At 39.2% G+C, this 144,179-nt stretch overlaps 2 protein-coding genes across 10 annotated transcripts; both read right to left on the bottom strand.

Annotated features, from left to right (window-relative positions):
• Nucleotides 1-32,487: 32,487 nt before the first annotated feature.
• TAF1 (TATA-box binding protein associated factor 1) lies at nt 32,488-115,766 on the bottom strand. Of its 8 annotated transcripts, XR_009692002.1 has the most exons (40): nt 115,521-115,766; nt 114,340-114,454; nt 114,085-114,201; nt 103,971-104,090; nt 102,628-102,869; nt 102,013-102,231; nt 101,393-101,623; nt 100,841-101,048; nt 99,468-99,644; nt 98,981-99,108; nt 98,776-98,883; nt 98,486-98,659; nt 97,576-97,749; nt 97,238-97,342; nt 95,503-95,703; nt 95,192-95,333; nt 94,682-94,812; nt 93,927-94,007; nt 89,773-89,922; nt 89,474-89,593; nt 89,022-89,197; nt 88,088-88,266; nt 86,425-86,638; nt 85,808-85,973; nt 84,281-84,492; nt 80,874-80,982; nt 80,578-80,676; nt 80,109-80,286; nt 76,981-77,048; nt 75,529-75,651; nt 74,667-74,759; nt 74,498-74,582; nt 50,647-50,714; nt 49,989-50,105; nt 46,325-46,450; nt 45,453-45,554; nt 45,036-45,192; nt 44,303-44,480; nt 43,286-43,386; nt 40,952-41,087 (listed from the first exon to the last, which is right to left on the bottom strand). XR_009692002.1 is itself a non-coding variant. In XM_061136996.1 (39 exons), exons 1-39 carry the CDS (start codon nt 115,638-115,640, stop codon nt 35,973-35,975), a joined length of 5,571 nt encoding a protein of 1,856 aa, XP_060992979.1. In that variant the 5' UTR covers nt 115,641-115,766; the 3' UTR covers nt 32,488-35,972. The 8 variants fall into 8 exon arrangements, 7 of the variants coding, with proteins under 7 accessions (XP_060992979.1, XP_060992977.1, XP_060992976.1 ...); XM_061136996.1 differs by lacking the exons at nt 40,952-41,087; nt 43,286-43,386 and adding an exon at nt 32,488-36,030; XM_061136994.1 differs by lacking the exon at nt 43,286-43,386 and having other exon boundaries at nt 39,183-41,087; nt 102,628-102,806.
• Nucleotides 115,767-128,769: 13,003 nt separating this feature from the next.
• Nucleotides 128,770-137,350, bottom strand: LOC133051514 (rho-related GTP-binding protein RhoG-like). Of its 2 annotated transcripts, XM_061135983.1 has the most exons (4): nt 137,194-137,350; nt 136,428-136,523; nt 132,293-132,393; nt 128,770-132,112 (listed from the first exon to the last, which is right to left on the bottom strand). In XM_061135983.1, the coding sequence occupies exons 3-4, from the start codon at nt 132,293-132,295 to the stop codon at nt 131,522-131,524; spliced, it is 594 nt and encodes a 197-aa protein (XP_060991966.1). In that variant the 5' UTR covers nt 132,296-132,393; nt 136,428-136,523; nt 137,194-137,350; the 3' UTR covers nt 128,770-131,521. The 2 variants fall into 2 exon arrangements, with proteins under 2 accessions (XP_060991966.1, XP_060991967.1); XM_061135984.1 differs by lacking the exon at nt 136,428-136,523 and having other exon boundaries at nt 137,194-137,347.
• Between the last annotated feature and the right edge of the window lie 6,829 nt (nt 137,351-144,179).

Genomic DNA, 144,179 nt, shown 5'->3' on the forward strand with positions numbered 1-144,179 from the left:
CTTCACCTGGGGACCTGGTCCAGGCTGTCACTGCTTGGAGCTCTTGCAGAGATAAGAGAAGTTTTATCATCCCTTTGGATCACAGCAGTGAGCTAGACAAATGACTAGAAATATCCTCAAGGTATGTAAAAAGTGAAACGCAGGGGAAGTGAAAGCAAACATTATCCATCTTTACATTGTCTACATTCCTGTGTCATAGGCTTTTTACAGGGGCACTGAGAAATCCTGGGAAGTTTTCTTTCCCACTCTAGGATTCTGTCTTCTGTCTTATCTCACTCTACATGCTCTCCCTGGACCATCCCACCTCCTCTTATTTTAACTGCTACCTCTATGCTGGGACCTTCAAATACCCCAACCATCTTCTAGACATCTATAGCTGAGTGTTCTAACTACACAAGTTTGAGATGGAACTCATTACCCTTGTCCCCCAAAACTCCTTAAAAAAAGTTTTGGCTGCACCCCACAGCATGTGGGACCTTAGTTCCCCAACAGGGACTGAACCCATGCCCCCTGCGTTGGAAGGCAGAGTTTTAACCACTGGACCGTAGGGGAAACCTCAAACTCTTGCATCCTCTACATCAGTGGACAGCAGCACCACGTGTGTTATACTTGTGGCTGTCCTCATTATTGGAACACCTTTTTACATAGAGAAGTATTTCCACGTTATGAGCTCTGCCTCCCTTGTGTAAGAGTCAGGACTACCTGCTGCCCCCCCTCACTTCTCCACTCAGAAACATCTGCATGAGACTGATTCAGAACTGAGCACCATGGGGAAACCAGTTCTACGCAGAGCTTCCAGTTTTGCTATCAGAGAATTCCCAGCATTTTCAAGATTGACTTCTTGCAGCAGCATCAGTAGCAGTTTCCTTTTGGGCTCTACCTGTATCACCTGTATCATCTGACTGCTTCTGCAGTGGTTTGGGGCATTGATCCTGGAAGCTTAGCCTTCAAGCTCTAACCCTCCCAACACTTGTGGGAGCACCTCAATACCCTTTCGTTTAAAAACCGGCTTTTCTCTTTAGTCAACTGGAGTCAGCCTCTATTGCTATCAACTAATACCTCTGACAAATATCATACCATCACACAAAACAGAAGCCTAGAGTTGTTCTTGATTCTCTGTCACCACCAACATCCACTCAATCCTCAAGCCTTGTTCATTTTATCTCCTACGCATTTCTTGGTTCTGATCTTTCCTCTTTATCCCAATTACCACTTCCCTGGTTCAGGCCCAGATAATTTCTCAACCAGACTTATGGCAACAGCCTCCTACTAGCCTCTAGTCTCATGCCCTTCCAATCCCAGTCTCCATCGTTAATAGAGGGATTTATCTAAAATATAAGCCCTATTGTCATCCTCTTGCTTTGAACCTCATTTGCCACTTCCTGTTTTGAAAATTTTTGCTATTACAACATGGAACCACTTGTAATTACTCCCCATACACACACACATGTGCGCGTGCACACACACATACCCTTTCTATCTTGGTTCCATGCCTTTGCTTGTTATGTTCCCTCTACTAAAATTACTTTCCTTCCCCCTCTTCACTCACACTACCTACCTATCCTTTCAAACACTCCAAGGATGTGTTTCAACAATACCTTGTGCACACATCTATCACTGCACTTACTACAAGGCCCTGCAATTGCCTATTTATGTGTCTGTCTCTCCCAACCAGATTATGAGATCCCTGAGGGGGCAAATGAGATCTGAATTCATATTCATTTATATACACACACACACACACATATATTTATTTATTTATTTATATTTATCCTTAACGCCTTAGTGCTTGGCATTTGCATGCACACAGTAAATGCTTGATAGTTGATTCATACATTGATTGACTCAATTCAATTCAAATGATACTTTCTTGAAAACTGCTTTAAACCTTCCCATCTTCCCATCTTCTGACCTCTCCTAAAGCATTTAGTGGTTTCCTCCTCTATGTACTTTGTACATTCCTTGGTTTTTAAATTGAGGTGAAATTCACATAACATTAAATTAACCAGTTTAAAGTGTGCTATTCAGTGGCATACACTACATTCAAAATGTTGTGTAACCATCACTTCTATCTAGTTCCAAAACATTTCCATCATCCCAGTGGGAAACCCCATACCCATTAAGCAGTCACTTCCCATTCCTCCAGTGCCCCCCAGCCTCTGGCAATCACTAATCTTCATTCTGTCTCTATGGATTTATCTATTCTGGATATTTGACAAAAACAGAATCATACAATACATGACCTTTTATGTCTGTTTTTTCTCACATAGCATAATGTTTTTGAGCTTCATCTATCTACCATACGTCAGTAATTCATTCCTTTTTATGATTAAGTAAAATTTAATTATATGGCTATATCACACTTTATTTATTCATTCATCCATTGATGGACAGTTCAGTTGTTTCCACTCTTTGGCTATTGTGAATACTGAGATAGGTACAAGTTTTGTGAATACTGAGATTGTGTACAAGTTTTGGTAAGTTACGGTTTAAATACCTGTTTTCAATTATTTTGAGTATATACCTAGGAGTGGAATTGCTGGATCATACAGTAATTCTATCTTTGAAAAAGATGTTTGTGGAACTGTCAAACTGTTTTCCACAGTGGTTGCACAATTTTACATTCCACCAGCAATGCATGAGGGTTCCAATTTTACCACATTCTTACCAACACTTGTTATTTTACCTTTAAAAAATTATAGCCATCCTAGTGGGTGCAAAGTGGTATCTCACTGTAGGTTTGAGCTGCATTTCCCTAATGACTAGTGATGTTGAACACCTTTTCATGTGTTTGTTGGTCATTTGTATATCTTCTTTGGAGAAATGCGTAGTCAAGTCCTTTCTTCGTTTATTTTAGTAGACAGCGTTTTAGTACAGTTTTAGGTTTACAGAATAATTAGGCAGATATTACATAGAGTTCTGTATACTCACCCCACCCACCTCTCCCTCTCCAACCACTCCAACTCTGGCATGCACAATTTTCCCAATTATGAACATTTTGCAACAGTGTAGTACATTTGTGACAGTTAAGGAACTAATGTTGATACATTGTTATAAAGTCTAATAGTTAATAGTTCACAGTAGGGTTCACTCTTTCCTTGCACATTCTGTGGACATTGACAAATGTGTATGGCACTTATCCACCATTACAGTATCATGCAATTCTGTTTCACTGCCCTACACTCCCTGCACTCTGCCTATTCAACCCTCTCTTCCTTCTTTCCCAGAACCTCTGGCAGTCACTATTTTTATTGTCTCTAGAGATAAATTTTATTTTTTAGAGCAGTTTTAAATTTGTAGCAAAACTGAGAAGATAATACAGAGACCTCTCATATGCCCAACATCCATCCATCCCTATTATTAACATCCTACATTAGTATGACACATATTACAATTAATGGATCAATATTGACACATTATCATTAATAAAAGTCCACACTTTGTTCAGTCTTACTTAGTTTTAACCTAATGTCCTCCTTCTATTCCAAAATCCCATCCGTGACCCCATATCACATTTAGTCATCATGTCTTACCTTAGGCTCTTCCTTGGTCATGACAGTTTCTCAGACTTCTCTTGTTTTTGACGACCTTGACAGTTCTGAGAAGTGCTGGTCAACTACTTTGCAAAATGCCTCTCAATTTGGATTTTTCTGACATTCTTCTCATGAGTAGACTAGGATTATGGGTTTGAGGTAGAAGACCACAGAGGTAAAGTGCCTTTTCATTGCATCATAGCAGTGATACGTAGTATCAACATGACTTTGCACGACTGATGTTGAACTTGATAGCCTGACTGAGGTAGCATTTGTCAGATTTCTACACTATACAGTTAGTCCTCCCTCCCTCTTTCTACAGTGTACTTTTTGAAAGAAAGTCACTATGCCCACCCAATCTTAGGAAATAGAGAGTAATGATCCACCTCCTTGAGGGCAGAGTACCTATGTAAATTATTTGAAATTCTTCTGCCTGGGAGATTTGCCTCTTCTCTTCCATTTATTTATCTGTTTATTCAGTCAATTACTTATTTATATCAGTATGGACACAGAGATATTTATTTCATACTTTGCCCATTCTCACTTTTTTGTTCAATAATTTTTACTTTCTTCTTAATGCAATTAACAGTGATCTGACATCAACCAATCAACCAATAAGACAACCCAAGCACATTGTTCCTGATGCTGAGGAATCTTTCCTGGGACCTGAAGAATGGTTTCCTTCGAATCAGAGGCAATGATGGCCCTTGGTAAGTACTTACTGAAGTTCATCTTCCACCTTAAGGAACAGATAAAAGAGTTTGGGGAGTACCTTCTTACCTTGTCAATGAAATGAGGACTTCCCAGACTGGATGGAGAAAATACTTTGAAGGATGTATCAGTCAGAGTTCAACCAGAGAAACTGAACCAGTAGAAGATATATATTAAGAGATTTGTTGCAAGAAACAAGCTTACATAGTTATAGGGGCTGGTTAGGCAAGTCCAAAACCTATAGGGCAGTCGGTCAAGAAAGGCAGGCTGGAACTGCTGTTCACAGGAAGAATTTCTTCATCAGGGAAGCCTCAGCTTAAGGCCTTTGAACTGATTAAATCAGGCCCACCCAGATTATCTAGGATAATCTCCTTTACTTAAAGCCAACTACTTATGGACTTCACATCTGCAAACAGCAAGATTATTTTGATTCAATAACTGGGGACTGTAGCCTAGCAACTTGACCCATCAAAAACCATTACAAAGGAGAAGGAGGAAGAGGGGAGAAGTGGAAGAGAAAAAGAAGAAGGAAAAGGAGAACAAAGAGGAGAGAGAGAAAGGGGGAGGGGAGAAAGAGGTGTAGGAAAAAGAGGAAACGGAGAAGGAAGACACCAGGAGGTCAGCAGAGGGTTTCATAACCAAGGTTATGATGATAAGTAGAAAAATGTGAAAAGAAAAACAAGTTGAACCAGCCACATTACAGCACAGAAACAGAGCATTCTCTGTGAAGGCTTTGCACAGACTCACTAGACAAGATGTTTTATCAGGTTCTCCACAGAAGAGGGAGGATTCTGTAAGTGGAAACAAAAAGAAGTGGAAACAGTTGCCCTTGGCAGCAGTAAGGGAGACTGTGGAAGTGGATGGCTTGCTGCCATCATGTTCAAGAGATCACTGGATAAAGCTTCCTCAGGGGCCAATCAAAAGCAATAGTGCCATAGTCTGATCTAGAAATTCCACTTCAAGGGATGTATTCTATATATAACCTTATAATCTGTATATACTCTATAAATGTATGTTTGAAATGACACATGTACAAAAATATTCACTGAAACACTGTTTGCAAGAGCAAAAAACTGGAAGTAGCCTAAAAGACTGCCAGTGGGAAATTGGTTAAATGAACTATGGTATAACTAGCAGTGTAATACTACACAGTCACACAACGAGCAGCTCTATAGGGACTGACCTAGAAAGATCTTCAGGATATAGTTTTAAGTGAAAAAAAGCAAAACTGTGGGTATATGATGCTAGAATTTGTGGCTTTTAAAGAGAAAATAAGTTGATAAATGTATAGAATATTTCTGGAAGCATATTCAAGAAACTGATAACTGTAGTTATCTCCAGGGAGGGGATGTGAAATTGGGGATCCAGAAAGAAGTCAAACTTACTCTTTACCAAATACATTTTTGGAGATTTTAATTTTTGTACTATCATTAGGTATACAAAAACTAAATATTGTATGTCAAGTAATGTTGAAAGCAGTGCCATCTTCCCACTATGAATATGGAGTATGTCATAGCATCCACCTAACTTTCTGACTTCTATCTGTTCCTGACCTCCAACAGGGCTGAAAGGCACATCTACAAATAACCTGCAAAGCAGTTCTGTGGAAGGATGCTTGGGCAAAAGCTGAAGATCTTGGGAGTGAAAGGGGGCACTGCCATTTCTTTATCCACTAAAAGAAGGGCTCTGGGAAGAGCGGGGAGGATATCAAATTCTCAGGGTCAGAGAAAGCAATTTGGCCTTTTGAACCAAGACTTAAGATATTAGAATGACAAGGTTTTTGCTACAGAGAGAGCACATTTCATGAGGGCTAGAGAAAGTATTTCCTTGGAAATATGCCAATCTGATCATATGAATTTTAAACAGAAAGCAAAGTAAGAGTTAGAAATATGTTCAAGTGAAACTAAAATCAGTTATAATGGAGCACATTAAGAAGGACATTAAAAACGAATGACAGTAGAGGAGGTGTTGCCACCTTTGCAAGATTGGAAAAGAGGAGAAGACTGATATTAGAGCCCCAGATGCTCTGTTTCCTCCACATATACCCACAACCTGTTTTTGCCACTATTTGATTTCTGAGAGCCCTTTCCACTGTGCCCTCTGGAGCTCCTATTCCACTAGAAACTAACTGCCCTACACATTGGCTTTCTCTGCTGAGCTTTTCCTTCCAGTCCTTGTCTTAACTGATCTGGGGTTGTCTCCTGAGGCTCCTGCTTTCCTGCTCCTCTCCAGAAGGAGGCTGCTGCTTCTCTCACACTCTGATTACCACAAAGGTGAGGAGTAAGGCGAATGAGGGAAGCTTTCTCCTTGCTCTCTGTTGTCAAGTCCACCACTCATGGGTGAACCATTTCTGTTCCTTTGAGGCTGTATCTGGATTTATAACTGTCTGTGTGCATACATGCTAAGTCGCTTCAGTCGTGCCTGACTCTGTGCAACTCTATGGACTGTAGCCCACCAGGCTCCTCTGTCCATGGGATTTTGAATGCAAGAATTCTGGAGTGGGTTGCCATGCCCTCCTCTAGGGGATCTTCCTGACTCAGGGATCAAGCCTGCGCCTCCTCCAACTCCTGCATTGCATGTGGATTCTTTACCACTGAGCCACGGTGGAAGCCTATGATCCCACCCTCGTTTATTCAATAACAATGTTTGAATCCAGCTTTCAGTTTTCCTCTCTACCCCATGTCCTGTCACCAGCTAGACGACTCCAGAATTAATCTGGATGATCATCTGACTCCCTGGCTTCCCAATTTCCTGACTTTCTCAATTGTCTTAAAAAAATATCCAAATTCCTTAGTATAATAGACAGCATCCTTCAAATATAGTCACCAGTCTACTTTATTTCCTGGCATGGCTTCTTGGGTACTTTATATTCTAGCTATAAGAAATATTTTACAGTTCTCTGAAGCTACTGCTAATTTATTCCTCCAGGCCCTTTGCCATCTTCCTCCTTCTGTCTATAATGCCAGTCCCACCCCCACTTAGTTTGCCAGTTGAGCATCCATATGAATGACTCATTTAACAATCCAACCTTCCAGTTCCTATTCTGCCTTTACTCCAGGAACTTTGATCTCCATCCCCTTTCAGCCTCCACTCTCAGAGCCAAATCCTGAGCTTCTTCTTGCTCAGAAAAATAAGACTTCTGAAATCTCATGCCACAGTCTCACAGAAAGCCAGAAGGGATTTTGACTTGTGGCCAAGATAGAATAATTTACCCTCTTGCTGCAAAGACCAATGAACAGACTATTAAACAAGTTTTCGGGTATCGGACCTCAGGCAGCACATGATAATGATCACAGAAAGAGGAGAAACAAACAAGCTGAGTCTTATGACTATTCTAGCATACTTGTTGGGAGAGAGTTTCTAGGCTACTGTGCAGGGAGGTGGAATCTAAGCAGAGAGCCTAGCAGCTTCTGTGAGCTGAGAAGAGAGAGCTGGGAGTCCAGGGAGGACAAGACAGCTAAAATTCACAGGACAAAGTACTAGAGAGAAGAGGGCTACATATAGAGAAAGCTCTGGAGATCTGCAGAGGATCCTCCTTGAGTCTTCCAGCTGAGGACTGGTTAGTGAATACATGTAAAGAAACTACCTAAAGCTGGAGAAAGAACCACCTGAAAGGATTAGAGGGGAAAATAATCAAAGCTCACAAAAGGACCAGATCGTTTGTATTCTCACATCCTGAAGTGGGAAAACTTCACAAGACACAGGATAAAAATATTGATGAGGGTTTCACCTCAGGAGTAGAGCAAAATTAGCCAAAGACTAGAAGGCTGCTTTGATTCTGGATTTAGGCGGGGGGGGGGGGGGGGGGGGGGGGGGGGGGGGGGGGGGGGGGACGGACACGACTGAAAAACAAGTCTCAAAAAGATCAAATTGTTGCCAAGTAACTTAACTTCCCAGAACAAGGCTTTAAGCACATCTATAGTAACACAATAATATCCAGCACCCAACAAGGTAAATTTCACAACATCTGGCATCCAGCTTGTTTAGGACAACAACTTTAATCTCTATCAAAATGCCAGTGGAAGTACTTTCCTGGTGGTCCAGTGGCTGAGACTCCCAGTTTCCACTACAGGGGGTGTGGGTTTGATCCCTGATCAGGGAACTAAGATCTTACATGCCACACATTCAAAAAACAAACAAACAACAAAAGAAAATACCAGTGGAGATTTTGCAGAAATAGAAAAACTCACCCTGAAATTCATACTGAAGAGAATAGAAAAAGTCACCCTGAAATTCATATTGAATCTCAGTAGAGTTCAGTCACTTAGTCATTTCTGACTCTTTGTAAACCCATGGACTGTAGCACACCAGGCTTCCCTGTCCATCACCAACTCCCAGAGCTTACTCAAACTCATCCTATTGTGTCAGTGATGCCATCCAACCATCTCATCCTCTGTCGTCCCCTTCTCCTCTACCTTCAATCTTTCCCAGCAACAGGGTCTTTTCCAATGAGTCAGTTCTTCACATCAGATGGTTAAAGTATTGGAGCTTCAGCTTCAGCATCAGTCCTTCCAATGAATATTCAGGACTGATTTCCTTTAGGATTGACTAGTTTGATCTCCTTGCAGTCCAAGGGACTCTCAAGAGTCTTCTCCAACACCATAGTTCAAAAGCATCAATTCTTTAGTGCTCAGCTTTCTTAATAATCCAACTCTCACATCAATAAATGACTACTGGAAAAACCATAGCTTTGACTAGACAGACCTTTGTTGGCAAAGTAATGTCTCTGCTTTTTAATATGCTGTCTAGGTTGGTCATAGTTTTTCTTCCAAGGAGCAAGCGTCTTTTAATTTCATGGCTGCAGTTATCATCTGCAGTGATTTTGGAGCCCCCAAAAATAAAGTCTCTCATTGAATCTCAAGGAACTCCCAAAGAGTGAAAATAATCTTGAAAAATAACAAACCTGCCCAGGCTGGATGCATGAGACAAGTGCTCGGGCCTGGTGCACTAGGAAGACCCAGAGGAATCGGGTGGAGAGGGAGGTGGGAGAGGGGATCGGGATGGGGAATACATGTAAATCCATGGATGATTCATGTCAATGTATGACAAAAACCACTACAATACTGTAAAGTAATTAGCCTCCAACTAATAAAAATAAATGGAAAAAAAGAAATAAAAATGTAATCAGCTTTAAAAAAAAGAAAAGAAAAATAACAAACCTGGAGGTCTCACACTTCCTGGTTTCAAAATTCACTACAAAGCTATACAGCAATCAAAACATTGTGGCACTGTGTAAGGATAGACATAGACCAATGGAACAGAGTAGAGAGCCCCCCCCCAAAACCCCTCAAATATATGATCAGTGTATTTTTGACAAGGATGCCAAGACCATTTATTGGGAAAGGCAGTCTCATTAAGAAATAGTGTTGGTTTTCTCCCAGAGCTGATTCTTCGCTGGAAAGATGACTTCAGGGGTGGCCACTCCCCTCTTCCCCATCCTCAGATGAAGTTTGATGGAACTGGTTATTCACATACAAAAGAATGACGTTAGACCCTTACCTTACACCATATACAAAAAGTAACTCAAAATGGATCAAATACCTAAACTATAAAACCCTTAGAAGCCAATGACAACAACAGCAAATTCAAAAATTGGTAAAGGCTCAAACAGGCATTTCTCTAAAGAAGATATATAAATGGCCAAAAAGCACATGAGATTTTGCTCAACAGCACTACCCACGAGAGAAACGAAAATCCAAATAACAATGAGATACTACTTCACATCCATTAGGAAGGCTATATATAAATTTATATATATATATATATATGAAACTAACAAGCATGGTTGAAAATGCAGAGAAATTAGAACCCTCATGCATTGCTGGTGGGAATGCAAAATTGTGCAGCTGCTATGGAAAACAGTTTGGCAGTTCCTCGAAAAGTTAAACATAGAATTACCATATGATCCAGAAATTCTATACCTAGGTATACACTCAAATGAATTGGAAACAGGGACTCGAATAGATACTTGTACACAAGATTATTCATAGCATTATTCACAATAGCCAAAAGGTAGAAACAAACCAAGTGTCCATCAATAGAAGAATGGTTAGCAAGTAATATGTGATATATACATACAATGGAATATTTTTCAACCACAAAAAAAGAATGAAGTTCTGATACATGCTACAACATGGATGATTCTTGAGGACATTATGCCAAGTGAGAGAAGCCAGTCAAAACCGGAAAAATACTGTATGATTCCATTCACATGAAACACTTAGAGTAGTTAAATTCATAGAGACAAAAAGTAGAATAGAGTTAACTAGGGGCTAGGGGCAAGAGGGAACAGGGCGTTATTGCTGAATGGGTACAAAGTTTCTTTTTGGGTGATAAAGGGTATCAGAAATAGTAGTGATGGAAGCACTACATTGTGAATGTAGTTAATGCCAGTCAACTACACACTTAAAATGGTTAAAACAGCAAATTTTATGTATATTTACCACGATTTAAAACACATACACACACACACACCACAGCACATCATAATCACATTGTTTACAACTTGTGATAAAGAAAAAATCTTAAAAGCAGCCAGAGAAAAAAGATATGTACAGATAAATAAAGATAAAAATGACAACAGTGTGAAGTAATTAGCCTCCAACTAATTTTAAAAAAAAATGACAACAGGTTTCTCGTGAGAAATATAAACTAGATGTAAACCAGAATTCAGTGGAGCAACATCTTTAAAGTACTGAAAGAAAAAAAACATGTTGCTAACTTAAAATTCTATGCTCAGGGGCTATAAAGGGGTAGCATGAAGGCTTCCCTGGTGGCTCAGTGGTAAAGAATCTGCCTGCCAATGCAGGAGACACGGGTTTAATCCCTGATCTAGGAAGATTCCCACATGCAGCGGAGCAACTTAAGTCTGAGTGCCACAACCACTAAGCCTGTGCTCTAGAGCCCGGGAGCGGCAACCACTGAAGTCCAAGCACCCTAGAGTTCTTGCTCTGCAACAAGAGAAGCCACAGCAATGAGAAGCCAACTCACTACAACAGAGTAGCCCCTGATTACCACAACTAAAGAAAAGCCCGCGGAGCAATGAAGACCCAGCACAGCCAAAAAAAAAAAAAAAAAAAAGAGGGGGAGGGTAGCATGAGCCGTCCTGAGCTGGAACTGCTCTATATTTTGACAGTGGTAGTAGTGGCACAAAACTACATGCGTGAGTGGGGAAAGGAGAGGGTGGGACGAACTGAGAACAGCACTGACATATACACGACCACGTGTAAAACAGCCAGTGGGAAATTGCTGTATAACACAGGGATCTCAGCCCCGTGCTCTGCAAGGACATCGAGGGGTTGGATGGGGGAGTGGGGAGGAAGGCTCAGAAGGGAGGGGATATATGTATACTTATGGGGGATTCACACTGTTGTACAGCAGAAACTAACACAACACTGTTAAGCAATTATACTCCAATTCAAAGAGAAATTTAAAAAAAGAAAGCATTGGTTTGCATTTGCTAATCCCCAACTAGCAGAGGCAAACTAGTTTATACAGGATGGATAAACAGCAAGTTCTACTGTATTGCACAGGGAACTATATTCAGTACCCTGCAATAAACCATAATGGAAAAGAATACAAAAAAGAACACATATGTGTATATCTGAATCACTTTGCTGTATAGCAGACGTGAACACAACATTGTAAATCAAGTATACTTCAATACAATAAAAACAGTATTGGCAACTGTAAAACACGTGTGATAAAACTGCATAGAACTAAACATACATACAAACACACGCCCAGATGAGCATACAGAAAGCTGGTGCACTATGATAAGGTTTATGGATCTATGTCAGTTTCCTGGTTGTGCAGTACACCATAGTTATGCAAGATGTTACCACTGGGAGAAATTGCGTGAAGGGTGTTGGGATCTCTGTATTACTTTTTTTTTTTTTTTAACAACTGTCTGTGAATCTATACTTACCTCAAATTAAGAAGTTAAAACAACACCATATATTTATTTGAAAACAAAGAAGGAAAAAAATTAAGTTAAAAAAAAAAGAAAACATCCCTAAACCGTACATTTATCCTCTCACCGTCTCTTATGGGTCAGGAAACTGGGCACAGCTTACCTAAGTTCTACAGCTCAGGGTCTCTCACAAGGCTTTGATCAAAGTGTCAGCCAAGACTGTCTTCATCTCAAGATCTACTTTCACATTCACTCTGTGGTTGTTAGCAGGATTCAGTTCCTTGTGGGCTGTTGGACTGAGGGTCTCAGTTACTTGCCATCTTGGTCTCTCTGTGGGGAAGCTCACAACATGGCAGCTGGTTTCCTCAAAGCAAGCAAGCAAGACAGTGCCGGCAAGATGCAAGTCATGCCTTCTGTGTTTTAGTCCTGGAAGCAACATCCCATCACCTTTGCTGTGTTCTGTTTGTTAAGTCACAAGGTCCAGGCCACACTCAAGAGGAGGGGATTATACAAAGGCGTGACTACCAGGAGGAGAGAGTCACTGGAAGCCATCAATGCTCCACAGTAGCCAAAGAAAATAATTTGAAGGATGAATAACAAGGTCATTTGACCCCCCCAGATATAATTAAGTGCACAGTAATTAAAAGCTTTATGGTGGTCTAGAAATAAACAAAAAGATTAAACAGAATGGAATAGAGTCCAGGAGACTCAAGCAAAAAATTGGGAAGTTAAATGTCTATCAATAGGTTGTTAAAAACTAATGAGGAAAACTGGAGAAATCTGAAAAAGATTAGTGGGTTGTATTACTGTTAATATACTGGTTGTGATATCATACTATAGTTTGGCAAAGTGTACAAGAGATCACTGTTATTTTTTACATTTACCTCAATGAAAATTTCAATTAAAAAAGAATGGCTGTGTGGCACAGCCAAAAAAAAAAAAAAAAGAATGAGGTGTGTGTATGTGTGTGGAGAGAGAGAGAGAGAGTGAGATACATTCACACTATATTAAGTGTAAATAGAAAGTATACCTCTCAGACTTGCCAGTGGCTAGGAATCCACCCGCCACTGCAGGGGACATAGGTTTGATCCCTGGTCTGGGAAGATCCACATGCCAGGGGGCAACTAAGCCTGGGCACCACAACTACTGAAACACGGGCTCTAGCCACAAGAGAAGTCAACGCAATGAGAAGCCTGCACACCACAACTAGAGAGTAGCCCCTGCTTGCCGCCCATGAATAGCAACAAAGACTCAGAGAAGCCAAAAATAAATGTATTTTTTAAAAAGTATACCTCTCATCTAACACACACACACACATGCACACACACAAGAATTCTAGATCCTCACATTCCCCTTGAGATACTATCTCCTTTCTCTGCTCCCCTTAATAGCAAAACTCAAGTATCTATTACTCACTGTTGCCACTTCTCACCATCCATTCTCTCCTAAGCCAACTTTAACTAGGCTTTTGCTACCACCGCTGCACAGAAACGGTTCTTGTCAATAATAGAGTTACCTTCATTTATTCAGATCCATTTTGCCTCAGTTCTCAGACACCATCTTACTGGACCTCTGAGCAGCATTCTATATAGTTGATCATGACTTTTTTTCTAACTGAAGTATAGTTGACTTACAGTGTTGTGTTAGTTTCTACTATACAGCAACATGTATATATACATATATATATATATATATATATACATATATATATACACATACTCTTTTTCTTATTCTTTCCCATTATGGCTTATGATAAGATACTGACTATAGTTTACTGTGCTATACAGTAGGTCTTTGTTGTTTATCTATTTTATATATTATAGTCTGTATCTGCTAATCTCAAACTTCTAATTTATCCCTCCCCCTCTTTCCCTTTTGGTAACTATAAATCTGCTTTCTCTGTCTGTGAGTCTATTTCTGTTTTGTGAGTAAGTTTGCTTGCATCATTTTTTTTAGATTCCACATGTAAGTGATATCATATGATATTCATTTTTCTCTGTCTGACCTGCATTATGTATTATGATAATCTCTAGATGACTTCCTTTTTAAAATTCTTTTCACTTGGCTTCTAGAAATTGTACTCCCACCTCCTAGTTTTCTTTTTACTTCACAGTCTGTTCCTTCTTGACTTCCTTTAATGAGTCCTCTGCATCTTCCTGGACTCTCTATTGTCAGAGGACCTCAAGATTCAGTCCTTTAACCACATCTCTTCTTTGCATTCAATTCTCAGGCATCATTCTCTCCTAACCCTACGGCTTTAAATACCATCTACATAGTGATGATTCTCAAATGCATATCTCTAGCCCCAACCACTCCCCTCAACCCCAGACTCATAGAGCCAATTTCTTATTCATCATCTCCACTTGGGTGTCTAAATGGCATCTCACTGGGGAGGGAGGCTCAAGAGGGGTGGGATTATATATATATATATGTGTGTGTGTGTGTATAATTATGACTAAAGCGCATTGCTGTATGGTGGAAAGCAACACAACACTGTAAAGCAATTATCCCCTAATGAAAAAAGAAATAAACACAGAAGTTAGATTAAACAATTAATGGCATCTCAACCTAATATGTCAAAGTTGTGTCTGACTCTTTGTGACTCCATGGATTGGGGCCCGCCAGGCTCCTCCGTCCGTGGGATTTTCCAGGCAAGAATACTGGAATGGGTAGCCATTCCCTTCTCCAGGGGATCTTCCCGACCCAGGGATCAAACCCAGGTCTCCCTCATTGCAGGCAGACTCTTTACCATCTGAGCCACTAGAGAAGACTAATATGTCAAAAACGGAACTCTATTTTCCCTTCCAAACCTTCTTTTACCTCAGTGTTCTCCGTTTCACTAAACAGGATCTCCAGCCTTCCAGTCTCTTAGGCCTGGGAGTCACTCCTGACTTCTTTCTTTCATACCTCACATCCAATCCATCAGCAAATCCTGTTGGTTCTACCTTCAGAACACATCCCCACTCTTTCTCACCATCTCCATTACTACCAACCTCATCCAAGCTACCATCATCTCTTGCCTGGATTACTACAACTGCCTACTAACTAGTCTCCCTGCTTCTGCCATTGTCCCCTAATATTTACCACAAAGCTTAAAGTGAAAGTGAAAGTCGCTCAGTCGGGTTTGACTCTTTGTGACCCCATGGACTTCTCTAGGCCAGAATACTGAGTGGGTAGCCTTTCCATTCTCCAGGAATCCAGGATTCCTTCCCAATCCAGGAATTGAACTGGGGTCTCCTGCATTGCAGGCAGATTCACCAACTGAGCTATCAGGGAAGCCCAAAGCCTGAGAGATCCCTTAAAAAAAAATCATGTCACTCCATGCCTAAAACCTTCTAACAGCTTCCCATGACACATGAACTTACATAATCTGGCACCTGGAAACCTCTCTGACTTCATCCCCTTCCTCTCTCTCCCCATGTTTACACTATAGCAGACATGATGGCCTCCTTGCTGTTCCTTTAACACGCCAAGCACCTCAACTATCTCAGTGTCCTTGTACTTGCTGTTCTCTCTGCCTGGGATGATCTTCCCCCAGATATCCACATGATTTATCTTTTCAGTTCATTAAGTTCTCTGCTCAAATATCACCCTCTCAGAAAGGCCTTCCCTGAACACTCTGTCTAAAATAGCAACTCACTCCCCTCCACACACCCTCTCTCTCTATACCCTTACCTAACTTCAGTTTTTTCATAGTACTTATCACCACTCTCCATATACAGTTATCCCTTGGTATCCTGGGGGAGGGGATTGATTCCAGGATACCCTCCCCAACACCAAAATCCCCGGATGCTCGAGTCCTTTAATTGCATATAACCTATGCACATCCCTCCATATATATTTTTTTCCATTTATTTTTATTTGTTGGAGGCTAATTACTTTATAATATTGTAGTGGGTTTTGCTATACATTGACATGAATCAGCCATGGATTTACATGTATTCCCCATCCCGATCCCCCCTCCCACCTCCCTCCCCACCCCATTCCTCTGGGTCTTCCCAGTGCACCAGCCCCAAGCACTTGTCTCATGCATACAACCTGGGCTGGTGATCTGTTTCACCCTTGATAATATACATGTTTCGATGCTGTTCTCTCGAAACATCCCACCCTCGCCTTCTCCCACAGAGTCCAAAAGTCTGTTCTGTACATCTGTGTCTCTTTTTCTGTTTTGCATATAGGGTTATCGTTACCATCTTTTAAAATTCCATATATATGTGTTAGTATACTGCATTGGTCTTTATCTTTCTGGCTTACTTCACTCTGTATAATGGGCTCCAGTTTCATCCATCTCATTAGAACTGATTCAAATGAATTCTTTTTAATGGCTGAGTAATATTTCATAGTGTATATGTACCACAGCTTCCTTATCCATTTGTCTACTGATGGGCATCTAGGTTGCTTCCATGTCCTGGCTATTATAAACAGTGCTGCGATGAACATTGGGGTACACGTGTCTCTTTCAGATCTGGTTTCCTTGGTGTGTATGCCCAGGAGTGGGATTGCTGGGTCATATGGCAGTTCTATTTCCAGTTTTTTAAGGAATCTCCACTGTTCTCCATAGTGGCTGTACTAGTTTGCATTCCCACCAACAGTATAAGAGGGTTCCCTTTTCTCCCATCCCTCCATACATTTTAAGTCATCTCTAGATGATTTGTAATACCGTGTGTGTGCTCAGTCACTTTGGTCATGTTCAACTCTTTGCAACCCTTATGGACTGTAGCCTGCCAAGTTCCTCCATCCATGGGATTCTCCAGGCAAGAATACTGGAGTGGGTTGCCATTTCCTCCTCTAGGGGATCTTCCCAACCCAGGAATCAAGCCCGCCTCTCCTTTGGCTCCTGCATTGCAGGCAGATTCTTTACTTGCTGAGCCACCTGGGAAGCCCATTTGTAATACCTGGTACAATGTAATGCTATGTAAATAGTTGCCAGCATGTACCAAGTTCAAGAATTGCTTTTGGAAACTCTAAAAATTTCCCCTCAAATATTTTCAAGCCATGGTTTGTTAAATCCGTGGATTTAACATCTGCAGATGTGGAGGGCCAACAGTATTTTTTATTTATTGTCTCTCTCCCCTCAGGAAAAAAGGGATTTTATTTTGTTCCATGCTATATTCCCAGCACTGAGATCACAGTCTGGTACAGAGTATTCATTCAACAAATATTTGTTGAATGAATAAGTGAATTAATGATTTCTAGCTCTTAGAATAGGAAGTAACTACATAATTGAATAAATGTATCTCTATAACACAGGGCCCAGCCTAGTACCCTATACCTAGATGGTATCAACAAACTTTTGTTGAATAAATGAAAAAAGCCTATAAACATGCTATCTTACAAGTATTTTAAAAAATCTGATGATGATCTCATTTCTCCCTCTAGTTATTACTATTATTCTCCTTCCCTTCACAGCCTTCCAATTATCATTTCCTGCCTAAAACTTTTTAAAAATAGGTATTTTTATATATTTGGCTGTGCCAGATTTCAGTTGCAGCACATGAGATCTTCAATCTTTATTTCAGCATGTGGGATCTTTTTTTTCTTTTTTTTTAGTAGCAGCATGTGGGATCTAGTTCCCTGATCAGGGATGGAAACCCAGCCTCCTACATTGGGAGTACAGACTCTTAGCCACTGGACTACCAGGGAAGTCCCAGCTTAAAATTTTTTTGAAACATATCATAAATACAAAACAATATATATTCATATGATTTAATTATTTAAATCATATATATGAATAATAAAATCATATATGTATGTGATTTAAAGAATAATAAAATGAATACCCATGTAACCCACCAATCAGCATGAGAAACAGAACATTGCCAGAGATTTTGAAACCCTCTGTATGCCCTTCTGCATTGCATTCTTCTCCTTCCCCACAAGACAGAACTGCCCTGCAGGAATTTTGTTTTCCTTGATTGCTTTCTCACTTGTGGCTTTGAGTTTTACATACATGGAATCATTCTGTATGAATATTTTTGAACCTGACTTTTCTGCAGGCTGTGTTTGTGGGATTTATCCATGTTGATATTGTAGCTGTAGTAGGTATTCATTTTCACCAATGTGTAGTTTTCCATTTTATGATTATACTGCAATTTATGAAGCCAAATGTCCTGCTGAGGGACATTTGAACTGTTTCCAGCTTTTTGCTATTAAGATCACTGCTACCATGAACACTCTTGAACTCTTGTACATGCTTTCTGGAACTTTGATGTAAGAATTTTTCTAGTGCTCATAGCTAGGAGTAGAATTGCTGAGTCAGAGAGCATGATCATTTTCAGATTTACTAAATGTCAAAATATATCCAAAGTGATTGTACTAATTTACCCTTCTGCTAGCAGGATTTCCGTTGCACAACCTCTTTGACTATGGTGATATTATCAGACTTTTTTAATATTTGTCAGTCTGATGGGTATAAAATGAATCTCTTTGTGGTTAAATTTTGCATTTCCCTGATTACTGATGAAGTAGTTCATCTTTTCATTGTTTCTCATTCCTTATTTTTCTGTGAAATGCTTTTTCATGTCTTTTGGTCAGTTTTCTATTGTGTGGCTTGTGTTTTTCTTATTGATATATGGTAATTAAATACACATTTCATACATCCTATATATATATATACATTTTACATATTATATATATATATATATATATATATATATATATTCAGGATAGTTATCCTTGAAGTTATCAATGAAGTTTGAACACTCTGTCACACCATACACAAAAATAAACTCAAAATGGCTTAGAAATTTAAATATAAGACATGACACAGACTTCCCTGGTGGTCTAGTGGTTAAGACTCTCCCTTCCAAAGCAGGGGGCATGAGTTTGATCCCTGGTTGAGGAACTAAGATCCCACATGCTGTGGGGTACAGCCAAAAAAAAATACATGACACCATAAAACTCCTAGAAGAGACCATAGACAAAATATTCTCTGACATAAATCATACCAATGTTTTCTTAGATCAGTCTCCCAAGACAATAGAAATAAAAGCTAAAATACACAAATGGGACCTAATCAAACTTAAAAGCTTTTGCAGAGCAAAGGAAACCGTCTACATAAAAAGATAATCCATGGAATGGGAGAAAATATTCTGCAAATGATGCAACCAACAAGGGCTTAATTTTCAAAATATACAAACAGCTCATATAACTCAATAACAACAACAAAATTCAATCCAAAAATGGGCAGAAGACCTAAACTGACATTTCTTAAAAGATGACATTTCTCCAACAGGCACGTGAAAAGATGTTCAACATCACTAGTTATTAAGAAGTGCAAATCAAAACTACCTTGAGGTATCACCTCACTCCTGTCAGAGTGGCCATCATCAAAAAGTCTACAAATAAAATTCTGGAGAGGGTGTGGAAAAAAGGAACCCTCTTACAATGTTGATGGGAATCTAAATTGGTGCAGTCACTATGGAAAACAATATGGAGGTTCCTTAAAAAACGAAAAATAGAGTTACCATATGATCCAGTAATCATACTCATGGGCAAATATCTGGAGAAAACTCTAATTTGGAAAGACACCTGCATCCCAATGTTCAGAGCAGCAGTATTTACAATAGCCAAGACATGGAAGCAATCTAGATTTCCATCAACAGATAAATGAATAAAGATGCAGCATATATATATATGTGTGTGTGTGTATACACATATACACACCCAATGGAATATTACTCAGTGATTAAAAAAGAATGAAATGAAAAAAAAAAGAATGAAATGAAATAATGCCATTCACAGCAATGTGGATGGGCCTAGAGATTATTATACTTTATGTACTAAGTCAGACAAATATCATATGATATCACATATATGTGGAATTGAAAAAAAAATGTTTCAAATGAACTTATTTACAAACCAGAAACAGATTCACAGACATATGGTTACCAAAGGGGAAAAGGGGGAGGGATAAGTTAAGAGTTTGGGATTAACAGATACAAACTACTATATATAAAATAGATAAACAACAAGGTCCTACTGTATAGCACAGAGAACTGTAATAAAGTATAATGGAAAAGAATCTTTAAAAGTACATATATATTAATTTATACATATATATTGTTTATATATATATATATCCAGTTATATACATATTCAGTTATATAGACATATTCAGTTATATATAACTGAATCACTTTGCGGTACACCAGAAACTAAAACAACAATGTAAACCAACTATACTTCGATTTTTTAAAAAATTATGTCTTTTAATGAACAGAAGTTTGTCTTTTAACAATGTTAAATATATCAAACTTTTCTTTCATGGTTTGTGCTTCCTATGTTTTGTCTAAGAAATACTTCCTCATACCAAGGTTACAGAAATATTCTCTTATATTTTCTTGTAAAAAGTTGCAAAATTTCACCTTGTACATCTAAGTCCTTAATCCATCCAGAATTGTTTTTTGCTTGAAGTACGAGGTAGTGATCTCATTTCATTTTCTTCTTCCTATATAGATAAGCAACTGTTCCAAAGCTGTTCATTGAACAGTCCATCCTTTCCCTGCTGATCTGCAATGCTACTTCTATCTTCTAGGCTCTCTTTTCTGTTCTGTTGTCACATTTGCTGATTCCTGTGTCAATTTCAAAATCTCTTAATTATTGCTTTATAATGCATTTTGATATATGAAAGTTCAGATTCCCTCATCTTCTTTGTCATTTTGGCTATTTTCAGTCTATTCTTCTTCCATACAAAGTTTAGAATTATTTTGTCAAGTTATATGAAAAACCCTTATAGAATTTTGACGGAAATTGGAATCCATTAATCAATTTAGGACATCTTTACACATTTACAACATTGGATCTTCCTCTTCATGAATCTGGTGTCTCTCTATTTATTTAAGTCTTTAACATCTTCTAGTAAAATTTCATTATTTTCTTCATAAACGTCTTAGAAACCTTCTATTTAAAATTATTCCTGGGCATCTTATTCTTTTTGTTATTTTAAGTGGTATATATGTATTTTTTAAAATTATATTTCTGTCCAATAATTCTTTGAGTCAGTGAAAATCTAGTACTTCCTACTCCTACCACTCCAAATTGGCACTCTAATTGCCAAATTCAATGGGTGCTTTTTAGTTCTTACTTGACTTCTTTTACACATTTGCTCACTGTTCTTTTGCAGTCATCTTGCTGACTCCCCTACCTTTGCTCACGCATTAAATATTGGATCTTTTCCCCAGAGTTTTGCCTTTGGCCCTGATTTCATTTCCATCATTTCATCTGCCATTCGTAGGCTAATGGAATGTGAGGGAATTGAAACTCTCCCTTTCCTATATCAAGATGCATTATAAAGCAATTATTAAGCGATTTTGAAATTGACACAGGAATAGGCAAATGTGACAAAAGAACAGAAAAGACAGCTACAATTCTGGATGCATTAAGGACTTAGATGTGCAAGGCAAAATTTTTCAACTTTTTACAAGAAAATATAAGAGACCATTTCTATAATCTTAGTATGGGGAAGGAGTTCTTAGACAAAACATAGGGAGCACAAACCATAGAAGAAAAGTTTGATATATTTAATGTTGTTAAAAGTCAAACTTCTAAAAAAGTCAAACTTCTGTTCGTCAAAAGACATCATTTTTTAAAAATTGAAGTATAGTTGGTTTACAATGTTGTTTCAGTTTCTGGTGTACAGCAAAGTGATTCAGTTGTACATATAACTGAATATATATAAAAAACAATGTGTGTATATATATATATATATATATATATATAACTGAATACATATGCATAACTGAATATATATATATATACTTACTCAGATTCTTTTACATTATACTTTATTACAAGATTTTTTAAAATTAAAGTATATAGTTGTATTTCTTTTCATAGTCTTTCTATACTTATTTTTTAACAAAAAAATGTGGTCATACTTAATTTTATACACTGCTTGTTTCACTTGACATTGTATCACATTTTCCTACTTCCCCTGTCCATCTTGTGGCTGTATCTTAATTTAATTTCTTATTGTTGAATACTCACGGTTTCCTTTTTTTTTTCCCACCATGCTGTGCAGCTTGTGAAATCTCAGTTCATCTCAGTTTCCCGACCAGGGATTGAACCCAGGCCACAGCAGTAAAAACCCAGAATCTTAACCACTAGGCCACCAGTTTTTAATATTAAGAATAGAATGCTTCGATGAGCATTTTTTACATAAATCTCCGTGTTCATCTCTGATTATTTCCCTTAAGACAATGTTTTTAAACTGGAGTTACTCGGTGCAAAGGGATGAAAATTCTTAAGGCTCATGGTGCAGTGTCAAATAGCTTTCAGCCAAATTGTACTAAGTTATACTCCCACACACAGTGTGTCAGGGCCTGCTTTATCATATCTTCATTATAATATTTTCTTTAAAGCAATATTGTGTTCAAAACCATGGGTTTCAGAAACAGATAGCCCTGTATCCAAATCCTGGCTCTACCATTTATAAATATGTGACTTCAGAAAGTCACCTAATTATTCTGATCTTCAGTTTTCTCATCTGTAAAAATGGGTTTACTATCACCAACCCTGAGGGTTATTGTGAGGATTAAAGAAGATAATGTATTAGGTTGAAACATATTAAATCACCAACATTCAATCCTTTTGACCTACAAAAATGTTTTTCATATAGTTCAGCCTAATACATAAAATATACTATCTGGCATATTATGTGATCAATAAATGATAGTTATTGAAATTATTATTATGGAAATAGGATAACAAAAATGAATGGCATCCTTTCTGAGCGCTGCCCACCCCCCTACCTCCCCACCCTCCCAACCCCCACACCCTGGCCTTAGAAAAAATAAGCAGAGATAAACTCCTAAAGAAAAACTTCTGGCCTTTTTGCAAAAACAATAGAGGCTCCAAGAACAAAAGGGAAAACGGGGAAAAAGAGACTAAAAGTAGGGGGAAAGAGTGGGGAGACCACCTACCCTTTCCCAATTGGAAATATTTCTCATCATTTACATTCAAATGTCCTTACTTTGTGAAAGATGGGAAAATACAAATTTCCTAAATTTGAAAAAGGGAAATGAGGAAACAAACTATATAAACAAGGAAGCTATAAACATAAAGAATAATACATTTTGAGTCGATGTTTAGCTATTGCAAAGCAGGGAGAAGGGAGAAATGCTGTTAAGTCAATGTTTCTCAAACTTGGCCTAATAATAAGAATCACGTGGGACGCTTTAAAGCTTGTTTCCAAGCCCACATCCTAGTCAAACTGAACCATACTGTGGAGGAGGGGCTGGGAAACTTGTTAAACAAGTACCCTAGGGCATTATGATAATCAGACAAGTCTAGGAAACTGCTGTACAAATACCTGCAGCTTTCAAGAAGGCAATAACAAATTCATAATTAACTCCTGGGTGAAGAATAAGGAAGTGGTTGGTGGACAGTGTAGGTAATAGGTAATACTTGTAGTAATAATAAAATTAAGAGGAGTTGAAATGTAAGGAGTCTGGCAGAATTGCCTGTAGTTCTTCTATAGCAGTTACCTCAAACTGCAATTCTCTGCTATTCCTGAATGAATCCATTTTTCTGGTAAAATAACTGGCTGTTAAAAAAAATAATAACTGGCTGTTTTATTTTTAAGGTCAACACCTTCAGTGGACTTTCATACAAAGCAGCCTTTCCCAACTTCCCTTTTTTTTGAGAAGTAATATTCCTCTCCTTGGTCTCTGGTTTGCTATAGTTTGCATGTCCTTACTATTTTTATTTTATTACTTACTATTTTATTTTATTACTATTATTATTTTATTACTTATTATTACTATTCCTCTGCCACTCCTAAATAAACTCATATTGCTGGTAAAAAAGAAAAAAGTAAGAAATCTATCACAGGTTCACAACTTCCTTGTTATTTCTCTTCCTAGGAGGTGGAACTTAATTTCCCCTTACCTTGAGTGTAAAGTAGACTTAGTAACTTGCTTCTAAGGAGCAGTATGTGGGAAAGAACTAGTAATTTTATAGTGGAGAAACCTGGCAGACAGTTCTTTAACCAAGTGATTGAGCTTTACATCACCAGTGATAAGTTATCTTGATACTCTGTGCACCACCTGGTATGATGTGATGAGAAATGTATGTCACTGCTGTGGCTTTCTTCCTCCACATGCATAACACCAGGATAATGAGAAAAATATCAGACTAACCCAAATTGAAGGTCATTTTACAAAATACTGGACCAGTACTCTTCCAAAGCATCAAGATCATAAAAGACAAGAAAAGACCAAGAAAGTTTTACAGACTGAAGGAAACTAAAGAGACATAATGATTAACTGCAATGTGGTATCCTGGATTGGATCCTAGGAAAGAAAAAGGGCGTAAGTAAAAAAGCTAGTAAAATTTGAGTGGAGTCACTAGTTTGGTTAATAGAATTGTACCTATGCTAATTTCTTAGTTTTAATAAATGTACCAGGGTAAGATGTTAACATTAGAGGAAATCAGGTAAAGATATGGGGGTAACTCTCTGTACTATATTTGAAACTCTACTGTTAATCCAAAGTTATTTCAATTTAAAACTGCTGAAGAAAAAATATAATTTCTTATGTGGTACATGCTCAGTCGCTCAGTCATGTCCAACTCTTTGTGACCCCATGGACTGTAGCCCTCCAGGCTCCTCTATCCATGGAATTTTCCAGGCAAAAATACTGGAGTGGGTTGCTATTTCCTTCTCTACGGGATTATCCCCACCCAGGGATCGAACTCATGTCTCCTGCGTTGCAGGCAGATTCTTTACCGCTGAGTCACCAGGGAAGCCCTTCTTATGTGGCTGGTACACATTTAATAGTTTTACTATTCTTTATATCTAATATATCCATTATATTCTTTTTTTAAGTACAGTTGATTTACAATGTTGTGTTAATTTCTGCTTTACAGCGAAGTTATTCAGCTATAGAGACATATACATTCTTTTTAATAGTCTTTTCCATTATGGTTTATCACAGGATACTGAATATAGTTCCCTGTGCTATAAGTAGGACCTTTTTCATCCATTCTCTATATAATAGTTTGCATCTGCTAATCCCAAACTCCCAATCCATCTCTCCCCCACTCTCCATTATATTTTTATACACATGAACTATTGCATAATTTAAAAACCAATAAAGGAAAAATGTAAGGGGTCTAAAATAAGCCATCTGTGGGAGGGATATATGAAAAAAATTTTTAATAATTTTATTTGGCTGTGCTGGGTCTTCTGGATCTTTGTTGCTGTGCAGGCTTTTCTGTAGTTGCAGTGTGGGGGGCGGGGGGCGGGGCGGAGGGGTGCGGGCTACTCTAACTGCAGCATGCATGCTTCTCACTGCAGTGGCTTCTCTTGTTGCAGAGCACAGGCTTCAGCAGTTGCCTCACTGCTCAGTACCTGCGGCTCCCAGGCTCCAGAGCAACGGGATCAGTATTTGTGGTGCACAGGCTCAGTTGTTCCACAGCATGTGGGATCTTCCCACATCAGGGATTGAACCTGTGTCTCCCGCATCGGAAGGTGGATTTTTTTTTTTTTTTTTTTTTTACTGCCGAGCCACCAGGGAAGTCCAGCATATACAAAATTTTTAATACTCCAGATTCAATAAAGTTGATTTGGGATAAGCACAGGATGGACTGTTTCTGTAGGTAAGAACCTTTTATTTTAGCAAATATACTGAGCTCCAGCTGATGAAATGAGATACTAACAGAATAAGGATAGTCTGCAAATCATCAGATAAGACAGTCCAAGGTAGAGGCCAAAGTCATCAATACTCTCCAGCACTGTGTAGGGGGATGTTCTGGTATCAAATCCATTCCTATACACAAGATGCATACATGAGGTTATCCCAGCTTGATCCCAGTCACTCAGATCGGCCCATGTAACAACCAGATATTATGTGCTTCCTGATGTGATGCAATAGGAAGCACACACCATCACTTATGAAACATCTTGTTCCTCCCTCTCCCTCAAAAATAAAAATATTTTGAACTTGGCTAATTAAACCTCCTCGTCTAACTGCCCAGGATATATTTACAGGATATACAGGGAATAGGAGATTATTTGGGGGTGCAATCAGCCACACTGGAAGAAAGTGAAAGTGACTGGTTTTCTAAACAAACAAATGCCTTAAAAAAAAAAAAAAAAGAGGTGGAACTGTTAAAGCTTAGAAACAACCTAAAAAAAAAAAGAAAAGAAACAACCTAAAAGCCACGTGAGGGTTTTCCTGGTGGCTTGGTGGTAAAGAATTCGCCTGCCAATCCAGGAGACAAAGGTTCAATGCCTCATCTAGGAAGATTCCACATAACATGGAACAACTAAGCTTGTGCCCAGGGACGGCAACTACTGAAGCCCACGTGCCCCAGAGCCCAGGCTTCACAGTAAGAGAAGCCATTGCAATGAGAAGCCCGAGCACTGCAACAAAGAGTAGCCCCAACTCACGGCAACTAGACAAAAGCCCATGCAGCACAGAAGACCCACAAATAAATAAATTTATATATAAAAAAAGGCATGTGAGCCAAATAATACTGATTTCAACAAGCCAAATGTATACCTTTTTTTTTTGCGACAAATGGGGACATTTGAACACAGGTGGGGTATCAGATAGTTTGGGGGGATTATTGTTATTTTTGATATATGATAAACGTAGGGGAGTTCTTAAAGTTTTTATCCATAAGAGATGCATATTGGAGAATTTTGTGGCAAAATACAATGTCTGGGATATGTTTTAAATACTGCAGCACCTCTCCAGGGCTCCCTTGGTGGCTCAGACAGGAAGAATCTGCCTGCAGTATAGGAGACCTGGGTTCGATCCCTTGGTTGGGAGGATCCCCTGGAGAAGGAAATGGCAACACACTCCAGTATTCTTGCCTGGAAAATCCCATGGACAAAGGAGACTGGTGGGCTACAGTCCATGGGGTCGCAAAGAGTTGGACACGACTGAACAACTAACACAAACACACACTAAGCACCTCTCCAAGAAAAGGAAGACTGGCAAAATGTTGATAATTGTTAAAGATAGAGGAAGGGTTCATGAGGGTTCATTATATTCCTCTTTCGACTTCTAGGTATGTTAGAAAATTTCCATAGTAAAAATTTAAAGGTAAAATCCAACTTACTGCCCTGGTTCTGATTGTCTCCTCACCGAGCAATATTCTTTTCTTTTTGCTTTCTGAAAGATCTTTAATAAGGTACCTTGGGAACTCAATTCATTAAGAAAAAAAACCAGGTTGGTTTAACTATAACAGATGTTTCAGTGCAGCTCCAAAAGTCTTTATAAATATAGTCATTTGGAGAGGTGGTCCTGGTCCTGGATCAGATTATTCCTTGTGCTTCTGAGAACAGTAAGAAGGGGGAGAATTGTGACACTGGGAATATGCTGCTGCTGCTAAGTCACTTAAGTCGTGTCCGACTCTGTGTGATCCCGTAGATGGCAGCCTACCAGGTTCCTCCATTCATGGGATTTTCCAGGCAAGAGTACTGGAGTGGGTTGCCACTGCCTTCTCCACTGAGCAATATTCTTAATACTTAATTCTTATTCTTCTGATGTAGACTCGTCAACTAGCAGAGACTGTAGCCCACCAGGCTTCTCCATACATGGGGTTTTCCAGGCAAGAATACTGCAGTGGGTTGCCATTTCCTTCTCCAGGGGATCTTCCCCACCCAGAGATCGAACCCAGGTATCCTGCATTGAAGGCAGACACTTTACCCTCTGAGCCACCAGGGAAGTCCCAGTAGAGAATGTACTAATTAGCAAATATGCTGGTTGATAAATTAATAAATGTTTACATATTAGTTGGATTTAAGGTTTAGACACAGCTTCTGATTGGTGAGGCAGAGACCATGGGCTGGAATGAATGCTACCAGTGGTCAGCTCATTGGGTAGCCAATTGGTCTTCCTTGAGTGGACATATTACCTCCCAATAGTTCTGCATTTACTGTTTTACCAACATGTCTTGCTTTCCTACTTGAACTGCAACACTGGTAGATGGTGATTTAGGAACTGATGAACTGTAGAATTAGAACAAAGGAAGGTCCACCTCTCTTCTCCTACTCATCATTATTATTTGTAATAATAAGAGTTAACATATACTGAGTGTTTACTATGTGCCAGACATTATTCAAAGCACTTCACAACATATTTTTCATTTAATCTTTAGGATTATCCTTCTATTCTGCATTTACAGATGAGGAAACTAAGGCCCAGGCCCATTGCGTACAGGAGTTTGATTTAAAAGCACTAGGACACATTATCTTCATCTGAAAACAATGCTGAAGTCATCTGCTTTGCTTTGTAAATCACATCCAGGAATGTCTCTCTATTATCTCGAGGCTCTGAAGCAGCATATCACAGAGACTCAGCAAGTAAATATCTCCCTGGCAAAATGCACAAGGGTAGTATATGTTGGAGAACAGAAGAGTGAAAGGAAATTCAGTTATTATTTTGTAATGAGTACTGACTGAGGGAAGGGGACAGGGCAGTATAGCCTCAATCTATCTGTATACTGACAGACTGTCTTCTGAGTCTTGGGCACTATCTGTGGTAGGACATGACACCTAGGGAAAGTGCCAGGCTGTCCTCTTTACACAGCTTCCACTGAATCAAAAGCAGTTTAATTGCTTGAAATTTGAATAAATTAGAGGTTTGCATGGAAAAGCTTAGAATCTGTATGTTATAAAATGAAGAGCCCACCCCCCCCAAAAAAAATGAAGAGCCCTTGAAACTAGAAATTAATTGACTAAACTGGTATGTAAAATGTGTATAAACTGAGTGGATGTATTACTGTGTAACTTACTTTGAAATAATAATTTTAAAAAATAGGGACTTCCCTGGTGGTCCAGTGGCTGAGACTCCGAGCTCCCAATGCAGGGGGCCCGGGTTCAATCCCCGATCAGGGAGCTGGATCCCATATGCCGAAACTAAGACTCAGTACAGCCAAATAAATAATTTAAAAAAATCATCATGCTAGGATGAAATTAAAGGGAACAACTTCTGATTTAGTTGCAAGAAATTTCTCATCTCACCTTTTTTTTATTGTTTGCCTTTTTTATTTATTTATTTTTGCACTTTATTGTTCAGTTATACATTTTAACGTGAAGGCAGTTGGTTTTTAGTTTGGGTAAGTTGATCTGGTAGAGTAACCCTCACCTTTTTTAACAATTTATATTTTCTGGCAAATTCTGCCCAGTCTGATATTTACTGCTCGTAGTTAGGAGAAGCCATACTTGCTTGCTGACCTGAGTTAAATATGATAACTTATAGTTTGATTCTAAAGTAAAAAAAAAAAATGAAATCATAAGAAGAGAAAATGAAATGAGAAGCAAAAATTTTAAAACTCTAAGTTTTGGGAATTCCCTGGTGGTTCAGTGGTTAGGATTCAGTGTTTTCACTGCTGCTGCCCAAGTTCAATCCCTGGTGGGGGAATTAAGATTCTGCAAGCCTCATAGCCAAAAAAAAGAAAAGAAAAACAACTGTAAATTTTTATTCTAAACTTGAATCTCAGAAACACATCCAGAAACTCGGAAGAAAAGCTAAAATAATATTTAAATTACAAAAGATAGTGGTGAATAAATTCTTATGCTTTTGTCATATTTGCAATACTTTGGCCTTATTATAGTACTTGGAGCTGTCTACAGCAGGGGTCCCCAACCCTGGACCAGTGGTGGTCTGTGACCTGTTAGGAATTGGGCTGCACAGGAGATGAATGGCAGACAAGCAAGAAGAGCTTCGTCTGTATTTACAGCTGCTCCCTATCACCGACATCACTGCCTGAGCTCCTCCTCCTGTCAGATCAATGACATTAGATTCTCAAAGAAGTGTGAACCCTACTGTGAACTGTGCATGTGAGGGATCTAGGTTGCATACTCCTTATAAGAATCATCCTGAAAACATCCCCCCACCCTGCCCTATTCCATGGAAAATTTTTCTTCCATGAAACTGGTCCCTAGTGCCAAAAAGGTTGGGGATCCCTAGTCTAGAGCCATCAGGTATTTGTTTTACTTTAAATATATTTATTTATTTATTTAGCTGTGCTGGGTCTTAGTTACACATGTGGAATCTCAGTTCTCTGACCAGGGGTTGAATCCATGCCCCCTGCATTGGGAGCATGGAGTCTTAGCCACTGAACCACCAGGGAAGTCCCTTGTGTTTTACTTTTACTTTTATTTGACTGTGTCATTAAGAGTTATTTGAAATAAAGGAGAGTCAAGTAAATTGAAATGTTGTTTTCTGACCCTGCCAGAAGGGGAGATGAAGTCAATACATGGTTCTGAAGCTTTCCCCTCTGTTGGTGTACATTCTCATCTGTCTAACAGTGACTCACCAAGGCACTGATTTTCAGCCAAGGGGATAATACAACTGTAGGTGTGAGTGAAAGCAACTCTCCATGTGGGGGGAGAAGACTAACAGGGAATGGGAGTTTGAAAATGCCTCAAGTAATTCTAACAAACCCTCCTCTCCAGAGTATTTCTACTTAGTCTGGAATATGACTAACAGGTATTTGCAATTTCACATTAAGATCAAGATTTCACTTTAAGTAGCTAGAATAACTTAAATTGGTCTAAATGTGTGAACTACTGTCTATTCAGAAGAGATGATAACCACAGCTAACACTTACTGGGTGTGAACCATGTGCCAGGCACTGTGCTGAGCACTTCATAAGCACTCTCATTTAACTCTCACCACAACCTTAGGAAATTGAATGTTACTTAATTGCTAGTAAGCTGTGGAAGCCACAAATATAATATATAAGATTGTATTTTAAACCACCACACCACACTATTTCTAAGATACTTGGATCTGAAATGTGGGATTTTGTTGACATTTTCTTTTCCCTTGTAGTCCACAAAGAAATTCTACTGGAATCTGGAGTTTCAGCTGGCAATTAGAAAGTTGCAGGAAGTGAAATGACATGTAAATTTCCCTTAAGAGAATGAAAATGCATTGCCCCAACTTTTCTATTGTAAATTGACTATCCAGCCTATAACTAGCTTATGATTTGCAACTTAGACACTTTTGGAGAGTAAATTACATGAAATCACAGACTATACCTCTTTTTAGTTTCTTAACCAGGAGTCTTAAGAAGCACCTGATATTATATACATAACTTATGCACACACTGATATATTTAAAATAACTGACAAGAACCTATTGTACAGCATAGTGAACTCTGCTCAATACTCTGTAATAACCTAAATGGGAAAAGAATTTGAAAAAGGATACATATATATGTATAACTGGATCGCTAAGTTGCACACCTGAAACTAACACAACACTGTTAACATATTCCAATATAAAACTTAAAAAATTCTTTAAATAAAAAAAACTTTACATGTATTTATATTTTTTTGTGGAGGGAAAATTCAGTTTTTACCCTATTTTCAAAATTGTCCATACTCCCCAAACTGAGTAAGATCCATTATTTTAACCATTGTTTGATAAGAGAACAATGATAAAAGGCTGAAAATTCCTTACTGATAAGAAATCAATTAGTTTTAAGTTTACATATTGAGGCCTAGGAATTTTTTTTTTTGGCCTAGGAATTTTTGTAATGTATCAGTAATACTGGAAAAGTTTTATCAAATTGTCTAAATCAGGGATTAGACAAGGATGGGGCCTGGGTGGGGGGGTGGGAACAAGTCTCCCTATCACTTGTCTTTTTGATTAAGTCCTGTCTGACTCTTTGTGATCCCATGGACTGTAGCCTGCCAGGCTCCTCTGTCCAAGGGATTTTCCAGGCAAGAATACTGGAGTGGGTTGCCATTTCCTTCTCCAGGAGATATTCCTGACCCAGGATCAAATTGGCAGGCAGATTCTTTACCACGGAGCCACCAGGGAAGCCCACCTGGGAGGCTTTAAAAAAAATCTCCTTCTAGACTGGTGAGCTTCACCACTACATACCTAGGAGTTACCTCACACACCCCTCCCAGAATCTAGAACCTTTGTTTACTAATAAAAGCCTATCCTAACTCCCACTGTATTTGAGGAAGAAACAAAGAAACAAAAAGACTGGTTTAAACTCTTGCCTTCAGGGTTATAGGTGCCTAGCACTTAACTGATGTTATTTTCAAAGATAGGCAGACTGTCATAATTTAGCATAAAGAAATTTAAGAAGTGAGTTGTCTAAAATAAAGTTTCTATTTTCTCCTGGTACAGTTGTCAAAACTGAAGCAAAATGTATCTGGCACCCAACCAACCTTCACTTCTCATTGACAAATTCTTTTTCCTTTCTAAGTATTTAACTATTTCTCCAGTTTTGAGCATTTATTTGCTCCCAGCTTTCCCACATAACCATTTTCTCCCTTTAAAGTATTCATGTTTTCGAAAGACAGAAACACGCAAAAAGTGAATAGTTTTGCGATCATTAATACGACATACCCTCTGCCTACTAAAATGTGATTTAATTCTGCTTATTCTGTTATTTGACCACTTTTAAAGATAATTGAGTCAAAATTTTGGTTAATACAAGGTCTTATTTGTACTATATAAGTGACAGAGTTACAAGGACAGGATATAATCACACATTTCTTTTCTGTAAATCAGGATGAATGGCTATTTAAAAGCTATAATATAGAGTTGACTGAAAAATACAGCACTTCGAGATCCTCAAATGTGGAAAATCCAAACCTATACAGGCAAAATGTTAAAGAAATGATTTTGAAAGTCTCACATCTATTTAAAACAACTTTCAGAATTTATAATTTATATGTAATATAAACTGTCACTTTATGCATAACATTTAAAATGATAGATTGAATGCATACCATTAAGGGTAATTTATTATTTTTTAAAACCTTGAATATTAAGTTATTATGAACCAAAAAGCAAATTTGTAATACTATGTACCTGATAATTCAGTTCAGTTCAGTTCAGTTCAGTCGTTCAGTTGGTCCAACTCTTTGCGACCCCATGGACTGCAGCACACCAGGCCTCCTTGTCCATCACCAACTCTCGGAGCCTACTCAAACTCATGTCCATCACGTCGGTGATGCCATCCAACCATCTCATCCTCTGTCGTCCCCTTCTCCTCCTGCCTTCAATCTTTCCCAGCATCAGGGTCTTTTTAGTCAGCTCTTCGCATCAGGTGGCCAAAGTACTGGAGTTTCACTTCAACATCAGTCTTTCCAATGAATATTCAGGACTGATTTCCTTTAGGATGGACTGGTTGGATCTCTTCGCAGTCCAAGGGACTCTCCAGAGTCTTCTCCAACACCACAGTTCAAAAGCATCAATTCTTCGGCGCCCAGCTTTCTTTATAGTCCAACTCTCGCATCCATACATGACTACTGGAAAAGCCATAGCCTTGACTGGACGGACCTTTGTTGGCAAAGTAATGTCTCTGCTTTTTAAAATGCTGTCTAGGTTGGTTGTAATTTTTCATCCAGGGAGCAAGTGTCTTTTAATTTCATGGCTGCAGTTACCATCTGCAGTGATTTTGAAGCCCCCTCAAATTAAGTCTGTAACTGTTTCCCTTGTTTCCCCATCTATTTGCCATGAAGTGATCGGACTGGATGCCATGATCTTAGTTTTCTGAATGTTGAGTTTTAAGCCAACTTTTTCACTCTCCTCTTTCACTTTCGTCAAGAGGCTCTTTAGTTCTTCTTCACTTTCTGCAATAAGGGTGGTGTCACCCGCATATCTGAGGTTATTGATATTTCTCCTGGCAATCATGATTCCAGCTTGTACTTCATCCAGCCCAGCATTTCTCATGATGTATTCTGCATATAAGTTAAATACGCAGAGTGTAACGTACCGCTTCTCCTATTTGCAACCAGTCTGTTGTTCCATATCCAGTTCTAACTGTTGCTTCCTGACCTGCATACAGATTTCTCAAGAGGCAGGTCAGGTGGTCTGGTATTCCCGTCTCTTTCAGAATTTTCCAGTTTATTGTGATCCACACAGCCAAAGGCTTTGGCATAGTCAATAAAGCAGAAATAGATGTTTTTCTGGAACTCTCATGCTTTTTCTATGATCCAGTGGATGTTGGAAATTTGATCTCTGGTTCTTCTGCCTTTTCTAAATCCAGCTTGAACATCAGGAAGTTCATGGTTCATGTACTATTGAAGCCTGGCTTGGAGAATTTTGAGCATTACTTTACTGGTGTGTGAGATGAGTGCAATTGTGCAGGAATTTGAGCATTCTTTGGCATTGCCCTTCTTTGGGATTGGAATGAAAACTGACCTTTTCCAGTCCTGTGGCCACTGCTGAGTTTTCCAAATTTGCTGGCATATTGAGTGCAGCACTTTCACAGCATCATCTTTTAAGATTTGAAATAGCTCAACTGGAATTCCATCACTTCCACTAGCTTTGTTCATAGACATGCTTCCTAAGGCCCACTTGACTTCACATTCAGGATGTTTGGCTCTAGGTGAGTGATCACACCATCGTGATTATCTGGGTTGTGAAGATCTCTTTTGTACAGTTCTTCTGTGTATTCTTGCTACCTCTTCTTATTATCTTCTGCTTCTGTTAGGTCCATACTATTTCTTTGTGCCCTTTATTGTGCCCATCTTTGCATGAAATGTTCCCTTGGTATCTCCAATTTTCTTGAAGAGATCTCTAGTCTTTCCCATTCTATTGTCTTCCTCTATTTCTTTGCATTGATCACTGAGGAAGGCTTTCTTATCTCTCCAAGAGTTCTCCTTGGAACGCTGAATTCAAATGGGTATATCTTTCCTTTTTTCCTTTGCTTTTCACTTCGCTTCTTTTCACAGATATTTGTAAGGCCTCCTCAGACAACCATTTTGCTTTTTTGCATTTTTTTTCTTGGGGATGGTCTTGATCCCTGTCTCCTCTACAATGTCACGAACCTCCATCCATATTTCATCAGGCACTCTGTCTATCACATATAGTCCCTTAAATCTATTTATCACTTCCACTGTATAATTGTAAGGGATTTGATTTAGGTCATACCTGAATGGTCTAGTGGTATTCCCTACTTTCTTCAATTTAAGTCTGAATTTGGAAATAAGGAGTTCATGATCTGAGCCATAGTCAGCTCCCAGTCTTGTTTTTGCTGACTGGATAGAGCTTCTTCACCTTTGGTTGCAAAGAATATAATCAGTCTGATTTTGGTGTTGACCGTCCGGTGATGTCCATGTGTAGAGTCTTCTCTTGTGTTGCTGGAAGACAGTGTTTGCTATGACCAGTGTGTTCTCTTGGCAAAATTCTATTACCCTTTGCCCTGCTTCATTCCATACTCCAAGGCCAAATTTGCCTGTAACTCCAGGTGTTTCTTGACTTCCTACTTTTGCATTCCAGTCCCCTATAATGTAAAGGACATCTGTTTTGGGTATTAATTCTAAAAGGTCTTGTAGGTCTTCATAGAACCATTCAACTTCAGCTTTTTCAGCAGTCCTGGTCAGGGCATAGACTTGGATTACCATGATATTGAATGGTTTGCCTTGGAAACAAAGAGATCATTCTGTTGTTTTTGAGACTGCATCCAAGTACTGCATTTGACTCTTTTGTTGACCATGATGGCTACTCCATTTCTTCTAAGGGATTCCTGCCCACAGTAGTAGATATAATGGTCACCTGGTTTAAATTCACCCATTCCAGTCCATTTTAGTTTGCTGATTCCTAAAATGTTGACATTTACTCTTGCCATCTCCTGTTCGACCACTTCCAATTTGCCTTGATTCATGGACCTAACATTCCAGGTTCCTATGCAATATTGCTCTTTACAGCATCAGACCTTGCTTCCATCACCAGTCACATCCATAGCTGGGTGTTGTTTTTGCTTTGGCTCCATCCCTTCCTTCTTTCTGGCGTTATTTCTCCACTGATCTCCAGGAGCATATCGGGCACCTACCGACCTTGGGAGTTCATCTCTCAGTGTCCTATCTATTTGCCTTTTCATACTGTTCATAGGATTCTCAAGGCAAGAATACTGAAGTGGTTTGCCATTCCCTTGTCCAATGACCTGTAATTAAAAAATTGCAATTCTATATTTTTTCTAAAACACTTATGTTTACCAAAGGATCATTATGAATACTGTTACAAGGACTATGTGCATCAGAATTATAGGTATGCATATTAAAAATGAACATTTCAAGCCCAGGAATTTAAATTTACAATAAGCAAACCCTATTTCCATATTGATGTAACACTTGTTTTAAAAACAGCTGATACAAAGGATAGCATTAATTTGGGAATGTTGCTACTTATTTAACTCATATGCAGAGTACATCATGTGAAATGCTGGGCTGGATGAATCACTAGCTGGAATGAAGACTGCCGGGAGAAATATCAACAACTTCAGATATGCAGAAGACATCACTCTAATGGCAAAAAGTGAAGAAGAACTAAAGAGCCTCTTGATGAAGGTAAAAGAGGAAAGTGAAAAAGCTGGCTTAAAACTCAACATTCAAAAAACTAAGATCATGGCATCAGATCCCATCAGTTCATGGCAAATAGATGGGGATAAAGTGGAAACAGTGGCAAATTTTATTTTTTTGGGATCCAAAATCCCTGTGGATGGTGACTGGAGCCATAAAATTGAAAGACAGTTGCTCCTTGGAAGAAAAGCTATGACAAACCTAGCAACATATTAAAAAGCAGAGACTTCACTTTGCTGACAAAGGTCCATCTAGTCAAAGGTATGGTTTTTCCAGCTGTCATGTATGGATGGGAGAGTTGGACCATAAAGAAAGTTGAGCACTGAAGAATTGATGCTTTTAAACTGTGGTGCTGGAGAAGACTCTTGAGAATTTGTCCCTTGGATTGCAAAGAGATCAAATCAGTCAGTCCTAAAGGAAATCAGTCCTGAATATTCATTGGAAGGATTGATGCTGAAGCTGAAGCTCCAATACTTTGGCCACCTGATGCAAAGACCTGACTTATGGAAAAGATCCTGATACTGGGAAAGATTGAGGGGAGGAGAAGGGGGCGACAGAGGGTATGCGATGGTTGGATGGCATCTCCAACTCAAGGGACATGAGTCTGAGCAAACTCGGGGAGATAGTGAAGGACAGGGAGCCCTGGCATGCTGCAGTCCATGGGGTCACAAAAAGTCATACATGACTTAGGGACTCAATGACAGGGAACTAAGATCTCTCAAGCCATGTGGTGTGGGGGGAAAAATCACTTGGAAAGAAAACAATCACATGGGGTATCTGTAAAATATACAGACCACCAATCTTCCCTAGGCATTGTGACTCAAGAAGGTTGAACTGGGGCCTAGGAATCAGTACTCCTTAAGCACACCAGTGATTTATCTTCAAAGTCAGGGGGGAATATTAGATTATTATATTCAGCAAATATTTGCAACATAATTCCTAAGACCCTGGAATTGCCAAAGAAGCTTAACTAAACAACCAATAGGAAAAGACTGGCTATTTTTACACTGATATGGAACTCATGTTTTGGAAACACAATCTTGAGGTCACCTTTTCAAGCTCAATTCTACTCCCACTGAAAAATTTCCCACTACTTTCAAGATATAGACAAAACTTCTTACCAGGGTCTACAAATGCCCAGAGGTATGGTTTCCTTCTTACTGCTTCTCTATCCAATACTCATCTTTCTGGTCTTAAAGGTGACCCTTCTCCAGTCCAGTTTCCCCATTAGTAAAACAGGAATAGTAACACCAATCTCAGATGGTTCAGGATCAAATGAGATCAGATAAGAGCTCTCTGTACAAGAAGCTGGCAAAGTGAATGGCAGCTATTATTTAATCAAATCAAGCTCTGTTTCTACTGCGTCACATTCAGCTCTTCAACCCACCTGCCATCTGGTTTTTGCACCCACCACTCCAAGGAAACTATTTTCACAAGGCTCACCAACTGCCAAGTCCAAATGACAAATTTCAGTCTTTATCTGATTGACCTTTCTGCAAATAAGGGGGGAGACAGAGGATGAGATGGTTGGATGACATTACTGACTCAATGGACATGAGTTTGAGCAAACTCTGGGAGATAGCGAAGGACAGGGAAGCCTGCAATCCACTAGGTCACAAAGAGTTGGGCCCACCTTAGCAACTGAACAACAATAACAAAAGTGTATCCTGATTTCCTTATACTTCTGGCCGGTCTTTCAAAGTAACTTTCTTGGTTCTTTCATTGCTTTTTCAGACTTTTAAAAAATGTTTTATGACAGCAACACATGCTTATTTATACATCGATGACAGCTACTCAGCAAGGTCTTCCTTGACCATTAAATTAGAACCTTCACCCCAAACCCTCTCATATCACTTTGTCTTCAGAGTACTTCTCTCACTCTCATTCACTTGTCTATCTTCCTCTTCTACTAGATCCAGAACTCTATGAGAGAAGGAGGTATGTTTTATTCACTGCTATATTCAGAGCACCAAGAATAATGCCTGGTGCTCACTAGGCTCAATCAATGTTTCTTCACTAATTAACTGAAATATCCCTCACATTTAATCACTTACTTGTAGATTCTACCTCCCCTCAATTCTCTCAAATCTTTGCCTGTTCTTGCATAAGAACTGACTCATACTTTGCTTAAATGACTCACAACCATATCCAGTCCTATTCTATAGTCCATAGCCCAAACTGCTGCTAAAATTATCCAAATCCTTCAATAGATTCCTACTGTCTTTAGGATTAAGTCCAGATTCTTTTGCATATAGAACTCTCTGGGACCTTTGTCTGTGCTCAGTGGCTCAGTCATGCCAGATTCTTTGCAACCCCATAGACTGTATCCTGCCAGGCTCCTCTGTCCATGGGATTCTCCAGGCAAGAATACCGGAGTTGATTGCCATGTCCTCCTCCTGGGGATCTTACTGACTCAGGGCTCAAACCCGTGGGTTTCTTATGTCTCCTGCATTGACAGGCAGGTTCTTTATCACTAGCGCCACCTGGGAAGCCTAGTGGTTCAATAAATGCTGAATGCTGAATGAATGTACCCATCCAATCTCCTAAACCAAAATTCTGGAAGTCACCTTCCATTTTTCCTTCTCCACTCCCCCAAATGCCAACTGGTCATCAAGTCCTGTTGATCTGTCCCCTAAATATCTCTCAAATTCACACCCTCCCTCCCTATCCTAATGCCACAGTCCTAGTTCAACTACATTTGCCATCCTCCAAACCATTCTCCACACTACCACTGAAATTATTTTTAAAAAATTTTTATTACAAAAATAATACGTTCTTATAAAAATTCAAATACAGAAATAAAAGCACAGTGCCCCACCCAGTATACAAATAAGCATATAGCACCTTCCCCTCCAATCTCATTGCCCAGAGGTTATCACTGTGAACCATTTTGTGTAAATCCTTTCCGACTTTTTCCTTTGCATATACAAGTATATATAAACACATATAAATACATACATGTGGTTTTATCATTTACAAAAATGGGATCACACTTGTTACACATGATTCTTCAATTTATTTCTTCATTCAATATACTGAGAATTTCTAAAACACATATCATATCTTATCACTCCACTAGAACATTTCATTTCTCATTAATATAAAATTCACATTCATTAGCATCAAATTCAAAGCTCTTGATGATATGCTTCCTGTCCATCTTTCAGTCTCACCTAGAGCCATTCCAGCATGGAGGGACTGGAACATAAACCACTTTAAATCCTTTCTGGAACAAGGCAGGTACAAACAAACAAACAAACAAACAAACAAGGAACACACTCTGCTATTTGCCATGGAGTTTGGCCTTTTCACTTCATGTGACACTCTGGCTGGACTTTTCCATCTGGCAAGCTCCTACTAATTCTTCAAGAGTCAGCTTAAAAATTATCTCTAAGAAGACTTCCCTGACTTTTTCAGACATGACTGCTCCTCTATTTTCTCCTATGTTTTATATCTAGCTTAATTGCACTTATCTTACAGTACTGTAATGATTTATTAACATGTTTTGAATTTCACTCCCCTTCCCCCAACTTAATGGTGAGATCCTTCAATAAAAGGAATGTGTCTTATTTAATTTTTCATCCCAAGGAGCTGATAGAATGCTTATCATGGAGCAGATGCTTAATAAAAAATCTGTTGAGGATTTTATGATTCTAGGAACATTTACTGAGTACCTACTCTGCACAGAACCATATCCTAAGCATAAAAAGAAACAGAAGACATAGTCTTTGCCCTAAAGAACTTACCATTTCCCTACCATTTCCCCTGGGGGGAGGAGGGACAGAACACATTTACATGGCGACATATCATTTCTGACATATATGCTGTTTCAAAGATTTATAATTTATTTGCCTCCAATCCACTTAGGAACAAGGCATTTCATAACCAAATAAATAATAAATAATGGGCAGTTCAGTTTTTCCAATAGGTTTATGGTTTTAGTGTGGCACAGAGTCCACCAGAACACAATTCTCTGTCCCAATAGGGGCCTGTCAATGGTTACAGCCTGCAAATTAGAAAACTGAGATGATATCATGCTTGGAAATTTTCTAATACATCAAGAGGACATAAAGTTATTAGCTATTTCATAATATCTCTTCCTTCCCCAGGAACAAAATGATACCAAGAACAATTAATAGAGTTAAAGGAGAGCACTGCAGAAGGAGGAGAGTGCTCTCTTTTTGTTAGTGGTAGGGGAAGGGGGTCGCCTGGTTTTAAATCAAAGGGTGGCACTGCCCTAGGAAGATCATAAGAGTTAATTTATTATCATATACTTATTATTTTTTAAAAAGCTACAGTATTAATTAATTTGGTAGTTTCAGGATCAGACACTGTAACAAATAAATATAAACAAATGGGGGAAAGGTGAGTCACCTAGGCTGGAGAACAGGGAAGGCGGACCAAGGAGGCCCAAAGGAAGCCTCATTCATCAGAGTCCAAGTCACTGTCCCCAGCAATGGAGTGGAAATCCTCACTGTCCTCCTCGTCCTCTGACAGCTGGACCTGGCTTAGTACGCTCGGCCCAGAGCGTTGCTCTTCCTCCTCATCTTCTTCCTCCTCTGATACCTCATACCCACCGATGCTGCTGAAGCTTGTGTCTTGGGTGTTCGACTTGGGATCAGGCTCCTCATAGCTCCCATAACTGAGAAAAGAAACATGTCATCTCTCAAGCTCGGACACCATCCTCTAGCTGACCAGTCCCGTTCTCAGTGCCACCAAGGGATCAGCCCATCTCACCTCCCCTGGCCACTAAAATGATGGCTCTGGACTGTTCTACGGGTACCTGAGAGAAAAATGATCCTATTCTAAAACATCAACTTGCCAACTTCATATACACAAGAATCTGAATGAAACTCCCCTACACTTGAACAACACACTGTCAGCTTACATGGCCATAAATGCTCTGATAAGCCTTGTAGGTTTGTTGACTACTTATAGCCTCACTCATCTACATATCCAATTAGTCAACAGTCCTAAAGATTCTACCTCTTCAATACATCTCACCTTTATCCCCATCTTTCCAGCCCTATTCTGCCTGCTTTGGCTTCGTTCTTTGAGATCTCTGGCCTGCACCACTGCAATCAGTCTTCTTCCAGTCTTGCTCTCCCCAATTAATTTCTTCACATTTCTGCCAGAGTGCTCTTTATTTTTGTTTGTTTGTTTATTCTTAATTTTACTTAAAAAAATCACACAAGTAATGCACGTTTACTGGTTTAAAAAAAAGGTAGAATATACACCAGAAAAAAAAGAAAAAAATCACCAGTAACTCTACTACCCAGAGATAATCTTTTGGTATATGACCTTCCAAATTTTTTTCTATGTAGTTTACTTCGATGCTTAAACATTTTTTTTTAATTTACAAAATTGGAATGCTCTATATACTCTTCAGGAATCTGCTTTTTCACTAACGTTTATAATGAACATCTTTCCAAGTCAATAAACATACATCGATAGCATCATTTTAACAGCTGTGTGGTATTCCACTATGTGGCTGTAACATGATTTATTTCACAGTTTCTCACTAGAACATTTAACCTGTCTTCAATTATTCCACTATTAGAAACAATGCTGTGATAAACATCCTTGTACAAACATCTCGATGAAGGTTATTTTATTATTCCCATGGAATAACTCCCTAGATATGGAATTGGCCTCATGGAATTGGGAGGCCAAAGAGGATGTACATTTTTTAAGTTTCTGATTTGTAAGATAAATTGCTATACCTCTCTCACCTACCCCATTTTTTTGATTAATATTACCAACCAGTGGTTTCTGAATATCCTTTTACTCACGTCTTTTCCAACACTGGACATTATTATTCATTTTAATCTTTGCCCATCTGATAGGTAAAAAATTACACTTGGTTGTTTTATTGCATTTCTTTGATTCTTAGGGAAGCTAAGTTTTCATAATTTATTGGCCATTTGCATTTCTTCTGTGAATTAATTCATGGCTTCTGTCCATCTTTCTTCTGGGGTAGAGAGCAATCTTTTTAAAATACAGATCTGATCATACTACTCTCATTCAATGTCTGCCCAAAATTCTCAGGCCCTTCATGATTTGGCCCTTACCTACCTCTTTAAACTGTCTCTATTACACGGATCATGATGAAAAGCACCAACCACACTGAGCTACTTGTATTCTTGAGAAGTGTTTCATGTCTCTGTGTGTTCATACATGCTCTTCTTGGTCTCTGGAATGCCCTTCCCTTTCTTCTTCATTTAGCTAATTCCTACTCTGATTCAGCTCAGTTTCTCTAACCAGCTCCCCTACTCCACTCCTACCCAAGCCCCAGAAAAATCCTGTGGTTTCCTATCACAGCACTTTTCATGTTACACTGTGATCATCATCTGTTTGCCTGTTTTAGATTTCCCACTAAACCGAACTCCTTGAAGGAAGGGATAACATCCTAGTTGCTTTTATACTTGTAACAAATATTTGCTCGATAAATTAAGACTCTAAACTGTTTGACGGATGTGTGCTTAATTGCTCAGTCATGTCCGACTCTTTGTGATTCTACGAACTGTAGCCCGCCAGGCTCCTCTGTCCATGGGGATTCTCCAGGCAAGAATACTGGAGTGCGTTGCCATGCCCTCCTCCACGGGCTCTTCCCAACCCAGGGATTGAACCCTGGGTCTCCTTCATTGCAGGTGGATTCTTCCCTGGTCTGAGCCACCAGGGAAGCTTGCTAGATACCTTTGGCTTAGATGTATCATATGCATCTTAACGTATCCAAAGACAAATTCATTTTTTGCCTCCTTTCCCACTCCATCTAATACCTGTTTTCCCTCTTTCTTATGTCAGTGACATTCCCATTCATTATGTATCTAATCTCCTTACCTCTTAAATCCAAATGATCTGTCCTCTAAACAGCTCTTAAATATGTCCCTTCCCTTTCTTCCACTCCTAAAAGATCCTAGTTGAATTTCTTTATCATTGCCCTGAAAGTGAAAGTGAAGGCTGCTCAGTCATGTCTGACTCTTTGTGACCCCATGGAGTCCATGGCACTCTCTAGGCCAGAATACTGGAGTGGTTACCCTTTCCCTTCTCCAGGGGATCGTTCCAACCCAGGGATCGAACCCAGGTCTCCCACATTGCAGGAGGATTCTTTACCAACTAAGCCACAAGGGAAGCCCAAGAATACTGGAATGGGTAGCCTATCCCTTCTCTAGAGGATCTTCCCAACCCAGGAATCGAACCAGGGTCTCCTGCATTGCAGGTCAATTCTTTACCAACTGAGCTATCAGGGAAGCCCAATCATTGGCCTAGAGTTATTTAACACATAAACTTGATGTTACTTTCTTTTCCTTAAAGTGATGATTCTCATTAACCACAATCCACATGTCTTAGCACACCAGTTAAGGTCCTCTAACAACATAATCCCTTGCTGCTTCTAGAGTCACAACTCTCAACAACTTCCCTTTGGTCTGGAATTTCTTTGCTATATTTCTGTGCCTTTGAACATACTGTTCCACCTCTAAGGATCTCCTCACCTGCTACCACTTATATACTTAGCAGACTTCTATTCATTTGTGACACTCCCTGATTACTCCAAGCAGAGTGAGACACTTCCTTCTCCTCAGTGTGACTTGGCACTTTGTACTAAACTTACGCTATATAGCTCTTCTCACACTGTATTGCAATGATTTTGTATCAGTCTCTTCCACTAGACTGTGAGCTCCTCAAGGGCAGGATATGTCTTGCTCCTTTGTGTATCCCCAAGGGCCTAGCATAGTGCCTGGACCGAGTAGGTGCTCAAGCAATGTTTGATGGATGAAAGTAATATGATGCTGGGCCCTCTGACATCATAGCTGAGCACTGATGCCACAGCTCCCATAGCATGTTGCTATCGATTACCTGATATTGCTATCCTCCAAACCATGAGAAGCCTCCCCACCGTCTCCCTCATAGGACATCATGCTTTCTTCATTTTCCATGCCCATTCTTGTGTTTTCTTGAAGCATGCGGGGCTGTTTGGGTCTTATCCCACCAGATCCTACATCCGAGTCACTTCCACTTTCACTCAGCTGGATAGCTATGAAAAGAGAGAAATCCTGAGATAAGCTTGACAGAATTAACATCTTTGGCTTAGTCTTCCAGAACTAGTTAATCCCATGCATCTACACAGGTATCTTGCCTGGACTCTTCACCTCAGAGGACTGCCTAGGGTCAACATTGATAAGATTTATAGTTTGGAAAATAAATCAAAAAACCATTTCAGTGCAATCTGGTTTTTTCCCCTATCATCTCCTTCTATATTCTCCCCCTACCACTGCAATTAATTCACAAAACATCTCTTTTTTCTTAATTTTCTTTCCCTAATGCCACATATAGCACATCTTTCTCATTTTTATCAAGTATTCAAATCAAACTTGCTGCTTTTGCATTGCTTTTCTGACTGTCATCTTTTTCTACCTATGCTGTATTTTTTCACCTCTTCTAAGACCAATGAATTTAATCATCCTATGAGTGAATGCTTAGCACCCTGAGGTCTATTAATGGGACTTCAATAAAAGAACAGCTTTTGGTAACAGCGTATGTGGCCCAGAGCTTCCTCTGAGCTCTGAGTGTGCTATGGTGAGCTATGTACCAGAGAAAGGATTATCTCCTTCTTCATCACTCCCAGCATCTTCCTCATCATCTTCTCCTTCAGACATAAGCAAATCCTCATACAGGACACTGGCTTGAGGCTGTTGCACAGTTCCTTCCTCTTCGTCTGCAAGATCACCATCTGCATCTTCACATTCCTAAATGAGACCAGTTGAGACCATTAACTGATCAACTAAGAGACCAGAAGCCACCACCAGCCGCCCCCTTGCTGCCTTGCAAGATGTTAAATAAATTTGGTCGATAGATTTGGTCAGCTGGTTCCACGGATTAAAGTCATACCGGGCCTCACTATAGAGACTCTGTGGTATCGCCTGGGGACTTGGCCTGTCCTGTACTTCTGGGGCACCTACCATATAAAGGTATAATGTAACCATAAGCTTTCTGTAAGCATACTCACTGGGGCTGGTGTCTTAGGTTTCCCATCCTCCTCCTCATCATCATACCCTTCAATATCTACATCAGAGTCTTCCTCGCCCAGCCTACCTCGGCCCTGGCGCATCTGAGTAAGGAACACAAATAGCACATCATTGAGGGACATGCCGGTAGGAGGAGTTAACCAGGGGCTCTCACCCAGGACAGATGCTCCTCCCTGATATCCCGGCCAACCCCACAGCTAGTAGGGGCTGTTACACAGCTCAAAGCATGTGCATTTTCCCCCATTCATGCTTTGGAAATCACAGGTAGGGTAAAAATTAAACCCAAAGAATAGGAAGGTCCTTGGTCTGTTATTAGTATAGCATCACAAGGAGACTTCCTTTCTAAACAAGCTTTGCTTAGCTTGTGTTGGACTCTTTGGGACAGAAAAACCCTCCTGGATTTTGCACTCGCCAGTGGAACCTTGACCGAGATCAGCTGATAAGATTTCTGGCTTCAGATCAGGAGTATCTGCTGATACCTCTAGAAAAGGCCAATTTAAAAAACTTAATTTTAAAAACAACTTTGATAACACATGTACAGTAAAGTAGCAGGGCAATTATTTTGAACTATGTCTGAATGCAGCTGGTCTTTCCAGTCAGGCTACTCTGATGCCTCACACACTTTTCACACTTGTGTCTTAAGTTCTGCTGTGCCTGACTCTGCCCGTGATGACAGAAGACAAGCCAGTCATGTGACCTGCCACCATCCCACCTTGAAATCACATTTCCAGGTTTTCACTCCCAGGGCCAAGGGGTCTGATCATCATCCTTGACGCACGTCATATATCACCACCATCACTCACCCATCCCCAAGCATACTACCAATCTCACTAAGAGAAAAAGACTATCCTACCTGTGTCACCTGCTTTTCTGGAGTGGCAGTGGGAATATCCAGGACAGACATATTGCTCTCATCTTGAAATACAGAGGCATCTCGAGACATACTGAGGGATGTGGTGGTATCATACAAATCAGGAGGCTGTGGCACAAACCATACAACTTAGCTTCTATTTAGTAAAGGGAGTAAAAAATTCAGAGAACTCCCCTTTAGAGCGTTCACTGTAGAAAAAGGTCATGCAGAACAATCCATTTAAGGGAAAAAAAAACAGTTTTGACACAGCTTTATGGGCAACTTTTGGGGGATCTCACAAATATTGCTCATTCTAGCAAAGAGGCATCTGATGTATATGATCAGAAGCCTGAAGCAGAAAAGCATCCAAGCTATGGGACAATTCTGTGTCCTAATAGCCTCTCTGGTCAATAACCTTAATTTCTTCTAAGCGTGGTCTTACTGTTTTTAGGCCCAGGGCTCCACACCACTGCTATTCTGACTGTTTTGGTGTAGAGACATCTAAAATGGGATAAAGAAATGTCAATTCCAACCACAACATGGAAAGGGGTAATAGCTTATGAGCTCACCAGAGGATAATATGAGGCAAAATAGCATGGTGAAAAACCACAGGCTTTGGAGTAAACTGCCCTAGGTTTGAGTCCTGGCTCCACCATTTGCTAGCTGAGTAACTTAAACAAATAACTTAATGTCTCTAAGTCTTAGTTTCCTCAACTTTAAAACATGGATGGTAATGTGCACCTCACAAGGTTGTTGGGAAAATTAAGAGATGTGTATATATGCTCCTTACCCCATGCATGGCAGTCAAAAAATTATAGCTCCCGTCCCTCTTCCCTCTCCTAAAGTGAAGAAGGATTTAGCAAATGGACTATTCAGTGAAAGGAGGGCGTGCAAAGTAGCTTTAGTCGTGTCTGACTCTTTGAGATCCTACTCTGTCCATGGGGATTCTCCAGGCAAGAATACGGGAGTGGGTTGCCCTCCTCCAGGGGATCTTCCTGATCCAGGGATTGAACCCGAGTCTCTTATGTCTCCTACTTTGACAGGTGGGTTCTTTACCACTAACACCACCTGGAAAAGGAGGGCAGGAGGGACTAAAACTTAACAGGCTAGCAAAGCCTGCTCATTTAGGAAAGGGCTCTTTAAAAATTGGCTGAGGGTAGAAATATCATGCAGTTATTAAAAATGTCTTCAAAGACCATTTAATGAAATAAAATGCTCATAATATAATGTGAAGCGAAAACAAGACACAAAATAATGATGACCAATTTCACATTATAAATGCACACACATACACATTACAGATTTGAAGAAACACACCAAAATGTTCACGGTGGTTTGGTTCTTTCTCAGTGGTGGACTTGATTTTTAAGTAATTTATTTATTCTGTATGTTTTCCAATTTGTCACAATGAACATGTTACTTTTATCAACAAAGAACCCACATATGTTACTTTGCTGTTGGTTTTGTTTTTAAAGCAAACAAACAAGGCTGAATGGGAACAGGGTTCTGGAGAAAGGAAAAACTGAATTCAAAAGGATTACAAGTGCAGATAAAGTAGTTGTGGAACAAAAGAAGAGAAAATTAGGGAATGAAACACTACGTGGGAAAATATAAAGCAAGCAATTTTAGATAACATGTCAAGCTGAATGTATAGTGCAATATAAGCTGGGTAGAAATAGTTGAGTGAAAATACATTTATTACCACCCATTTAGAGGTGGAAGTAAAGTATGATTACTGTCATATTTCTACACAACAAAATTGTATTATGACAGGTTAAACTTACACACATTTTAATATTTAATAGAATTTGGGCTTGAGAGTAATATTAAGTAAGAACAATCACTCACATGCATCTTCCTCATGTTCAGAGGTATGAACTGGGCTTACTAAATGTGTATATATGAGTGAAGGCAATGATAAGAGAGTGAACTGAAATAATGAAGAGGCAATACCTACATCCTACTCTTACCAGGAGATCCTCTCACTGCACCAAACAGCTACTGCTCAGGAGGGAGCACAGTTGCCAGGTTTTCCTCAGCCATTTTTGAGACAGTATGGAAGGGGAAGGACTCACCACAGGGCTAGACTGATGCTGTCACAGACCAGAGCAAACCATGTGTCGCTCAGTGGTTAGACTCTCCTGAAGAATGATGTTGCTAAAACCCAGGCTTTAACTTACCAGAAAGGGTCTTGTGGAAGCTGTTGGGCCTATTAGCAAATAGGACCTTCCTGGGGAACATCACTCACCCAAGCCCCCTTGACCCAATCTGCCCACATACTCCTAGAGCTTTTCCTTGTTCTGGGCCTGGAGGAAGTATCTTAGGGCTCTTTGTATTTGGCCCCTCAGTGACCTAGGTTTTAGAGTGAAAGAGAGAGTAAAAGATAGATAGGGAGACTGTATGAATGAGATATAGACAGCAATTATCCAACAGAGATCACACAGGCTGCATTTATTAGTTCAGAGTGAAACCTGAACAGAATGAAAAAGTTTTCCAGTGGGAATTGGGAGAAACTTGCATTAGAATATCTGGTTAAATTTGAAAGAACCTCTGAGAACCCTGTAGATGACTTTCATACAGATAAGGAAATAAACATTTACTGAATGTCTACTGTGTGCTAGGCAAATGGCCTCATTTAATGTTTACAAAAATCTTGAAAAGTACATTATAGAGAAATGGAAACTGGATTAGAGGGTTCAACTTCCCAAGTTCACAAAGCTAGATAGCAGCAGAGCTAAGACTCAAACTCAGGACTGTTTTATACCAAACTTCATGTATTTTCCACTTTACCATAGTGCCTCCAACACAGTTATAGTCCGGTTAAGTCCGAGTCTTCAAATATGCTGGCCCTCTAAGAGTACAGTATAGATGAAATACTCTTAGTATATTCAAGGGTCAGATCAGAAAGACTAAAAATTTCTTATTAATCTTGCTCTCTAGTCTTTGACATGGAAATTTAAGAACATTATAAACATTACCTTCTTCATTTACACGGAGAGGAAGTCAATCCAGGAAAATGGGTGACGTCTGAGCTATACTAAGATATTTCAGAGGGGATAATGTGGCCCATGTCTATACTCTTGGGATGTCATAGAACACCAATGGGGCTTCCTAGGTGGTGCTAGTGGTAAAGAACCCGCCTGCCAACGCAGGAGATATAGAGATGCGGGTTTGATACCTGGGTCAGGAAGATCCCCTGAAGGAGGGAATGGCCACGCATTCCAGTAATCCTGCCTGGAGAATCCCACAGATAGAAGAGACTGGTGGGTTACAGTTCAAAGGGTCACAAAGAGTTGAACACGACTAAAGTGACTTAGCACAGCATACACAGAACCCCAATGCTGGGGGCAAAGGAACTCCAGGGATTCAAGAGGATGCCTTTGGCCATGGTAGTCAGGAGTCTGGTATTCCTAAATACTGCCTAAACAACTAAGACCCCACCCCATTCATACATCCCACACCTGTCTCTTTTGGATTCAACAAGGCTACCAAGACCCATGGCCCTCACTCACCTTAGCCTTTGAGAAGACAAGAAAGCACACGAAAGGCATATGAAGAGGAAGGACAGAGAAGAAGGGTATCTCAGTAAATACATCTGTTAACATGCTCCCAATTTCCAAAATCAATAAGAAAACTGTAAGAGGAAGTTTCTAGTCCTCAGACTTACCTGAGGTGTGTAAGGCCCTGGGGTCATTGGGTCCAAGCTTTCTAATTCTGCTTCCTCCAAAGCTGCTTCTTTAGCTGTACAAATATCCTTCTCAAGTTGAGTCAAATGCTCATCATACTGAGAAAGAAAAGTAGTGAATTCATTCAATATGTGTTTTAGACATTGAGCAGCAAACAAAAATCCCTGTCTTCGTGGGAGGGAGGTTTAAGAGGGAGGGGACCATGTACATCTTTGGCGAATTCATGTTGATGTATGGCAGAAATCAAACCAATATTGTAAAGTAATCATCAGTCAATTAAAGATAAATATAATTTAAAAAGTTAAAAGATGAGTACAGAAAAATATGTTTATAAAAACCACTTTCTGATGAACTTACTAAAGTGATGCCAGCCTGTGAAAAAAATCCCTGTCTTCATGAAGCTTCTATTCTAGTGGCAGGATACATATGTTAATAAAGTAAATAATTATACAGCTTATTAAAAACATTTAGTGCTGGGTAAGAAAATAAAGCAGGGAAGGAATACAGACTGTGGGTTGAGGGTTGGGGTGGAATATTACATTTTAAAAAAGGACAGGCAGAGAAGGCCTCCCTCAGCCCTAGGGAACAAAAGGATTCCAAAAAGTTAGATCCTACAGGGACCTCCTCTTTTTCACTTACCTCAGTCAGTGTCTGGTAACAGACGTTCACAATCTCCTGAGCAGTCTTAGTATATTGACTTTCAGGCCCTATAAATGAAAAAAGAGAATGTCATTACTTCAGCTCCAGAAATGCACTTCCTGTCACCAGCAGTGGTGTCCCCTTGCCCTAGGTCCAAAAAATCATGCTTCAGCTTTAACTTGGACTCTTGCTCTAATTTTGGAGGCGGAAAATTTCAAACACATACAAAACCAGAGACACTAACATAATGAACTGCCATGTACCTCTTACCCATCTTCAACGATTATCAATAGATGGTCAATCCTGTTTCATTTACACACCAACTTTCACAGTCTTCCCAAATTATTCTGAAGCAAATTCTAGCATTTCATCCATAAATAACATGTTCAATATGTGTCTTAAAGGACTTTTTAAAAGAAATGATCATGGACGATTCTATAATGGTAGATACATATCATTATACATCTGTCAAACCCATAAAAGGTACAATACCCAGCGTGAACTCTAATGCAAACTATGGACTTTGGGTGCTAATGATGTAGATTCATCAATGTAGATTCATCAGTTGTAACAAATGTATCACTCTAGTGGGGGATGTGGATAACAGGGGAGGCTGTGCACCCTGTAGGGGCACAGGGTACATGGGAACACTCTGTACCTTCTGTTCAATTTTGCTCTAACTGCTCTAAAAAATAAAACACAGTAAGAACTATTAAAAAAACATCTACTGGGGATTTCCCTGGTGGTCCAGTGGCTAAGACTCCACACTCCCAAAGCATGGGGCCTGGGTTTGATCTCTGGTCAGGGAACTAGACCTCATGTGCTGCAACGAAGAGCCTGCATGCCACAACTAAGACCCAGTGCAGCCAAATAAATAAATGAATGTTTTTTTTTTAAATTAAAAAAAAAAACACAAAAACTATATTACACCTAAGGTAGCTAACAATAATTTTTTAATATCATTAAATGGCCAGTCAACATTCACATTTCCCCAATTGTTTTATAAATGCTCTTTTTTTGGAATTATAATCCAAATAAGGTCCACACACTGCATTTGACAGATGTGTCTCTTTAAGATAGTTAACCAACTGGGTGATTCTTAAGCAAACTCCACAGTTCCCCATATAGATTTTGTTATAAGTTGTAAATTGGTGGCTTGTAGGTCAATCCAGTTTTTATTTCACTCACAAAAAATCAGTTCAGGTGGTGATGTGAAGAAATATCAAATTATTGCATTATATACCTGGAACTAATATATTGTAGGTCAATTATACTTCAATTTAAAAATCACTTCAGTCTGTGAAAATGGACTGAGCTGTGTACTCATACACTTTTCTGTACGTAAATTATATCTCAATTAAAAGCTTAAAAAGAGCTTAGTTAGTGGCAACATTTAACAATCAAAAGATTTCATATAAAAACCCAAATGTCTGGCTTCTCTCAAAAAATTAAAAGGTGGCAACACACAGTCAGCATTCTCACGAAGCACCAATGGGCTGGATCTGAGTAGCAGCTGCCCCTTTTAGATAAGGCAAGTGTTTCACACAGTCCCTACCAGGTCTGCTTTGTTTGTTTATGCCTGGAGCCTGAAGGCATCTGAGTTGTTATTCCCTGTCTTAAGTGCTCTATAATATTCTTTAATATATTATTTGTTTACCTCCTCATTTGTAAAACATTTTTGAGCACCTCTAGGTGCCAGGCATAATACACAGACATGAGTAAGATACAGACTATATCCTCAAGAAGTTTATGGTCTAGCACAGTGTGTATATTAGTCACTCAGTCGTGTCCAACTCTTTGCAACCCCATGGACTGTCACCCTGCCAGGCTCCTCTATCCATGGAATTCTCCAGATCTTCCCAAGTCAGGGATCAAACCTGGGTCTCCTGAAATGAAGACAGATTCTTTACCGTTTGAGCTACCAGGGTGAGACAGACTATAAACAAATGAGGTGATACAACGCAGTGAAAAAATACCTAAGAGGGTTTAGTAGAGGTATAGAGGAGGAAGTGACCAATGCTGGGATGGAAGAGCGAAAGAAGAATTAGGAAAGGCTTCATAGAGGAGGTAATCCTTGAATTAAACCTACTATTTATCAGGATGTATAGTATAAAACATAGACCCCATGTGACATTTTCGTGCCATAACTACATAACTACTCTGAGTATTGTTATGAAGCTATTCTTCCCTGGTGGCTCAGCTGGTAAAGAATCTGCCTGCAATGAGGAAGACCCAGGTTCAATCCCTGGACTGGGAAGATCCCCTGGAGAATGAAATGGCAACCCACTCCAGTATTCTTGCCTGGAGAATCCCATGGACAGAAGTGCCTGGTGGGCTACAGTCCACGGAGTTGCAAAGAGCTGGACATGACTGAGCAACTAACTATAAAGTGTTAGTTTATATAGTTACTTTTTATAGAAACAAATAAGTTCACTTCAGATTAAATTTCTCACAGCGTAGGTCCATCTATTCTTCATAAAAGATGTAAAATAAAGTTGTGTCCTCACACAAGTTGCCTGTGCCAAACCAGAAGGAAAACTTAAGTCAACTAAAAGATATTCAGGACATAAAGACAGCCAGAGCTGGCTCACAGTCAGGAATAGTTTTGAGAGATAGGAGTCCACAGCTGAAGTTTCTGAGTTCTAATCTCCTAAAGCCACCAGTAGGTTGGTCCTCAAAGTACTGATGGAGACAGACTGCAAAAGTTATCATACAAGCTTTCATGCTGATTAGAAATGCATGATGCTAGAGAAAACAGGCTGCATACAAGTCACAGGCTTCCTTTACTGAGCAAGTACATCAGCAGCTTATGGCAGTATCCTGGCTCATACACCTACAAGAACCTGACTCATCGCTAAAATTCCAGCCTACAGATTAAGAATTCAGCTCTTCAGTTTTGAAACTGAACCATAAACCAACCCTTTCAATATCTCAATGTTCTCATTTATAATGCAGGGAAAAATTAATTTTATACATTTGCAAAGTTTTCTCCCTTAAACCACTTTAAAGATGTGACTTCTTCATTCCCCATTTTCTTTGCAACACATAACTCTAAAGAAATATCCACTAATAATACTCCAGAATATAAAAAATATACTTATTTATATAGCTAACACACTTCTCTATGTGTTTTGATTACTAGCTGTGTCTGTTCTCAGTTTTTTGACAGTCCATGCTCTCAGGAGTTACAAATATTTCAGCTACTGAACTCTACATATATGAAAAGTAACAATGAAGTATTTTTTAATGTTTTTTTTAAAATCTTTTATTTTGTATTGGGGTATAGCCAATTAGCAATATTGTGATAGTTTCAGGTGAACACTGAAGGAACTCAGTCATACATATACATGTATCCATTCTCTCCCAAACTTCCCTCCCATCCAGGCTGCCACATAACATTGAGCAGAGCTCCACAGCACTGAAGTATTTTTGATGAAAGATGGTGGCGGAGTTGGCAAACCACTGCTAACACCACCAAAAAAGGATAAAAATACCCAGATATCTATACCTATACCAGAAATTCTTGAATGGGGAGGAAATGAGAGATCCATGAACCCCCTGAAACTGCAAACAGAATTTTGTATGTAATATGTATTTTTTTGAGTAGAAGATCCACGCTTTTCCATCAGATTCTCAAAGGGGTCCATAACCACCTCCATAAAGCTAAAAATTGTGCTCTATAGTCTGCAGTAATCAAGTGCTTACTAAAAGTAGGATGATCAGCTTTAGGTTTCACAGCTTAGGAAGAAAAGAGTCATCCAATGAAAAGACATACACAGACAACAGGGCCTCTGCAGGAGTAATAAAGATGCTGGGGCTGTTGTGGGGGAGAAGAGAGTAAATAGAAACTGAGTTTCAATTTCCCAGTCCCTAAAGAATTACTATACAGAAAATCAGAATTTAGCAAGAATAATTCCCAGAATGGCATGAAAATGAATAAGAAATATAAGGCTGTCTATGAATTACCACTGTGCCTTACAAGAGAACAAGTGACCCATTTGCAAAAAAGAAACGTTACTTTTGTTTGCAAAAAAGAAAAGTTTTGTTTTTCTTCTCTCTCCTTATTTAGTAATCATGGCAAAGCAGCTGCAAATGTAAACAAATATATTTATATTTATACTTTGCCTCATTCATAAGGACTGGCAGTGGCCTACAGAATTGTCGGGAGCCGTTATGGGAGGTCCCGCCCGTGACAAGGTCATGAAGAAAATACCGGGCAGGCAAGGCCGTCTAGGATAAGGGACCCTTCAGGTTGGCCTCGGCCTCTACCCTACCCTATATCCTCCCCCCTTTTCTGCTGTTGTTTTTGTTTGCCCTGCTGCGGATTCTTGTGTTGCCTGCCGAGAGCTCTCCTGCTCCTCTTTCACTGAATGAGAACCAACTTAAAACCCTAATTAATAAATCTCCTGGACGCTGGTACCCTATGAAGGGGCCAGGGATGAAGGAAATGCTTCAGTTCAAACCCTTTAGCTGGCATTCTGGCTTGTTTGATAAATGTGTGCTCTCATTGCACAAAGTGCTCATGATTGTTCTAAACATCCTAAGCACAGTATGCTAACAAAAGAAACTATTAAGCATAGGCCCCTTCGCGGGGTGAAAAAAGCTCCACAAATATTATAGCCACAAATGTGCCTAATAGAAAATAGTTCAGATAGAGATTAGCTGGCGACTTCTTGCAGGTAATTAACTTTTAGACTAAGAGCCTGTTTTGTGCCATATCTGCTGTTTTTGAAATCCTTTGCATTTCTGTTCTGTAAAAAATGGAGTCCTATCTAGTTCCCTTGGAGATGACACCTAATAGAAAGAAAATAGATTAACCACAAAAAAGACAGGGTCAGCTACTGAAGTTGCTTAAAGTTGCACCAGGTGCAAACCATAAATTGTCAACAGGCCTGAAAGCCAAAAGATATTATACATAGAGATTAACCATTAAAAAGGCCCTAATAGGCACAGAGCCCTTTGGGGGGTGAGGAAGCCCTATTAGAAAATACAAAAAATATTGTTTTAAAAGTGGTTATTAGATCAACGTTTGATTGATGTTAATGTGCTGAGGTTATGCAGTGGACACTATTGTTAATATGGTTAAAGATATAGTAAAATAAGAGTTTAGCCCTAGTGTAAAAACAATAAGATAATTATTAATTTTAACCAAGAGCGCTAAACAGGGGCTGCCTCACCAGAGCCACAGAGTCTTTGTGTGTTAAACTTTTTAGATAAATTTAGCTGAGAATTTCTGCAAAAAGACTGACTTTTATGTTAACAAGATTGTATGTTTATTATGTTACAACTTGCTGTACCATGAGACTGCCACTTTTCTGTTTTCTGCTAACCTCAAGGCCAGAAGATAATGTACAAAAAATCTATGGGAAAAGACTCTCATAAACAAAAAATATACAGAGCACACCTGGTTTCGTGAAGGACAAGCTGATGTAATGTTAACCTAAGTCTGTATGCTTATCTGCCCCTTAGAAATGTACCAACTTAGGGTATAAAGGCTACGGTGAAAAATAAAGCAACTGCCAGACTCTGCTGCATATTCCTGGTCTGGTCTCTTTCTTTTTCTCTCTCTCTCTCCCTCTAGCAGACTTGGCCCTATCAAGGCCGGTCCTACGTGTCTCTCTCTCCCCGACGCGACGCGGTTCATCCTGAGGATTCCCCTGGATCCTGCTGGGGCTGGACACCGGCACAGAATCATATGTAATTCAAATTCAAATGTCCCTAAATAGTGATAATTCCAGTGACAGCTTTGGAAAGTTGATACTTTACTAAAATCAAAGAAAATTCCTTTTGTCATTTCTAAGTTAATTTTACTCTTCAGTAATGTCAGGAGAAGAAAGGAAAGCTATAAGCTTTGTAGTTCTAGCAGTGAGACAGCAAACAAGTATTACTGCTATCTAAAAGGTTTCAGAGGAAAAATACCAGTTGAGTTAGCAGTCCTGCACAACCAAGAGAAGGGGGTTTGTAATCACTCTCAAGCTCACATTTCCTTTGAGAACATTTCCACAAATACTAAAAATAACTTTCCTCCTAAAAGGATGAGCACTGTGTCAAAACAAGCATAACAGTGTAGGGGACATGCATGTGTTGCAATGTGAATCATTAAAATTAAAAAATAAAATCTCAGTAGCAGTAGAAAGCTTTAAAAAATCAGTGCCAGATTTAAAAAGAAAAAAATCTGCACAGCTAATTCCTGAAGAAACTAGAATTACTAAATTCAATTATGCACAGTCAACAGATCCCTAAAAGATAGGCTTGGGCTCTCTCAATTCTGAGATAGATATTTATCTCAAATTAGGTCCAGAAAAAGGCTTTCCTGGTGGCTCAGACAGTAAAGAGTTTGTCAATGCAGGAGACCTGGGTTTGATCCCTGGGTTGGGAAGATCCCCTGGAGAAGGGAATGGCAACTTACTCCAGCATTCTTGCCTGGAGAATTCCATGGACAGAAAAGCCTGGCAAACTACAGTCCATGGGGTTGCAAAGAGTCGGACACAACTGAGCTATAAACACACACCCAGGTCCAGAAAAGGTAAAAAGAGAAGTGAATTTAATCTTGCAGACTGTAGTTAGGCTCTTTACATTAAGATCAAATGCAGATTAAGATGTTTAGTTTCCAAGATAAGATGTTTGAGCTCTCAAACCAGAGTAACAAAACTCAGAATCTGGACTAGAAACTCAAGAAGCTAGAAACTATCCAGAGGGGAAATGGGATAATAAATCTCACTGGACATGGGAAGGATTTACATTCAGGACCTACTTGATAAAAAGACCCAAAGAATGTTAAAATACTTCCCCTCCAAATGAACCATTCCGTTTAGCAACTTAAAAAATATACACATAACCTTGGCTAAACCCGTTCATCTCATATTTCTACAATCAGAAAAAGAACAATACAGACAATTCAAAACACCTTTTCCTGTAGCGTAAAATTTATAATATCTTAACACTTCATTTTTAAGTACTTGCTATCAGCCAGGTACAGTGCCAGCTTCTGATGATACAAAGATTAAGAAAAAAAAATAAAAAAGACAAAAGCCAAGACATAAGTCCTTGTCCTTGATGTCCTTTCATGGCTTCACAGAATATAACATATACACAAACTGCTAACTGCCAAATTCACTGAATATTTTTCAGACTAAATCCAAGCAGTACCATGTTACATTTGCAATTGACATTCACTTCTTCCTTGAAACTCTCTAAACTTGTGCTTCTACAGCACCACTCTCCAATTTTTCTTAGTATTGCACCTCTTTCTCTGGCCATTAGTTCATTCAATAGATAGTTATGGAGTCTTTACTATGTGCGAAGCATTATCCTACACACTGTGGATATAAAACAGACATGGTTTCTGCTTCCATGGAGCTTACAGCAATCACTTATTAGATTTAGGCCATTAAGTCTTTCTATGCCCATTTTTCTTCTATATTCTTCACCTAACTCTGTGTGTGTGTGTGTATTGTGTCCGACTCTTTGCGAGCTCGTGGACTGTAGCCCGCCAGGCTCGTCTGTCCCTGGAATTTCCCATGCAAGAATACTGGAGTGGTTTGCTATGCTCTCCTCCAGGGGATCGTCCTGACCCAAGGATTGAACTCACATCTCATTATGTCTCCTACATAAGCAGGTGGGTTCTTTACCACTAGCACCACCTGGGAAGCCCTCACCTAATTCTACATGATACCAACTATAACAGCTTATATAGAATAAATGAGGGAAGTTAACATTGATTTATAACCCTCATGGTAACAAGGTCTTGTTTTGTTTCTCCTAGCACCACAGAAAACACATTGCCTTGAAAATATATTATAAAAACTCCCAGGCTAAAAAGAAAGCCTGTTTTTCCATGTCTCCTTTTTCTTTTAACAAGTGATCATCTTTATTTTCCCAAACAATGTTTTTGAAAATGTGGGCTTTGTTGAAGCCTTAACATTTTCTGGTGCATATCTGTTTACCAGCATATTATAATATCTCACTTACCATAAGCATAGGACTTTCAGTGAGATGTTGCCTTGTAACAGACTGCTATATCACTATTTACTAGCTCAATACAGTACATCAGAAAAGAGGACTAGTAAGTTATGGACATCATATGTCTACTCCTTGTCAAATTTAAGCAGAACCTGAATTCTTGAACAACAAATAAATATTCTCACAGAAATGTCAAATGACAATTACCACTGGGCATTCTTCCTTTACTTCAGCCACAGTTTTTTGTTTAATATGAAACCGTTCAGTCGTGTCCGATTCTTTGCGACCCCATGGACTGTAGCCTACCAGGTTCCTCCGTCCATGGGATTTTCCAGGCAAGAATACTGGAGTGGGTTGCCATTTCCTTCTCCATAATATATATGTAGACACCCACATATTTTTTATTGAGGCATAGTTGATTTATATTAAAGTGTACAACATAGTAATTCAAAATTTTTATACATTATATTCCCTTTAGTTATAAAATACTGGCTGATGTTCCCTGTGCTATACAATATATCCTTGTACCTTTTTTATACATAGTAGAAGCCACAGCATATTTTTAATTGAAGTATAATTGATTTACAACATTGTGATAGTTTTAGGTATACAGCAAAGTGATTCATTTATTTATATACATTCTTTTTCATTATAGGTTTTTATAAGATATTGAATATATTAATAGTTCCCTGTACTATATACTAGATCCTTGATATTTAGCTATTTTACATATAGCAATGTGTATCTATTAATTTCAAACACCTAATTTATCCGTTCTTCCACCTTTCCCCTTTGGTAATTGTAAGTTTGTTTTCTTTTTTTAATGTTTTATTTATTGATTGATTGTGCTGAGTCTTTGCTGCTGCAAGAGGCTTTCTCTTTTCATGGTGCATGGGCTTCTCATTGTGGTGGGTTCTCTTATTGCAGAGCACAGGGTCCAGAGCATGCAGCCTCAGTAGTTGTGGTGCACAGGCTTAGGTGCCCCATGGTATGTAGGATCTTCCTGGACCAGGGATTGAACCCGTGTCCCCTGCACTGGCAGGCTGATTCTTAATCACTGGGCCACCAGGGAAGCCCTGTAAGTTTGTTTTCTATGTCTGTGAGTCTATTTCTATTTTGTAAATAAGTTCTTTTGTATCACTTTAGATTTTACATATAAGTAGTATCATATGATCCTTTTTTATGGTTGAGTGATACTCCATTGTGTGTGTGTGTAAATTCTTTTCTTATTCATTCATCTGTTGATGGACATTTAGGTTGCTTCCATGTCTTGGCTGTTGTAAACAGTGCTACCATAAACACTGGGGGTGCATATATCTTTTTGAATTAGAGTTTTCATCTTTTCCAGGCAAATGCCTAGGAGTACAACTGCTAGATCATATGGTAACTCTATTTTTATTTTTTTTCTTTTTTATTTTTCCTTTTAAGAAAAATTTTATTGGAATATAGCTGCTTTACAATGTTGTGTTAGTTTCTACTGTACAACAAAATGAATCAGCTATATGTATATATATATGCCCTCTTTTTTTTGATCTCCTTCCCACTTAAGGTCACCACTGAACGTTGAGCAGAATTCCCTGTGCTATACAGGTTCTCATTAGTTATTTTATACATAGTATCAATACTGTATATATGTCAATCCCAATCTCCCAATTCATCCCACCCCGCCCTTCCCCCCATCCCCCTCTGGTATCCATATGTTTGTTCTCTAAGTCTGTGTTTCTATTTCTGCTTTGCAAACAGGTTTATTTTTAGTTTTTAAGGAATCTCCATACTGTTATCCATAATCAGCAGCCACAGCAGTTTTAAAAGCAAAGTAGAAATTCAATTTTTTTCTGAAGCATTCATAATGCTACATAGTTCATTCTTTGCCTTTTTGAGTCATATAGAAACAGAATTTACTTAATCAATATCACATACTTAGATGAAAGAAAAATGGTCCATACAATGTCAAGTAAAAATTGTACAACCAAATATATGCTTTCATTTGTAAAAAAGAAAAAAATATATGGTATGTACAAAAAAGGCCCAGATGCTTCACACCAAACCCAATGGTACTCTGGAGAACGGGATGGGAAAAGGAGAAGGACAGGGAGATTTTTCCCTTTCACTTTATACAATTTTATATGGTTTGATTTTTTTTAATGCGCATGTAACTTTTTATGATGGAAAATTCCAGTGTAAGTTATATACTTGAATTTTACAGACATAATTTGGCAAAGATTTTAAAACACTGATAATTCCCAGAGCTGGAAAGGTTGTAGGGAAACAGACATTCTCCTTCACTGTCATTTTTATTATAAACAGGTGCAACCCTTTTAGAACACAATTTTAGAACATCTATCAAAATTTCCTACAAATGTACAAGGATATCAATTATGATACAAATATATGTATATATATTATCAATATATATTGTATCATATATATATTTGTATCATACATATACATATGGAATACATTAAAAAGAATGATAGAGATCTCTATGTACCAATAATAAGACAGGATCAGTAAAGATGTTAATTCTCTCTAGATTGATCTATAAGTTTAACTCAATTCCTATTAAAATTCCAGCAAGACTTTTTTTTTGTAGATATAGACAAAATTCTTCTAAAATTTATGTGGAAAGGCAAAAGAATAAGAACACAATTTATAAAAAGAATAAAGTGAGAGGAATCACTCTACCTGATGATAACACTTACAGTAGCTTAGCTACAGTAATCACGGCAGTGTGCAGAGGGATAGGTCAATAGAACAAAATAAACCCAGAAGACCCATGTACTTAGCTGATTTTTCACAAAGGTGCTCAGAGCAATTTACTGATGTAACAATAGTCTTCTCAACAAACAATAATGGAACAGTAGAACATCCATAGGCAAAAAGAAAAAGAACCTCAGTCTAAATCTCATATTGTATATAAATTCAAAATGGATCATGGATTTAAATGTACAACACTAAAACTATAAACTTTTAGAAAAGAAAAAATAAGAGGGCTTCCTTGGTGGCTCAGAGGTAAAGAATCCACCTGCCAATGCAGGAGACACAGGTTCGATCCCCGATCTGGGAAGATCCCACATGCTGCAGAGCAGCTAAGCCCATGTACCGCACTACTGAGCCTGTGCTCTAGAGTCTGGGAACCCCAACTACTGAGCCCATGTGCTGCAACTACTGAAGCCCAAGAACCCCAGAGCCTTTGCTCTGCAACAAGAGAAGCCACCGCAATGAGAAGCCTGCACACTGCAACTAGAAAGTTGCCCCCACTAGCCACAACTAGAAAAAAGCCTGCACAGCAACGAAGACCTAGCAGAGCCAAAAATAAATAATAAATTTTTTTTAAAAAAGAAAATATAAGAGAAAACCTTTGTGATCCTGAGTAAAGCAACAACTCCTTAGAGACGTACCAAGAGCACAATCCAAAAAGAAAGAACTGATAAATTGGATTTCATCAAAATGAAGCATTTCTGTTCTTCCAGAAATACTGTCCAAGGACTGAAAAGATACAGACTAGAAAAATTCTTTGTAAATCATATATCTAATAAAGGAAGTGTACCTAGAATACATAAAGAACCCTTAAAACTCATTAATCTTAATAATGCAATTAAAACTGGGGCAGGACTTCTCTCATGGCTCAGTGGTAAAGAATCCGCCTGCCAATGCAGGAGACATGTGTTTGATCCCAAGTCCCAGAAGATCCCATGTGCAGTGGGGCAACTAAGCCAATACACCATAACTACTGAGCCCAAGTGCTGAAACTGCAGAAGTCCACACACTCCAGAGCCTGTGCTCCACAAGAGAAGCCACCACAATGAGAAGCTGGCATATCACAACCAGACAGTGGCCCCCACTCGCCATAACTGGAGAAAAGCCCGAGCAGCAACAAAGACCCAGTACAGTCAAAACAAAACCTGTGGCAAAGAAATAGACACTTCACCAAAGAAAATACATGGGTGGTGAATATGTGCATGAAAAGATATTTAATATCAATAGCCATTAGGGGAATGCAAAGTAAAAACACAATGAGAAAGATGAACAGATACAATTTATTTAAATAGTGGTAATACCAAATACTGGAGAGAAACTATGATTGGTTCATTGCTGGAGGAAATGCAAAATGGTACAGGCATTCTGGAAAAGAGTAGAGCAGTTTCTCAGAAAACTACACATATATCTACCATCTCATTCTTGGGCATTTATCTCAGAGAAAGGAAATTTTGCATTCATACAAAATCGTGTGCATGAATGTTCATACCAGCTTTATTCATAATGGCAAAATACTGGAGAACTGAATATCTTTCAATGACTGAATAGCTGAACAAACTTCTGGTATGATGAACACTACTCAACAACTTAAAACATGAACTACTGACACATACAATAATTTGAATTATGCCTAGTGAAAAAAAAGGCAATCTCAAAAATATTGTACTACTCTTTATATAAGATGCTCAAGTATCAAAAGTATAGAGATGGAGAACAGCTAGGTGGTTGCCAAGGAACCAGGAGAAAGGTGTGTGCACGTGGAGGGACAGGAATACAAAGAGGTATCATCAGGGAGTTCTTTTGTGATGACAGACCAGTTCTAAACCTTGATTGTGGTGGTTAGGTGATGGCATAAAACTGCATAAAAAATATACATGGACAGATGAATATAGATTTTTTTCAAAGTGCAAACTGAATAAAGTCTGTAATTTTGTTAATGATAATGCATCAATTTCCTGATTTTGATACTGAACCACAGCTATCTAAGATGTTGCCATTGGAGGAAGGTACATAAAGGGTATACAAGTCTCTATAGACTATTTTTGTAATTTCCTGAGTCTAAATTATTTCAAAATAGAAGCTTAAAAAAAGAGGATCAGGATATATTCATGAACAAAGAGAGCAAATTAAAGAGTAAGTATCTATAAAAATGTCCATTTTTGCCAAAAAAAACAAAAAAAGACAGTTAAAAACTAATGCATAATTATTTACCATGTTTTGAGTAAGTACAGAAAAAAAGATTAAAGGATATACACCAAACTGTTACCTCTAGGGAATAAAACCATGGAAATAGGAGTGTGCGGGTAGGAAGAAGCTTTTCTCTTCTTTTGCAGAAGGAAAGATTTATTACTTGCAGCAAGTAAGAACACTGGGGATCTTTCCCAAAGCAGTGTCTCCGGAAGTTTTAATATTTAATTCTATCTATTTCTGTATCATCTGACCTTTTTTTATAAGAAGTATGAATTACTAAGGAGGTCTGTTGTTTAGTCGCTCAGTCATTCTGGCTCTTCATGACCCCATGGACCATCCACCGGGCTCCTCTGTCCATGGGATTTTCCAGGCAAGAATACTGGAGTGGGTTGCCATTTCCCTCTCCAATTAGAGGTTTATCTGACAAAAATGCAAATGACAGGTTAGAAAGAGGTAAGTCTAGAAGTCTAGAGGCTGGGATACTGGCCAGGTGACTATTTATTGTAATAATTTAGGCAAAATATAATGAGGGTTTTAGTGATATGCTGGAAGTCAGGGATCTATTCAACAGGAAGAATCAAAAATACCTGTGAGGTTTCCAGCTGCTACTCAGTGATGCTAGTAACCCATTAAATCCAGACTGGAAACAGTAAAGGAGTGAGTCAAGTAAAGGACATAGGGAGAAAGTTGGAATGGAGAAGGACAGTAGAATATTCAGTTTGAAGCATGTTTCAAGTTCCACTGGGACATCCAAGAGGAAATGTTCAGCAGGTGGTTGGGATATATATAGATCTTTGCCCAGAATAGAGTTAAGAGTCATCAGAAAGAGGTGGTGGTTAAACTTATAGTAACAAGCAGAATAACATTCAGTAAAGGAGACTGAAAAGTAATGGTAATTCGTGTCAATGTATGGCAAAAACCACTACAATATTGTAAAGTAATTAGCCTCCAACTAATAAAAATAAATGGAAAAAAAAAGTAATGGTCTAAGAGGTAGAAGGAAAGTAAGAGCTGAAAGTTGTCATGAAGCCAATCATTCTATAATTCCAAGGAAGAAATGCTCAATGATGTCAAAGAGTGGGGTGAGGTAAAGATAAGGACTGAAAAGTGCCCACTATACATGGCAATTATGTGATCCTGTTCACTTGGTATGCTTGGCAGAGTAGAAACTAGATTAAAGCTGAGTGAGACACGGATGGCAGGTAAAGAATAGAGAGACACATTACATGTTCATTAAAAAAGAAAGAAAAAAAAAAGAAATTCTGATCCATGCTACAACATGGATAGTTGAACCTTGGAAGCATTATGCAAAGTGAAATAAAAGCCAGATACAAAAGGACAAATATTTTATTTATTGTATGATTCTACTCATATGAGGTTCCTGGGAGAGGCAAATTCACTGAAAGAAAGTAGAGTAGAGTTTACCAAGAACTGGGGGTGGGAGAATGGGGATGCTGAGCTTCTGTTTGGGAGAAAGAAATGGTTCTGGAAACCGATAGTGGTGATGCTTGCACAACATTATGAATGTACTTAATGCCAGCGAATTGTAAATTTAAAAATGGGTGAAAAGGTAAATTTTTATGTCATGTATATTTTACCACAATAAAAACAAACAAAAAGTCAGCTATGAAAAGAATGGATGGCATCAAGGGCCTGAAGCGGTATCAAAAGAGATTTTATTTTCTTTAATGATGTGAGACTTAACCTCCATGTAGGAATACTTATACCTTGGCCCCAATCTAAGGAAAGTTATTGACAGAAAAAAAGAACCTTAATATTTATTAATGGCCAAACTTACAGATAGACTTAGAAACTAGTATACAAAAATACTTTAAGCATTATATTAACCTGTTAACAATACTATTCTTCAAACTGATTGAAACCTTTAGATTTAATAACCACTTTGCAGGAGGGGAGCACATGTACAATAGTAGCAAAACTCTTAAATTAGCCAGGAATAAACTCAACAACAAAAACAGTAGATGCTCAGTAACAATAAAAACTATAAAACATAAAGAAATAAACAAAAGATGCCTAGAAATTATACAACATAACCTAAAAGTCTTTATTGACAAAGGTAAAAGAACAAGTGAATAAATGAAGAAACATGAGCTTCTAGATGGAGAAACATATTACAAAGATATACATTCTCTTCAAATTAATCCATAAATTAAAATAAGATTTCAAAATTATCTGTCACCGACAAGTTAGAATTTAACAAAAATGATCCTAGAGTTTACTTAGGCTAATTGGGGAAAGATAGTCACATCAGAGGAATTTAAAATTATAATGTCTGAATGATAATCAGAGACACTATCTGGTGATAATAGTGCAGATTAGATAAACAAATAAATAAAACAGAAAGCTCCAAAATAGGTTAAAGAATATATAAGAATCTACTACATGATACAGGTAGCATTTTGTACTAATGTACAAAAGGACAGACCATTCCATAAGTACAACTTGGACACTATGGCCAATTCTTTGGAAGAGAAAGTAAGTTAGACATTTACCTTATATCTTAGATTCTATTTTTAAAAATCAGTAAATGTTTAAATATTATACATATTAGAAGAAAATATAGTTGGCTATCTCAGAGTAGGGAAGGTCTTTTAAACAATTATACAGAAATCTAAACAGCAAAGACTGATAAATATAACTACATAAAAATGAAATTTCTATCTCAGAAAATACAATAAACCTAAAGACCTTCTTGGGCACAATAGAGTAATTGCTACTGAATTAGTCTTCCCACTGTAACCAGAAAACTGCAAAAAAAATAAATGAAACAACTGTTTCTGACCAAGAAGTATAGGACTGTCATTCTTGAGAGAAAGGAAATAAAGGAAGTGAGCCCTACAATTGTCCTTGGCTTTCTGCTGAATCCAAGAAAAGCACAGCAGTCTGACTAAGCCATAGAAACAGATACTGGAGTCTGAGGAGGCTAGAACAGTTGGAAATTGCAGGACAGAACTGGAGAGGAGGGAACTCCAGACAATCTAAGATCTGCAGAAAAGCTCTCTTAAATCTTCAGCTGAATGCTAAGCTGCACGTGTGTATACGATGAGCTCCACAAAAGAGTCCTATACACAGAACTATTAGAGATCACACAGGGTTGGGAGTTACTCAAACAAAAGTGTAGAAAAAAACTTCTCTGGAGATATTTTGGGTAAATTTATTGTTTTATCTAATCTAGATTGTAGGGTCCTGCTGATCATTCTAAAACTTCAGGCACTCAGATTTTATGATATGTGATCTATTTATCATAGATAAGATGGCTTCTTATTAATTTTTGGTTTGAAGAACACTGGAGGAGGAACTTGCTAGGAAATTCTTTGGGAAAAGGGGTTTCATCACGAATAGTTTGGCATCATCTATTGGTACAGACTATGCGGGTGTGTGTGCATGCTCAGTCGTGTCCAACTCTCTGCAACCCCATTGACTGTAGTCCGCCAGGCTCCTCTGTCCATGGGATTCTCCAGGCAAGGATACTGGAGTGGGTTGTCATGCCCTCCTCCAGGGGATCTTTCCGACTCAAGGATCAAACTTGTGTCTCCTGTCTCCTGCATTGGCAGGTGGATTCTATACCACCGAGCCACCTGGGAAGCCCACAGACTTTGCAGTTTATCTTAAATTTAATCAAACATTAAGTATTAAGGCCTCTGCCAACTACTTTACAGTTTTGCTAAGACTGGTATAAAGTTTGGGTTGTGTTTTTCAGACAGGATTTCTTTATCTGTATCATTCTCACCAACATGGAATGTTATATGACTTTTATTGCAAATAGTTCTGATCCCAAGTTTTGGGTTTCTCTGATTATTAATGTTCCTTCAAACGTAATCTGAACATGAACAGAGGCTCTGTGATTGATTCAGCACCTATGTGGTAGCTGAACAGACCTAAAGGCTTGAACTCTAATACTAGTGTGCAGTCTATCACCACCACCTCTAGTACAAGACCTGAGTCCTCCAACATATACTGCATACTTCTAGGTGAAGTATTACTTATCTTTCACTTGTTGCTCGATGATCCTGACCTTAGTGCTAAGCATTCTAGCTATGTACAACTTAGCTCATATGTTATACACATGATAATGAAAGTATGTAAAATGCTATAGAAATATGCCATTATGCAGTGTGATATGTGTGAAGAATTTGAATGGAAAGGGTCAAAATAATGTTAACCAGAGATACCATTCTAACTTTGCTAGTAAAATTTTTTGAAATAAAAATGTTAAAGCAGGGAATAGATTCCACATGGACTTTATTACTATTAATTAGAAATAGAGGCAGGTTCATATCTGGCCAACCAACACAGTTTTAAATAAAAGTATTATTTTGTATATAGTACCTGATGGTAGGAAACATCTCACATGTGCCTTCAACTCCATAATGGATATCCTTTTAGCACAAAAAAAGGTCACATTTCTTATCACATGACACCACTAAGCCTTTCTGCCCTATTCAGAGGTTTCTTATACTCTCATCCACTGGTTAAGGATGAGGGGAAGACAGCCTTCTAGGCTGTCTACTGCTGCTACCAAATTATTACTTACTTCCCCTTGGGGGAAAAAAAATTCCTCCTACTTTGAGGCTTGTCCTCTACCATGCCAGAGGTTGAAAACGAGCTGCCTTGGAGCTAGATTTGGCCGGCAGATAGATGTTTTTATTTGGCTTTCAGAGTTAAAATTTTTTTCTAAATAATTTGCAAATATGTAAAAATGGGAAATGTCACGCATACACAAAATCCAGATTTTCAGCTTCTCCTGAAAAATTAAGATACCAAGAAGTGACATGGATACTCATCTCCTTAGGAAACAATCAGATGCAGTGAAGTACAAGCCTCTTTAGATGGAGTATACATACTCTTCCAGTTTACCACAATCCACACTTGGCCCACCTCAACTCATTTACATTACTTGCCTGGCCCCTATAGGCCACTTGAGTTTGAGATCTCTGCTCTTCACCTTTACTCACCATCATTAACCAACTCACATTCACCAAGGACTTACACACCTGGCACAATCTTCTTGGCTCCAAATCCCTCTCCACTATGATGGGTTACTCTAATGTTCATATGTACCACCTATCCAAAATCCTTGCAAATCTTCATGCCAATGGTTTGCACCTCCATTCCAGCCAAACATATACGAAAGCTGTGGTACATATACACAATGGAATATTACTCAGCCATTAAAAAGAATACATTTGAATCAGTTCTAATGAGATAGATGAAACTGGAGCCCATTATACAGAGTGAAGTAAGCCAGAAATATAAACACCAATACAGTATACTAACGCATATATACGGAATTTAGAAAGATGGTAACAATAACCCTATATGCAAGACAGAAAAAGAGACACAGATGTACAGAACAGACTTTTGGACTCTATGGGAGAAGGCGAGGGTGGGATGATCTGAGAGAATAGCATTGAAACATGTATATTATCAAGTGTGAAACAGATCGCCAGTCCAAGTTGGATGCATGAGACAAGTGCTCAGGGCTGGTGCACTGGGATGACCCAGAGGGATAGGATGGGGAGGCAAGTGGGAGGGGGGTCCAGGATGGGGAACACATGTAAAACCATGGCTGATTCATTCTCTTCAAATTCTCTCTCCCACCACCTTACTCATTCTTAGCAAAAGACCATGTTTGCTATTTTGCAGAGAAAATGAGAGGCTACTGGGCAGAGAAATTCTCAATGTTTATATCCCCATTCTCACAGGAATCTTATCTCATATTCTTTATTTTCTTCTCTTTCATCTATACAAAGGTCCCCTCTGTCCAACTGACTCATCCCTTCTAACACACTGATTACAGTCTTCCTTCTTCCCTTCATAGGCAAATTTCAGCCTCCACTTTTTAAATTCTCATTCATTCATATCCTCTGTAGTCTGGCTTTTGATGCTACCACTGTACTGAACTAGGTCTTCTAATGACTGTTCTCTTTGGTCTTCTCTGTAGCACTTATCTGCTGGCCATTTTCCTATTCTCTAGGTTTCTAGGGCATTACTCTCTTCTGGTTTTCCTTCTTTCACCTTGGTCACTCCCCAGTATTCTCCACCCTATCCCTTAAATGCTGCTTTGGTATCTGTCAAATATATTCCCATCCTACATTCTCTCTTAACAGTGGTTCTTAACTTTTTTGGGACACATATAACTTTGATAATCTGATAAAGCTGTGGTCTTTCTACCCAGAAAAACATACAATTGTATTTCACCTACAGCATCAGGGGGTTCAAGGAATGTACCTGACTCCATATTTGAACTCATCTACTTATATTTGTATATGCTGATGATTTGAAAAAATATCCATATATACAAACAGTACAGACTATTCTTCTAAGCTCTGGACCTCTATTATCTACTCAAAGTCTTTACTTGGATGTCCTACCTCAATACAACACAGCCCAAATTGAACTCTACCACTTTTCCTCCAAAACTACTCCTCCTTTATTTCCTATTATAGTCAGCCCTCTGTATCCATGGGTTCCACAATGATGGAATCATTGGGCAAAAACATTTGTGAAAGAAATTTCAGAAAGTTCCAAATTGCAAAAATTGATTTTTCTGCACACTGGAAACTATTTACAATGTATTTATAACTGTTTACATAGCATTTACATTGTATAACTATTGTAAGTAATCTAGAGATGATTTAAAGTATATGGGAGAATGTGTGACAATTAGATGCAGATACTACGCCATTTTACAAGTGACTTGAGCATCTACAGATTTTGGTATCCCTGGGAGTCGTGGATATCGAGGGATGACTATATTAGTCAATGATTCCACCAGTTTGCCCAAGTCAGAATTCTGAATGTCATCTGACTTATCCACCCTTCCAAAAACCAGATTTTTAAAATTAACAAAAGCACTTCATGCTCAATTTTAAAAATTCAAACACCTAAGTACAAAAAAGTATAAAGTGAAGATTATACTCCACCTCTCCCTTTAGTAATTCTACCTTATGACAACAATTGAACTAAATAGTGACTGAGCCCTTTAGATGGGCTCTTCAGTTCATCATTACTACTGAGCCCATTTCACTCATTTATGTTACCTGTCTGGCCTCCATAGGATCTAAATTTACAAATCCTTCTGTATATACTGTTGAGTGATCTAGTTTTCATCAATATATATCTTGGATATATTTGGGTATCAGCGTATACAAGATACAGCTTTATTTGTTAGCTAATCTACCATTCTGATGACTAAACAGTATTCCATCATATAGATGTACCATAGTTTAACTACTAATAATTTCTTATTGTTGAATATTTTAGAATGCTGTTTGCTTAATTACAAAGTTGCAATTACAAACACATGTACATTTGCACATATGCCTTTGCAAACTTGTACGGAATATTCCTGAGATGAACTTGCTTAGTCAAAGGGAATACACATTTATAGTCCTCTAAAAAGTTTGTACCAATTTATGTTTTCACCAAGAGAATAGGAGTACTTGGCATCATTTTTAATTCTCCCTGTCCTTTACTTATACCCTGAATTTCCAACCCTTTATGAAGGTTATCAAGCCTAGTTCCTCAATATCTCTACCTTCTGTCCCCATCTTTCCATTTTTATTGCTTTGTAACTTAGTTCAAGCTCTCAGTACTTTAACTTGGACTGTTGTCAATAGTTTCTTTATTGGTGATCTGTCTTTTTAAAGGCTTAGTGAGACATACTAGGTGCCTTTCATGATTTGGCCCCACCTAACTTTAAGAACTCCTTTATTCACACCCAAACTAGCTCCCACTCTGCACCATAGCCAAACTCAACTGTTTGCACTTCCCTATCCAAGGTGCTCTCATCTTTCTAGTATTTGCACTCTCAATCCGAAACTTCTTCCCTACCTTTCTCCACTTGACTATCTGCTCAGCACAGCAGGTGCTCAATAAGGAATTAGCTGCAATAATCATCATCCTTTAAATTTTAGCTCAAAACCCACCTCCTCTTGAAAGAGTTTCCTGCTTTCCATACCAGTAGAAAACTTGGAAAACTACAAAAGATGAACATGAAGATAATCCTAACCTTACATGTCAGAAATAACTGCTATTATCATCACTTTTTAATGTATCTTTTCATAAAAAGCATAACTGAGATGAAATTAAAGTTAGGTGTTTTACTTTTCTCACTTATCATTCTAAGCACTTTTGTCATTAGTTTTTTAGAATAAGCTTTCCATCTTTACACAATAATCTATCATGCAGGTGGTACACTAACTAGTCATTCCCTTTACATTAACCATTCAAGTTATTTCTCATTAATATAAATGACATTATTGTGAATAGCTTTGTCTGTATCTCTGATTAGGACAGATTATATCTTATTACATGCTAAGCACTTACATTCATTATTTCATGTAATCCTCACAACAGCCCTCTGAGGAGGGTATTATCATTTCCTCTGTTTTACAGATGAGAAAGCAGAGTCTAAGTTGCTTGTCCAAAGTCATACTGCTATGAAGGGGTGGGGCCAATATTCAAATTCAAGTCTACCTGACTATAAGGTCTGTTCACTTAACTATTTTAAGTCTCAGTGCTGTCAAAGAGCTTTCTAGAAATGTCTCATAATTTTATACTGCATATGTAAGAGTACCTACCTCACTAGCATTTTGAATACTTCCATTAAAAAAGAAACCAAACTCATCTAATAAGCAAAAAACAGATGGTTTATCTGCTTCAATTTTCATTTCTTTGATTACCAGATAATACTGAATATTTATTTATTTTCATTTGGCATTTAATTTTTGTCTTGTGATTTGTCTACTGCCTTCTGCTCATTCCAGTTAGCATCTTCTGGGTTTTTTTTCTTATTGCCTTATCTAAGCTCCTCATAAACCTGCCCTCTATCTTAAGGCAGCTATCCCCAGGCCAAGCATTGTCTCTGTATCATTCCTGCTTGCTTATTACTTGTTATATTCATTTTAAGACATCTGTGAGGCTGCTAACTTCTATTACTAGAATTTGGGCTGATTAGTTTTAGGTATTTTCAGGAGACAATAATGGAAAGATAAATGACCTGCATTTCCACTTTACAATCAGCAATAAGAAGGGTACAAGGGACAAAGTAGATTCTTTTAACCCAACCTAGATGGACTAAACTAGAAGGCTCATCTCCTACCACTTCTCTTGATGAAATATATAGGTTCTAGCCAGTACAGTTCCTGGACTTGCCCTGTTCTTTCATTCCTCCATGATATTCTATGCTCTATACCTAGAATACCCATTTTCTCATCTGTCTTTCCAGGTGTCCCCTCTTTCACCTCCTCCTTCTAATTCTCTGTCCCTTCTGATGAACTTAACAGCCACACTACTTGGGCTGCTGAATACTGTAGGAGAAAAGTCATATAGACTGTGGATTTTCAGTTGAGACCTCAGTATGCTAGGCAATGTTCTTAAATTCCCTTAGCGCCCTCTTCTTTTTTGCTTCATGAGTTACATGGGACTGTCATTTTGCTGCTTAATTCTTTCAGTATTCTTCCATTTAGGATAAAGTAAAGGAAATCAGTCCTAAATATTCATTGGAAGGACTGATGCTGAAGCTGAAGCTCCAATACTTTAGCCATCTGATGCCAAGAAGCTGACTCATTGGAAAAGACCCTGATGCTGGGCAAGGCTAAAGGCAGGAGGAGAAGGGGACAACAGATGGTGAGATGGTTGGATGGCATCACTGACTCGATGAACATGAGTTTGAGCAAGCTCTGGGAGTTGGTGAAGGACAGGGAAGCCTGGTGTGCTACAGTCTATGGGGTCGCAAACAGTCGGACATTGACTGAGCGACTGAACTGAAAAACTTTTAAGTATGGCATATGGCATACACTAGGTCCTCTTATGATCTGACATCTACTTCTCTACATATAACCAGTCATTCACTAAATTTAACTCTACACTTAACTGCAACCCCAATAACTCGTTTCTTAAACCCAAGATGTAATTTCAGGCTTTTGTGCCTTCACATATTGCTATTCTCTCTGCCGAGAATGCTGTCTCCTCCACATCCTTTGCTTCGTAAACTCCACTGATCCTTTAGAACTCAGCTTAAGACAATTCTATTATAGGAAGCTTCCTCTCATCCCACTCTGATTAAGATATTCTGTTTCTGTTTTACTTTGGCACTCTGTGCATGCATCTAGCATTACATCTAAGTTCTGTGATTTTTCTTTTGTTTTCCCAACTAAACTATAACCAATTTGGGGGCAGAGAACATATCTAATTTTATTTTATATTTGTAATATCTATCAGTGCCAGCACATACTAGGTGCTCAATAGATGTTTATTTAACAAGTGAGCTGTTCAAAACTGAACTTTATTAACTTGTTTACAAAGCCTTCCTAACCCTTAGGTGAAGGTGCTCCTTCCTCTCCTCTAGGGCACTTCGTACATCCTTCTAATATAGCCCCTGATAAGCTGCATTTTAACTGTTTCTCTTCACCGACTAGACTGAATTACATGAGGACAGTGATGTCTTTCCCATCAGTAGATTGAGTAGCTAGCATAGAACCTGACACATATCATTCAATCAGTTCATATACTGAGCAGGAATTCCATGCTCTGAGGAAGCACACCATGGTCTATTTTAACACATTTCCCTAAGTTCCATCAAAGGGCCTGGGGAATAGGTAAGCTTTCACAACTCATGGAAAGTAGTGATGGCCCAAAGTGACATCTATATGATTTTTATTCTCATCTCATTTTTCTGTGCTTTTGAAGTTTAGAAAATAAATGTACATTGCTTTGTCATCATTAAACATGATTAGCAAATTTTATAGAACACACTAAAAGATGTCTTTTTTTTAAATGCAGGGTTAAGTCACTTGATTGACTCTGCTGACTATCACAGCTCAAGCCTGCTTTATGCACTTAACTTTTAATAATGCTAACTAATGTTGGGTGGATATACTGATGGAAAGAGAAAAAAAGGAGAAATACTCACCATTGTATTTAACACTGTTGGCCAGAATAAGGTTGACATCGTCTAGAAAGCTCTCCCGACTCTGATACTTGTGCTTGGAGATATTCTGTGATTAAAAGAGATCAAGGGACTGAGATACACATATAAAGTTACTTGCTTCCAAAAAGACATTTTAAACCAAATCACTCACTTTACGTATGGTCTCTAAATCCATTGGACTGACAATTACTTTGTAATAATCTGGAACAAACTTCTTATTAACTGGGTGATGAAACGGCCAAGACTAGTAAAAAGAAAGCATGAGAAATTAAATAGAAACCATTCTTTATATCAGAGCTTCTCAACCTTCACTGGATCATAATGTTAAGACCCTGACAAAAGCTATGGACCCCTTCCCCAGAAAGACACATAATCACACAAAACTTTGCATGTGTTCATGGATTCTTTTAAGGGTTCATGTGCCCTGACAGGGTAAGGACCCCTGCTCTATATTCACAATTAAAATCTCTCATCCCCTAGTCCCATGTAGAGGGTTCACAGCATTATTGCATACACAACATATGCCTAAAACACAAAAGGAAACTCAGTTCAGAATTCCTAGGGAAGATCATTATAACAAAATGATATAGAGACCCAACATGGTAGCCCTGTCATAAAGTTGCAAAAGGGAAAAACTGAAACAAAAGACGACAAATGCTGGGTAATTATCAAACTCTCGTTTGTCAAGAAGCACCTCTAAATCCAAAGCCTCCCATATTACCTGGCATCCTAATTTCTCTCTCGAGCTACCTGAATGTCAACAGGAATAAAGAACCTCTCTATATCACAGATTCCTGGCCTCTTTGATTTCAATGATAATGCACTCATACAGCAAAAAGGTTTCTTTTTAAAATTATATACCAGTTTGAAAAAAAGAAAAGAATTACATACCAGTTTGAATTGACAAACACCACACTCCAGACTCCCCAGTCATACACACACATGCAAACACTCTTTTGTCCTTTCCTTTCCTTTGTACTATCTTCACAATATTCAACATACAGACCACTTACATCTGGAACTGCCATCATTTTCTGGGTGACAATGTTGTCCAGAATAAAAGAAAATGCCACTTGGTCATCATCATCCAGCAAGGGGTTGATAGCTTTCTCTAAACGAGCCAATTTATCTTCTTTCTGACATGAAACAAAGCAAAGGAAACATAAAGGTTTCCCTGAGGTATAATCATCATAGAGTATTAAGGACAATTAATATTTCTCTTGTCCCAAAAAGTCTAACTTTGAATTGTAAACTCATCTGTTCTAGACAAAAATTCAGATAAGAAATAATACTCCAGTAAAAGGATCAAAAGAGATGTGTCAACCACTCTTATAGGTATTCTATCTTTTATTCTTGTAGATGATCAAAAATATACAACCTTGGGCAACAACAGCTTAGCTCCCACAACAAAAACATCTTCACCAAATTAAGTTTTAATATCACACTGTTTTTGCTGTAAAACTATCACTGAAAACACTGGACACATTATTGTTGATTAGTAACTTTTGTACAAGGGAATCTAACCCAATAAATTCATTTTAGACTATACTATGAAAAAGTCTGTGTATCAATTGCTTCATGTCCTAACCCACTAAAACTCAATCTTCTTAAAAATTATTTTTGGCTGCACTGGGTCTCTGTTGTTGTGCGAGGGCTTTCTCTAGTTGCAGTGCATGGGCTTCTCATTGCAATGGCTTCTGTTGTGGAGCACGGGCTCTAGAGCTTGGGCTCAGCAGCGGTGGTGTGTGGGCTTAGTCGCCCTGTGGCATGTGGAATATTTCCCCACTAGGGATCGAACCCGTGTCCCCTGCATTGGCAGTTGGATTCTTAACCACTGGACCACCAGGGAAGACCATGTCTTTTAAGTTTTTTTTTTTTTAATTTTAGCCTTTCTAAGTGGGTATGAAGTATTAACTGGCTTAACTGGTTTAAATTTTTATTTCCACAATGATAACCAAACTTATAATCTTTTCATGTTTATTGGCCATTTGGCAATCTTTTATGAAATTTCTACTTCAATATTAACATCATCACATTTATATTTTTTAGGCCTGTACAGCTGCCATATTTTGTTGTTGTTAAGAAGATAAAATAGAGATTATCTTTTAAAAATTAAAATTTCTCCCTGACAAAACAGTCTCTTAGCTTCAGCTGGCTTTCCAGGAAGTCAATTTCCTTAGCCCTTTCGAAAGTGTTATGTGGATTTTAGATTTTAATCCTAGTTCTACTATTTAACAGCCATGATGCCCAAGACAAGTTAGTTTCTCCTATGGACCTCAGTTTTTCCATCAACAAAAGGGAGGGAATTAGACTATATGATTTCTAAGGTCCCCTCCAGACTCTAATGTACGAAAGACCTGCTTCTCTCTCATTTCTCTAATCTTCTGTTACATTCCCTACTTCCTCAATTCTGGTACCTGCCAGCTTCAAATTCTACCGCCTTTCTCTCATTTTAAATGTCTTACCTCTTTAAGTTTTTCATCACAGAGATCTAGCATTGATTGAGAGATCTGGGTCAGTGAATGCTTTGGCCCTAGATTACAGAGAAACAAACAGGAAGAGATGAGACCACGGACATGGGAGGCAAGAGTACCAACACCTCTCCAGACTTGCACCAACCTAGCTGCTGAGTCAGACAGATACATCAGTCTTACCTCCATTTTTCAGTGTCTAACACATAGCAGATACATAATATGGATGAATAAACTAATTTTAATTCTCTCCCTTATTTGTGTATATCCACACACAGCAGTACTACCTTTGATACACAGCATACTACCTTCAATACTGCTGCCTTTAATACCTTGAAAATAATACCATTGATAGGAAAATGACAATTTATTTAAAGATGACTAAGGAGATCATCTTTCCATATTTAGCATTCAAAATTTGTGACGGCAATTTTTGTTTGCAGAACTCGTGGTTTGTGATGTCCATCCAACATATGGCTAATCCAAAGCCTTTGTCAGAAAACAATCTCCATCCTAGCTCAGACTACTACTTTAGTTTCCCTGAAGTCCCTAACAAGAGTTTCACAAAATCCTCCAACTATCACCTACATTCCCTGCTTATGGCTACCCTAATTTAAGCTCATCATAGGGAAAGTCAAAACATTTTCTTCTCAACAGTAATTCTGTTTCCTTGCAGTATCCTTTGTTTATCTTCCTGTCAATTCTTTCAAAGTAAGTGCTCCCCAGAGCCTAAACCTCAGCTCTATCCTCAACTACTTATTAATTAATTAGCAGGCATTTATTTATTCATTCAGCAATTGTTTAATGACTGTGACATGTTCAATGATGAGATTAAAGGGAAAATATGACACAAGTCCTACCTTAGAGAGTTCTTGGTTTAGTCAAAGAAAATGACATGAAAATAAATTGCTATATGACAAGGTATAAGTGCTTGAAGTATCTATGGGTGAAATGATATGATATCTGGAAATATAAATAATGAACAAGACTGGTCATATGTTGGTAAGTGCTGAACTGCGTGAATAGGTGCAGTGAAGTTTATTTACTTTCTCTCTACTTCTGTATATGCCTAACAATTTCCATAATAAAAGTTTTTAAAAAGTGAGTGTAAGTGCAAATAGAGGAATATACTATGAACTGTGGAGGGTTTGTAACAGTTTCAAAACAATTAAATCTGAGTACCAGGAAGGAACAGGAAAGGCTTTTTGTGACTGACACTTGAGCAGTATCATTAATGAAGAGAAGTCCACCAGGTAGATAGTATTGTAGAAAAACATTCCAGAGGGAGGAAGAAGTGTGCAAAAACATTTAAGTAAGCAAATTCATGGAAACATGAAGCAACACATTTCACAACAGAAATTACAAGTAGTTTTGTACAACTGGAATACAGGTATGTGTGTGGAAGAGAAACCAGAAATGGAACTTGGAAAGGCTGAATGGGACATATTACAATGGTCTCATAGGAGATACAAAGGCACTGAAGATTTTAAGCTAGAGAGTAATTTTTCAAACTTGTATATCAGAAAAAAAAATACCCTGTCAACAGTGTGAAAAATTAAGGCAGGCAGCAGAGAAAGTCTGGAAGCAACTGCAAGAGGTCAAAGAAGAGATGACAAGGGCTTCAACTAAGACAGTAGCAATGGAGACCAAAAGGAAGGGAATTTTTTCCAGCAAAATTTAGAATGTACAATTTATGGAACTTAGTGATCTACGAGTGCAGGAGAGGCAGAGTGAATCAATGATGACCAATATTTCTAGGTTGTATAACTAGAAGGATAGTAATACCACTGATGGTGGTACTATTATCATCATCATTTGGGTATAAGGAAGAAAGAAGATTGAGACAGAGGGGGATGGAAGGAGAAAATCATTTCCAAATTTTTACTAACATTGCCTCTAAATGACCCACAGGTACTTCAAGCTCTGCATTTTCAATGTCAGCTCTTACCTCCCATTCCCCTTCCAAGCAGATTTTTTTTATGCATTTATGCTTGCCAACTTGAATGATAGTTGGGCCTAACAAATTTATTCTTTCTTTCTATGTGTCTGGTACTCTGCTAGGCCCTTGGAATAGAAAGATGAATAGTCTCTCTAGGAGGTCACAGAGTGGTAGGAAAATCAAATATATAATCAATTATATGTAACACAATAAGAGCTATAAAAGTTGATTTAATTGTGCTAAGGAGGCACAGATGATTGAAAAATGGGTACCGTGGGCAATATGAATACATCTTCATGAAGCGATGATATGAGCTGGTCTGGAAATATGAATGGAAAGAGAATAAAGGGCATTCCTTACAAAGGGCAAAGACTGTGCAAAGGAATGAAGACATGGGATAGGATATTTAGTGAAATACAATGCTGAGTGTGGCAGGAATCTATATCTATAGTAGGTATAGGAGCCAGTCACTGGAGATGAGACTAGATAAATGGGTCAGGCCTGCTTGTGAAAGGTATTAAAATCTAGGTACACTATTGTCCCATGTGTACAGGTGAGAAAATGGAAAAGGTTATAAGATGTTAAATAAGACATCTAAGGTAATTCAATTATTAAGTGCCATAGTTCATCTGTACCCTTAATCTCTACACTTATAGACGAATCTGTGCTCAAGGATACAACTGGAAATCAGAAAATTTTATCCTTTACATGCAGAAGCTGTATGTACTATATCTTGAACTCTTTAAAACTCAGAAAATAGATTTCTTCCTCCTTGTCTTTTCAGTTTTTGAGCAAAGTGGACATATAACAGCCCCTATAACATATTTGTAGATCAAATCAAAGACAAATAGAGTCACAAGCACATACTCTATGGGGGTTCCATCCACACTGAATGCCTCTTCTATTTACCTAGGCTCCCCTCTTCCTCCCATACTCCCCATGCAATTGTTTCAACAGATAAGACTCCAAATTCTCCAGAGGATACATTAAGTGGGAATAAAAAGCAGCAATATCTGTTAAATGATTAAAAACATACGTTATCTGATTTTCATAACCCTCAAATTCACTAGTACATTGTAGGTCCTTTCCATCAGTCCAACATCTAGTCTGAATCTAGGACTAGTAAGGAATTAAAAAAGGATCTGAAAGGTGACCTTTGCAGTCAAAGACAGGTGATTCTTACCATTGTAGGTTGCACTATTTTTCACAATTAGCTCCAAATGTTCCCTGAACTCTTCCCGAGATGGGTAGAGGCGTTTACGCACATTTTCACGGAGTGTCTGTAAGTCCATCGGCCGGGTGATGATCTTGTAGTAGTCCTTTACGACCTTTGCATTGACTGGAGTGTGGAAAGGGTATGTCTGTGCAAACAAGAGCCAGCACCATCCATGAGCAAAGAACATTTGCCATAACCAGTTCCTCAAGACTCTCTCACATCTCACCTGTCTCTACCTGGCCATCAACTCTCAAAGGAATCTCTCTAGATGGAGCAAGTCTGACTGTTTCCTCTACTAACTATTAAAAAATAAACAAACTATATCCCAAAGAATAAGGAGTTTGAGGTTCTTAGGACTATACTGCCCTCTATCTGAAATCAGACAGAACAAAGGGCCTTGCCATCCATACTGTAGACCTGAATGCAGTGAACTCACATTCGGAAGATCTCTCATGTCATTGATGATAGACTCCAAAATGGATGACAATGTCACCATGGGGTCTGTGCGGCGCCGGTGAATGGACTTATGAGGTCTCTAAGGAGAAACAAAATATCAGAATGCTTCTTTAAATTAAAAAAAATACATTTTGGAAACCTTGTAATGAGCAGTACATGTAATTCTCAGGGCAATACCACAGGGAGAAGCTAAGGCTGTTATCAGGGCCACGGCTTAGGACTGGGGGAATTAATGAGAATCCCATCTGGTCAGAAAGCAGCAATGCAGATACTCACATTCAAATAGTCACAATGAACAGTAGTTCCAACTCGCCGTTTCTTCTTGGGAGGAAGTTGCTGCTTAGGGAACTTGAGAACCAGAGATTTTCTGCGAACCTCATCTGCACTGTAATAATCATAACACTTTCATAGCATGCAGTCCCTATTTCTAGTCCCCAGAAAAAAAGCAACCACAAAGAAAAAGCCCAAAGTACCTGAGCATGAGCCTGGGGAGTAAAAAGCCAAACTAAAGGCCAGACATCCACATCCTAAGGCTCAGATCGGGCAAGACCTCATAGTATCTCCAAATTAATAAAGAACTAAGCAAGCCACAAGTTCACCTCAGTTTCCTACTTGGAAGATAAAGGAACTAGGCTAAAGGAATTTCCAGAATCTTTCCACCTCGAATATTCTATCTCAGGATAAAAGGGCTAGGAAATTTAACTTATTCAGAATAGAAACAAGGAAGAAATTAAAGCTTGTTTGAAAAGAAAAACTAGGGACTTCCTTAATGGTCCAGTGGTTAGGACTCCATGCTCTCACTGCAGGAGGCATGGGTTCAGTCCTTGGTTGGGGAACTAGGATCCCAGATGCCACACGGAGTGGCCGAAAAGAAGAGAAAAAACTAGTTTGAGTTCCCTCAATCATTAAAAGCCCAACTACCTACTTCCCTTTAATCATATGAGATCAAGATACCATATTTCCTTTTTCTAATGTGCTTTAAAACATGACTACTATAGATGTTGATAAATTAACAAGGATAGGAAAAAAACTCTCAAATCTAAACAGAATAAATGAATATAACCACATATTAAATTAAAAATTACATACTCAAAAAATAAATATATTTTGAATATAATACCCTGTCAAAAAAAAAAAATACCCTGACTGTCAAGTCCTGTGGCATATAATCCAAGGACAACAAATTACAGAAAATATCTTGAATCTACTTTACATGTTTGTTGTTGGTAGTAGTATGTGTGCTCAGTTGCTCAGTTGTGTCTGACTCTTTGCGACCCCATGAACTGTAGCCCGTCAGGCTCCTCTGTGCATAGGATTTTCCAAGCAAGAATACTGGAGTAGGTTGCCATTTCCTTCTCCAAATTCTCAAACTATCTTGCACATATCACAGGATGGGCAAATGTATAAATACACTGATACTGGGAACCAAGAGGATATAAATATAAAACAGAAAAAGAATAAAACTAAATGATGTACAAATAGAGGTGATACAATGTTTTCACTGATTTTAATTAAATCAAGAACCTAAAAAGTGTGAGCTAAAAATAAAATGCAAACTATAGCTAAAAAACAGAAAAAGATGAAGAATCTATCGATATAATTTGTTTTAGAAGTATTGATATGAGGTTGTGACTTACAATATTTGTATATTTCCTAGTTCTATCTACTAAGAACCTAGAAGCAGTGACATCTCAGTGGCAATGAGGATACTTAACACCTAGATATTGGTTCCAAAATACTATTCCCCAATAAAAGGAACCAGGACTCCTTGAGAAAGGGCTGATTCTGGGTCTGGGACAGAGAAATTTCAAGGAAAGCCTGACATCTAGTGCCAGAAAGCAAAGAAGTTTGCAAAATTTATAGGTTCATTTCAAAAGGACACAGGTTCTGGCTTGAAGGGATCAAATCTGGGACAATCTGAGCAACCAAATTAATAATGATGTTAACAGATTTTAATATATTATAGTTTACAAAAGGAAGAATTTCAGAATCCATAGTAATATTCAAAAAAAGAGGGAGAAGCCCTGCTTTACAGAATGCCACTTAGTGTAAAGAATGATAGAATTAGAAAAACAATGAAGCAACCCCCTATGTAATAAATGAGTTAGGTAATGATCATCAATGGATGTTAAAACTATTGAGAGAAATATTGTAAGAGAACAGGATATTCACCCACAAATTAATTACAATGGGAAAAAAAGTATCTTTATTATAGAGGAATCTGAGTATTACCACTTTAATAAGATGATCAAAATACTGAGGAGCATATACTGACATTATATGCTTTCTCATGTGGTGCGGTAAATGCATAATATTACTTCTGCTGCAATCTTGCCAAAGATAAATATACATCAACACAAAAACAGACACATCTAAAATGTGGAATATTTTATGAGACCTGGACTCTTCAAAAAAATTCAATGTCATGAAAAACAAGGTGGGGAAGACAGTTCTACATTAAGAGAGATTCAAAATACTTGATGTTTGAACTGGAATTGATCCTGAATGGAAGTAGGGTGTAGGCAATAAAGAATATTGAGACAACTGGGGAAATCTGAATAAGGACTGAATATTAGATACTACTGAACTAATGTTAAATTTCTTAGGTGTAGTAATAGTATCATGTTTGTGCATGCTAGGTCACTTCAGTCATGTCCAACTCTTCGCGACCCCATGGACTACACAGCCTGCCGGGCTCTACTATCTATGGGATTTTCCAGGCAAGAATATTGGAATGGGTTGTCATTTCCTTCTCCAAGTATCATGTTTGTTATGTCCTTATTCTTTGGAGATGTGTGCTAAAGAATTTGAGAGAAATGTCATGATGCCTACAACTTCCAAATGTTTCAGCAAAAAAGAAAATGTTTTAGATACATAAAGATGAAACAAATGTGACAAATGTTAACAGTTGGTGAATTTAGAGAAAAAAACATACTATATTATTCCTTCAGCTCTTCTGTAGGTTTGCAATTTTCAAACTAAAAAGTTGGGGGGATTCTTTTTTTAATTTAAAAACTTTTCTCATTGTACAGCAGAAACCAATACAACATTGTAAAAAAATGAATTAAAAAAAATAAAAACTTTTCTATTCTTTTTTTTTCATTTATTTATATTAGTTGGAGGCTAATTACTTTACAATATCGTAGTGGTTTTTGCCTGATTTGTTTGAACCCGAAGGCAATAAATATTCAGTTAGAAAAAAACTTTTCTACTTGATTATCAAATTCTCTGAGGACAAGGGCTAGGTAAGTGTAAGCATAGTCTGTCTCCTCAATCTTTTTGGCTGGTCCATTATCAGAACATCTGAGATCAGGGACCTTACAAATATTACAAGTGCCTGGAATCAGAATAGGAAGAGCATTTAGTACATACCAGGTACTGTACTACTTGCTTAATATAGTTTCCTTCATTTTATCTTCATAGCTACCCTTGAAAGGATGATTTTATTTTGCAAATAAGGAAACTAAGACTCAGAAAAGTTGAGTAGCGTGCCCAAGGGCAAGTGGGTGGTGTAGCCTAATGAGTGCTTTACAAGACTATAATTTCCATTACTGGCAACAATTACTGAGGGAAGTCCATTAAAGTTCCTATGTCCTCAGTTCCACTTCAGAGAACACATCACATCCACCCCTGCCCCCCACCAATATCGCCAACCTCCAACAGATCTCTCCCACTGCTCTTACCTCTCAATTAGCTGTTTCCCTAGGACAATCTTGGTCCCTTCAACCTTGATAAGTTCCTCATTATCATTATGAATGACTGTCTTTTCCAACTCCTCCTCCTGCTCCTCTGTCATGGCAACAGGGTTGGAAGGGGGTGCATTTGTTTGATAATAAAGAGGGCAGAATTTGTTTGTTCTCATGTGCCCAATGGCACCACAAGCCCCACATTTCAGCTGTAAAAGGGAAAGTATCAACATGTCAGAGGTAAGCAGGCTTCTTCATGTTAGCTTTAAGAAATACACAGAAGGCAGAAGAGAAACAAAGGCAGGCCCAGAACTTTTATTCTCACAGACTAGGTACACACCTTTCAACCAGAAGCCACCGAACAAAAGTACATGTATGGAAATAACATATTAAAAACAAAATGAAATCCAGAGACTGAACGTTACTTTAAAAATCAAATGAGGAAGAAAAGGCAGAGGATTTTTAACACAACTTAAGTTGTAAACTATGCAAACATTAAAAATGCAGAAGAAAGGCTATTGGAAGCCCAAGGTTGCATTCAGAAGCACAGGCAGCCAGAATGAGTATATTCCCAGTCTCAAGGAAAAGGCTTAATAATACTAAGTCTCTTGAAATTCCCTGGCAGTCAGTGGTTAGGACTCTGTTCTCACTGCAGAGGACCTGGGTTCAATCCCTGGTTAGGGAACTAAGATCCTACAGGCAATGCAGTGCAGCCAATAAAAAAAAAAAAAAGAAAAAAAACACACACAACACTCCACACACAGAAAAAGCCGAAACAACAACAACAAAACAAGTCTCCATCTTAGTTGTGCAACTGCCCTCACTGTCATCTGTAAAATGGGATCAATACTGTATCACATAATATCACATACAAGAAACATTAGAATACTTAATGAGCTCAGTACATGTTAACAGCAGTTCACATTTGTTGAGAATTTTACCAGGTATAAAATGCTTCCCATGTATTACATTCCTTAATACAATACCATTGTGAGATAGGTATCATTTTAAAGAAGAAAAAATAGGTTGGAGAGGTTATGGTCACAGAGTTACTAAATGGCAGAACAAGACCCTGAACCCAGATCTTGTGTTTCCAAGTCCACGGCTCTTTCCACTGTACCATAGTTGCCTCATTTTGTGATGCACTGCACAGTGATACCTAAACTATGCAAAGCAACCTGTATTGTATGTTTTCTCAGTCACTGCTTTTAATACATGCAATTTAAAAACAAGATGTGTCTACATATGTACATAAATATACATGTCAAAAAAACCCACCACACCTGTCTCAACTCGTAGAAAATATTTTCAATGGATGAAGCATAAAATGACACCCAGTGACACCAGATTAAATCTGGTATTATCAGTTCCAGTCATAATTATAACACCCAAGTGGCCACATCAGTTCAAACTAGCTTTCCATAATACTGCCTTCACTCGCAGTAAGGTAGGATGCCAAAAGCTAAGGGAAAAGGTATGCTTTCTTTCTCTGCTTTGTTAGTTATGATATTACACTATACTTACTTTTAGGTCAGGACGCTCCTTCATTTTTTTGGGCTTCTTCTCAGGAGGACCCTTAAGCTTCTCCTTTTCCTGGTTTCGCTTAAGTCGCCTCAGTTGCTCTTGAATCCTCCGCCGTTCTTTTCGCATCTCTTCTCGATGTTGTTCATCAAAAAGGGCAAATTTTCGACTATATAAAGGGGAAAAAAATTCACAGATCCATAAGCAAACTTAAAACCAAGAAAACTGTCCTGATAGCAAGCATCTCAGAACTAAAATAATACTGAAACAAAAGGGGCTACATGGCATTTCCACTTAACCTGCTTATCAGTCTTCCATGTGCAGAGGTACCTCTCTCAGAATGAGGACCCCCTAAGATTTTTGCCAATCAACCAACAAAAACACAAAGGACCCAGAGAGAACTTAAAACATGCCTTTATTTTACAGCAAACTGGGGATTCTCCCTGTGGTCTGGCTCTGTTCAAACCCAAAGTTCTAAAGGCAAGATGGTTCTCAATTAACACAGATTTCCAGGGACAACTGTGCAGAATCTTGTCACTAAAATCAAGTATCCATCCTCACCCCCTTCCCCATCATTATCATTCTCCTTATCACACTGGCAAGTGGGAAGTCAAACTCACATGAATTCCTCGTCTTTTGTGGTCCGTATGCGCACATAGGCATCAATGACAGCTGGCTTTCGGACCGTCTCACAGCGAACATATTCTTTCCCCTCCTCATCGCGAAACGTGCGATAAATCTTGAGACAACGGCCAGTGGCAGAAGAATTAAGGCTTGTCACAGAAGCAGTGTCATCATCTCTGTGATTGTTTCCTGATGCTGCTGAGCCTGCTGCTGCAAGGAGAAAAAGATTTCTACACAGTCCCCCTACCACCTAAATGGCTAGTTTCTTGGGGTTGAGTGGAGACCCCCAAACTCAACATGCCACACAACTATTGTTCTGTAGAAAGCATCAAAGTCACCACCAGCCCCAAGGATACACTAGTTGTCCTTTCCTGACTTCATTTTCATTTTATCACTGTCAATGTTCCCATTTTTATAAGTACAGAAAGTTCTGAGAGGATCTCAAAGATACACGTTTGTCATATGGAGGACAGCAGAGCAGTAGCTGTATTTTGATTTCTTTGAACAAATGCACCAAAGGAAAATCCAAGCAGGAAGTAGTTGATGATCATATTATAGAAAAGCACCCAAGCACTGGGGATGGTGGGGGTGGGGGCTAGGGCGCGGCAGGCAGAAATGACACCACAGAAAAACTCCAGAGTCTTAAGGCCTAGAGTATGCTTCTCAAACTTTAATATGAATGAACAGGAATCATCTGAGGATCGTGTTAAAATACAGATTCTAATTCAGCAGGTTTGGAGTGAAACCTGAGACTGCATTTCTAACAAGCTTCCACATGATGTAGACATTGCTGGTCCAAGACCACATTCGAGGAAAGGCTTTATCACATCTTTACAAAGTAGTCAGAACAACTGAATCACACAAAGCTTTTACAAAGGGAAAACAAAGGAAAGACTACTGTAAGTGTAGTCATTTAAAACGTTCAATCTTCAGCCTTTATCCTCTCTCAGTATCTACATCCAAGTTCTCAATTGCCTCTTTGACATCTATACTGGGGAGTGTCATAAGGACCTCAAAATCCACATATTATACCTTTCCTTCTTAAACCTGCTTCTTTTTCTGAAATGTACTACCCTAATTAATGGTACCACCATCTTTACAGCAAGCCAGAGTGAAACCTTAGCATGACTTTGATCTCTCTCCTTTTTTCATTCCTAATGACCACATCTCAAACCAGTTCAGGCCTTCATCATCCCCACCCTCAATTTACGCAATTTAGGGTTGGTGAGTTTAAACTCTTTTTAGAATCTAAGACTCTGAGAATCTTCTGAAAGCCATGGATCTTCTCCTCAGAAAAAGTACACCTGTACTGATTTCTACATGTGATTTCAGAGGGTTCAACCCCCAAATCTATTAAAAACTCTTACCCTCTAGGATGAATGCCCAGAAAGCTCAAGTGATATACAGCCATGATCGTCTTGGTTTGGCCAGGCCTGATACAAAGGCAGTAGCAGACTGGCAGCATCTCTTCAATTTGTGCCCCACAGACATATCTAGAGTCCAGTTTGCAGAATCTCTCTACTTCATCTATGGGCTTTCCTATACTCATCTCCTACTTTTCCTGCCTCCATCTTTACCTTAGTTATTAGTGGGCAGTTATTTACAATTTTTCAATCTTTCTTTTTTTTGTCTGTCTATCTGTAAAGTCACTACCCTCACCCAATAGCATCCTCTGTAGTTCCTTCCGTTCCTGCTCCTCCCGTTCACGTGACAGCTGAGAGCTGGTTTTCTTATTCTGCAACATGTTCTCTATGTTTTTTCCCATTTCCTCAAAGTCACTGTCTTCAGCTGAGCTGCTGTCTGTGTCAGTTGATAAGATTTCGGTTGATGATAAAACCCTAAAAAGACAAAATAATATTAAATTTAAAAGGAGGGGAAACATAAGTTTTTAAAAAGCTGAAGAAACAATTTTAGTTTAGGCAAGAGTAGGAAATAGAGAAATCAACCTTAAAAGAGAAATATTCAAAATCCACTAAGACATGGGACCCTGAACAGAAAAGCTCTACAAGTTTTCCTAGAAATTTAGTCAATGAGGCAAGTTCAAAATATGAAATAGTATAGCAACTCTTTCAGAATTCTTGGAAAAAGCCTGAGAAACAACAAATCAGCATAGTGGTTATTTTTAATAGGGCATTATCATCCTCTAAACACTAAGCCTCCAAAAAAACCCCCACAATCCCCTGTAATGGCTGCCAGGCTCAAGTAGGCCACAAGATTTGCCATGGAACCTAGCACTTCTTGCCACTGAAAACCTCTGCCAGGCCTGAATGGGAGTGGAGATTGGGGAAGAATGGATACATGTATATGGATGACTAAGTCCTTTCACTGTTCACCTGAAACTATCACAACATTGTTAATTAGCTATATCCCAATACAAAATTTAAAAAAGCAAAACAAACAAAAAACAAAAACTTTGCCTATTGTTTTGAAGAGAGTAGGTACCACAGCACTATCATGAATAGATATCACCCTGAAATCTCAGATACCTGACCACCTAGTCACATTTTAGGTGACCTTCTCTCCCCTATAAAATAATGTCTGAGACCCCCTCCCCTTTCCAGCTTAGATCTCCTGAAGTACTAAAACAACACACTTGTTCTGCAGGTCAAAGATGCGCTGACATTCCTCTTTGTAACGCTCTTGATGCTCAGCCACAGAAAACCTTGATCCACGGGCAAATTTACTCATGGGCCCCTCTCCAGAGCGGGCTTGTTCTGTTGACATTGTGCGTACTACATCGATCACTTCCCAGCGGGACAACTTCTTAATCTACAAGAGAGAGACACACACACAAATCATTCAGAGATTTCAAAGGAAAAAACCAGGGCACATGGTTAGAAAGCTAGATAAAAAAAAAAAAAATCACCCAAAGCAGGTTAGACAGAAAGCTTTGAGAAAGCTAACTCCCGAAGAAGTCTCTAAGATTCAGTCTACCACAACCTAAACTACAAAATTCTCCAGATAGTTCCTAATATCTGCCTCCAAGCTTTCCCCTCTCTATAAAGAGCCCCAGGGAGCCTCTAAGTTTTCCTCTTCCATGCCCACCTCTTCCTCAGGCACACCAAATTTACGTAGAAGTTGCTTGGCATTTTTCAGTGAAAGGCGACGGAGGTCTGCATCTGTTCCTGTCACTGTCTTCTTCACTGGCTGAGGCTCCTTATCATCCTACCTCAGAAACAAAACAAGAAAGAATCCTAGTAAGCTGAACTCTTTATAATAGGCATCTAAGATATACTGTTAACATTTCCATGGCTTCCCAGATCACCATCCATTCATCTCCATCCCTTAACCTCTATTTCTTCCTTCCCTGATTTTTCACCTTACAGAAATTCAGACAGTCTCACCTTCTGCTGTGTTGGTTTGTTTGGAATCTTCACATAGGAGAATCCTTCACCACATCCTGTGGGATCTGCCACCCCAGTCACCTCCAGGAGACACTTGCCCTTCATGGCAGCAATGAAAGCCCGTGTGGTGTTCCAAGGAGCAGTGCGAACCTGAGGTATGAAAAAAGATTCAAGGGGTGGTGAAAAACATTTGCTATATATCTAGCCACACTTAGAAGGTGGGGATAATAACAATAATGTACAATCTGATGCTTTCTTAAACTGTTCACAGAGATCAATAGCTACATAAAGCTGCCTAGGACACAGCCTGTTCTTTTCTATGGTACTTAAATCATGATAATAAGTAAGAGGTCAAAATCTCAGTCAGTTTAAGTAGGAATATATGGAAAAGCAGTACCCTCCTCTTCAGCTCCATATCCCTTGGGTTTGACTGAGAGTTCTCAAAGACAGTGTTGTCCCCACCCTCATGATTTTCAAAGAGTTAAGTTAGACTGATGACCACATTTGATTGTTTAATTGCTCAAATACCTTCTTTAGAATGACCCATATACATACTCTCCCAATTAGATGATAAACAAGCTCTACAAAGTACTGGCCCCAATCTCAGTAGCAATAAACCAAAGTGCATTCCACCTCTGCCACAGGTTTGGTCAAAAAGACCTGTCCTCTCCTAGAACCATAAATGGTGTTTACTGACACATAAAATAAGCAGGCAATTAAGACAAGGGGAATGTGCTTGTCCAAACAGACCAGAGAAGGTTTATATAACTAGCTTAGCTATAAAGTGGCCAATTCTCTATTCAAGATTCAATCTTGAAGGCCGTTCAAAAGAATCTTTCATTTCGGAGATTCTGACATCCACTCATTGTTCACTCCAACCTCAAAAGTACAGTACATACAACAATGCTTCTTTACTCACTCTGCCTGACCTCACTGACAAGCATTCACTCATTTAACAAATATTTATTGAATATCTACATGTCAAGCACTACTTTCTCAGGGGCCTAATGTCAGTGAGGGAGAGACAAATAAACCAACCGGATTCAATACTGCATGATCAGTGCCATGACAGGAAAACAAAAAGTGCTGCTGCTGCTGCTAAGTCACTTCAGTCATGTCCGACTCTGTGCTATCCCATAGACGGCAGCTCACCAGGCTCCCCCGTCCCTGGGATATGTGTACAAAGAAGGAAAGGATGGTGATCCAATCTGAATGAAGGGTGGGAGTGAGGGCAAGAGTCAGGGAAAACTTCCAAAAGAATATAATTTCCAGATGAAGGTCAGATGATAGAGGAGTGGAAAGGAAATATTCTAGGCAGAGGGAATAACAGTTGCAAAATACTAGAAAGCAGCAGAAATAAATTTAGGGAACTGAATGAACTTTAGTATGTTTGGAGCTTAAGAGTATAAGATGGTCAGTGACAGATGAGAGGAGATGAGAGCTATATTACAAGACCAAAATCACATAGAGTCTTGTGAATAATGTTACGGATTACTTCCTAAAACAAATGAGGACCCAAAGGAAGTCCTTGAGCAAGAGTGATATGATCAAACTTTTGTTTTAAAAGATCAATTAATTTTTTGACAAACGGTACTAGAATAACTGGACATTCATATGCAAAAAGATGAACCTTAATCTAAACACTTTGAACTCTAAACAAAAATTAACTCAAAATGAATCTAAACCTAAGATCTAAAACAATAAAACCTTTAGAAGAAAATAAATCTTTGCGACTTTCGATTAGATAAAATTTTTGACCTGACACAAAATCCATACGCATCAAAGGAGAAGATTTACAAGTTAGACTTCTGCTCTTCATAAGACACTGCTAAGATAATTAAAAGACAAGCCTTAGATTGGGAGAAAATCTTTGTAAATCATATATCTGATAAAGGACTGGGACCCAGAATACATAAAGAACTCTCAAAATTCGAGAAGAAAACAAGTAACTAATTAAAAATAAGAATGGGCAAGAGATAAATAGATCCTCAACCAAAGAAGATTACTGGATGATAAGCACATAGAAAGATGCTCAACATCTTTAGCTATCTGGGAAATGCAAATTAAAACTGCAATGACACACCCACTATAGGTGGGCAATAATAATAATAAATGGAAAATAACAAGTGTCGACAAGGATGTGGAAAAACTGGAATGCTCATACACTGCTAGTAGGAATGTAAATGGTGTAGCCACTGTGGAAAAGTCTGGCAGTTCCTCCAAAGGTAAAACAGAGCTACCATACAATCCAGCAATTCCACTTCTAAATATTTACCCAAGGGAAAAAAAAGAAACATATGTCTATATAAAGATTTATACACAGATATTCATAGCAGTTTTATTCATAATAGCCAAAAACTGGGAACAACCAAAATGTCCTTTGACAGGTAATTAAACAAACTGTGGTACATCCATACTATTGAATATTATACAGCAATAAGAGTAACAAACTATTAATACACACAACCACCTGGATGAATCTCAGCATAATTAGAGTGAAGAACACAGACAAGAAAGAATGTATACTTTTAACAAATGGTACTGGGAAAACAGAATACTCACATACAAAATAATAAAGATGGACCTTTACTTTACACCATATACAAAAATTAATTCAAAATGAGAAAGACTGAAATGTAAGAACTAAAAATGTAAAACTCTTAGAAGAAAAAAAACAGAGAAAAAGCTTCCTCACGCTGGATTTGGCATTGATTTCTTGGATGTGGAACCAAGAGCACAGGGACAAAAGTAAAATTAGGTAAACTGTACTAGCCTACATCAAAATGTAAAATTTCTCTGCATCAAAGGACACAACAAAGTGAAAGGCAACCTACAGAATGAGAGTAAGTATTTGCATAACAAACACCTGAAAAGATGTTAATACCTAGAATATGTAACTCCTACAACTAACTCAATCACAAAAACAAACAACCCAATTCAAAAATGGGCAAAGGACTTGAATACACGTTTCTCAAAATAAGACATACAAACAGCCAACAAGCACATGAAAAGATTCTAACTATCAGGGAAATGCAAATTGAAACACCACCAAGATATCACCTCACACCCACTGAGATGACTACTTTTAAAAAAACAATAAATAACAAATGCTGGTTAAAGTGTGAGGAAACTGGAACCCTTATACATCATTGATAAGATGTAAAACAGTGCAGATGCTTTGGAAAACATTATGGGGGCTCCTCAAAACACTGAAAATAGAACCACCATGTGATCCAGTAATTCCATTTCTGGGTAGATATGCAAAAGAATTGAAAGCAGGGTTTTGAAGAGATATTTGCATGCCCCTGTTCACAGCGGCACTATTCACAACAGCCAAGACATGGAAATTAAAAAAAAAAAGACATGGAAATAATACAAATGTCCATCAATGGACAAATGGATAACCAAAACAATATTCCATGGTTTGTGTGTGTGTACATATATACCCGAGAATATTACTCAGCGTAAAAGAGGAAAGAAATTCTGACATATGCTACAATATGAATGAGTATTAAGAATATTATGCCAAATGAAATAAATCAGTGACATAAAAACAAATATTGTATGATTCCACTTAGGCGAACTACCTAGAGTAGTAAAATTCATAGGGACAGAAAGTAGAAGGGTGGTTGCCGGGGACTGGGGGAGGGAAAAAAGGGGAATTACTACTTAATGAGTAATCAAGTTTCAGTTTTGCAAGATGAAAAGAGTTCTGGAGATTGGCTGAACAGTGTGAATGTACTTTAACACTATTGACTACACACATAAAGGTTTAAGGTGATAAATTTTATGTTACATGTATTTTACCACAATTTAAAAAAAGAGTACATATAACTGTATGATTTCACTTATCTAAAACTCTAAAAAATACAAACTGATCTGTGACAGAAAGCAGATCAGTGGGTGTCAGGGGACAGGGAGGGTTAGAGAGAAAGGAGGAGAGGGGAGAAAGGGATTTTAAAGAGGCACAAACTTGTGGAGGTGACAGATACACTCATTATCTTGTCATGACAATTTCACAGGTATAAACATGCATCAAAACGTACCAAATAGTACATTTTAAACATGTGCCATTTACTGTATGTCAATCATCTCAATAAGCCTGTTTTTTTTTAAGGATAAATGGGATATACTAATAAAGATTAAAATCTCACCTCATCATCAATCTTCATCTGGAAATCTTCCTCATTTTCCTCTTCTGGAGCAAAAAAGGACTTCTCACCATAGCCAGCATCCTGGAAGAGGACAAATCCGTGTGTAAGTCAATCGATAAATTGGAAAATGCAAAGCACAAGTTTCACCAAATACCAAGTACAGAACACCAACGCACAGTTTTGCATAGAGAATGGAATCTGTAAAGTCTTAGGTATACCTATCACCACTCTACATCCTTAAGCTAACATATGTGGATAGTTAAGGCCCATGAGGAAGCTGAATAGAGATGCTCATTAACTCAGTGGGAGACAACTGTGCTGTCCCACCCCAGCTAGATCTTTCCTATTTTGGCCTAATAAGGACATTATGCTTCTCCAAACCACACGTCCAGCACAATCAGCATCTCTGCCCACCTGGAAGGCTGTGGAAAACAACTAAGAAGTGCTTTCCTTGCTTATACACCTGTCTTACAAAGAATAGAGATTAAAGCCATCACCCAAATGAATGAGCAACCATTTTCAAAAGCAAAACAATATTCCCTAAGTCCCTCACTAAGCCTTTCCACTGGTATTTATCTACAATGTAGTTTACCCCAGAATGGGTATACACGGAGTACCTTACACAGTTTGACTTTTGAAATAATTAGTAATAATCTAGTATGCATCATTCCTAAGCTAGTGAGAAAAGTTCTTCACCCTCATCTCTCTGAAAAACACCCACAGGCATAGGTGGTGCCTAAAAGGAAAGTGTTCACCTTCAGTCGCTGCTCTGCAGCTATCATGCTGTAATAAGCACAGCACTGCTCTGGAGACACCATAGCCCTGATCTCCTCTTCAGTTGGTAAACGAAAATCAGACTTCAGCACCCACCAGTTTGAATCCATGCCTAGAAAAGATAAGAGAAAATGAGACCATTCGGAATTCGAAAGGCCCTTTCACTGCCATTAACAGGGACAGCAAACCAAGACTGAACCAGGCAATGTCCCAGAAAGTATCAGGCTTAGCCAGTCTGAATGTCTGGCCAAGAAAAATCCTGCTGCTAGGTTTCCTATGTCTAAGACATCAACAATCACACAGAATTTCCTGACAGGCAAAATTAAATTAGCAATCAGAGCCTCCATAATTAGAAGATTTGCTACCTCCTTTTGATGACTTCAATTTTTTTTTTTCTATTTTATTAGTTGTATGCTTATCCTTTAACTGGAAGCCTTAATCCTTTCTTGGAAAGAGGCAGAGAGAACATATAATCAGTCACAACTGATGACCTGTGCGTTTGAAGTCAGCGCAGAGCTTTAGCCTCTTCCGGATGCTGCTTTCTGAATGAGAAGGAAAGGCTTTTTTTATATCTTCCATTCGGATCCGCCGTGGGCGATCTTTACTCTTCCAGAACAGGCGATAAATAAAAACCTGCTCAACATACCAAATTTTTTTTATTTGGCAAAATAAGGATAAAATTCCTCACCAGGGCCCCTTCCCCTGCTAAGCCCATGATATGCTTTATCTTCCCTGATATGGCCCCAAATCCAAATATCTTTTTATGTACATCCAGACCCCCTCCCTATCCTCCCGTTCTTACCTGGAGAAAGTCTCGAATATGAGTATTGGCCCTTTTGGAGTTGGGCCCAGGAACTTCAAACAAAGGGCACTGCTGGCCAACCACAAAAATATCCACTAATTCCCGAATATAGTAACCTTGTCTTGTGCGAATGATAAGGAAGTCAGTTTCTGGCATCTTATGAAGATAAATTGGAGCACGAAAAAGGTTGTTCTCAAATGCCTAACAAAAATAAAAACACAAAAGTAATATAAAGAGAAGCCCTGGAAATTAAGTAAACTCATGAGAACAGAAAATCAAGCTTGTTGGCTCTCCATCCCCATTATACCATCTAAGGTCTATCAATTAACATAAAATATGGAATATCAAATGGGATTAGACAGATAATTTTTTACCCATTGGTCACCTTTAAGAGTCAGTAGTGGGGAAATTATAGGATTTGACACTATAGATGACACTGGCTGTGCTAGCTCACTGTATGATGTCAGATAAGTCACTCAGTATCTATGAGCTCAATTTTCCTCATCTACAAAATGGAGATACTTAAAACTCCTATACTCACAGGATTACCATGAAGATTACATCTGAAAATCACTTTATAATCTAAAAAGTACCATACTGCTTATCCTGGACCCCAGCAGAGCCCCTGACATAATATGTGAAATCAAAACATTTGTTAAGTAAATTAATTAAAAAACAACTAATCAATTAGAAACTATGCTTAAAAAAGACAAACTAAAGATGCAGGACGGAAACATTTGAGCTTGTTTAAGTGGCAGCCAGATGAGGATCAAACTGTCATTAAGAACCTGTCATTAAGATTTTAAGGAAAGACTTCTCAAAAAAATCAGAGAAGTAGACAGAAAGAGGGAGGATCTTCAATACATAGGTGTGGAAAGAACATTATAATGTGGAAAGAGTCACAGGGGAAGATGAAAAAGGATATCTGAGAGACTACAAAAGTAGCCACAAAAGGGTAGGAACTGGTAGAAAACTTCAACAGAAAGTTATAGGGACAGGAACTCTAGGAACAGTATGAAGGTGATAACTCAAAATCTGGTGGAAATGGATTACAGATGCAAAGGATTAAAAAAAATGTGCTTTGTAGATGCTTTAAGAGAATAAGCAATAGAAACAATGGGATAAACTAGGTACAAGAACAGTTAAATTGGTTAAGATTGCCAAGGGAAATAAACTGGGGAGGGGTTGAGGGAGGAAACAAGGTAGTAGAGTGCTAAAGATTTCCTCACATCATTTGTGGACCTCTATACCTTCCCTTAACAAAGTATGTAAAAGCCAGGTTACCAGAAGGTATTTCCATACCCATCAGAACAGAGAGGGGAAAAACCATTTCACTATAGCTGGGGTGTGGTTCAATACTCAAAATGACCATAACTAATATAATCGAAACACACCAATCTTACACATACAAATGAAACATTCATAAATTAACTATAGTAAATTATTAATTCAGTTGACTTCCCTATGCCACCCAGATGTTTCTGGACTTCTTACCACTATGTATTTCCAAAAGACTATTTAAAATTTAACTTATAGAATAACATAATTAGGAGCCAGTTTTAATAAAAAGATGCAAAAACAAATTTTTGGATTATAACGATTTTTAACTTATATTGTTCTTTCCCATACTTTAGTTAAACAGTATCTTAATCAAATAGAATTGGTTCTTTCTGGGCTGACTAGCTCATCTGTCAATTTCCTTAGGAAAAAGATATAGCAGGAAATAATTCCTCACCTGCAGCAACTGTCCAGGATGGAGTGAGCCTAGAAAAGGAGATGTATGGCAGTAAACAGTTTCTCCATATTTACAATCTGGGGCTCCAGGATCTTTTCCGGGTTTCTATAAGGAATGCAACAGACCAAGTTACTATCCCAGAATATAATCAATAAGCCTAAATAAAACATTCCATGAGCATAGCATTCTACTAATATTACTAACTGCAAAACAGATACCATTCCTTTCTCCCAGTAAATTTCTAATATTAAAATATATATATATATGTTCACTTATGGTCACTGGATATTTAACTACAATTATTTATTAACAACAAAGATTTTTCTGAGAAGACTCACCCGCTTATAGTAGTTTTTTATCTTGGTTGCCATGCCAACTTGCATCATTAACGGTCCATTTTCCTCACTATATTCTGCAAGAATAAGATCTCCATCTTTGCCTGTGAGGTCTTGAGGTGTGCGCATGAAAAACATCTCTCCACCACCTGAAGCTTGCCTCTCTTGTTCTCTCATCTGCCAAGAACAAGGAGAATACAGTACAGCTACTGACAGGACAATAATTACACACAGTGATATTGTTCATTGAGACATCAAAAACTTTTACTTGCTTTTTTTTCTATTTTATTGCAAAAATGTTTATGCATAAAGTCAAAACTATGAACACTTATTATCCCACCACTTATATATTACTTTATATTTTAGCATATTTGTTTTAGCTATATCAATAGATTTTGCTGAAACCTTTCTCCTTTTTTTTATTTTTGGCTGAGCTGGGTCTTGGTTGCTGTGCACAGCCTTTCTCTAGCTACAGTGAGTGGGGACTACTCCTTCACTGTGGTGTGTGGGCTTCTCATTGTGGGTGACTTTTCCTGTTGCAGAACACTGGCCCTAGAACACGCAGGCTTCAGTAGTTGTGCACAGGCTTAGCAGCTCTGTGGGATATGGGATCTTTCCAGACCAGGGATTGAACCCACGTCCCCTGCATTGGCAGGTGGATTCTTAACTACTGGACCACCAGGGTAGTCCATGAACCATTTTTTAAAGTTGCAGTTATCATGACACATTTTACTGTATTTTCACATGCATCTCCCAAGAATAAGGATGTTCGCCTAAATAACCACAATAATATTTTATCACTTCTAAGAAAATGGACAATTTCCTTAAAGTATCTAATATCCAGTCCATCTCACCCATTGGTATTCCAATGCCTTTTATAGCTTTTTTTTTCCTAACCAAGATTCAATCATACCTTTGCCTTCTTTTTGATGTGCTTTAGCAAGGGCTGGACTGAGTGCGGACCTGGCTGAGATAGTGCCCCAAAAGAGTACTTCTTCAGAGGTGGGCGATGGAACTGCCGGAGTTTGATGGGCCCCATGTGTGTAGGAAAGAAGGGCTGCCGTAATTCCACAGCAGGAATTGAATGCTAAGATAGAAATATAAGGGTTCAAATTGAACTCCAGTCAAAGCAAGATTTACTCATGTCTACACCAAAACAAAGCAGTGGTTCCTATTCACCACAGAAAAAAATGCTAATTTTACCTGAATAATATTTCCTCCAAAGGTGCCTCGAAGACCTTGTTGCTTAGGGTAGTAATATTCATCGTTGGAGAGATTCCATGGATCTTTCACTTCTGGTTGAGACATGTTCTAATGACAAGTTATCAAATAAACCTTAGTCAGACTACCCTTCTTCATTACCTTTCTTTGTTCTTCTAAACACCAAATCCCTTTTCCCTTCACAGACCTGCTGTGGTTCCTCCTTGATGACTCCTGTTTTCCCTAACAGAATTCGACTCTTTTTCAGAGATGATTCCTTCTTACTCTCCTTGGAGGGAGAGTTCGAAGTAGCCTCTTCCTTCTCATCCGGAATTTCTAAGAAGGAAACAAGTTACCCTGGAGTTGTTATCCCTGAAGATTCACCTTTCCTACTGACACCTTTGCAATTCCTAACCAGATTTTCATCTCCCCCAAGACCACTTCTAACCCAACCAATCAAACTACACTCCTGACATCTCCAAGGCACTACTTTCCAACATTTCTACGTTATGAGTTTTCCCTAAAACAATACACAATATTAGAAACTGACAGCCACAACTTTGCTGTCTCAAACTGCTATCTAGAAGCTTCCAGTCTTGACCTTCCCAACCCTTCTGATTTCCTCCTGCCCGCTGACATTAGGACAGCAAGCTATCAGTTATGGAGAAGGAACACTGACCCAGCCAGTACCATACCCAAAATGAGGTTCTCATCATTGGGATCAAGTGTCAAAATAGGAGGCTCCAAGAACCGGGGCATGGCCTGAGCATCCCAAATGATATTGTCCTCCCAACGTCCGTATACCAGCTCCTCATTGTCAATGGGAAAAATGGAGTACCAAGGCTTGTCATCATCCAGCGTTGCTGCAAAACCTAGTCAAAACACGAGGAAAGAATAAACAAAACATTTCATGCTCCCTTCAATTCTAGCAAAGGGAAAAGGAGTAAATGCTAGTAGTTACTCATGTAGCTACTGAAAAGGAACCTACTGCAACAGTGTATTTCTCACTTTTAAAAAATGTTGCAGACAAAAATGTTCACTGCAGTATTTTTTATAATAGTCAAAATTTAAACAACCAAATATTTAACATCAGACTGATTAAATGAACTATGGTAATAAATAATACGGTAAGATATGCTAACAACAAATGTAACAAAGTATATTTAAAATACAACAACTAAAAATTATGAAGATATCCATATATGACTACTATGTAACCAATAAATTATCTTATATTTAAAAAATAAGACATTTTTGGTTTTCCAGTGAATTACAAAAGAAATCCAGATTAACACAAGAAAATTTAGAAAAGACAGAAAAGATATAAAGAATATTGCACAGCTATCTGTGATCTTACAAACTAGAAAGAACCACTGTGAATCCCATGGTATTTTCCCTTTCAGTAAATTTTCTGTTTATATAGTGTGCTTTTTTTCACTTATGCAAACAGGATATTAAATATGCCACTTCATATCTGGGCTTTTTTTTCCATTTAAAATGAGTTTCCCATGTCATTAAACATTTTTATGAAGAATTTTAAATGACATAAAATAATGTTAAGTAAAAAGCACAACACGTAAAACTGTACCTCTAGGAATAAGCTCAGCTACATACACATACAAGATAGAACACTGAAAGCATAATACACCAAAAAGGTACAGCTGACTGTCTCTAGAATTACCAGTTATTTTTGACACTGCACTATATTTTCAAAGTTTTCTACATTAAGCATAGCATACCTTTTTGTGTGTGTGCATGTGTAGTTAAGGAGGGAAAAAGCAAATTCTAGAATGATAAAGGGGTCTTTGGAAACAAAAGTAGACTATAAAGATAAAACCATTATTATATCTCAGAAATATTTTTAACTTCAAAGTACTTTTCACATTTTTCTAATGAGAAATCAGAGTCCATCCTAGCTCATTAATAGTGTTAAAAAATCACAGAATAGAATCAAGGCTCAGATCCAAAACATTTCACTGTCCCTCAGCAGCAAAGATCACAGCTAAGCTTACTTAGGATGACTGAGGTGAAGGACAGTGTGCTGGACACAGTGGGCACAGATGCAAACCTTGTTGAACATTGTAAGCCATGGCATTCCTAGTCATGCTGGAAGGAAGCCAGCCTGCCAGGCTAGCACGCTGTGGTTTTGTCCCTTTGTGTTTGACATCCTCCCCATCCCATATGATATCATCCTCCCAATGCAGTTGTGTCACCATCAGGAAGTTTTCATCGGCCAGAAGATCAGTGCCACTGCTTTCCTCAGGTATCCCGTATTCCTACAGAAGTAGGGGAAGAACAACAAATCCCTGAATGGTCACTGGTCAGAGTTCCCACTCCAAATCCCACAACAGATACATCAGATACATCAAATGTGGTCCTGACTTGAGAGACACACCTGATAATGAAGGAGTATCTGCCTCCTCCCACTCCTAGTCTGGCACAACACTCACTTCACAAACAAGAATCCTTGCAATAGGGCCAAGTTGCCAGGGTGATATACCACACCAAACAAAAGGTTTAGACACCTCAGTCTCCCACCAAAGAAATCCTACTCAGTGTCTCCCAAATTGTAAAGTAATACTGATAGGGCTCTGGGCACAGTGATTCCTTTCTTACATACCGTGTTGCTTACGTCCATCATTCTACATTTCATCACAGGTTCCTGTTCCATCTTTCTTAGTTTGAAGCCATAGTCAAACCCACTGCCATCTTCAGGGACACCCAGCATATCATACCACAGTCGAGCAGGCCCATAACGCCACTCAGCCACTCTTGGTTTGGTGTCTGTCACTTTATCTGTATCTCCAGTTGACTGGGAAAACTTGGATTCCACAGGTGCCATCATTGTGATCTGTAACAGAACAAAGTAGAAGGGGAGGTAGACATCCTGATTCCAGATGCCCTGAGGCTATAGGGAGTCAACAGGCAGGAGGGGGAACTTAGAGGAGCCATAAGGATGATTCTTGAACAGGACTGGGGTTAAAATGCAAACAATGGAGGTATATCATGGCACACTCTGCCTATCATTCAACTTTCCTATTCACCAGTATATCACCATCTGCCTGCCCACAATACTTCTCTAATACAACAGGGAAGGGACAGCTACTGGGGCTGAAATCATGATTACTTAATGATAATCGGCACGGGACACTAAGGTGTTACTTTCAATTTAGACATAAGCTAGGAAGAACTCATTTGTTGCCCTCCTGGGTCTTAATTCCAGATCTCTATTTTGCCTACTTCATCATCAGAGAGACACTGCTCTGGAGGTGGTGGTGGGGCATAGTCATAGTTCCACAAAGATTTCTGGTTGACTTCTGATTCTACTGAGCACTCCGTCTCCTGGATCTGCTCTTCCTGTATCAGTTCACGGTGTTTCTTCTTCCTCTTTCTCCGAGCACTGCGCCAAACAGATGGGACATTCTTTCCTGGTCCAAAAAGACGTAGGAAGCGCAACACCTAAAACACAAAACATGTTTCTGTGTAAGAGACCCAATGTCAGATAGGAAGACAGTAGCTCTGAGCTAGAACTCCTTTGAGAAGTCTACTCAACTGTGAGGGAGGGATCAAGAAATGCCAAACTCAGATTTACAATACCAACCAAGAAAGTAAAGTATTCCTTAATAATTTGGACTAGTTCCTTTAAGATGGAAAGGACAATTCCTAATGAGAACTATATAAATCACATGTATTAATATGATCAAGGCATAAACCTTTAAAAAAGACCCAATACAATATCACTGAATAAGGAAACCTTTACTTTCTGCTTATCCTATATTCAATATCTCAACAACACAACTCAGTATTTACAAGAGGGCAGTGGTTTGGAATGTGGGCATTCCCCACCAAAAGTACCTTCCCAGGACGAAATTCTGGGAAAAGTTCTGTGACACTCGGCAACAGCTTGGTGGCATCGTGCTGCATAATCCCAGCCAATGGTAGGGTCAGCTTTCCATCCTCAGATTCTGTCTGTGTTGCTTCCTGAGGTCCCATCTCAGATTCTGAGTCAGAGGAACTACTGAAGTCCACTTTCTCTGAGGCCAAAGAGGAAGGGGCAATGATGGAGGGCAAGATGATGCCTTCTCCATCTTCAGACACTGCAACAAGGAAGAGAAACCCTTTTGGCATGTAACCGTGAGCATATTTCCTCAAATTCAGCCAACACCCACTCTAGGCTTAAGCATGGCTCAATGGCAGGGGATACAGTTCTAAGCACCCAGATTACAAGGTATGCAACCCGGAAAACTCATTCCAACTCATTATCTCCCACCATCCACAACTCACCTTGTACCTGGTACCCTGGGGTTGTGATAAGAGAAAACAAACACTATTACTACATTTACTACTTTCTATATTAGGTTAAAGAAATGTGACCAATAGAAAAATTACATAACACTTTTATACCAATCAGGCCTTATCATGTCTGATTCAGGGACTCATAAACTGGAAACATTTAAGCCCACGGGGTAATGATGAAATTACTTAGAGTAAAACAAGATCTAAGACACAAAGTTACCAAATGCTACTTAGCCTGCACACTAAAAAGGAAAGGGCTTAAAACTCTACTAGGAGACATTTAGGTTGACATAAGCCTCAAAACACTAGAGATCAAAGATACTGCTCTTCCCCAACCTTCCAGCCTAGAACAGGATTACTTACCACAGTTGCAGACATAGGAATAGGTGAGAAAAGTCCCTGCCTTTGAAATCTCTGAATCTGACAGCTGACTGTAAATGATTTATACCCATTCTAGGTGCCTTCTCATTTAATCATTTTTTAAAGAGAATCATCTAGACAAGTAGTTTCCAAATACCAGTACAGATCAGTTGCATCAGAAATTACTTGAGGAAATTCTGTGAAATCCCTGGGCTCTACCCCAGATCTTCTGGATCAGATTCTCCAGGGGTGAGAGCCAGAAACCTGCAATTTTTTGAAGACTTGAGGTGACTATGATGGGCAGTCAGATTTGAGAACCACATCAACCTAAACTACTTTTTCTTGAGCCCATGTTAAAATACTGTTGTCAAATGTTTTAAAGTTTCCCTTTAACACTGAAATTTGAAAATTGTATGAATCTCTTATAGAAGTTGTATCATTTCCTAGCCGCTTAATCTGAATAGACCCCTATGAGCATGCCAAAAATCTAGACCAGAAATAGAACTTGCTCCTTAGATAACAGTAAGTAAGTCTCTACTTACCACCAGCAATTGCATCCTGGTCCTTATCCTTTTTCATTGGTCCTGGAGGTGGAGGTGGAGGAGGCATCAACTTGCAATCAATGTCTTCACAATCAGCATCATAGTCATCCTCATCATAATCTAATAAAACCAAGAAAGTGATTTCAATATCCAGAATGTCACACAACAACCTTGAGCTCCCTTGTCACTCAATATTTTAAAGCATCATATGAAGAACTATGCAGATTCCTTGAGAACACAAAAGAAGTACAGCTTCTGCCTTCAGAAAGAGATGACGCCGTATCGCCAAATGCTGTAACACTATGTATATCTCATACAGGAATTTAGGGAGCCCCCAAGGACTGTTTATTAATAAAACCTCTGCTCTTTCTCCTGGTCAAACACTGTTTCTTTTCAACCTGCTCAACCTCATAATTAAATTTAACAATCTTCTTTCTCTGTCAGTTTAAAACTGGACTTTCTTCTCACCTCCCAAGTCTTTGACACATTTTTTTCTGTCTGACTTCTGTAGCCTGTTATTCTTTCCACTAACCTTCAACCACTGGCATCACTCAGTACTTCGTTCTGAACACTCTGCTTTTATTCCTCTATAAAATTCTTCATTCCTTTTCTCAAGAATCGCCTTTATCTAGACTAAATCCAAACCTGTATGTCTCGCCCTGACTTAGCCCCTCTACAATTGTACTACATGTTCTGCTGCCTAAAGAGCTTTTCCATTCAGATATTCAACAATTATACTTCACTATCATACTGAAATATCCTTCAACTTTTTTTATTTCCCTTTTGTTACTATCAATACAACCTCCATCCTCACTTTCCCAGCTTATGATTTTAGCCTCCTGTCTCCTTCATCAATTTCTTACACCCAACACATCTTTTCCAATCAATCATTAATAGCAGTCATTAGGCAACTTCTATTCATTGAGCTCCAGGTATTATGTGCCAGATATTTTTAGTTATTTTATCTATAATCCTCCCAGTAACGCTACAAAGCAGAAATTATTCTGAGCTACAGAAGTTAAGTGACTTCCTTAGGGTCATATAATTTTAAGCGACAAAGTCAGAATTTAAGCCTGGTTTAACAACAAAGTGTCTTTCCAACACACTTCCTCTCTTATCAAGTTCTACTGATGTTTTATCAGCAATTCTAAAGTCTGACCCTGCCTATCATTTTCCACAACTGTCACCCTACTCCAGACCTTGGTAACTTTTGGTAACTTTACATCTAGCTCACAAAAACAGTCTCTCAGTTGGCCTCTTTATCCTTTTCCTTTATTATTTTCGGCCACACTGAGTCTCTGATGCTTTGTGTGGGCCTTCTCTAGTTGCAGCACACAGGCTTATCACTGTGGTGGCGTCTCTCATCCCGAAGAAGACTCTAGGCATGCAGGCTCCAGAGAAAGAGGGCTTCAATAGCTGTGGCATGTGGGCTTCCTTGCCCCAAGGCTTACCTTTGACAAAGGAGGCAAGAACATACAATGGAGAAAAGACAATCTCTTCAACAAGTGGTGCTGGGAAAACTGGTCAACCACTTGTAAAAGAATGAAACTAGAACACTTTCTAACACCATACACAAAAATAAATTCAAAATGGATTAAAGATCTAACCGTAAGACTAAAAACTATAAAACTCCTAGAGGAAAACATAGGCAAAATACTCTCTGACATAAATCACAGCAGGATCCTCTATGACCCACCTCCCAGAATATTGGAAATAAAAGCAAAAATAAACAAATGGGACCTAGTTAAACTTAAAAGCTTTTGCACAATGAAGGAAACTATAAGCAAGGTGAAAAGACAGCCTTCAGAATGGGAGAAAATAATAGCAAACAAAGCAACCGACAAAAAATTAATCTCAAAAATATACAAGCAGCTCCTGCAGCTCAATTCCAGAAAAATAAAGGACCCAATAAAAAAATGGGCCAAAGAACTAAACAGACATTTCTCCAAAGAAGACATACAAATGGCTGACAAACACATGAAAAGATGCTCAACATCACTCATTATCAGAGAAATGCAAATCAAAACCACAGTGAGGTACCATCTCACGCCAGTCAGAATGGCTGCTATCAAAAAGTCTACAAACAATAAATGCTGGAGAGGGTGTGGAGAAAAGGGAACCCTCTTACACTGTTGGTGGGAATGCAAACTAGTACAGCCACTATGGAGAACAGTGTGGAGATTCCTTAAAACACTGGAAATAGAACTGCCATACAACCCAGCAATCCCACTGTTGGGCATATACACTGAGGAAACCAGAATTGAAAGAGACACATGTACCCCAATTGGTTCATCACAGCACTGTTTATAATAGCCAGTACATGGAAGCAACTTAGATGTCCATCGGCAGATGAATGGATAAGAAAGCTGTGGTACATATACACAATGGAATATTACTCAGCCATTAAAAAGAATTCATTTGAATCAGTTCTAATGAAGTGGATGAAAACAGAGTGAAGTAAACCAGAAAGAAAAACACCAATATAGTATATTAACGCATATATATGGAATTTAGAAAGATGGTAATGATGACCCTATATGCGAGACAGCAGGAAACACAGATGTAAAGAACAGTCTTTTGGCCTCTGTGGGAGAAGGCAAGGGTGGGATGATTTGAGATAACAGCACTGAAACCTGTATATTATCATTTGTGAAAAAGATCGCCAGTCTAGGTTCAATGCATGAGACAGGGTGCTCAGGGCTGGTACACTGGGATGACCCTGAGGGATGGGATAGGGAGGGAGGCACGTACACCCATGGCTGATTCATGTCAATGTATGGCAAAAACCACTACAATATTGTAATTAGCCTCCAATTAAAATTAATTAATTAATTTAAGAAAAAAGAAATCTGCCTTCCAGAGTCAATATTGTCAAAATGACTATACTACCCAAGGCAATCTGGAGATTCAATGCAATCCCTATCAAATAACCAATGACATTTTCCACAGAACTAGAACAACAACAACAACAAAAAAATCTCAAAATTTGTATGGCGACATTAAAGACCCTGAATAGCTAAAGTAATCTTGATAAAGAAAAAGGGAGCTGGAGAAATCAGACTCCCTGACTTCAGACTATACTACAGAGCTACAGTCATTAATATAGTATGGTACTGGCACAAAAATAAAAATATAGATCAATGGATCGGGACAGAAAATCCAGAAATAAGTCCATGCACCATAGAATCCACCTTCCAATGCAGGGAAGTGGGTTCAAGCCCCAGTCAGGGAACTAAAATCCCACATGGCACAAAGCAACTAAGCCTACGCACCACAACTAAGACCTGATACAGCTAAAAATAAATAAATAAAATAAATACCCCAAAAAAGAAAGAAAGAAAACCTGCTGGCCAATTACCTTCACACTACTCATTTCTATCTCCAAACCTTTATGAAGCCATGTTACCAAACCAGAATGTCCTGCTGCTCCTCTCTGTCAAACCTTATCTTTCAAAACTCACCTCCATGAAGCCTCTAGAATGACTTATACCTACTTCTAATTATTCCAAAGAAACACTCTTGTAAATCAAGCCACGTGAAGGGGCCAATGCCAGGGAAGGAGGAAACTAAGGGCATAGATGAAGGTACCCTCAGAAGACAAGATAACTTAGAAATGAGCTTCCAGAGTGCCAACACTATCAAATATAGCATCCTCCTTTTCCAGGAAATCAACTCATACAACCCAACTAAGAACCCCTTATCTAGTTTCTTCCTTACTATCCCTAGCCACAACAACAAATCCAAATTTGAAAATTATAACATTCCCTGAAAATCAGAGCTGCTACCACCTTCCCCTCAGTCTGTCAGGATGCTAAAACTAATAGCTATGCTCTGACTTAGCTAGTCTAGCAGCCTCTCAGAACTAAATAAAGCATTCTATACAGAAATATAAGCTGGCAGCTGGTTTATATCTTCTTATTGTGAATAATTATGTTTAGCATTCGTTTATTTTGCCTTTCCCAAATGATAATAATATCCCTGAAAGCAAAGCTTGTATCTTCAGTTTTTCTAAGTTACTTCTTATGTATACAGGGCAGTTAATCTCTTTATATAAGAAGCACCCAGGGACTTCCCTGGTGGTCCAGTGGTGAAGACTCTGTGCTCCCAATTTAGGGGGCCCAGGTTCAATCCCTGGTTAGGGAACTAGATCCTACATGCTGCGACTAAATATCCGTCAGGAAGCATTTAACAAGAGGCTTCCTGTGTGCTGTTTTGGATCTGTCAGGAAACCTTTGGCCCTTATTAATTCCTGAGGAATTAAGAGGAGAGGCAAGCCTTTCCAGGGGCTGAGGAATCCAGGCATTTCCTTTGTTAGTTTCTCATTATGGTGATAAGTACCCTCTTCTCTCTTTAACAGGGATCGCCTTGTGTTTTGTAAGTCTGGAATTTTAATTTTTATCTTTGCTGAGAATAACTACCTTGTAAGACAGTATATATGCCCACACAATGTTGATTAAAACACCTTTGCTCCATCAGAGCTTTGGTCCCTGTGTCTTTCTTTCTCTCTCTCTTACTCTCTATCTGTCTATTTCTGGCTGATTCCCTGGAGTGTGAAAGCTGGCTGTGTAACCCAGGGAATATTAGCCTCTTTCCTTCTTTCACTCTCTCATCGTCGACTCTGGACCACCAGGTTCCGGTCCAGTAAAGGACCAACAAGTGGCACCCAGAAACAGGGAGCTGGTACACATGACAGATTCGGATGGAGTGACCCCCAAGGCCTATTGAGGCCAGTAAGTACTAAGACATGGGTCAATCGGCTGGAAAGCCCCCTCACTTTTCTACTTTACTTCATCACTTATTTATTTTTTAGCTAGATTAGAAATTGCTATTTCCCGTACTATAATCAGACAAAAAGATAAAAGGCAACTAAAAAATTACTTGCTTATGAAAATGCAAATCAACTATGTCAAAAGGCTATAGCTCCAATTCATGAGACAGGGACTATTATTGATTATTTGAAGGCTTGTCGCAATCTAAGACCAGAAACTCAAAAGATGCAAATGCTAGCTCAAATGGTTGCTGCTTTAAGAAAAGAAAATGAAGGATGCTTTACATCTGGAGATAGTACCATTTAAAAACGGACTGCCCTAAGAAAGCTAATAAAAAAACTTCCAAAAATCTGCCCTTGCTACTGTAGAGAAATGCACTGGGCCAGAGTGTAGATCCAAATTTGATATTGAAGGGAAACCTATTCCTGAAAACTCCAAGCAGGAGACCCCCCCAGGTCCCCTTCAACAAAAACCAAGGGCAAATTCCACCTTTTCCCTCAAACCCTCAACATCCGGCAGTGCTGCCATCGATATACCAGCCCTACATGACTTCTCCTTTACCCTCAAGCAGTCCCCTCTAGAATACCTACCAGACTTTTTGGGCCCCTGCTCCCACAAACTTTCGGTCTTTTACGTGGCCAATATAGTTTGACTTAACAGGCAGGAAGGCCAGGGGTCTCCAAATGGAAAAAAATAGGCTGTAAGTGTCAGACATTTTTCTCTCTCTTAAGCGGCAGGAGGAAACAAACTAGCAGGAAGGAAACTAGAAAGAAACAAACTTTCCTTCTGTATACAAAATTAAAAGGAGGTTTCTCTTAAAATACTGTGTTGCCATAATGACACCTGGTTTCACTTGAAGTTAACTATTCTCAAACCCTGAGTTAACCAATGCATTTTTCTTATGGAAATGTTTGTCTTACCCTAGATTCTTTCAAGTCGGTTCTGCCTAAGACTCAGAACCGACTTGACAAACCAGTATGTTTTACTCATACAAATGTTCTCTTAAGCTATGTTAATGAAACTGTATTTGCTTGGAAACCTGCCTTCCTTCAAGATTCATGTCAATCATTTTGTGGCCCGGGACAACTCACCTGGTGCCAAAGTTATCTCAAAATACATGTTGTGTGTGAGGGGCCTGGTGTTATTCTCTTCGGTTTTGAGATATTTCCTTTCTCTAATTAGCAGACTGCTAGTAGTTATATGACACCTGGCTAAAGACTAGCAGGAGGGCACTCTTTCTGCCCCCTTCTGATGCCTATGTCAGAGGCTTTCTGTATCTCCTTTATATTTTAATAAAACTTTATTACATATAAATCTCAATTTGAGAACACATTACAAACTTCTACTGATTTCCAATTAGCTTTTCTAAAATATTTTGGAAAAATATCATTTCATTATCCTTCTGGTAAGCTGTGGAATTTCTTCAGAAACACTGAATTTATTATTTCTCACATTTCTTTTATATAGATGGGACTAAAAACGCCAAAGCTTCATTCTGGTCTCTTAAAAAATATAAAGTCTTTTATACTAAATTTCATTCTGCTCAACAAAATGAATTATATGCTCTTATTCAAGTTCTTTGCCTACATCCTTACCCCATTAATATAGTCTCTGATTCTATATATTCAGTTTTTGTATTAAAAAATATAGAAAACTCCACCATAAACTCCTAGTTCTATTAAAACAGACAATGGCCCTGCCTATATTTCTAGACACTTTTAACAATTTTTACAATTTTTTTCTATTAAACATATTACAGGTATTCCTTATAATCCACAGACACAAGACATAGTCAAACGAACACATCACACACTAAAGTTACAAATAAAAAATTAAAGAAGGGGGAATACACAGGTACACTACTGTCTTCCTTATCTAAAGCAGACTTTACTAGATTCCAACATAAGATATTTTCTAAACCTACAATTATTGTTAATACAGCTTTATTTGTTTTAAATTTTTTAAACCTACCACAGGGAAATATTTTAACAAGAGCAGAAAGACATTTCAAGGAATTGAAGGACACTTCTCTTCCTCTGCCCATTTGGTATCAAGATGGGTTCAACAAACAATGGAAATCTGGGAAACTAATCTTACAGGGAAAGGGATATGCTTGTATTTCCCCAGATGGATCCAACAAACTTTTTCCTTGGAAAATTTGACCCAAGGGGGCCCCCAACATTCAAAATGGAGACAAAACAACAAGAACCCCGGGAGGAAGAAATTCCAATATGGGCCATGACGGCTCTAAAGATCTCCAGAAAGCACCGCCCTCGGCGACATCAACCCTATGATCTTCCCACTTGGGGACAAATAAAAACCCTCACTAATCAAGTTAAAAATATGATTTCTCAACAGGGAATGCCTCAGAGTCCTGAAAACCTTCTTAACGCTAGGCTCTGTTGGCCTGTGCAACCCCTGCTCGAGGCGGATTAACTAATTTACTTACCCAACCCCCCTTTATTACAGGTCATAAAACAGATGGAGAAAAGACCTATCAACCAATGACTCCACCCATATGCCCCCTCCCTGAAACCCTCACACCCTGGGGAAGAGGGAAAACTAATTAACATTTCTTTAGGCCTTCCACTGGGCTTATGCATAAAAGTTGGCTGACAAACTTGGGCTTCCTGCCTCCAAAAGAAGACATTGCTGCCCTTCTTCTGTCTGTGAACCACGTTTACTACTGAAACTTTAGTGAAAGAGTTAGGGAAAGAACAAAAAACATTATGTAAAATGTTACTAACAGGAGGTTGAAATATTACCATGACAAAGGACCTCTTGGCTGGCTAGACGTAGACGCCCCCTCCTCCTCGAATTGTCCTGGATAAACAAAGTGGGCCTAAACAATGGGACATCAGGAAACTTGCTGCCAGCACCGAAGAACTTGAAACTTGGACTAGACATTTCACAGAGACCAGTCGTGGTCATAGTAACTATTTCTTTCACTATAATCAGTCATATTTTATACAGGCCTGTGTCCCACTTACAATTTAATCTGTAACTTGTATTAATTGCCAATTTTGTGTTACTCTTGTTCAATTCAATCATAGTACCTACAACTGGGAACAAATCAAATTTCATTTACATGATAATGCCTCTCTGAATGTACAATTACTGCAAAAGAAAATCTTTGAAACTTTTTCTAAACGTCTGCCCTCTTCCACCAATTTGGAAACTTTAGCTGAACAAATTATCCGGGCTAGACCCACGAGGAGAGTTTCAAAGTATTACCCACAGCATCGGGTCTGGGACTGTAACTTTGGTGATTGTCTTGATAATTGTATTTGTTGTTTATTGTCGCCTTTCTATAAGGTTGGTTAATACTAACCAAACTCATTTGGTCAGGACCTTTTTTTTTAAAAATATAATAAAATAGGGGGAATTGTCAGGAAGCATTTAACAAGAGACTTCCTGTGTGCTGTTTTGGATCTGTCAGGAAACCTTTGGCCCTTATTAATTCCTGAGGAATTAAGAGGAGAGGCAAGCCTTTCCAGGGGCTGAGGAATCCAGGCATTTCCTTTGTTAGTTTCTCATTATGGTGATAAGTACCCTCTTCTCTCTTTAATAGGGATCGCCTTGTGTTTTTTAAGTCTGGAATTTTAATCTTTATCTTTGCTGAGAATAACTACCTTGTAAGACAGTATATATGCCCACACCATGTTGATTAAAACACCTTTGCTCCATCAGACCTTTGGTCCCCGTGTCTTTCTTTCTTTCTTTCTCTCTCTATTTCTGGCTGATTCCCTGGAGCGTGAAAGCCGGCTGCATAACCCAGGGAATATTAGCCTCTTCCTTCTGGCAGTCAAATAAGTAAATAAAAACAAATATATTAAAAAAAAGAAGCACCCAAATTCATTAACTGACTCTGAAGAAACTTAAGTTCAGCTATTTATCAAGGTTTTACCTACATTTCTCTGCAAGCTGAAATCTAATTTAAAGAAATGGATAATGAATAAACAATAAACAACTTCATACAAAAGTCCAAAGATAGGGACTTCCCTGCTGGTCCAGTGGCTAAGACTATGAGCTCTCAATGCAGGGGGCCCAGGTTTGATCCCTGGTCGGGGAATTAGATCCCACATGCCACAGCTAAAAGATTTCATGTGCCGCAACTAAGACCCTGTGCAGCTAAATAAGTTAAATAAATAAAAATAAATATTAAAAAAAAAGTCCAAAGATAGTATAGGGCAGTGGAAAGAACGAACTATGACCAGAACCGAGCTCCTCAAAAATCAGAAAATGGATTTTATTATCTTTGTACTACACTATTACAGTTTATAGCATATAATGGGTGCTCAATGTCTAATAAACTGAAATGTTTAATTAGTCAAGGCCTGCCACTAATTACAGAACTTTTAATAAAGTTCCACATTTTTTTAAAGTTCTCTGAAGTTCAAGTCTATCTATGATGAGGTTAAGAATAAATAATCACTAAAACCCCTCTGAGCTCTAACATTCTGATTCTATAATGTAGCACCTTATACCAGGAAGGAAAACCAATGTTGTGAGCAAGCATTAAGTGCACTGTGTCAGCATACAGGTAGTGAGTGATCAACAGAAGCTGAACCAATAAATACATGTGCTCATTTATATATGAACTGGATACTTAATCCTTCTTGAACTAACAATTCCCTGAGGGCAAAGACTGGGTTCAAATAGCATCTAAATTAGTACTGTGAACCCCACAGGAACTCAAATACCAGATGATAAGGAGGAAAGCATTATCATTCTTAGTTGGCATTCACCAAGAATTTGGGACTAACCAGTATGAGGAATAAAAGCCTAAGTATAATAATGCTGTCCCAGAACACAAAAAAGGATAGCAGCTACTTGGAACTGAGCTGACAAAGGGAGAGAAGCAAAGACATAAAGAGCAGGAACAATGACAGAAAGCTTGGATAGAAACAAACTGAACTACACAGCAAGAAAATGTACTAGGGGCTTTCCTGGTAGTCCAGTGGTTAAGAATCCATTTGCCAAGGCAGGGGACTCGAGTTGAATCCCTGATCTGGGAAGACTCCATATGACTCAGAGCAACTAAGCCTGTGTGCCACAACTACTGAGCCCTTGCTCTAGAGCCCATGAGCCGCAATTATTGAGCCCATGCACCACAACTACTGACGTCTGTGACTAGAGCCTGTGCTCTGCAACAGGAGAAGCCACTACAATGAGAAGCCGGCGCACCACAACTAAGAGTAACCACTGTTTACCACAACCAAAGAAAGCTGGTATGCAGTAATGAAGATCCAGCACAGACAAAAAATAATAAATAAATAAATCTTTTTTTAAAAAAAAGGAAAAAAAGTACTGGAATGCTCTTATTGATGGCACTGAAGAATCACCTGCATGGCAAAGAGGCTGCAAGCTCCCCATTGTCTGCTGATATCTTCGGCTTTCATCTTCTGCTACCTCGTTGATGTCTGAATAGTCTACAGCATCTTCTGTACTCCTGACCCATCCTATAAATAAAAGTGGAGAGTAGATCTAAACAATGTGCCAGTAACTCTCAGTCCCTTATATAATTCCCACTGAAAAATACATGTATAGTAAGTGGCTAGCTTCCTCCCCCACCATACTCCCCATGACCCAGACTTCACCTTCATCATTTACCAGGGCAGCATCAGTACCAGTCAATTCTTCATTTGCTGTGAGTTCAGTTATCAGGCTGCCCAGCCCCAAAGCCCCCAAGCCTGCCAAATGCTTCTTACACTCCTGAAAAAGGGACAGCACCAGAGTTAAACACAATAACTAAACCTAAGTTTCCCACACCACAAGGTTTATTTCCAGATCCACAACAAAGTTATAAACCCATATAAATGACTCCACAGCATGCTAAAAGAAGCATCACATTTGAGAACTGGGAAGTACATATTCCACATCCACATTGATCAGATATAACACATCATATTCGATTTCATCACCATCCTTTAAAGTAAGGTAAGGAAAAATTATTCAAGGAACCACCACCAAGACTAAATAAATTAAATAGCAGATCCGTGAATAAAGTCTAAGAAAACAGGTAATTCTGACTAGAGAAAACAAATCTTTATAAGCAAAAAAAAATTTAAGAAGAAAGAAAACAAATCAAGAACTTTATTGTTATCTTTACTGTGTGTTGCAGGGAAGAAGGAATACTGGTCAGTATTTTCTCCTTGAAAAAATGAACTTTAATGATGATAGGTTTAAGTGTCGACTGGGGACAGGAAACAATTTCATGAATGTCAGTGAATCGTGGAAAAACTATGCAAGCAAGTGTGCACTGAGACCAGAAGGGGCCTGCCCTGGATGGTCTGAACATTGGCTGTTGTAAGAACCGGGGCCTGAACCACAGGATTTGGTGCCGGTCTGTCCTCTCGCTCTAGAGCCATCTCTAGTCAGTGATGTCACAAATGTAGACAGTTTAAAGAATCTCCAAGAAGGTTCTCATAGCAACGATCTGAAAGTAATCTCAGTAGCTTCGGCTATTTTTCCTCCAAAGCCACCGATATCAGCGCCGCTTGGCCTACCGTTCACCTCTTGTCCCCACCCTCGCCGAGAACTGAGCCCCCTCGCTCTCTTGCTAGTAGATTGTTACTACACAACACACAACCTACTAGCAAGGCAACCGCTTCTCTCTTCGCGTACGTTAAGTGCGCCCTCTCATTAAGGGAGGGCCACATCGTCCTCTCTTCTAGTTTCCTAAGCCCTCTCAACTCTCCAAGCACCCTAAACTCTCCTCACGCCACCTTCTCCTCAGCCGATCCACCCTCTGGCTCTATGCCCACGCCCATTCCCTCACATCGTCCAAGACGCTTTCTCCTTCAAGCTGCCCGGCTCCATTGATGTTGCCGAAAAGGAAACCAGTTAAAGAAAATGGGCCGCCTCCAGCAGAATCTTCATCGCTATCCGTGTCTGACATGATGGCTGCGGCGGCGGAGCTGTCTTAGCGGCTACAGGCGGCCGCTAGGCATTGCCTTGTCCCATAGCCCGGAAATAAAAACCAATCGCCCAGAAATAATTCACTGAGCTCCTGGATACGACCAGCTCCCACCGGAAGCGGAATAAAGAACCGGAAAGACCTCCCGTCCTATGAGAAAGGGAGAATTGGTGACACAACGTTACTAGGGGCTTTTGATTGGACAATACGCGATCAGGAGGCTGGATCTGTGAAAAAAATATTGGTCGGAGAGACTGTTTGGTCCCTCCTGCCTCTGCGTATCTGCGCAGGCGCTGTCTCAGTACCTTGGGGAAGAGCGACGGATCTTTCTCCAACCAGAAGGTGATTCATGGGTCACGTGACCTCGTTGTCACGCTTCAAGACACTAAGTGAGAATTAGAACCGGTTTTTCGGTTCTTTGGGTTTCCGGGATGGCTCAAGTGGTAAAGAATGTTCTGACTGCAATACAGAGACACAGGAAACGCGGGTTCGATCCCCGGGTTGGGAAGATTCCCTGGAGGAGGAGACGGTACCCGCTCCAGTTTTCTTGCCTGGAATGGACAGAAGAGCCTGGCGGGCTACAGCCCAGAGAGTTTGCAAAGAGTTGGACACGACTGAGCACGCACATTCACGTTCTTCCCGTCTGTGCTGTCGGCGCCTTTATTGCACCGTCCCAAAGAGAAACTGGCCGTGTATCGCACTGTGCCAAAGGTACTCGTGCAAGTTAGTTGTTTTGAATTGACATTCCCTTATAAAAATAGATTTCCTCCCCTCCTTTTTTGGAAAATATGAAAGTAAGAGATGAGTAAAATGAACAGCCGACCCTTCACCTAGATTCACGATTTTAACGTTTTGCTATTTTTTTTCTCCTTGAACCATTTGAATGTGGGTTACAGATACTGTGATTCTTCACCCTGAAAATAGTCTTCCCTAAGTGGCTCAGACGGTAAAGAGTCTGCCTGCAATGCGGGAGACCCGGTTTTGATCCCTGGGTCGGGAAGGTTCTCCTGGAGAAAGGAATGGCAACCCACTCCAGTATTCTTGCCTGGAAAATCCCATGGATGGAGAAGCCTGGTCGGTCCCAGTCCATGGGCTTGCAAAGAGTCGGACTTGACTGAGTGACTAACAGTTTTCTACATAACCATAATACTATTAGCACATCTTTAAAACTTAACATTAAGTCAATATCATTTAACATACAATCCACATTTAAAATTCCTCAGTTGTCTTAATGGCAGCATTTTACATTTCAACCCGAGATCAACTCAAGTTTCATCCATTGCATTTATCTTTCTTTAGCCTCTGAATTCAGAATCCACCAGCATTTTTCTTTGTATTGCATGACACTACCTATTTGAAAGAATCCAGGGAAATTGTCTTGAAAATATTCTATACTATGAATTCGTGTAGTCTTTTCTTCAGAGTGATTCTGGTTAAATATCTTACTGGCCATCAGAAGGCACAATGTCAGGTTGTCCCAATGTTGATAATGCTAAATTTGAGCACTTCAGGAAAGTGGTGCCCAACAGATCTCTCCATTGCAATGGCACATTTTTCCTTTTGTAATTAGTAAATAATCCATGGGGGTGATCCTTTGAAATTGTGTGAACATTATGTTCCCCACTGTCCTTATACCCAAAGGTTGTATAATCTGTCAATGATCCTTTCCTGAATCAATTATATTAGGAGAGTGTTCAGGCAGTTGGAACACAGTTGGAAGAGAATTTCCAGACAGAGCATTTCAGAAGGGAGTGAGTTTATTAAGAACAAAGAGAGATAAAAGTGGGCACTATGAGTGAAGCAGGCTGACCTCCTGACAGACCAGGGAGAGTTGATGGTGTTCATGGGTTAGTAACCAATTTATATAGCCTTAAGACAAAATTCTGGCTGGAAGGTTGACGTTAGGTGATTGGCTGGGATGCTATAGGGTATTTACTGGAGTGGGCATCTTTGCTTAATTGGGAGTCAGGAAGCTTGTTAGTGATGATCAGGGGACTTTTGACAAGGTTACAAAGGGGCTCTGTCAGCTTCAGAGGTGACTTTGGTTCTGGGCTCTGCTTCTGAGGCCTTGGTGCAAGGCCTCACATCTATGACCTGGGGCAGGATTCAACATTTCCCCCCTTATTAATGGGCCAAATCTTTGGCCCCTTAACACCCTGCTCGTGTCTAACTACCTGCCTATCTCCGTGGGACATGGGGACGCAGGTCACTGGGGAAAGAGGCAGAGACTGCTCTGGCTTCTTCCTGCTGGACAGGGGCATCATGGGGTCTGGGTCCCGATACCCACTCTCTGTCAGGGTGTGCATTTGGAGGGAGATGAGAGTCCATGGAATGACAAGACCACTTGTTCCAACATAATCCATATGTCAGCCAGCTGATATCCTTGTAGTACCATCTGGAGATTTATTTATCGTATTCTAGAAGAGACAAACTTAACAGGAAGTTAAAGATACATAGCCCCAAGATGAACAGAAGTAGAAAAGCTGCTAAGGGGCCTGGAAGAGGGGCTAGCCAGAAGAACCAGGGCTAGATGTTGGCTTGTGATGTTGGTATTTCTCTAGGTATGAGAAGATGCAAGAATTTGGGCTCATGAAAATCTTTTCTTGAAAATATATAACAATTTGAAGGCCTGTCCTGCCAGTTTTCCCCAGAGCACAGAAAGCCTCATTCATGATTTCTACCCCGAACTCCTTTCAGGGGGTGTTGAAAGTCAGCAACTGGAATGGCTCCTGATTTACTCTTTGTAGAGGCAGATGACAAGTGCCAGTTTTCAGTCGGCAGGGCCCCTTCACTGCCTTAAATTTGACCATTGGTTTAGGGGCATTTTATGATCACTTTGTCCCACGTTGCTAGGAATGCTCATTCCCAAGTCTAGTGAAGATTTTTTGATTGGCCACTCAATGTGCTGTTACTGGACTAGGCCATGAAAGTAGCAAAAGTCCTGCACCTTATCTGTGTTACTAATAGTTTCTTATAGTCCAGGAAAATATTCCCTCTTGTTACTTCTTCCCATCTAGAGTTACATTATTACAATCATTGATCTCATATGAAACTATGTATCATCATTTTATTAGAGGCCCAGTCACACATTTGGTAATGTAAGAGAATAGTCTTATAAAACTGGCAATATGGAAAATAATATAGTTTGCAGTAATAGTAAGTTCACAAGTAAGAATTTAAGAACTTTTTTAGGTGTAGTCCAGTATATACCATGTTGTCTGACTTAGTTTGTTGAATGACTATAGTCTGATGTTAATCTCCTGGTTGTAGATCATGAAGCATCTGGTTTTTATCTTGTAACAGTATAACATAACAGCAAGGGACTAAATGAGAAGTGAGTATTTAGTAAATACAGACCTTAACTAACAAAACTAGAATTTAATATTCAGTGAAATATAATTTTTTTCTAAAATTATTCCCATTTTTTAAAAACACAGCCAAGACTAATTTGTTTCTAAAATAAGTTTGGTTCATTGATTATAGATGCCATAGGCCTGTCATCAGTTTTTGTCGAGGTGGATTTTTTTCTTCTAGAGGTCCCCACTATACTTTGAGATGTCTGTATATGTCAGGAGACAATCTTTTTATTTACCTGATAAATCTATTCAGAACTCAAGTGTCTCCAATATCTAGAGGGACAAGGCAGAGAGAAAAGAAAAATGTTTTAATGTTACCCACAGGTGTAGATTACCAAATTGTTTTAAACCATAAGTAGCTTGAGGAGGAGAGCTTCTTGATATCTGAAAACAAAGATCAGAAGCCAGTAATATGTCAGATGAAAAGTCATGAAAATTGTAATCATATTTAGCAGTTTATTTAATCTCATGTAATTAGTTTTTCTTCTGTTGTCCTTGCCTGATGATTGAGGTTGATAGTGACAGTGATAGTTTTAAGAAGTTTGAAAAGTTTTTGTTAATGATGGTATGATTTGCCCAGTGAAGTGTGTGCTTTGATCACTGGAGATTGTAGAAAGTATACATTAACCATTTTTTCCTCTGTTGTGAAAGCATTAACCCTGAAATTAGGAAAGACTTTATCCCATCAAATAAAAGTGAGGTTTGTCAGGGGGCCAGGAAAAGCCAAGCGGCTGTCTTGGATTTCCCATAACCCTGATTTACAGCCATTATTTATCCATTTTAAATTCCCTAATTTAGGAGTAGATGAGGGATTAATTTTTGTAGAAGTGGAATGAGCTTTGTCTATGTGTGCCATAGTCTTCACAGATCACTGTGAAATAATACTCAGTTTACCAAAGTAACAAAAGATTTTTAAAAAATAATATAAATCACTTAAAGGCAAAGAGAGTTAAATAGTCTGTTATCAAAAAGCAGCATTCTAAGAAAACTTCATTCATTTAACAGGGAGAGAAAACCAAACTCCAGTTTGGTACCAACTTATATTCACTGTGAAACAATAGTTACTCACTTAGCCACAGTAACAATAAAAGATTTCAAAGGCAGTTTAATGTCTTAAGAAACTTGTACCATGCACAAAACTCTCTTCCCGGAGTCCACTTCCCACAAAACTTTCTTTCACTTTCTGTATTCATCACTTTATTTGCCCATTCAGAGAACAGCCACCAGTAAGTTCAGACTTACTTCATTTTCCCTTCAGTCAGTTCAGTTCAGTCACTCGCTCAGTCATGTCCAACTCTTTCTGACACCATGGACTGCAGCATGCCAGGATTCTCTGTCCATCAACTCCCAGAGTTTACTCAAACTGATGTCCATTGAGTCAGTGATGCCATTCAACCATCTTATCCTCTTGTTGTCCCCTTCTCCCACCTTCAATCTTTCCCAACATCAGGGTCTTTTCAAATGAGTCAGTTTTCAGCATCAGTCCTTCCAATGTATATTCAGGACTGATTTCCTTTAGGATGGACTGGTTGGATCTCCTTGCTGTCCAAGGGACTCTCAAGAGTCTTCTCCAACACCACAGTTCAAAAGCATCAATTCTTCGGTACTCAGCTTTCTTTATAGTCCAACTCTCACATCCGTACATGACTACTGGATAAACCATAGCTTTGACTAGGTGGACCTTTGTTGGCAAAGTAATGTCTCTGCTTTTTAATATGTTGTCTAGGTTAGTCATGACTTTTCTTCCAGGGAGCAAGCGTCTTTTAATTTCATGGCTGCAGTCACCATCTGCAGTGATTTGGGAGCCCAAAAAAATAAAGTCTGTCACTGTTTCCATTGTTTCCCCATTTATTTGCCATGAATTGATGGGACCAGATGCCATGATCTTAAGTTTTCTGAATGTTGAGTTTTAAGCCAACTTTTTCACTCTCCTCTTTCACTTTCATGAAGAGGCTCTTTAGTTCTTCTTTGCTTTCTGCCATAAGGGTGGTGTCATCTGTATATCTGAGGTTATTGATATTTCTCCTGGCAATCTTGATTCCAGCATGTGCTTCATCCAGTCCAGCATTTCTCATGATATACTCTGCATATAAGTTAAATAAGCAGGGTGACAATATACAGCCTTGACGTATTCCTTTCCTGATATGGAACAAGTCTGCTGTTCCATGTCCAGTTTTAACTGTCGCTTCTTGAGCTTCATACAGATTTCTCAGGAGGCAGGTCAGGTGGTCTGGTATTCCCATCTCTTTCAGAATTTTCCACAGTTTGTGGTGATCCACACAGTCAAAGGCTTTGGCGTAGTCAATAAAGCAGAAGTAGATATTTGTCTGGAACTCTCTTGCTTTTTCTATGATCCGACAGATGTTGGCAATTTGATCTCTGGTTCCTCTGCCTTTTCTAAAACCAGTTTGAACATCTGGAAGTTCACAGTTCACATTCTATTGAAGCCTGGCTTGGAGAATTTTGAGCATTACTTTGCTAGTGTGTGAGATGAGTGCAATTGTGTGGTAGTTTGAGCATTCTTTGGCATTGCCCTTCTTTGGGATTGGAATGAAAACTGACCTTTTCCAGTCCTGTGGCCACTGCCGAATTTTCCAAATTTGCTGGAATGTTGACTGCAGCACTTTCACAGCATCATCTTTTAGGACTTGAAATAGCTCAACTGGAATTCCATCACCTCCACTACCTTTGTTTGCAGTGATGCTTCCAAAGCCCCACTTGACTTTTCATTCCAGGATATCTGGCTCTAGGTGACTGATCACACCATCCTGATTATCTGGGTCATGACGATCTTTTTTTGTATAGTTCTTTTGTGTATTCTTGCCACCTCCTCTTAATATCTTCTCCTTCTGTTAGGTCCATACCATTTCTGTCTTTTATTGTGCCCATCTTTGCATGAAATGTTCCCTTGGTATCTCTAATTTTCTTGAAGAGATCTCTAGTCTTTCCCTATTCTTTCCCATTCTATTTCCCTAGTCTTTCCCATTCTGTTGTCTTCCTCTATTTCTTTGCATTGATCACGGAGGAAGACTTTCTTATCTCTGCTTGCTATTCTTTGGAACTCTGCATTCAAATGGGTATATCTTTCCTTTTCTCCTTTGTCTTTAGCTTCTCCTCTTTTCTCAGCTATTTGTAAGACCTCCTCAGACAACCATTTTGCCTTTGCATTTCTTTTTCTTGGGGATGGTCTTGATCCCTGCCTCCTGTACAGTGTTACAAACCTCCGCCCATAGTTCTTCAGGTACTCTATCAGATCTAATCCCTTGAATCTATTTGTCACTTCCACTGTATAATTGCAAGGGATTTGATTTAGGTCATACCTGAATGGTCTAGTGGTTTTCCCTACTTTCTTCAATTAAGTCTGAATTTGGCAATAAAGAGTTCATGATCTGAGCCACAGTCAGCTCCCAGTCTTGTTTTTGCTGACTGTATAGAGCTTCTCCATCTTTGGCTGCAAAGAATATAATCAATCTGATTTCAGTACTGACATCTGATGATATCCATGTGTAGAGTCTTCTCTTGTGTTGCTGGAAGAGGGTGTTTGCTATGACCAGTGCGTTCTTTTGGCAAAACTCTTATTAGCCTTTGCCCTGCTTGATTTTCCCTTAATAGAATTAAATTCCATTCCTTATACCATTTTATTAAAAACACACATCCTACTTTCCTTCAGCAACCATGAACTGTCCTTTATATCATCATTCTGTAGATTGGTAAACATAAATCACCCAAAGCTCTTATGTTATTTGCATTTTCTTTCCTTAAAGTTTCTTCACAGTGAGTTCTTAAGATACGTCTATGTTAATCAGATTAACAAATGTTAATACCAGGTATTAATTTAATAGTGAATATTTCCCAGTTCACATGAACCTGAAATTCATTTAGTTTCATTTTTCTTGAATTTAGAATTATTTATAAGCACTTACTTGTCTTTAGGCCAATTAAATAGAGCTCATTGACAAAATAACCTCAGCAGTATTAGTCAAAGATAAAGACACACACTGAGACATACATAAATCTGGACCAAGATCTCACAGTTTTCACTTCAGATTTAAAATGTCTGTTTGCCCTTTTTTTCGCCTTGGCTTGAAGTTCTACTAATTTGCTCACAGCTGGAGTCTCAGGCAGAGTGGGCTCTGTATCTCAAAGACATGATAGGCGTTAACCTCGGTTTTTTTTCCTAGGTATGTTTCTGTTTTCTCAGGTAGGGTCAGAGCTCTAAAAAAAAAAAAAAGGTATTTTAATAAGCCGGCTTTTTCCTAATTAATTGCTTGTACAAAAAGAACCAGTTTTATAATTTCAAAAAGATTTCATTTTAACCAGTTTTTTCCCCCTGGGTCTAAAGAATATCATGGCAATCCAGTGTCAAAAATGTCATCTCTCCTTTTTGTAGTCATAGTTTCATAGCTAAATTTAAATTAGAGTGCTCAAATTGGCTCTGATGACAGGGGCAGACTGACTGATAAGATGGTGTCCCCGCAGGGACTTTTTTCTCTGGGGAGGTGGGGTCTTAGTTTGATCAGAAGAATCTGAAGGAGTAAGAGAACTGGAAGGATTAGGGGAAGCTTGGTTCTTTTCCCACTTTCTTCTCCTCCCCCCACCGCCCCCACCCCTAGAGATAGGAGGAGTTAGAAGGGGATTCTTTAGAATGTTAGGAGAGTTTTTTTCCTGGCTTTTGATTATAGGAGAAAGTCCTGAGCTAGGAGGTCTGATGGAGAGGGAGAGACAGAGGGGGACAAGGGGATAGGGCAGCAACAGAAAGACATGTGGCATGAATCCTTTAGGTCCAGATTCTGACTGAGTGCCATAAAGGTTTGAGCATAAGGAACAGCAAAAGAGGTCAAGGTGGAGAATTATGTTCTAATTTAAGCATGCCATTCAGAGGCCATTTTTCTTGCTTCCCCAATTTGTACTGGCTCCAAGTTTTCTTGCAAAAGAATGTGAGCCTTTTCTTTTTTAGGATTTTCAGGGTCAAATTTTTTCCAGGTCCTGAGAATACAACCCAGAGGTGAGTCTGAAGGTGGTTCTTGAGACATACCTGAGCCCATTCTTGGAATAGGGGTACCAAGAGTTCACTGGCCACAGAAAGAGTCCCACATGTCCCAGTGAACCCTCTGCGTGCAAGAAGGCACCGTGTGGCTAATGGCCAACTGTCCCAACAGTTGCGTCCAGTAGTGAGAGGTGACCCCTGAACATGTGACACGGAGTGGCACAAAACCCTGTGGCTAGGAACAAGCCTAGGCACAAACAGTGTGAAAATGTACATGGTGACTAGGGCCAGAAAGGACAGAAAAGAGTTTCCCAGAACCAACAGTGACTCACCTTTTAGCAATTCTCTGAAACATGGAAGGCACTCTCTAGGATGATTCAGAGGTTGCTCCTAGGTTCCTGTAAATTAATCCGGACAGAGAGAGGAAAAGTGAAAGCGACAGAGAAGGAAGACAGGCTGAGGAATCCACCTTGTAGTCCTGCCAGGAAGGTGGTGGCCTGGGGAATGGGCTCAGTGTTTTGCTTGAACCAATATGTGCCTGACATGATGCACAGAAGTTGTCTTGCTGAGGGCAGATGCTCTGATAGCCTGGTCTGTTCCGTGACCCCCTTATCCTGCCATGGGAGTCTTTTCTAGTGGCTTTTAAGTGCCTGACCTGTGCCTGCACAGTTTTATTGGCCTGGTCCTCAGCTCAAGGGAGAAGGAGGAAAAAGGAAAAGAGAGCCTTCACCCGTTTGGGTGGTAGCTACTGGGGTACTGTGGGCAGTGGAGCCTTTGGAACACACCAGAGAGTAACTCTGGCAGAGTTCCTTAATTGCTTCCACAGTCACTTGCCTGTTGGCAGAGGGCCCAAGGAAAAAGGAAAGAGGAAAGGAGAGTGGGGGCTCTCTCACGGGGAGAGTAGTCCCTGTACAGGCCACCAAATGTTGAGACACTCCAAGCACGGGTTGGAAAAGAATTTCCAGACACAGAGCATTTCAGAAGGGAGTGAATTAATTAAGAACAAAGAACAGAGATAAAGTGGGCACTGCAAGTGAAGCAGGCAGACCTCCTGACAGACCAGGGAGAGTTGATGGTTTTTTCATAGGTTAATAGCCAATTTGTACAGATAGCCTCAAGACAAAATTCCTGCTAGAAGGTTGACGTTAGGTGATTGGGACACTATAGAGTATTTACTGGAGTGGGCATCTTTGCTTAAGTGGGAGTAAAGAAGCTTGTTAGTGATGATCAGGGGGCTCTTGGCAAGGTTACAAAGGGGTTCAGTCAGCTTTGGAGGTGACCTTGGTTCTGGGCTCTGCTGAGGCCTTGGTGGCCTCACACCTGTGACCTGGGACAGGACTCAACAGAGTGTGAGTGCCAAAGGGTGATTTTTCCTTCTACATTTATTAATTCTTCCTACCTTTATTAATCGGACTTACTCAGTAAAGAAGAACTTTCCCTTTTCTTACCTCCTTTCTTGCATTTTTATTTTAATGTGTTACAGTCTAACACCATCATTTTCCTTTTTGATCCTCAAACTGTTCCAAATTTGTCACTCTGGCTCCTGTGTCCTTTTGGCATGACTCCATTAGTCTTTGAGCACTTCCTTGCTTTTTGACACAAGATGTTCCAGGCTCACTCTGCCTTCCCTGTCCCAGACCTGGTATGTTATTTGTCCAAGGAGCCCTGGTTCCTTTTAGTGGGGAATGGTGTTTAGAAACTGGATCGTCATCACTTTTAGGCCCTTTCAGTGGAGAGAGCTTAAAAAAAAGAATGACTTTATAATAATACCTTCAATTCAAATCCAACACTATAGGGTGCCCCCTCGTCTTCCCCCATTTCGTATTTGTATCTTGCTTCTCTTACAATGAAAACTCTGGTCCCCAACACCAATATATATATATTATATATAAGAATTATAAGACCAATACCAAAAAAAAAAAAAGACCAACACCACTACCAACAATTAACCTAAGTAAAGTTCCTTAGTTCTTTGCAGTCTTCTGTCCTTAGACTATATCCTATTAAGGATATACAGTGTACTGTTTAAAAATTACATGAATCAAAAAAAAAAATTACGTGAATCAGGGACTTCCCTAGCAGTCCAGTGGTTAAGACTCCATGCTTCCACTGCAGGGGGCGCAGGTGCAATCCCTGGTTGGGGAACTAAGATCCCACATGCCTTGCATCCTGGCCAGAAATAAGAAAGAAATTTTTTAAAATTACATGAATCATTTTTTTCCTCTGTGGAGTTTTTTCCCATTTATATTCAAGTTTAGGATTTGCTTTTATCATCCTTTTTAGTAAAAATGATACATTATTTTTAAAATATGTAAACTTTCATGTGGCTCAAAGTCAAAACTATATAAAAAGCTATTTCCAAAAAAAAGAAAAGCTATTTCCAGACAAGTCTTGCTCCCATGCCCTGTGCCCCATTGCCATCCACTCCCTGTAAGTACCCATTTTCATTAATTTCTTGTTTATCCTTCCTGTGTTTATTTTTTTTTCAGTTGAAGTATAATCAACACTAACACATTAGTTTCAGGTATACAGCATAATTCACTACTTATACTTCCTGTGTTTCTTTCTGCAAATATATGCAAATGAGTGTATCTATTCTTTTTTTGTTGTCGTTAAACACAAAAGATAGCATACTATATATATTCTTTTCACCTTGCTTTTTTTTTCACTTACTAATATAGTCTGGAAACCACACTGTGCCACTTAATAGCATTCCTCCTTGGTGTTTTTATGTCTGCTTATTACTTCATTGTATGAATAGTCTGTGGAATTTTTCTTTCTCAGAAACAAATGTTGGTCTGGGTCAGAACAAGAGAGGAAAACAGAAAACAAACCCAGGAGGAGACTGGAATATTTTAATAGTAGTTACATTTCTAGACCAGATGACAAGTCTGCCAAAACCTGCATGTAGCTGAAATGCATTTTGGTAATGAAAAGTTGATAGAATACTATTGCCTAACTAATAAGACAAAAAAAGCAAAGTGGAATGCTTTTTAATGTATCTTATATAGTCCCTTGAATCTTGTGCTTAAGGAAAAGCAGGTTCAATGAGGTAGAGACTTGTAGAATGTGGAAGGGGATTTCACTTACTATAAATATTAAAGATGCCATTCTTGACTCAAAATGTGGTTTTGCATTAATTTACTATATGACCCAGCAATTCCACTCCCAGGTATATACCTGAGACAGTGGACACACAAAACCTACATGAAGGTTCACAGCAGCATTATTTGTAACAGCCAAAGGGTAGAAACAATCCAAATGTCCCTCAACTATGAGTAGATAAAATATGGTGTACCCCATACAGTAGAATATTATTCAGTAATAAAAAGAAATGACTACCCATATTTGCTACAAAATGAATGAACCTTGAGAACATTTTGGTAAATGAAAGAAGAGTTCCAAATGGCCACATATTTGATTCCATTTTTATGAAGGACTGGGGGTGGGAACAGGGGATTAACCGCATGAGGGATCTCTTTGCAGTGATGGGAATGTTGTCAAACTGAATTTTGGTAATGGCTGCATGACTCAGTAAATTTACTCAAAATTGTTACATTGTACATTTAAAATGGGTGAATTGTACAGTATGTAAATTATACCTCAATAAAATTGTTTTTAAAAACAAAAAACATGGTTTTGCTCTTCCTTGTGCACTTACTAGTATACCAGCATTATTTACAGTTGCCAGCCAAGATTAGGTCTTTTGCGGGAAGGAGGAAGGATCGAACCTGTGCCCTCAGTAGTGAGAGCACAGTCTTAACCACTGGACCACCAGGGAATTCCTTAGTTCATTTTTAAAACAAACAGGAGGAGATTTTCCTGAGATAAGTGGAAGAGGCAAAAGATATTAAATGCAAAATCTTTCCTAGCCCCTAGCACAGTCAAGCCTGTAACATAATAGGAGCTTGATAATTGTTTACTGAATATAGTGTAATAAGTGGGAAAAATCACCAACAGGGAACTAACTGGTCCATCACTATTGAAAACCAGGATATGAAGCTAAATCCTGGAGATGAATAGGCGAGGGGTGGGCAGGAACTAGAGAATCAGTGTTAGCAGGACAGATTATGTGATGTAGAAAAATAAGTACAGTTACACATAGGTGCCATGTGCAATATGACAATTATAGTTATTTCATCCTTTGCAAGCTGAAAAACATTTAAAAACCACTCACTTTCCCTGGTGGCTCAGATGGTAAAGAATCTGCCTGCCACAGCAGGAGACCTGGGTTCAATCCCTGGGTTGGGAAGATACCCTGGAGGAGGGCATGGCAACCCATTCCAGTATTCTTGCCTGGAGAATTCCATGGACAGAGGAGCCTGGTGGACTTCAGTCCCTGAGGTTGCAGAGTTGGACAAGATAATAATTAACACATACACAAGACAAAGGGGTGGTGGTGAGGAATTGCTTGGATTTTTAGAAAGCAACAGACCCAGTAAAATCAGAAAAAAGTTTATTAGCATTCCTTATGAAAAATTTAAAAGTGATGTTAGCATGTTAGTCTTCATATAAATTAAATATAAAAACCAAGATGTCAGTGTATACTTAAGACTATTAAATCAGTGACTTCCTTGTTGGCACAGTGGTTAAGACTTTGTCTTCCAATGCATGGGGCTGCAGGTTCCATCCCTGGCCAGGGAGCTAAGATCCCGTATGCTTGGCAGTCAAAAAATAAAAAAACAGAAACAGTGTTGTAACAAATTAAATAAAGACTTAAAAAAAAAAGACTATTAAATCAGAGCAATACAAGACCACTCACTCAGACTTGTGGATCACACCTCCATTTATTAGAGAACACAAGTTTGCCCAAACCAAACCCAGGCTTACATTTGGGAATTTGACAGGGAAAGGAGGAGCAGGAGGCACTATTAAAAGCTAACTTAAAAGATTCCAGTAGCTAAATAGAAAGTTCCCAGAGACCTAGGTGACAGGCATGTTTCTAGCCCCTTTCAACCATGAAGTCCTATGAGCACCCAAAGTGGCATCAATCAGAACATCATGAGACTGGAATACACTTCCATTTGACTGTCTTTGGAAAAACCCAGTGACTTTACAAAAGGGCAGTGGGCACAGCGCCCAGAAGCCAGTTGACCTCCACAGTAGCCACATTATGGTAATAGCCCCCCTTTCCAAAGTGCTATTGAGCCTTAGTTGAAGAGGGCCACACTCACCCTCTTCCAGTTAACACACTGCTCATACGGAATCCCTGCCAGCCTCAGGAGACCCTGAGTTGCACACTGGAAAATAGATACAGTACATTGGAACTGAGAAGGGAAGTGCTGGACAACAGTATTCATCCTGGATCCTCCACAGCTTCAGACAATTAACATTGTAGACATACACACCAATGGAATATTGCATGAAGTGGCGGGTACAGTGATGAAGGAAAAAAAAAGCACTTTAGTCCACTGTGAGGGGAAAGGGAAACCAGAAGAAAAGGAGGAAGAATAGAGTATTTAAATAACCTTTTATCTTCTATCAATACTTGATATTTGCTTGACCTCCTCAAAGAGTAGGGTTAACAGATTTAGCAAATAAAAATACAGGATGCCCCATTAACTTTGAATCTCAGATAAACAAAATAATTTTTTAGTGTTAAGTATGTCCCAGATATTGCACGGTACACGCTTACACTAAAAAATTGGTTAAAAAAATTATTTTATCTGGCAACCCTATCCAGGAGGTTCAGTCAGCTTGAGGTTACTCTGATCATATCCTGTCAAAGAGCAACAGCAAGACAATCACAGAGCAAAGCACAGGCACTTCACCCACCCCAAGGGGAGGTATGAGATCCTTTTAGCTCCATTTCCAAAACTCTCAAAAATCCCATGCTATTCTGGCAGGATGAGAGGACATGTGCATGGTGGAGATCCTGACCACTATCTGCCAGGTAAAGAAGTTTTCCTTCCATATCAAATGAAGAAGGTCAAAAATACAGCTGGGGGAAGGAGCGGCAGGTCCACGGGGATACAGAAGTCAACTCATCTCACCCCAGAGCAGACTGAGGAAAGTCAACAAAACTGCCACAAGGGTGAGGACAGCCCCTTCGGCCTGGAAACCCAACAAACTCCAACACTCTTAGAGCAAACTCAAAAGGCACACAGGGCTGAACACACACAAACAGGGAGACATACAGAGGAGGGAGGAACAGGAAGAGAGCAGAGTAGCCTTTATAACTCAGAGGAATGACTTTATGACTCAGAGGAATGACAGCAGAAGAGACATCTCAGAGGGAATCACAGAACCCCTTGAGAGAGACTGGCAGGACATCTTACTTGTTTGATTGTTTCATTGGTTTTATTTAGAGGGTTAATCTTCAGTGGTCTTTCCTTACAGTGGAAGGGTGATGTGAGAAGAAAGGGCCACACAGAAGCCTCAGAGACACAGTTTTTCACTTCACAGGGCCCAGAGTGCTAGCAAAATCAGAAAGCAAATCTTAACATCAGATCCCACAGCCAATGTACTGTTATGACTAAGTGCCAAACCCACCTCCTGAGGATTGGAAGAGGAATCAATAACAAGGCCATGGCTGGTAAACATTCCTCTCAAAGGCACGGAGAAGGAAACATCACAAAGGATAGGACCACATTATGCTTTTTTAAGTCTCCACCATTGGAATACCCAGTCCCCAGTAACCCAGCATCTGTGAAACTGTGTTCCCAGAGATGTTAATAGGTGCTGCATGGGGCCAAAAAAAAAAAAAAGTTCAGTGAAATAACTTTGGGAAATATTGCATACTTATTAAAAGTTATAAAACTTCCTGCAGTAAAAGAAACTATTTGGCATTATTTAAATCAATGATTCTTGCCTTATCTGACCACAGAACCGCTTTTTGTTTTAGGTAAGAAGCAGATTTATTAAGAGAGAAACACACTCCACAGATGGAGCGTGAGCCATCTCAAAAGGCCAGAGGCCCATAGAACCCTTTTAAGAAACATCTGTTACGATCTCACAGAACTCTAGAAATGCTGCTTAACCATTATTGCAAAAGCATCTCATCTCAAGAATGGGAAGAACATGTCAACACTGGGAATACCCAGGAATCACACCTAAAATGGTTTCCAAAAATTAGTTTATCAGAAAGCCTCAGGCAATGATTTGAAAACTTGGAGAACCCTGTCCATCTGTGAGGTACTAGCTCAATGATAAACACATCCAGGAAAGCTGAAATTAGATTTCAAACAGTCAGGCAAAAGCCTACAAAGAACAGTACTAGGCTTATCTGCTTAGTTGTGGCCTGGCCAGTGCCAAAAAGAACATCTGGTGACGTCTCCTCTCATCACTTCGACAGGAGAGACACACTCTCTCACTCTCAAACTTTCTCTAAAAGGTTCAGACTGAATTTCAAAGCAGCCAAGTACAAACTAGCCTCTCTTCATTCCTCCAAAAACCAAATAACCTGGAGCCTAGGGTTTCCAGGAGAAGAGATAAGTGGCTCATGCTGGGAATGTTAAATGCTATCAAGGGAATTTCCCCTTTTTCTCTGTGGGTGCAGTCCCCAGGCAACATCCCAAAAGCTATAGGAGGACACACTTCTTGGTGTTCTTCTTTGTGGCAGGGTAAAGCACAGCCCGGATGGCTTCCAAAAATACCTCACGGACCCCATCTTGCATCAGGGCTGAACATTCCAGATACTTCACAGCCCCCACCTGCTTAGCCAGGGAAGTGCCTTGCTGAGGAGTTGTGGGCACTAGGCTCTGTTCCTTTAGCTTCTTCACTGTCTCAAGGTCACTCCGCAGGTCCCTCTTGGTGCCTACCAGCAAAACAGGTACGTTGGGGCAATGATGGGAGACCTCGGGGTACCATTTATGCCTCACATTGGCATAAGAAGATGGGTTGCCAATGGAAAAGCAAATGACGAAGATATTGGTCTGGGGGTAGGAGAGTGTTCGCAGTCGGTCATATTCTTCTTGGCCTGCTGTGTCCCACAGGTTCAGGATGACGATCTGGCCATCCACAGATGTCTGGGCACTATAGTTGTCAAAGACAGTGGGGATATACTCCTCAGGAAAGGCATTTGTTGTATAACTGATGAGGAGGCAGGTTTTACCTACAGCCCCATCTCCCACAACCACACATTTGATCGTCTGCATTCTTCCCTTGGAGTCCTATATATAAGAGAGAAGGAAAGAATGTTCATAGAATTTGGTTAATCTAGGGAGCCTAAGCTATATAAATATTTCTCCCTGAGAAGAAAGAAAGGAGATAAGACCCTCCCCCCTCCACCCCCACTACCTGGCCTAACACCATAGAAGCTGGGAAAGGTTGTATGGAGCAAGAGTTCTTACCATGGAGTCCACGGCCTGCTAGAAGATAGGCTTCAGAGGATTCTAGAAGCCACCTCTGCAGTTGTGCACAATATTATGTGTATGTGCATAGGTAAATTTTTCTGGAAAGAAGATCCAAAGCTGTCATCAGACTCAAAAAGGACTGTGAGCCCCACAAGATTAAAAACTATTATATACAAAGGTTACAGTATTGTCATAAGTTCTCACATATACTGTATCAAAGCTACTAAAATATTATAGGTACTAAATAAATGTTAACTAATTTTTTAAAATCAGTGCAGAAAGAAGATTCCCAAGGTTGAAACAAAAGGAAAGACAGCTCTCACTTCGGATCTGTGACTAGACTCAGCAAAGATACACTCTGTTCCTGAAAAACTGTTGTTGGTTATTGTTCAGTCGCTCAGCATGTCTGACTCTTTGCGACCCCATGGACTGCGGCTCGCTAGGCTTCCCTATCCTTCACCGTCTCCAGGAGTTTGCTCAAACTCATGTCCATCAATGATATCTAACCATCTCATCCTCTGTTACCCCTTTCTCCTCCCACCTTCAATCTTTCCCAGCATCAGGATCTTTTCCAGTGAGTCAGCTCTTCGCATAAGGTGGCCAAAGTATTAGAGCTTCAGCATCGGTCCTTCCAATGAAAATTCAGCGTTGATTTCCTTTAGGACTGACAGGTTTGATCTCTTTACAGTTCAAGGGACCCTCAAGAGTCTTCTCCAGCACCACAATTCAAAAGCACTAATTCTTTAGCGCTCAGCCTTCTTTGTGGTCCAACTCTCACATCTGTACATGACTACTGCAAAAACCATAGTGGCATCAAAATACTGGAGAGAAAAGTAGGCCAGTCAGATTCAGCCATAGAGAGAAGTGGCTAAGAGTGCAGACTCTGAAGTCAGATCACCTGGAGTCAAAAACCAGTCCTCTCTCTTCCTAAGCTCTGTGAACTTGGGCAAGTTTTTAACCTGAAGCTTAAATGAAAGAATGCATGTGCTGTACTCATTAGTGCCTGCCACATAGGAAGTACTCATTAAAGTGTTAGAAGCTACTATGACTTCGCAAAAATTACTATTCTGCTGGGGAAGGCAAAAGTTATATAATGTGATTACAACGCTAGACAAACCCTTCTGTCTCATCCCTTCTGTCCTTATCTGAGTAAAACTACAGTTCATAACACCACTATATTCTTGTCCATTTCTTCATGAATCGAGTATTTGCGAGTTAATGATGAAACACAGATGATCTCCAAGGAACATGTTTACTATGAGCTCCCATGTTCCCAGGTAGTGCTAGTGTTAATGAACCCGCCTGCCAATGCAGGAGACACAGGAAATGTGGGTCGACCCCTGGGTTGGGAATATACCCTGGAGGAGGGCATAACAAGCCCTCCAGTATTCTTGCCTAGAAAATCTCATGGACAGAAGAAGCTGGCGGGCAACAGTCCGTAGGGTTGCAAAGAGTCAGACATGACTGAAGTGACTTAGCATGCACACATCCATGTTTATACCCCCATATTAATATCCAGTCAATGTCCTGCTGTGTCAGTGCCCCCACAGCACTCCACTTTTTTTAGCTTCTTAACTACTGCCCTAATTTCAGACCTGATCCTCATAGCATTAACTTCAAGTATCAGAACATGGAGGAAAGGGGATACATTATCATATGTATTTGATTACAGAAAAAAAAATTGAGAATCAGTTTCTCACCTTGGGAACTTAGAGGAATAGATATATCCTCCATCCTGTTGTCTTTTTAGGCCCATATCATAGCCAAAAACCAAACCAAACCAAACACTTCATTTTGGGTCAAGGTAAAGAAAAGTTAGATTCCCTGATGGTTTAGAGGGTAAAGCATCTGCCTGCAATGCAGGAGACCCGGGTTCGATCCCTGAGTCGGGAAGATCCCCTGGAGAAGGAAATAGCAACCCATTCCAATACTCTTGCCTGGAAAATTCCATGGACGGAGGAGCCTGGTAGGCTACAGTTCATGGGGTTGCAAAGAGTCAGACACGACTGAGCGACTTCACTTTCCCTAAAGAAAAGTTAGCCCTCTCAGTATGCTTTGCACAGGCCCACTAGGAATGGCTTTCTGCTCGCTCACACAGCCAATTCTGACCAGTGAGGCATTCCCCCTAGAAGTCTTCCTTTCCTTGGCACAGGTCCCACAGCTAAAAGTCCAGAGTCTAGTAGGCAACCATCCCAGAGTATTCACTGATCATCAGCTCTGTCTTTTTCCATCTAGGAATAGACATGAGGATCAAACATACAAAGTCAATGGAAATAATTTGGCCACCTGATGTGAAGAGCAAACTCATTAGAAAAGGCCTTGATGCTGGGAAAGATTGAGGGCAAAAAAGGGGACAACAAAAGATGATATGGTTGGATAGCATCACTGACTCAATGGACATGAATTTGAGCAAACTCTAGGAGATAGTGAAGGACAGGGAAGCCTGGCGTGCTGCAGTCCATGGGGTCGTGAAGAGTTGGACACTTAGCAACTGAACAACAACAATGGAAATAGGGCAAAGTCACCATCGCATTCCTTGAAAATAACCTTCCTTGGCTTTTCCAGTTTGGATTAATTTTTTTTTCCTCTGATAGCAATTACTGCCTATATGACTCATCTTCCCAGCCTCCTCTAGGTACCATTCAGAGTGACTGCTTTAAGGACAATAGTGCATCTGATGGGGGGGGGGAGCGGCGCTACAAAACTCTCAGGCACAAAGACTACTTTGCACCCTAAGTTTAGCTCCTCATCTCTATAACTAGGAAAAGTCAACTACACTCTTTTCTACTAGTTTACATCTACCAGTATTCCTGGTATCTATAATAAAATGATCTGCAGATAGGCACTCAAGTCACACTGATGGTGGGCCTAGATGATGAAATGTACCTAGAATATCGCAGGTCTGAACAAAACAAAACATAATCACCTGGAGCAGACTCTCAATGAAAGGGAGGGGTTCAGCAAAAGGAGGGAGGTGCTTTGTACAGCTGATTCATTTATCCAGCCCACATATTCATTATACGATTTTCTCTACTTGTGTGTATATTTGAACTTCTCCATAGTCAACAAGTTTAAAAATAATGCTAAAAAATATAATCCAAGAGAACTGAAGATAGGATCTCAAAAAGATAATTTCACATCCATGTTCATTGCATCATTATTCACAATAGCCAAGAGGTGGAAGCAACCTAAATGTCCATTGATGGATAACATATAAAGAAATATCTATCTATCTATCTATATACACCACACACACACATATAGATAGATAGATCAGCCTTCAAAAGAAAAAGGAAATCTTTTCATACACTACAACATGGATGAACTTTGAGGACATTATGCTAAGTGAAATAAGCCAAGTCATAAAAAGCCAAATATTGCATGATTTCACTTATATGAAGTATCTAGAATAGCCAAACTCATAGAAACAGAAAGTAGAATAGTAGTTGCCAGGGGCTGGGGGAAGGGGAAATGAGGAGCTGTTTAAGGGGTATAGAGTTTCAATTTTTCAGGATGAAAAAATTTTAAAGATCTGTTGCACAAAAATGTGCATACAGTTAATGTACAGTTTAAAATGGTTGAAAATACTGAAAACAAAAACAATACTTTTTAAAGGGCTGGGAACTCTGAGAGAAGGCTAGGAGGCAAATATTCTGTTTATCACTGTTAGGAGAAAAGCTTGTTTCTTTCAGCTCCAGGATCCAACACAATGCTTTCTCCTTACAGATGACCCATAGCTTTCCTCTCATCACCACCACTATCCACCTACTCTCCCCGGTACTACTATGCACAATGTACTGCTAGGAGGGATTCAAAAAAGGGTTAAAAACAACAAATGATGATAGAAGCTTATAGTTTTATGGTAAAGGTAGGACTTTTATAAAAAGGTAAACAATAATACACAGTAATGCATGGCCCAGAGGAAATAGTTGGTATGAGGAAGCAAGAGGAAGTTTAAAACAAAGCCTGTTATAGGCATTGTGTAAAATACTTCCACATATCTTATTTAAGTTTCATAGTAGCACTGTGAAGTAGATACCAGCTCAGTTCAGAGATCATTAAGTATGCCTCTAAGATTGGAAACTGAAAGTGGCCTCAATTTGCAGAGACCAACATCTCAGAAGGCACTCACTTTTAACCTTGGAATTATAGTTTCTTCTAAATCTTCCAATCTCATTTGACAAAGCATCCTTCTTCAGATGTACACTGCTCAGCAGTCAATTTTCTCCTAGGTTAGGCACACAACATAAAAGACACACTAACAATAAGGACAAGAATGCAGTTCAAAGTGTTACTATTTCTAGCACATTCTCCCCTAAGTCTCACCCTTTCCAGAAGTCTAATCCACTTTAAATCACTCTGCAACTTTCTGAAACAAAACAATTCAGAAGACTCTCATTTTTATTTACTACTTTCTGCAACTTAGTTATCTAAGTCCAGGAAGCTTTTTCACATTTAAGACTGATTCTTTTGGTTCAAGTCCAGTCAAAGACAACTTCGAGAATCTCGGGGAGGAAGGAAGCCATGTGAACACTCCCCAACTCGGAGCCAGGGGAGACTATCCCGTGCCTGGAAACTTAAACCAGAGAGGCAATTGTAGTGACCCATCCATAGCTACCACAAGCCCGCTCGGCACTTCCTTCGGAGCCTTTCCACCAGGGGTACTTGATTCTGGAACTTCGATTGGACTCGTGATCCTGGGACAGATAAGTGCCTAACGCAATAGGAAGAGCAAGCTCAATCTCCCCCGAATATCAATTCATCCCATTCTCAAATCCCTTCCATCCAAGGAAGTGGATCACATACTAAAGCAACCAACCGTCCTGGGGATGGGGAGACTCAATGAGAAAACAGCGAACAAGGGGCCCGCCTAGCGGGTGGTTCTGGATAAGGATTACCTGGCAAAGCGGTCGTCCTCCAGCGCCGTTCAACCGCAGCTCACATAGCCTCCCAGGTTTCTCAAGGCTGAGCGAACAAGGAGGAATCCCGGCTTCATTCCGGCAGCGACCAAGTCCCACCCGTGTCGTCAGACGCAGTCGCTACCCTGTGCCCCAAGACCTCCTGGGAAATGGAGTTCTAGCGCCCGCCGCGTGGTCTGCGAGCCACTAGCTTTTAAACTACACTTTTGGGTAGTCAAGGATCATTGGGGTGTGGAACCCAATACCAGTTCCTCGGTTCAGAAGTCCCCAAGTTTCACATTTCCTGTGGCAAAATGAGACCACTTCCTCCTCCGCAGACCCGTGTTTTCTCAAGACAAATATTAACATAAAGAGGCAATCAGGGAATTGAAAAAGTGTTAGGAAAAATGGAAGCAGCAAAAGAAAATGTGGTAGTGAATTAAGGCAGCTGTCACCATATATGTTTGTATTTTCTAGAATTTCATATAAATGAAATCATAAACTATGGACTCTTTTTTTAACAGCTTTATTGAGATATAAATTCACATAACATTGTTTTTTCTTTTTTTATTTATTTTTTATTTTTATTTTTTCCCAATTATTTTTATTAGTTAAAGAATCATGAGAAAAGGTAGTCAGAATCATTTGAAACTAAAAGAGAATTCTCTGTATGTTATCCAAAAAAAAAAAAAAATCACATACCATACAGCTCACTCATTTTTTTGTAGCCACGCATTCTGGGAAACAAACTCACTCAGAGGGACAATGCAGATAGTGTAGTGCAGTTAATTACACGGTGGGGCCCAAGGCAGAATATCCTCTTAGCCAAGGACCCCGACCAGTTTTTGTGAAAACCTTATATACCTTAAGTGTATGTGCTCAAACCCACCTCCCCAAATTCCTTGAAACTAGTCTGGACAAGGTAAAAGAGAGATATGATCAAAGTTAACCCATGATTCCTGTGTCATAAGCCTAGATAGTTAAACAGTGGACATTTATCAATAGGCCTGTGGTCATACACTGATAAGCATAATGGGATTTATGACTTTGCTCTGTTACAGAGATAATTAGTATATTATTTTAGGTGACAGAGTATCTAGGTACAAGTCCTGAGGCTCCTTCATCCAGGGGGTCTGGTTTTCCATTGGTATGTCATTTCCATAGATACTGGGCATATAGCTCAAAGTCCATAGTCTGGCCCAAGATGGAGTCCTGCTCTCAAGATGGAGCCTGTTCTGTCTGTTTCCTCATTCAATTTAAATTGTACAATTAGATAGCTTTTGATATACTACACTATTAATTTTAAAAAATTGTAGTAAATATATATAACACAAAATTTGCCACTTTAAAGTGTATAATCCAGTGGCATTTGGTACATCCACAATGTGTGCAACCATCAGGATTGTCTATTTCTGAAACTTTTTTGTCACGATGTCAGGGAGTTTGTAATTTCCTCCATTCTGTCTCATCGCAACAAAAATTTGAAGTGATGGACGGACCAGCAATACAACCCTTGGATGGACCAGTGTTACAGTTCCATGTTACAACTCAGTTTTATTTAAAGTAAAGGAAAAATACATCCTCAAGGCATGAGGGCATGCCTACCCAAAAGACTCCAAGAGAAGAGAGGCCCCCGGCCCAGTTTTGGCTCCTCTTTTTATATGTTTTTTCTCCTCCCCCTGGGCCTGCCCTATGTAAATTGGGCTAGCCAGGAGTGCTGTTTGTTTTACCTGAGGTCCTCACTCCAGTCTTTGGACCTTCCTTTGTTCTATTTTCCCAGGCTTTTCCCTTCCTTGTCTTTTAGCCACTGCCATTCTGGACACCTCTTTCCTATTCTAACTACCTAACAACCCCAAACAGAAACTCTTTACCCACTAAGCAATAGCTGCTCATTCCCCTCTTCCCACAGCCCCTGTAAGTCATCCTATAATCTACTTTCTTTCTCCATGGATTGAACTTTTCTGGCTGCTATTTATCTACTGATGGACATTTGGGTCATTTCCAAATTTGACTATTGTGAATAATGCTGCGATAAACATTGGCATGCCAAAAGAAGCTGAACAGTTCTATTAAGACCTACAAGATCTTCTAGAACTAACACCAAAAAAGATGTCCTTTTCATCATAGGGGACTGGAATGAATAAGTAGGATGTCAAGAGATACCTGGAGTAACAGGCAAGTTTAGTCTTGGAGTACAAAATGAAGCACAGCAAAGATTAACAGAGTTTTGTCGAGAGAATGCACTGGTCTAGTAAACACCTTCTTCCAACAACACAAGAGATGACTATACACATGGATGTCACCAGATGATCAATACTGAAATCAGATTGATCATATTCTTTGCAGCTGAAGATAAAGAAGCTCTATACAGTCAGCAGAAACAAGACTGGGAACTGACTGTGGCTCAGATCATGAACTCCTTATTGCTAGATTCAGACTTAAATTGCAGAAAGTAGGGAAAACCACTAGACCATTCAAGTATGACATAAATCAAATCCCTTACAATTATACAGTGGAAGTGACAAATAGATTCAAGGGATTAGATCTGATAGACAGAGTGCTTGAAGAACTATGGATGGAGGTTTGTAACATTGTACAGGAGGCAGTGATCAAAACCATACCCAAGAAAAAGAAATAAAAGAGCAAAATGGTTGTCTGAGGAGGCCTTACAAATAGCTGAGGAAAGAAGAGAAGCAAGAGGCAAAGGAGAAAAGGAAAGATACATCCATCTGAATGCAGAGTTCCAAAGAATAGCAAGGAGAGATAAGAAAGCCTTCCTAAGTGAACAATGCAAAAAAATAGGGGAAAACAATAGAATGGGAAAGATTAGAGATCTCTTCAAGAAAATTAGAGACACCAAGGTAACATTTCATTCAAAGATGGGCACAATAAAGGCCAGAAACGGTGTAGACCTAACAGAAGCAGAAGATATAAAGAAGAGGTGCCAAGAATACAGAGGAAAACTATACAAAAAAGGTCTTAATGATCCAGATAACCATGATGGTGTGATCACTGATCTAGAACCAGACATCCTGGAGTGTGGAGTCTAGGGGGCCTTAGGAAGCATCACTACGAACAAAGCTAGTGGAGGTGATGGAATGCCAGTTGAGCTATTTCAAATCCTAAAAGATGATGCTGTGAAAGTGCTGCACTCAATATGACAGCAAATTTGGAAAACTCAACAATGGCACAAGACTGGAAAAGGTCGGTTTTCATTCCAATCCCAAAGAAGGGCAATACCAAAGAATGTTCAAACTACCACACAATTGCACTCATTTCACCTGCTAGGAAAGTAATTCTCAAAATTGTTCAAGCAGAGCTCCAACAGTACGTGAACTGAGAACTTCCAGTATACATGGTGAATTTAGAAAAGGCAGAGAAACCAGAGATCAAATTGCCAAAATCAGTTGGATCCTAGAAAAAGCTAGAGAATTCCAGAAAAATATCTACCTCTGCTTCACTGTCTATGCTAAAGCCTTTGATTGTGTGGATCACAACCAACTGTGGAAAATTCTTCAGGAGATGGGAATACCAGACCACCAGACCTACCTCCTGCAAAACCTTTATGCTGGTGAAGAAGCAACAGTTAGAACCGGACATGGAACAACGGACTGGTTCCAAACTGGGAAAGGAGTACGTCAAGGCTGTATAGTGTCACCTTGCTTATTTACCTTATATGCAGATTACATCATGCGAAATGCCAGGCTGGATGAAGCACAAGCTGGAAACAAGATTGTTGGGAGAAATATCAATAACCTAGATACACAAATGACAGCCTCTGGAACAAAAGTGAAAGAGGAGAGTGAAAATGTTGACTTAAAACTCAACATTCAAAAAATGAAGATCACTGAATCCAGTCTCATCTCTTCAAATAGATGGGGAAACAATTGAAACAGTGACAGACTTTATTTGGGGGGGGGGGCTCCAAAATCACTGCAGATGGTGACTGCAGCCATGAAATTAAAGAAGAAAAGCAATAATATTAAAAGACTTGGAAGAAAAGCTATAACCAACCTAGACATCATATTAAAACAGAGACATTACTCTGCTGACAAAGGTCTGTCTAGTCAAACCTATGGTTTTTTCCAGTCGTGATGTATGGATGTGAAAGCTGGACCATAAACAAGGCTGAGCGCCAAAGAATTGATGCTTTTGAACTGTGGCATTGGAGAAGACTCTTGAGAGTCCATTGGAATGCAAGGAGTTCAAACCAGTCTATCCTAAAGGAAATCAACCCTGAATATTCATTGGAAAGACAGATGCTGAAGCTCTGGTACTTTGGCCACCTGATGCAAGGAGCAAATTCATTGGAAAAGACCCTGATGCTGGGAAATATGGAAGGCAGGAGGAGAAGGGGGAGACAGAGGATGAGATGGTTGGATGGCATCACCGACTCAATGGACATGAGTTTGAGCAAGCTCTGGGAGATGGTGAAGGACAGGGAAGCCTGGTGTGCTGCATTCCATGGGGTTGCAAAGAGTTGGATACGACTGAGCAACTGAACAGACTGGTTCCAAATAGGAAAAGGAGTACGTCAAGGCTGTGTATTGTCACCCTGCTTATTTAACTTATATGCAGAGTACATCATGAAAAACGCTGGGCTGGAAGAAGCACAAGCTGGAATTAAGATTGCTGGGAGAAATATCAATAACCTCAGATATGCAGATAACACCACCCTTATGGCAGAAAGTGAAGAGGAACTAAAAAGCCTCTTGATGAAAGTGAAAGACGAGAGTAAAAAAGTTGGCTTAAAGCTTAACATTCAGAAAACTAAGATCATGGCATCTGGTCCCATCACCTCATGGGAAATAGATGGGAGACAGTGGAAACAGTGTCAAACTTTATTTTTTGGGGCTCCAAAATCACTGCAGATGGTGATTGCAGCCATGAAATTAAAAGACGCTTGCTCCTTGGAAGGAAAGTTATTACCAACCTAGATAGCATATTAAAAAGCAGAGACATTACTTTGCCAACAAAGGTCCGTCTAGTCAAGGCTATGGTTTTTCCAGTGGTCATGTATGGATGTGAGAGTTGGACTGTGAAGAAAGCTGAGCGCCGAAAAATTGATGCTTTTGAACTGTGGTGTTGGAGAAGACTCTTGAGAGTCCCTTGGACTGCAAGGAGATCCAACCAGTCCATTCTAAAGGAGATCAGTCCTGGGTGTTCATTGGAAGGACTGATGCGAAGCTGAAATTCCAATACTTTGGCCACCTCATGCGAAGAGTTGACTCATTGGAAAAGACCCTGATGCTGGAAGAGATTGGGGGCAGGAGGAGAAGGGGACAACAGAGGATGAGATGGTTGGATGGCATCACCGACTCCATGGACATGAGTTTGAGTAAACTCCGGGAGTTTGTGATGGAAAGGGAGGCCTGGCATGCTGCGATTCATGGGGTCGCAAAGAGTTGGACACGACTGAGCGACTGAACTGAACTGAACTGAACTGAGCAACTGAACAACAACAAACATTGGCATACAAGAATATGGTTTTGTTGATTTTCTCTATTGTTTTCTATCTCACTGATTTACACTTTGATCTTCATTATTTTTGTTAATTTTGAGTTTTATTTGCACTTCTTTTTACTGAGTTGAAAGCTGAAGTTATTGTTTTGAGATTTTCTTCTGTTCTGATATAGGTGTTTAGTGCTTAAAATTTACCCCCTAACTATTGCTTTGGCAGAATGTCATCAGTTCAAAATATGTTCTTACTTTTTTTATTTCTTCTTTCTCCCATGTGGTATCTCAGTTAGTTCAGTTCATTCGCTCAGTCATGTACAACTCTTTGTGATGCTATGGACTTGGCATGCCATGCTTCACTGTCCATCACCAACTCCCAGAGCTTTCTCAAACTCATCTCCATCGAGTCGGTGATGCCATCCAACCATCTCGTCTTCTGTCATCACCTTCTTCTCCTGCCTTCAATCTTCCCCAGCATCAGGGTCTTCTCTAAGGAGTCAGTTCTTCACATCAGGTGGCCAAAGAATTGGCGTTTCAGCTTCAGCATCAGTCCTTCCAATCAATATTCTGGACTAATTTCCTTTAGGACTGACTGGTTTGATCTCCTTGCAGTCCAATGGACTCTCAAGAGTCTTCTCCAACACCACAGATCAAAAGCATCAATTCTTCAGCGCTCAGCCCTCTTTATGGTCCAACTCTCACATCCATTCATGACTACTGGAAAAACCATAGCCTTGACTAGATGGACCTTTGTTGGCAAAGTAATGTCTCTGCTTTTTAATACACTGTCTGGGTTGGTCATAGTTTTACTTCCAAGGAGCAAGGGTCTTTTAATTTCATGGCTGCAGTCACCATCTGCAGTGATTTTGGAGCCCAAAAAATAAAGTCTGTCACTGTTTCCACTGTCTCCCCATCTATTTGCCATGAAGTGATGGGACCAGATGCCATGGTCTTACTTTTTTGAATGTTGAGTTTTAAGCCAACTTTTTCACTCTCCTCTTTCACTTTCATGAAGAGGCTCTTTATTTCTTCTTAGCTTTCTGCCATAAGGGTAGTGTCATCTGCATATCAGAGGTTATTGTTATTTCTCCCAGCAATCTTGATTCCAGCTTGTGCTTCATCCAGCCTGGCATTTCACATGATGTACTTGGCATATAAGGTAAATAAGCAGGGTGACACTATACAGCCTTGACATAATCCTTTCCCAGTTTGGAACCAGTCCGTTGTTCCACGTCCAGTTTTAACTGTTACTTCTTGACCTGCATACAGGTTTCTCAGCAGTCAGGTTAGGTGGTCTGATATTCCCATCTCTTGAAGAATTTTCCACAGTTGGTTGTGATCCACCCAATCAAAGTCTTTGGCATAGTCAATAAAGCAGATGTTTTCCTGAAACTCTCTTGCTTTATCTATGATCCAAGGCATGTCAGCAATTTGATCTCTGGTTCATCTGCCTTTCTAAATCCAGCTTGAACATCTGGAAGTTCTCAGTTCACGTACTGTTGAAGCCTGACTTGGAGAATTTTGAGCAT

This window comes from Dama dama, chromosome X, assembly GCF_033118175.1.
Source record: "Dama dama isolate Ldn47 chromosome X, ASM3311817v1, whole genome shotgun sequence".
NCBI lineage: Eukaryota > Metazoa > Chordata > Mammalia > Artiodactyla > Cervidae > Dama > Dama dama.

Coding starts and splice junctions, on each gene's coding strand:
- TAF1 (XM_061136991.1), bottom strand. CDS start 115,640: ATGTCAGACACGGATAGCGATGAAGATTCTGCTGGAGGCGGCCCATTT. Junction 99,109..99,467: donor TGATGAGAACCTCATTTTGG/GTATGGTACTGG, acceptor TTTCCTTCTTAG/AAATTCCGGATGAGAAGGAA. Junction 80,287..80,577: donor ACATGAGAGATCTTCCGAAT/GTGAGTTCACTG, acceptor TTGTTTGCACAG/ACATACCCTTTCCACACTCC.